General features: G+C 62.7%; 13 protein-coding genes across 16 annotated transcripts; 7 read left to right on the top strand and 6 right to left on the bottom strand.

Moving 5' to 3' along the window:
* The first annotated feature begins 8,738 nt into the window (after positions 1–8,738).
* Positions 8,739–11,552, top strand: LOC120390402. 2 transcript variants are annotated; one of them, XM_039513047.1, is made up of 6 exons: positions 8,739–8,880; positions 9,227–9,421; positions 9,881–10,012; positions 10,806–10,946; positions 11,164–11,375; positions 11,494–11,552. In XM_039513047.1, coding segments are annotated over exons 1-5 (621 nt in total). In that variant the 5' UTR covers positions 8,739–8,879; the 3' UTR covers positions 11,316–11,375; positions 11,494–11,552. The 2 variants fall into 2 exon arrangements, with proteins under 2 accessions (XP_039368981.1, XP_039368980.1); XM_039513046.1 differs by having other exon boundaries at positions 8,739–8,884.
* A 9,243-nt stretch (positions 11,553–20,795) lies between these two features.
* LOC120390400 lies at positions 20,796–23,866 on the top strand. 3 transcript variants are annotated; one of them, XM_039513045.1, is made up of 5 exons: positions 20,796–20,947; positions 21,395–21,589; positions 22,505–22,636; positions 23,203–23,343; positions 23,607–23,866. In XM_039513045.1, coding segments are annotated over exons 1-5 (621 nt in total). In that variant the 5' UTR covers positions 20,796–20,946; the 3' UTR covers positions 23,759–23,866. The 3 variants fall into 3 exon arrangements, with proteins under 3 accessions (XP_039368979.1, XP_039368977.1, XP_039368978.1); XM_039513043.1 differs by having other exon boundaries at positions 21,395–21,613; XM_039513044.1 differs by having other exon boundaries at positions 20,799–20,943; positions 21,395–21,613.
* Positions 23,867–32,073: 8,207 nt separating this feature from the next.
* On the bottom strand, positions 32,074–33,427 carry LOC120390566 (protein NKG7-like; the record flags this gene model as incomplete). The annotated part of the gene is made up of 3 exons (XM_039513298.1): positions 32,074–32,342; positions 32,972–33,106; positions 33,277–33,427. Coding segments are annotated over 3 exons (327 nt in total), but the record flags the coding sequence as incomplete, so codon positions are not given.
* Positions 33,428–38,353: 4,926 nt separating this feature from the next.
* LOC120389993 (protein NKG7-like) lies at positions 38,354–40,071 on the bottom strand. The gene is made up of 4 exons (XM_039512179.1): positions 39,897–40,071; positions 39,156–39,302; positions 38,835–38,969; positions 38,354–38,572 (listed from the first exon to the last, which is right to left on the bottom strand). The coding sequence occupies exons 1-4, from the start codon at positions 40,069–40,071 to the stop codon at positions 38,532–38,534; spliced, it is 498 nt and encodes a 165-aa protein (XP_039368113.1). The 3' UTR covers positions 38,354–38,531.
* A 1,236-nt stretch (positions 40,072–41,307) lies between these two features.
* On the bottom strand, positions 41,308–48,883 carry LOC120390625 (lens fiber membrane intrinsic protein-like). The gene is made up of 5 exons (XM_039513369.1): positions 48,841–48,883; positions 44,434–44,658; positions 43,705–43,851; positions 42,532–42,666; positions 41,308–41,561 (listed from the first exon to the last, which is right to left on the bottom strand). The coding sequence occupies exons 2-5, from the start codon at positions 44,606–44,608 to the stop codon at positions 41,521–41,523; spliced, it is 498 nt and encodes a 165-aa protein (XP_039369303.1). The 5' UTR covers positions 44,609–44,658; positions 48,841–48,883; the 3' UTR covers positions 41,308–41,520.
* Positions 46,953–48,593, bottom strand: LOC120390626 (protein NKG7-like). The gene is made up of 4 exons (XM_039513370.1): positions 48,380–48,593; positions 47,888–48,034; positions 47,595–47,729; positions 46,953–47,223 (listed from the first exon to the last, which is right to left on the bottom strand). Exons 1-4 carry the CDS (start codon positions 48,552–48,554, stop codon positions 47,189–47,191), a joined length of 492 nt encoding a protein of 163 aa, XP_039369304.1. The 5' UTR covers positions 48,555–48,593; the 3' UTR covers positions 46,953–47,188.
* Positions 48,884–51,524: 2,641 nt separating the features above from the next.
* On the bottom strand, positions 51,525–62,047 carry LOC120390565 (sialic acid-binding Ig-like lectin 10). Its single transcript, XM_039513296.1, has 9 exons — positions 61,920–62,047; positions 60,261–60,412; positions 59,407–59,787; positions 58,533–58,826; positions 57,021–57,293; positions 56,281–56,577; positions 54,099–54,198; positions 53,348–53,489; positions 51,525–52,623 (listed from the first exon to the last, which is right to left on the bottom strand). Exons 2-9 carry the CDS (start codon positions 60,331–60,333, stop codon positions 52,483–52,485), a joined length of 1,701 nt encoding a protein of 566 aa, XP_039369230.1. The 5' UTR covers positions 60,334–60,412; positions 61,920–62,047; the 3' UTR covers positions 51,525–52,482.
* Positions 62,048–66,855: 4,808 nt separating this feature from the next.
* Positions 66,856–71,360, top strand: LOC120390033. The gene is made up of 4 exons (XM_039512255.1): positions 66,856–67,212; positions 70,187–70,279; positions 70,640–70,696; positions 71,067–71,360. Exons 1-4 carry the CDS (start codon positions 66,885–66,887, stop codon positions 71,336–71,338), a joined length of 750 nt encoding a protein of 249 aa, XP_039368189.1. The 5' UTR covers positions 66,856–66,884; the 3' UTR covers positions 71,339–71,360.
* LOC120390564 (NLR family CARD domain-containing protein 3-like) lies at positions 71,238–75,332 on the top strand. Its single transcript, XM_039513295.1, has 4 exons — positions 71,238–72,818; positions 73,520–73,569; positions 73,605–74,025; positions 74,899–75,332. The coding sequence occupies exons 1-4, from the start codon at positions 71,371–71,373 to the stop codon at positions 75,203–75,205; spliced, it is 2,226 nt and encodes a 741-aa protein (XP_039369229.1). The 5' UTR covers positions 71,238–71,370; the 3' UTR covers positions 75,206–75,332.
* A 1,684-nt stretch (positions 75,333–77,016) lies between these two features.
* C24H19orf84 (chromosome 24 C19orf84 homolog) lies at positions 77,017–85,924 on the top strand. The gene is made up of 2 exons (XM_039512195.1): positions 77,017–77,115; positions 82,078–85,924. The coding sequence occupies exons 1-2, from the start codon at positions 77,081–77,083 to the stop codon at positions 83,297–83,299; spliced, it is 1,257 nt and encodes a 418-aa protein (XP_039368129.1). The 5' UTR covers positions 77,017–77,080; the 3' UTR covers positions 83,300–85,924.
* Positions 85,925–87,326: 1,402 nt separating this feature from the next.
* On the top strand, positions 87,327–90,756 carry LOC120390006 (lens fiber membrane intrinsic protein-like). Its single transcript, XM_039512197.1, has 4 exons — positions 87,327–87,501; positions 88,345–88,494; positions 89,310–89,444; positions 90,189–90,756. The coding sequence occupies exons 1-4, from the start codon at positions 87,327–87,329 to the stop codon at positions 90,248–90,250; spliced, it is 522 nt and encodes a 173-aa protein (XP_039368131.1). The 3' UTR covers positions 90,251–90,756.
* Positions 90,757–94,843: 4,087 nt separating this feature from the next.
* Positions 94,844–98,134, top strand: LOC120390352 (protein NKG7-like). The gene is made up of 5 exons (XM_039512953.1): positions 94,844–94,939; positions 96,088–96,300; positions 96,493–96,639; positions 96,827–96,961; positions 97,914–98,134. Exons 2-5 carry the CDS (start codon positions 96,126–96,128, stop codon positions 97,946–97,948), a joined length of 492 nt encoding a protein of 163 aa, XP_039368887.1. The 5' UTR covers positions 94,844–94,939; positions 96,088–96,125; the 3' UTR covers positions 97,949–98,134.
* Positions 98,135–99,819: 1,685 nt separating this feature from the next.
* On the bottom strand, positions 99,820–112,554 carry LOC120390351 (sialic acid-binding Ig-like lectin 13). Its single transcript, XM_039512952.1, has 7 exons — positions 112,423–112,554; positions 102,834–103,196; positions 102,211–102,513; positions 101,698–101,994; positions 101,240–101,339; positions 100,748–100,856; positions 99,820–100,523 (listed from the first exon to the last, which is right to left on the bottom strand). The coding sequence occupies exons 1-7, from the start codon at positions 112,499–112,501 to the stop codon at positions 100,401–100,403; spliced, it is 1,374 nt and encodes a 457-aa protein (XP_039368886.1). The 5' UTR covers positions 112,502–112,554; the 3' UTR covers positions 99,820–100,400.
* Positions 112,555–112,767: the final 213 nt, after the last annotated feature.

Below are 112,767 nucleotides of genomic sequence, written 5' to 3'. Positions count from 1 at the left end.
GGTTCTGTGGAGTCACCCCCCCACACCCCGTTCCCGATGGGTTCGGATCTCTGCATCCATCGATCGATCCCCACACCCCGGGATTATCCCCGTCCCTATTTGCAAAGCCCCCCCAGACCCCACCTGCCCCGGGCACCGGCCATGTGGGCTCAGCCATGGGCCCGGCTCGGCGGGTGGAAGGTTCCACGACAGTTGGACGCGCCCAGAGGTTCCACCAGCCGTTGGGGGCCCCCGGACGGAGCCACCATCGCAGCCGAGGGGGGTCGTTTGCCCCCCGGGTCCCGGGTCCTGCTGCCCCACCCGGCCGCCACAGCTCAGTGCGGCCAGCCCAGGACGCGTCTGTGAGAGCGAGCAGCAACCGGGAGCTCCCGGCACCTGCACTGGGCGGAGCCGCAGAAACGGGGTCGGTGGCTGGAATAAGGGTCTGTCCCTCTGTCCCCATCCGTCTATCTCATCATCCCTCCTCCCTTCATCCCTCCATCCACCCCTCCATCCGTCTATCTCTTCATCCCTCCGCCCTTCATCCCTCCATCCACCCCTCCATCCGTCTATCTCATCATCCCTCCTCCCTTCATCCCTTCATCCCTCCATCCACCCCTCCATCCATTCATCCATCCCTCTGTCCCCATCCGTCTATCTCATCATCCCTCCATCCCCCTCCTCCCTCCATCCACCCCTCCATCCGTCTATCTCTTCATCCCTCCATCCCCCTCCCTCCATCCTTCCACCCCTCCATCCATTCATCCATCCCCCTGTCCCCATCCATCTATCTCTTCATCCCTCCATCCCCCTCCCTCCATCCTTCCACCCCTCCATCCATTCATCCATCCCTCTGTCCCCATCCGTCTATCTCTTCATCCCTCCATCCCCCTTCATCCCTCCGTCCACCCCTCCATACGTCTATCTCTTCATCCCTCCATCCCTCCATCCCTCCTTCCACCCCTCCATCCATTCATCCATCCCTCTGTCCCTATCCGTCTATCTCTTCATCCCTCCATCCCCCTCCATCCCTCCGTCCACCCCTCAATCCGTCTATCTCTTCATCCCTCCTCCCTCCATCCCTCCATCCACCCCTCCATCCGTCTATCTCTTTATCCCTCCTCCCTCCATCCCTCCATCCACCCCACCCTCCGTCTATCTCTTCATCCCTCCTCCCGCCATCCCTCCCTCCACCCCTCCATCCGTCTACCTCTTTATCCCTCCTCCCTCCATCCCCCTCCCTCCATCCTTCCACCCCTCCATCCATTCATCCATCCCTCTGTCCCCATCCATCTATCTCTTCATCCCTCCTCCCTCCATCCACCCCTCCATCCATCCATCCCCCGCCCTCTGTCTCCATCTGTCTATCTCTTCATCCCTCCATCCCCCTCCCTCCATCCTCCCACCCCTCCATCCATCCATCCCCCTCCCTCTGTCCCCCCCCGTCTTCTCTTCTCCCCCTCCATCCTCCCCCCACACCTCCTCCGTCTATCTTTCATCCCTCCATCCACCCCTCCATCCATTCATCCATCCCTCTGTCCCCATCCATCTATCTCTTCATCCCTCCTCCCTCCATCCACCCCTCCATCCATCCATCCCCCTCCCTCTGTCTCCATCTGTCTATCTCTTCATCCATCCATCCTCCTCCATCCGTCTATCTCCTCATACCTTCTCCCTCCCTCCCTCCCTCCCTCTGTCCCCATCTATCTCTCCATCCCTTCTCTCTCCATCCTCCATCCCCCCCTCATCTCTCCCTCCACGCCTGCATCCATGCATCCCTCTGTCCCCATCCATCCATCCACCCACCCCTCCATCTATCTATCCCTCCATCCCTCCTCCATCCAAATGTCCTTCCCACCATACGTCCATCCCCCCTCCATCCTCTCTCCATCTTCCTCCCTCCATCTGTCATCCCACCTCCATCCTTCCACCCACCCCATCCATCCACCCCTCCATCCGTCCATCCCTCTGTCTCCATATGCACCTTTCCATCCCCCTCCCTTCCTCCATCCACCCCTCCCTCCATCCTTCCATCTGTCCATCCCCTCCTCCCTCCATCCCCACATGCACCTCTCCATCCATGCCTCCCTCCCCCATCCCTCCATCCCCATAAACACCGCATCTGTCCCCACCTCTCCATCTCTCCCACCATCCCCCTCCATCCATGTATCCATCTGACACCCCCCTAGAGCAATGGGCTCAGGCATTCTGCAGACTCAGGCACGTACATTCTCTGGGCTTTTCCCCCAGCTGGCGGCCCCCGAGCGGCGCTGTTAGGTCGGAGCTGCTGCTGTCCCCAGCTCTCTCCTGCCTGTGCGCCAGCCCAGCTCCTCCCATCCCTGGCATCTCTCCCTACAGGTTACCTCAGCCCCTCGGAGCCTGTCACCTCACATGCAATGTTCCCCTACCGGGTGGTGAGCATCTCCCTAACCTGCTTCAGTTTCCTTCTCATCCTGGTCGTCGGGACGTGTCCCTGCTGGCTGATCTTCAGCTCGGACATGGGGATAGTGCATTTCGGGATATGGACTGTGTGCAAGGAGGCCACCTGCAAGAACCTGCCTCCGAGGACAAGTACGTGTCCCCCAATGGCGTTCATCTGCATCGTCTTGATGGGGCTGGTCAATCGGCCAGAGATCCGCCGGAGCTGACGGGGCCGGATCTCCCAGCCGGTGTTGATTGGCTGTTGCTCTGCCAGAGTTGACGGGGCCGGATCCCCCAGCCGGTGTTGATTGGCCGTTTCTCCGGCAGAGTTGACGGGGCCGGATCCCCCAGCCGGTGTTGATTGGCTGTTGCTCCACCAGCGTTGACGGGGCCGGATCTCCCAGCCGGTGTTGATCGGCCTTCACCCAGATCCCCCACCCAGCTTCAATTGTCTGTAGCTGATCATTGTTCATTGTTCTTGCAGCTGAGATGGGCACGTGTCTAGGGCTGGGCGGGTGGGCAGGTGGGCTGAGCTACCCCCCTGATTCTCCCCATGCCCCCCAGGTGTGCTGAATGCCAGCCGGGGGTTCGTGCTGGTGGGGATCATCGCCGCCATCATCGCCGTGTTGTGCTGCCTGGATTCCTTCCTCCGCCAGGCGAGCAAGTTCTTCCCGGAAACCAACGTCTCGGCCATGACTTGTTTCACAGCAGGTAGCACAGGGGAGGCTGGCTGGGCCTTGAGACGCTGCCACCTCCCTGGTGGGCAGTGGTGGCTGGTTGACGACCAGCGTTGGCTAGAACAATGACGCCTGTTTCTTACACGCCCCTTCTCATTGGTAGAGCTCAAAGCGCTGCATGGTCTGTAAGGGATTATCTTCACAACACCCCTGTAGGCAGGCAGCCAGCCCCATTGTACAAATGGGAAACTGAGGCATGGAAAGGCTGAGTGACTTGACCATGGTCAAGCAGGGAGCTGACGGTAGAGTAAGGAATTGAGCCTGGGACGTAGGCAGCCTAAGCCAGGGCCCTAATCAGGGGACCATCCTTCCCCTCTAAATCCCCAACCCTAGTATGGATGGCTGGAGGGGTGGGGATGGGGGTGGCCGGGCAGATGATGGATGGCTAGAGGGTGTGTCTGGAGAAGGAGGGAGGAATAGATGATGGGGTGTGTATGGTTGGATTGACAGGGTGGGGTGTGGAGCCGGGGCGGGTCTAGGTATTTTGCCGCCCCAAGCACGGCAGGCAGGCTGCCTTCGGCGGCTTGCCTGCGGGAGGCCCCCGGTCCTGCGGATTCGGCGGCAGCCTGCGGGAGGTCTGCCAAAGCCACGGGACCAGCGGACCCTCCGCAGGCTGCCGCCGAAGACAGCCTGCCTGCCGCCCTCGCGGCGACCGGCAGAGAGCCCCCCGTGGCTTGCTGCCCCAGGCACGCGCTAGGCATGCTGGGGCCTGGAGCCGCCCCTGGTGTGGAGATAGGTGGGTGGGTGGGGTGGATGGATGGATAGAGGGGAGTGTACAGGGATAGATGGGTGGGTGGATAGAGGAACGGGGGATGGATGTGGATGGATGGATGGAGGGGTGTGTTGGGGGATGGATGGAATGATGGATGGAGGAGTGTAATAAATAATAATAGGAGATATACCAATCTCCTAGAACTAGAAGAGACCTTGAAAGGTCATTGAGTCCAGCCCCTTCCTTCACTAGCAGGACCAAGTACTGATTTTTGCCCCAGATCCCTAAGTGGCCCCCTCAAAGATTGAACAAACAACCCTAGGTTTATGGGGCCAGTGCTCAAACCACTGAGCTAGGGACAATTGGGCTAGATTCCCTAGCTGGGGGGACGGATGGATGAAGGGGTGTGTATGGGGATGGATGGATGGAGGGAGGGAGGGGTATGTTCGGGGAATGGATGGATGGGAGGATGGAAGGATGGATGGATGGAGGGGTGTGTATGAGGATAGATGGATTGATGGATGGGGATGTATGTTGATGGATGGATGAGTGTGTATGGGGATGGATGGAAGGATGGATGAATGGATGGATAGAGGGGTGTGTATGGGGATGGACGGACGGATGGATGGATAGAGGTGTATGTTGGGGTGATTGATGGATGGATGGAGGGGTATGTATGTATGAGGATAGATGGATGGGGATGGAAGGATGGATGAATGGATGGATGGAGGGGTATGTATGAGGATAGATGGATGGATGGATGGATGAATAGATGGATGGAGGGGTATGTATGAGGATAGATGGATGGATGAATGGATGGATGAAGGGGTGTGTATGAGGATAGATGGATGGGGATGGATGAATGGAAGGATGGATGAATGGATGGGTGGAGGGGTGTGTATGGGGATGGATGGACGGACGGATGGATAGAGGTGTATGTTGGGGCGATTGATGGATGGATGGAGGGGTGTGTATGAGGATAGATGGATGGATGGATTGATGGATGGATGGATGGATGGATGAATGGATGGATGAAGGGGTGTGTATGAGGATAGATGGATGGATGGATGGATGAATGGATGGGTGGAGGGGTGTGTATGGGGATGGACGGACGGATGGATAGAGGTGTATGTTGGGGCGATTGATGGATGGATGGAGGGGTATGTATGTATGAGGATAGATGGATGGGGACGGATGGATGGAAGGATGGATGAATGGATGGGTGGAGGGGTGTGTATGGGGATGGACGGACGGATGGATGGATGGATAGTGGTGTATGTTGGGGCGATTGATGGATGGAATAGCCAGTAGGGGATTATCTGCTCACATCGGCTCACCTGAGTAGAAGAGAAGCTTGACCCAAGCGCGCCAGCTCCTCCTGGTGGTGGTGGATGGCATGTGCCCCTGACGCTCTCCCTTTGGCCTGTAGGAGCTTGCGGGCTGATCAGCTCGGTGATGTTCCTCTTGTTTGTGGTCTACGCGCCCCAGCACCCCCAGATCCAGCGCAGGTACAACTGGGCCTTCTACCTGTCCTGGGCCGTGGGCCCCGCCTTTGCCCTCGCCGGTAAGCAGGGGCAGGGTCAAAGGGCCCCCAGACTTCATTCCATAGGACCCAGCACCGTCGGGCCGAGCTGGGGATCCCAGACATGGCTCGGGAGGTGAAGGACGTAGGTCGTTTCCCCAGTGGCTTCCCTGGGACGAGGGGTCGAGCTGCAGAACAGGGGGAGATTTTTCACTGAGATTTTTCCTGCCATAAATAGACTTTTTAACCCAAATCAAATTTGGGGGGGGGGGATGTCAATTTTTTTCATTTTGGTGGAAATTTTTCCAAAAAAAACACCCCAGACATTTTTAATTAAAATGGTCACTGAATTTCCCTGTAAGTTTTCCATCAGTTTTCTGATTGGAAAATGAAACAGAAAAATGTTCTGGTTTTGAAAAGCCGTTTGAGTTAAAAAAAAAATCCATTCTCAGAAAATGTCTTTTCTGGGAAAAAATCTGTTTATTAAGTGTGTTGGGGGGGCAAAAGCCATTTTTTGAAAACCTTTTTTCAGTAGAAGGGTTTGTTTTTCATAACTGTTAAATTAAAAGTTTTGATTAAAAACGTATTTTTCATTAAAAATTTCAAGTTGGAAAAACCATTTGTGGTTTTAAAAATCCACTTTCAAAACTGTTTTGTAAAAGAAAAACATCTGGTTTTGAAATGCAGCTTTGGGGGAAAAAATCGGTGAAATCTCGTGTGAATCTTCAGTAAATGTTTCAATTTCCCGTAATTTTTCAAACCTCTGTGCTCCTCTTCCCCTCTCTCCGCGCCTAGGGATCTCCAGCCTGATCACCCAGAAGCATTCGCCTGCCCTGGGCACGAAGCCGGGCAGCCAGGTGGCCCCGGCCGGGGAGACGGGCGCAGCACCAGTGTAGCCAGGGGGCGCCGTCGCTCCTCGGCTCCCAGGGCCCGTCTCCCCGCTCAGCCAGCCACCTACTGCGCGGGATTCTGGATGCCGATTGGTCCGCGGATATTCCAAGCTCCGACATCGCCTGACTCATTACACCGTCGGGAGATCCATCCGCCAAGGGGCTCATTTTTTTTTGAAGTGCAACTGGGAACTATTGAATATCCTTCCACTGCTGGGACTATTTTCCCATCGATGCTAGACGACATTATTGGACACCCCTTCACAGTCAGGACTAACTGTCCTCTCATGTGCCTTAGCACTATCAAATATCCCTCCACTACTGGGACTTTTCCCCTAACCGTCTCCCTTAGCACTGCCATCTAGCCCTCCATCACTGGGACATTTTCCTCCCCATTGCACTTAGCGCTACTGAGTATCCCTCCACGACTGGGACGTTTTTCCACTTGGCGCTATTCAGTATCCCTCCACCACCACCTCTTTTCTGACCCTTTGTGCTGTAAGATATTCCGCCCCTGAGGGACTTGTTTTTCTCAGCACCGCTCACCGCCGTAGAGTATCCATCCACCGCAGGAACTCGATTGCTCGTCCCAATTAGCTGTATTGAATGGCCTGCCGGTGCCGGGGGCGGTTTTCCATTCTCACTCAGCACGTATTGAATATCCCGCCACTGCCGGGCCTCTTCCCCCTCCAGGCTACTCGGCACCATCAAATATCCCTCCCCTGCCAGGACATCGTCCTTCTGAGTCAATTAGCTCCATCACGTATCCCTCCACCCCCAGGACTATTTCCTCTGTTGACCACGGATTTTTGCGTTGCTCTGCGATTCCCCTGTTACCATCGTCTCGGCCGCGGGGCTGGAGCCAGGCTCTGTGACTCCGGCCACGGCGTCTGGGTTGAGCTCAGCTGCCGGGGGAATTCCGCAGAGCCACGCCTCCCCGCGGCCAAATGGCCCCAAACAAGCCCCTCGTCTGTTTCTCTCGGTGCCGCCATGTGTGTGTATAAAGTCCTGAGAGTTTAATCGTCGTTTGGTTTGGACGTGTGAGTCATTATGAGATCGGGAACCTGTTGTCCTGGGCACTCCACAGACCCCAGCTGAGATCAGGGCCCATCGTGCCGGGTGCTGCCCAGACACATGGACAGAGCCAGGCCCTGCCCCAGCTGAGATCAGGGCCCCGTCGTGCCGGGCGCTGCCCAGACACAGCAAGAGACAGGCCCTGCCCCAGCTGAGATCAGGGCCCATCGTGCCGGGCGCTGCCCAGACACAGCAAGAGACAGGCCCTGCCCCAGCTGAGATCAGGGCCCATCGTGCCGGGCGCTGCCCAGACACAGCGAGAGCCAGGCCCTGCCCCAGCTGAGATCAGGGCCCATCGTGCCGGGTGCTGCCCAGACACAGCGTGAGACGCCCTCCCGCTCCTACATACAATCTATGTAGCCAAAGGCACATTATCCCCACTTTACAGATGCGGAAACGGAGGCACAGCGAGCTGATGTGACTCCCAAGCTTGGAACTGAAGCCAGGAGTCTGGATGCCAGAGCATAACATATAGTCTGTAGAAACACTGCCCACCCGCAAACAAGTGGGTCACTAAACTGTACCGGTAAAAACTCTCTGCTTTCTCAGGCCATTTCGACCTCAAGGATCCGGACTCAATTTTCAGGTGGTGCAGCCTCACCTGGAGCTGAGATGCAGCCACCTCTGGGGCAGAGCAGCTGGGGGACAGCTGCACATAACGCCGCACCGGGACGGCTCTCCTGACGTTGACACGCAGCCACCTCTGGGGGGGGGACACAGTGGCTGGTTAATTCACAACAATTCATGCACTTTTAGATGGGAAGTGAATGAAAATCTCAGCTCGAGGGCGGATTTAGGGAAGCGAATGGCATCGCCCCAGCTGGGGTTTGGCCCAGATCCCAGGTTCAAACCCTGCCTCTTGGAGGAAATGCCAGGACCCCTGGGAGCACAGCGCCCCCTAGCGCTGCCCTGGGGCATCGGGGCCAGCCCTGACCCCCAAGGGAGAGCCCCACCCCACCCCCTGCAGCACAGCACCCCCTAGCACTGCCCTGGGACATTGGGGCCAGCCCTGACCCCCAAGGGAGAGCCCCCACCCCCTGCAGCACAGCGCCCCCTAGTGCTGCCCTGGGGCATCGGGGCCAGCCCTGACCCCCAAGGGAGAGCCCCCACCCTGCCCCCTGCAGCACAGCGCCCCCTAGCGCTGCCCTGGGGCATCGGGGCCAGCCCTGACCCCCAAGGGAGAGCCCCCCACCTGACCAATTCAGACCAGGAAGCAGGTGTCCGGTGTGAGCAGAGAGGGGAGCTGGGTCTCCAGCCCCACGGGCGGTTTCTCAGGCTCTGGTTCGAACAGGGGAGCCGGGCCCCAGGCCGTGCAGCAGGAGGGGGCCGGCCGACCCCAGGTCCCTTGTGCTGCGTAGTCGCTGGGTGGGGGCTGGGCACCCTGGGCCTGGGGAGGTTCTACGGCAGTTGGAGGCAGCCGGGGCCCAGCGATGGCAGCTGGGGCTGCCGGGTCGCAAGGAGGCCGCGGGGATCAGGGTTTGGGGCTGATCGGGGTGTAACCCCAGCCCCCCTCCACCCCACAGAGCATCGGGGTCACCCCCTGCAGCAAGTATATGGCAGAGGGATGGGACGGGGGACCTAGCTAATGGCGGGGGAGGGGTCATTCTCAGGGGTCTGACTAATGGGGGGCAGAGGACTGTTAAGGGGGATCTGGCTAGTTGGGGTGTAGGGGTTCGTTATGGGGCTATAACGGGCAGGGGGGTCGTTATGAAGTGATGTGATATTTGGGGGCTGGGGGCATTATGGGGGGAGCCAGCTAATGGCTAGTGGAGGGTCCTGGGTTGTTAGAGGGGACAGGGATGATGGTGGGGTGATCTGGCAAACGAGGGGGCCAGGGGCTGTTATGGGGGATCCCTGCCCCCCATTCACGCATAGCCGCCCCTCCCCCCAGTGTCTCTCGGGCTGGCTGAGAAGCTGAAATTCAAGCAGACGACCAAGGCCCTGTCCTGCCTGAGCCTCCTGCTGGAGCTGCTGGTGCTGGTCTCCCCGTACTGGATGGAAGTCGAAAGCCCCGGGTTCGAGACCAGCATGGGGCTGTGGAACATCTGCCTCAGTTTGTCCTGCAGCAAACTGCCCATGGGGACGGGTACGGGACCCTGTCCGGCCCTGGTATCCCCCAGCACAGGCAGCGCGACGGTGCCCTCAGTCCCGACCCGCAGCCCCTGCTAGCCCAGCCCCGCGCTCCCCCCCACAGCTCTGCCGGTGCCCCTCAATCCCGACCCGCAGCCCCCCAGCCCACCCGCCACACACAGCTCAACCAGTGTCCCCCGAATCCCGACTCGCAGCTCCCCCTTCCCCCAGCTCTGCTGGTGCCCCTCAATCCCGACCCGCAGCCCCCTGCTAGCCCAGCCCCGCGCTCCCCCCCCAGCTCTGCCGGTGCCCCTCAGTCCCGACCCGCAGCCCCCAACCCACCTGCCACAGTGCAACCCCAGCCCCCGCTAGCCCAGCTCTGCCAGTGCCGATGAGTATCAGGCCAGTGGGGTTGGGGTGCAGGGGGGTGCAGGGAGATTCCCCTCATTAACCAGCCTGGCTCTTGATCCCTCAGTGGCATTCGAGGTGGCCAAAGCGCTGATGACGCTCTCCACTCTGCTGGGGTTCATCGCCGTCTGCTCCGTCCTCACCTCCTTCCACACCTTCCGCAAATACAGGCTGGCCGCTGTCACCAACCTCTTGACAGGTACCGCTCGCCCGGCGCTGGGACGCGACCAGCTCTGGGGTGGGGCGCGGGGGCTGGTTATACAGGGATTCCTCACCCGGCGCTGGGACGCGACCAGCTCTGGGGTGGGGCGCGGGGGCTGGTTATACAGGGATTCCTCACCCGGCGCTGGGACGCGACCAGCTCTGGGGTGGGGCGCGGGGGCTGGTTATACAGGGATTCCTCACCCGGCGCTGAGATGCAGCCAGCTCTGGGGTGGGGCGTGGGGGCTGGTTATACAGGGACCCCTCGCCCGGTGCTGAGATGCAGCCAGCTCTGGGGTGGGGCGTGGGGGCTGGTTATACAGGGATCCCTCACCCGGCGCTGGGACGCGACCAGCTCTGGGGTGGGGTGCGGGGGCTGGTTATACAGGGATCCCTCGCCCGGTGCTGAGATGCAGCCAGCTCTGGGGTGGGGTGTGGGGGCTGGTTATACAGGGATCCCTCGCCCGGCGCTGAGATGCAGCCAGCTCTGGGGTGGGACGTGGGGGCTGGTTATACAGGGATCCCTCGCCCGGTGCTGAGATGCAGCCAGCTCTGGGGTGGGGCGCGGGGGCTGGTTATACAGGGATTCCTCACCCGGCTCTGAGATGCAGCCAGCTCTGGGGTGGGGCGCGGGGGCTGGTTATACAGGGATCCCTCGCCCAGCGCTGAGATGCAGCCACCTCTGGGGTGGGGCGTGGGGGGCTGCTACACAACAATCCCTCACCTGGTGGCCAGCTTTGGGGTGGGGAACTGGCTAAGGAGGTTGCAGCTAGACCCTTCCCCCACCACAGGGATCGTCATGCTGGTGAGCGTCGTGGTGTTCGGCGTCTCGTTTACCTCGATCTCGGAGCCCTTCCACTCCGAGATGAGATTCCGGCACGGCTGGTGCTTGTACGTGGGCTTCCTGGCCTCCTTCCTCTTCCTCCTGAGCGGTGAGACCCAGAGCAGGGGGGGCGGATGGGGGGCATGGCGGGACAGCGGGAGACCCAGTGGGGGGCTTTGGGGGTGGGGTTCTGGGGAGGGAATTGGGAGCACTGGGGGCCACGGGGCTGGGGGGGGGCTGGGGTTGGGAGGCTGGGGTTACCCCATGAAAGCAGTGGGACCCCCTCTGAGACCACCACTCACCCCAGCTCTGCCCCTCCTCCACAGCGCTGGTGAGTCTCATCACCCATATCCAGGGCAACAAGACGCCCACCCAGAGCCTCAACCAGGGGCAGCAGGGCGGCCTGCGGCCCGGCTCCACCGCCCGGCTCCACGAGGACCAGCCCCGGCCGGAGCCGCCCCCGCCCCCGCCGGTGTAAGGGCAGGACCAGGTCGCTCTGTGTGTGTCCCTGTCGCCCCCTGCTGGAGGGGCTGAGCCCTGCACGTGTGTGTGTGTCCCTGTCGCCCCCTGCTGGAGGGGCTGAGCCCTGCATGTGTGTGTGTGTGTGTGTGTGTGTGTGTGTGTCCCTGCCGCCCCCTGCTGGAGGGACTGAGCCTTGCACTCTGTGTGTGTGTGTGTGTGTCCCTGCCGCCCCCTGCCTGAGGGGCTGGGCCCTGCACTGTGTGTGTGTGTGTGTGTCCCTGTCGCCCCCTGCTGGAGGGGCTGGGCCCTGCTCTGTGTGTGTGTGCGGGGGGAGGGGTCTCTGTCGCCCCCTGCTGGAGGTGCTGGGCCCTGCACTGTGTGTGTGTGTGTGTGTGTCCCTGTCACCCCCTACTGGAGGGACTGAGCCCTGCACTCTGTGTGTGTGTGTGTGTCCCTGTCGCCCCCTGCTGGAGGGGCTGGGCCCTGCTCTGTGTGTGTGTGTGTGTGTGTGTGTGTGTGTCCCTGTCGCCCCCTGCTGGAGGAACTCGGCCCTGCACTGTATGTGCGCGTGCCTCTCACTCCCGACCCGCAGCCCCTGTGTCCGGCTGGCGTGTGACTGTGCATCTCCGGGGGTGTGGTTCTGTGTTCAGGGGCTCGGGGAGGCGCCGGCTCACACAGAGCGGGGACCCCCACCCCTCTGGCCAGCGCCTGCCCCTCTTCCCTTCCCCCAGAGATCCTTGTGCCGAAGGATACGGAATTGGGACAATTTCTTGCACTGAATTAAAAAGAGCGTTTGCAAGTCGCTGGCTGTGCATCGCCCCAGGTGGAATCACATCGGCACCACGGGGCCTGACGCCGGTGTGACGGGTTCCCGGGGTGCAGCTTGAACTGGGTACACTGAGCCCCCTGTCCCACCAGCCTGAGTTCCCTCTCACACCATGATGCTGTGACAAGCTACAGCCACGGCCATCCCCAGGCAGGGGCACACCCAGCCGGGTTCCAGGAATGGCCTCCCAGCCCCTCGTGAACCAACAACAGAGGCTCCAGCCAATCCCCCAGCTCTCCCCCTAGGACCGGGCCGTCCCGCTCTGGTCCGAAGCCTGACCAGCGTGAGGTTATTATTGCCCCATCCGCCCCTCCCTCGACGTGGCGAGGACACGCCCCAGCTCGGGTTCCTGAGCGGATTCCCCAGGTACTTCCACCAACCCCCCTGGTTTACGTAAAACATCAACCACGTCTATCCACTGCAGAGCGATGGATTTCACGGTGAGCGTAGAGATCACAGCTGGTTACCTGAGAAATAAATGTCAAACACCAATCTGAGGTCTCTGAGCTAGGCAGGATTTGAACCAAGCCGTGTCTCGCGCTGATAGACAACACAGCTCCTCCATACCCCAGCGGGGGCTCCCCATCAGGCTACGGCCCCCTTCCCAGTTCAGTGTCCTCCAGACGTGTTTCCAGGGGTCGGATTGTGGGGGGCAGCGAGGCCAAGGGATGACGTCACTTCCCCACCTTTATAGTTTCTTCCAGCTTGTTGGAAAGATCTTTCGCTATCATAGATTATCACGGTTGGAAGGGACCTCAGGAGGGATCTAGTCCAACCCCCTGCTCAAAGCAGGGCCAATCCCCAGCTAAATCCCCAAATGGCCCCCTCAAGGATTGAACGCACAACCCTGGGCTTAGCAGGCCAATGCTCAAACCACTGAGCGATCCCTCCATTGTCTGCCTGCTCCCTCGGCGACGTCTCCATTGTCTACAGTTCCTAGGACAGTCCCTGGGGGTGTGGATTCCTTCAATGGGCCATCAGCCCGTCTGGCTGCTCCAGTGTTGTACCCGAAAGGCTGGTTGTGGGTGTTCCCAACCTCGCAACATATTTCAGTAACACACACGTAGCAAAACGTCACAGCCCCCCATGCAAGGACAGCACCTCCAATCCAACAGGGCATTAATGTTCAACAGATCCAGCCTTTTAACCTGGTACCTCACAAGGCAGACTCGGTACACAACACATCATACCTAGGTGACAGTGGTGAATATGGGGGCTTCAGGGGGCTGCTGTGAGGCACAGAGTGTCACAGCTGGACAGCAGGGAGAGGGGGTGTCTATGGGGATAGATAGATAGATAGATAGAGGGGGGGTACGGGGATAGATAGAGGGGGTGTGTGGGGATGGCTAGATAGGGATGGGGTGATGGATACAGACACAGATTTGTATTTATGGGATGGATGGATGAATGGTTGGACGGACGGACGGACAAGCCGAGGGAGGTGAGATCTTTTACTGGACCAACTTCCTTCGGTGAGTGACACAAGCTGTCAGGCCACCCAGAGCGTCCCAGCGGACTACACGGCGGGACGGATTATTCAGCATAAGGAGTGACGTGTATTTCAAGAGACCATTCAAGGAGAAGTGGCCTATAAACAGCCGTCCAGGCTGCCGCCCCCACCCCGTCCCCGTAGCACAGCGCCCCCTAGTGCAGGCTGGGGTATTGGGGCCACCCCGTCCCCGTAGCACAGCGCCCCCTAGTGCAGCAGGACCAGCCCTGCCTGCCAGGGGAGAGCCCCCCCTGCAGCACAGCACCCCCTAGTGCAGCCTGGGGTATTGGGGCCACCCTGTCCCCATAGCACAGCGCCCCCTAGTGCAGCCTGGGGTATTGGGGCCATCCCGTCCCCGTAGCACAGCGCCCCCTAGTGCAGCCTGGGGTATCTGGGCCAGCCCTGCCTGCCAGGGGAGAGCCCCCCCTGCAGCACAGCGCCCCCTAGTGCAGCCTGGGGTATCGGGGCCATCCCGTCCCCGCAGCACAGCGCCCCCTAGTGCAGCCTGGGGTATTGGGGCCATCCCGTCCCCGTAGCACAGCGCCCCCTAGTGCAGCCTGGGGTATCCGGGCCAGCCCTGCCTGCCAGGGATGAGTGCCCAGCCCGCTCGCAGAAGATGGCAGGTCACTAATATAGAGGGATCTGGGTCACTTGGTGGGCTGGGCACAAGTGAAAAACGTGTTTCTATCCGGCCCAAGGTCCCTGTAGACAAAGCCCGGCTTCCAGGGTGGGGGATGCTCTCCTGGGGGCAGGGATTGCAGAAGATTGGGGGGGGCGATAATCAGCTGATCACAAGTGCCCCAGGAACAGCTAAGGGCGTCCGGGGGGCATCCAAAGGGGATTTTCCCTCTGGCTTTGGCCCTGGTGCTGCCGGGATCCCTGCGCCCAGCTGCGACGGGCCCCGTTCCAGGCGGACGCCGAGCCACCGGCGAGGATTAGAAAACCTGCCGCACGTCGACACCGCGGCGGCCCTGCCCGTCCCGCCCCAGCGGGGCCCCTTCCCCCAGCCGGGCTGAGTTCTCCCCCGCTGGCGTTAATCCACCTCCGCGGCCAGTCGGTACCTAGAGCCCTTCGCTCGACCCCGCCGCGGGCAGGGGGCCCCGGCGCCCTCACGCAGGTTTGGGTGAGCTCAGTTCTGGACAAGGCCTTTGCGGGGTAGCCAGTTAGTCCATCTGCCTGCCCATGTCCCCGTGCTGGGGAACGCACACGATCAACGGCCGCGGAGGAGACGGAGCTCGCGGGAGCCTAGACGCCCGGGACGGGCCCGTGCTTAGGAGCGATGGGTGTTCGGGGGGGGGGGGGGCAGGACTGTCCGGGAGGCTCCAGGAACGACACATTCGGGCACGTGATGAAACCTCCAGGAATACGTTCCACCCAACCTGGCAACCCCCGTGTGCACCGGTAGAGCCACGGAGCGGGTGGCTTTCAAACCGGGGGTCACGACCCAGGACTGGGCCGCAGAATGTAAGGCCCTGGGTCGCTCTGGTCAGCACCACCGACCCATTGGCGGCGCTGCCAGGTAAGGCAGGTGACTCCCTACCTGTTCTGACACCGGCCAATGGGAGCTGGGGGGCGGGGCCTGTGGGCAAGAGCTGCTGGTGCGCCTCCGCCTAGGAGCCGGACCTGCTGCCGGCCACGTCCAGGGCGCAGCGCGGTCCATGGTGCCAGGACAGGCGGGAAGCCTGCCCGCCACCCCGGCTGCACCGCCTCAACCCTGCGCCCCAATCCCCTGCCCTGAGCACTCCACAAAACCCGGAGCCCCCTCCCGCACCCCAAACCCCTCCTCCCCGGCCCCACCTCACATTCCTCACCCCAACCTGCTGCCCCAGCCCTGAGACCCTCCCACACCCTGAACCCCTCATTCCCGGCCCCACCTCACAGGCCTCACCCCAACCCGCTGCCCCAGCCCTGAGCCCCTCCCACACCCCGAACCCCTCATTCCCAGCCCCACCTCACAACCCTCACCCCAACCCACTGCCCCAGCCCTGACCCCTCCCGCACCCCAAACCCCTCATTCCCAGCCCCACCTCACAGCCCTCACCCCAACCCGCTGCCCCAGCCCTGACCCCTCCCGCACAGTAACCCCTCATTAGACCCAGCCCCACCTCACAGCCTGCACCCCAACCCTCTGCCCCATTCTGGGCAGTGAGCCCTCCCCCACGTCTGAACCCCTCATTCCCAGCCCCACCTCACAACCTCACCCCAACCCACTGCCCCAGCCCTGAGCCCTCCCAGGGGTCACCTGAACCTCTCATTCCCGGCCCCACCTTTAGCATCCTTGCAGGGGCCCTGACCATTAGTTGCCAGGAGACCCGCTGCCGGCCATTTATGCACACTGGCCTTTATCCCACACCTAGAGACTTAAGAAATGCATTCCCAGCCCCTAGACCTCACAACCTCACCCCAACCCACTGCCCCAGCCCTGACCTCCAGCCCAAACCCCTCATTCCCGGCCCCACCTCACAGCCCTCACCCCAACCCGCTGCCCCAGCCCTGAGCCCCACCCACACCCTGAACCCCTCATTCCCCGCCCCACCTCACAGCCCTCACCCCAACCCACTGCCCCAGCCCTGAGCCCCTCCTGCACCCTGAACCCCTCATTCCCGGCCCCACCTCACAGCCTGCACCCCAACCCTCTGCCCCAGCCCTGAGCCCCTCCCGCACCCTGAACCCCTCATTCCCAGCCCCACCTCACACCCCTCACCCCAACCCACTGCCCCAGCCCTGAGCCCCTCCCACACCCTGAACCCCTCATTCCCGGCCCCACCTCACAGCCCTCACCCCAACCTGCTGCCCCAGCCCTGAGCCCCTCCCACACCCCAAACCCCTCATTCCCAGCTCCGTTGGGTCACAGGCATCAGTTTTCTTCAACTAAAACTCCAGAAAAAAAAAAAGTTTGAAAACCACTGCCCAAAACACCTCCTGCCTCCCGGTACTGGGGGGAGGCAGGATCTAACGGGGAGGACACGTGATCCCCTCACATGTCTCCTCTGTCCAGTGACCCCCCTGGGGCCGCTGCACTCTCCCCACCCCACCAGAGTTACTGGGGGGGGGGGGATTTGTCCTCCTCCCGCTGTGCCTCCCCCCCCCGCCCCCCGGCACCTTCGGCTGCTCTCCCTGGGCGTGGAGCGGGACGGAGCCATGTCGGCTGAGGGTGGCCGCTCCTGGTCGCTGCTCTGTGCCTGAGAGGCAGCCCAGCTGGGGAGGGAGCAGTGACCCACGGGGCGTCCCCTCCGCTCCCTGCCCAGGCCTGGCTGCCGGGGACAGAGACCAAGCGTGCCCCAGGGGAGACCACCCCTGGCAGGCCAAGCAGAAATCTGGGGGGGGCACTTAACCCCCCTTGCCCCCCCCCAATGCATCCCCTCAGGGTATATCAGCCAAGACCTGTACGAGCTTAGCTCAGCCGGCCCAGGCGTGGGGAGCGAGGAGGAGCCCTGGGCCAGCGAGGTCCCCAGCCTGCTGCCGAAGACGTGCCAAGAGGAGAGGTTCCGGGGAACGGGATCGCGACGCACGGAGCTGTATCGGCCCGGCCGCCGGAGTGTAACAGCTTTGCCTGGCCTAGGGCGACCAGATGTCCCGATGTTACAGGGATGGTCCCAATATTTGGGGCTTTTTCTTGTATAGGCTCCTATTACCCCCCCACTTCCTGTCCCAATTTTTCACACTTCTTATCTGGTCACCCTGGCCCTGGCCCCTGTCGGTGCTAACGAGGAGAAGGGGAACCGCAACCTGCGGGAACCGTCTCTCCAGGGCTGATCGTCTCTGGTGGGGTCCCGGGCCCCTCGAACGTGGCTCAGGATGTGCGGAGGGGCTCCAGCGATCGTGATGACATGGTGCCACGGGGCCCAGACCCCGCTGTCGGCCCGGGCGGCTGCACCCGCACGCCCCCTGCGCTGCTCACGGCGACCCCTGCTGGCCGTTCGCGGTCTCAGGGGGGGTTTCAGGGACTCAGCCCCTCCGCACGCAGCCCGTGTGGGAATACACCGGAAAGGGACCCCTTCCGGGGGCAAGAGTCCAACAGGGCCTAGCGCGGCACCCTGGTTATCACCCCTCCCGGGCTCGCTCTGATCCGGAGCGGCGCCCCCCAGGGCTTCTTCGCCCCGTTCCCCGACTGAGTCGCTGTTCAGCCCCCTCCTGGGGGTAACAAAGTTACTGACCACCTTCCAGGTCTTCAGCCCCGTCTCTGGGCCACTCCGACCGTAGCTGGTGGGTAGTGGGGTACACAGGTCCACCCACTACTCCAGCGCCAAACCCCAGCACCTACCTTGCTCCTCTGGCTCCAGCCAGCAACTGAACAGCTCCAGCCCCAGCTCCTTTTTATATGAGCCTGCTGGTCTCTGATTGGCTGCTTTCCCTGCAGCCTCTCTAGGCAGCCTGGAGGACCCACCTCTACTGCTCTTTCCTGGGGCAGGGTGTGGTAGGATGGCAAGGCCTCCAGCAGGGGGCCGTAGGGCCGTGATTCCCAAACTTCAACAACCCGTGAACCCCTTTCACTACAATGTCAAGTCTCGCGAACCCCCTCCTAAAAACGAATATTTCCAGGGATTTTCTCCTTTACCCGAGTAGAAACGATAAAAGCCGTGATCTGGGAAATATAACATTTGTTTTGATGACACGCTTATTACACACTATTTATTATTATTGACCATGACGGTATGTTTATTACATTATGAAAATGGCACCACTCCTCCGAGATCTCACTTCCGTAGCTTGTATCAGGTTGAAGAAGCCTGTTATCAGACAAGGCCCCTACGGTTCATCAAGGGGTATCAGATGTGAAACAGCAGGAAGGGATTTAAGAAGCAACTCAAGAGAGTTCCTCCTCCACAAGCATTCAGGGCTTGAGCAGTCCAGGCAAACAACGCACGTTACAACAAAGCTTAAACTTCTTCTTCATAATAATTTTAAACCAAGACTGGCTGCCTGTTTAATTTTAAAAACAGCAAAAAAATATCCACCTCCCTTTTCCATTTCTGATAAGGAGTCTTGAAGTTTAAATCTCCTCAGTGTGATAGAGACGCTCGCTTTGATCTGCTCAGCTCCTGGAGGTCCCCAAGGCTCTGGGCTGCTGGCCCGGTGCTGCCCGGGGTCCCTGGGGGAGCTCTATGTGCCAGGGGTTCACGAACCCCAGTTTGGGACCCACTGCCTTAGGGTCTGGTCCACCCGCTCACATATGGGGTGTAGGATTTCGATCCGCCTGGGCAATTGGACCTTTACTCATTGATTTAATAAAACTGGGCGTGCGGCTAAGACGTGGTACTTGGGACGTATCTGAGGTCGCTCGCCTGGGGCGCGGCGTGTTCCCAGAGCACCAGGGGCCGGGCTGACGTATTCCTGGAGGTTTCATCCCGCGCCTTAATCTTTAATGAAAGATTCACCTTTAATTCCTGGGGACTCCAGACCAGTCCTGGAGGGTCGGGGACGCTCCTCCGGGGGCCATTTCACTCCGTTGAGCAAGGAACCGCAGCAACCGGAGCCGAAGCCGCGGCGCCGTCATCCAGCCTCCCAATAACCGAAACAACGGGCCGCACACGGTGTGTCTGCACCACAGAAAACAACCCCCAAGCCCCACGGCAGCACGTCTCGGAGCCGGGTCTGCACCGAAACCTTCGGTCCACGGGGGGGTCCTCGACCCCCTCTCCACCCCAGGCCCCACCTCTTCCACCGAGGACCCACCCCCGCCTAGTCTCTCCCCATCCCTGCTCCACCCCAGACCTGCCTCCACTCCACCTCCTCCCCCAAGCCCCAACCCCCACCCCACCTGTTCCTGTCCCCTCCGCTGCCTCTCCCTGCCCTGGTCCACCCCCACTCCACCTCGTCCCCAAACCCCCACCCCGCCCCACCTCTCCTGCCCTGGTCCACCCCAGCTCCACCCCGTCCCCAAACCCCACCCCGCCCCACCTGTTCCTGCCCTGCTCCACCCCAGCTCCACCCCCCCTGGTCCACCCCAGCTCCACCCCGTCCCCAAACCCCTGCCCCGCCCCACCTCTCCCTGCCCTGCTCCACCCCCACTCCACCACATCCCCCAACCCCACCCCGCCCCACCTCTCCCTGCCCTGGTCCACCCCACTCCACCCCGTCCCCCAAACCCCCACCCACGCCCCACCTTTCCCTGCCTCCCTGCCCTGGTCCACCCCAGCTCCACCCCGTCCCCAAACCCCGCCCCGCCCCACCTCTCCCTGCCCTGGTCCACCCCACTCCACCCCTTCCCCAAACCCCTGCCCCTGCCCCACCTCTCCCTACCCTGGTTCACCTCAGCTCCACGGCGTCCCCCAAACCCCCACCCCTGCCGCACCTCTCCCTGCCCTGGTCCACCCCAGCACCACCCCGTCCCCCAAAACCCGGCCCCCGCCCCACCTCTTCCCGCCCCCTCCCCCGCCTCTTCCTGCCCCCCCACGTTGCTGAACAGCTGATCGTGGCAGGTGGGAGGTGCTGGGTGGGAGGGGGAGGTGCTGATCTGTGGGGCTGCCAGTGGGTGCTCAGCACCCACTGTTTTTCTCCATGGGTGCTCCAGCCCCAGAGCACCCACCGAGTCGGCTCGGGTGCTCCGGTTGACCTCCGGACGTGGCGGAGGGAGTGAAACAGCCATGCCCTTGGGAGACAGAGCCAAGCCCCGACGGGAGACTTCTCCCCCGCATGTCCGAGAGGTGGGTTTGCTACAGGCAGCGACGTGCGGCCCCGTGGAGCCCGGGTCTGCCCGCACGACGGCACTAAACCCAGCCGTGCAGCCGCTCCCGTCGGGGGGGGGGTCACAGCCTGACCAGACCGGGCCACACGGCTAGTGTTAGCGAGGTCGTGCGAGCCCCTCGCTCCGGCGTCTGGGCTGGGACGGTCGCTGCTGCAGGCTGGGGGTGTGGACGCAGCCCTAGCGAGCGGCGCCCAGCAGGATTTGGCGTCGCAGAGGGGGAGCCCGGTCGGTGAGAACCGCCACGGGCACCGCCAGCTCTGAGCGGGTCGCTGCCGGCGGGATGGGGCGTCCGGCCAGGTCGGACGGGAAGCAGGGAGGGGAGCTGGGTCTCCAGCCCCACGGGCGGTTTCTCAGGCTCTGGTTCGAACAGGGGAGCCGGGGCCCCAGGCCGTGCAGCAGGAGGGGGCCGGCCGACCCCAGGTCCCTTGTGCTGCGTAGTCGCTGGGTGGGGGCCGGGCACCCTGGGCTGGGGGGGCAGTGGGGGCAGGGAGGTTCTACGGCAGTTGGAGGCAGCCGGGGCCCAGCGATGGCAGCTGGGGCTGCCGAGTTGTGGGGAGGCCGCAGGGATCAGGGTTTGGGGCTGATTGGGGTGTAATCCCAGCCCCCCTCCACCCCACAGAGCATCGGGGTCACCCCCTGCAGCAAGTATATGGCACAGGGATGGGGGCACCTTGGGGATGGGGGGATCTGGATAGTGGGGGGCCAGGGGGTGGTTATGGGGGATCTGGATAGTGGGGGAACAGAGTTTGGTTATGGGGGATCTGGATTGTGGGGGGCCAGGGGGTGATTATGGAGGATCTGGATAATGGGGGGCCAGGAGGTGATTGAGGGGATCTGGATAGTGGGGGGACAGAGTTTGATTATGGGAAGATCTGGATTGTGGGGGTCGAGGGGTGGTTATGGGGGGATCTGGATAGTGGAGGGCCAGGGGGTCATTATGGGGGTGCATAATGGGGAAGGGGGTCATTCTGGAGAGATCTGGATAACTGAGGGGAGGGGAGGGGATCATTTTGGGGATCCAGCTAACGGGGACAGGGGGTCATTATGGGGGATCCCTGCCCCCCATTAATGCACATCCGCCCCTCCCCCCAGTGTCTCCTGGGCTGGCTGAGAAGCTGAATTTCAAGTGGATAACCAAGGTCCTCTCCTGCCTGAGCCTCCTGACTGGGCTGCTGGCGCTGGTCTCCCCGTACTGGGTGGAAGTCGACAGTCCCGGGTTCAAGACCAACTTGGGGCTGTGGAACATGTGCATCAACTGGTTCTGCAAAAACATCCCTGTGGGGTCAGGTGCTGGACCCACATTGGCCCCTGGTATCCCCCAGCACAGACAGCGCGATGGGGCCCCCCGATCCCGACCCGCAGCCCCTCAACCCACTCGCCACACACAGCGCAACCAGTGTCCCCCAATCCCGACCCGCAGCACAACCAGTGTCCCCCCGATCCCGACCTGCAGCCCCTCAACCCACCCGCCACACACAGCGCAACCGGTGTCCCCCAATCCCGACCCGCAGCACAACCAGTGTCCCCCCGATCCCGACCCGCAGCCCCTCAACCCACTCGCCACACACGGCGCAACCAGTGTCCCCCCAATCCCGACCCGCAGCACAACCCGTGTCCCCCCGATCCCGACCTGCTGCACCTCAGTGTCCCCGACCCGCCACACACAGCGCAACCAGTGTCCCCCCAATCCCGACCCGCAGCACAACCAGTGTCCCCCCGATCCCGACCCGCAGCCCCTCAACCCACTCACCACACACAGCGCAACCGGTGTCCCCCCGATCCCGACCCGCAGCCCCTCAGCCCACTCGCCACACACAGCGCAACCGGTGTCCCCCAATCCCGACCCGCAGCACAACCAGTGTCCCCCAATCCCAACCCGCAGCACAACCAGTGTCCCCCCGATCCCGACCCACAGCCCCTTCACCCACCACGCAGCACAACCGGTGTCCCCCCAATCCCGACCCGCAGCTCCTCAACCCACCTGCCGCACAGCACAACCAGTGTCCCCCCGATCCCGACCCACAGCCCCTTCACCCACCACGCAGCACAACCGGTGTCCCCCCAATCCCGACCCGCAGCCCAGTCCTGGCCTCCACCCCCTCAGCTCTGCCAGTGCCGATGAGTCTCAGGCCAGTGGGGTTGGGGCGCAGGGGGCTGCAGGGAGATTCCCCTCATTAACCAGCCTGGCTCTTGATCCCTCAGTGGCATTCGAGGTGGCCAAAGCGCTGATGACGCTCTCCACTCTGCTGGGGTTCATCGCCGTCTGCTCCGTCCTCACCTCCTTCCACACCTTCCGCAAATACAGGCTGGCCGCTGTCACCAACCTCTTGACAGGTACCGCTCGCCCGGCGCTGGGACGCAACCAGCTCTGGGGTGGGGCGCGGGGGCTGGTTATACAGGGACCCCTCGCCCGGCGCTGAGATGCAGCCAGCTCTGGGGTGGGGCGCGGGGGCTGGTTATACAGGGACCCCTCGCCCCGTGCTGAGATGCAGCCACCTCTGGGGTGGGGCACGGGGGCTGGTTATACAGGGACCCCTCGCCCGGCGCTGAGATGCAGCCACCTCTGGGGTGGGGCATGGGGGCTGGTTATACAGGGATCCCTCGCCCGGTGCTGAGATGCAGCCAGCTCTGGGGTGGGGCCCAGGGGTTGGTTATACAGGGATCCCTCGCCCGGCGCTGAGATGCAGCCAGCTCTGGGGTGGGGCGTGGGGGCTGGTTATACAGGGATCCCTCGCCCGGCGCTGAGATGCAGCCAGCTCTGGGGTGGGGCACAGGGGTTGGTTATATGGGGCTCTCTCACCTGGGGGCCAGCTCTGGGGTGAGGGAACTGACTAACAGCTGAGGGGGGCTGGAGAAGGAAGGTTGCAACCCAGACCTCTGCCCCCCCCCCACCAACACAGGGCTCCTCATGCTCCTCAGCATCCTCATCTTCGGGTTGTCGTTCTCCAAGATCGCGACCGCCTTCCACCCCGAGGTGGAAGCCCATCGCGGCTGGTCCTTCTTCGTGGCCTGCCTGGCCTGCTTCCTCTTCCTGCTCAGCGGTGAGGGACCCAGAGCGCGGGAGGCGGGGGTGGGGATGGGGCTGGATGGGGATAGGTACCCTGGTGGGAGGGGCTGTGGGGTGGGATGCTGGGGAGGGGGTTGGGGGTGCTGGGGCTGTCGGGGAGGAGGTTGTAGGGGGTTGGGGGGATGGGGAGCACTGGGGGCTATGGAGGTTTGGGAGGGGCTGGGGGGGTTCACCCCATGGACGGGTTGTGACTCCCTCCGAGCCCACCACTCACCCCAGCTCTCCCACCCCCCACAGGACTCGTGAGTCTCATCACCCACACCCAGTGCTGCGAGACGCCCACCGAGCACCTCAACCAAGTGGCCCCCCAATGGGGCAGGTCCTGGCCCGGCTCCACGGCCCAGATTCACCAGAACCAACCCGGCCAGGATCTGCCCCCGCCGGTGTGAGGGCAGGGACCAGGTCGCGCTGCGTGTGTGTGTGTGTGTGTGTGTGTGTGTGTGTGTGTCCCTGCCGCCCCCTGCTGGAGTGGCTGAGCCCTACACTGTGTGTGTGTGTGTGGGTGGGTGTGTGGGTGGGTGGGTGTGTGTCCCTGCTGCCCCCTGCTGGAAGGGCTGGGCCCTGCACTCTGTGTGTGTGTGTGTGTGTGTGTGTGTGTGTGTGTGTGTCCCTGCCGCCCCCTGCTGGAGTGGCTGAGCCCTACACTGTGTGTGTGTGTGTGTGTGTGTGTGTGTGTGTGTGTGTGTGTGTGTGTGTAGCCACACGTGCCCCTGTGTCCGGCTGGCGTGTGACTGTGCGTCTCAGACAGCCTGTGTCTCCGGGGGTGTGATTCTGCGTCCGGGGGCTCGGGGAGGTGCCGGCTCACACAGAGCGGGGACCCCCGCCCCTCTGGCCAGCGCCTGCCCCTCTTCCCTTCCCCCCAGAGATCCTTGTGCCGAAGGATACGGAATCGGGACAATTTATTGCACTGAATTAAAAAGAGCGTTTGCAATTCGCTGGCTGTGCATCGCCCCAGGTGGAATCACATCGGCACCATGAGGCCTGACGCTGGAGAGCGGGACGAGCAAAGGGGGGGGGGTCTCTGGGAATAGATAGATAGATAAGAGGGGGTGGATGGGGATAGATAGATTGATGGGGGGGGTGGATGGGGATAGATAGATTGATGGGGGGTGGATGGGGATGGGGGGGTTGGACGGGGAGGATCGCGACATAGTTAACTACCTGTCCCAACCCCTGTGCTCTGACCCCAGCTGAGCTCAGGGGCCAGTTGTGCCAGGCGCTGCCCGGACACACAGGGGAGACAGGCCCTGCCCAGCAGTTCAGGAACTGACTAGCCAGCGGGCAGACGTGGCGCTGGCCCTGCGTTCAGACGGGGAATGGGAGGCCAGAGATGCTGTGGCTCGCGCTGGCTGGGAAAATGCAGTTCAGGTCCACGAAAATTTCCACGTGTTTCGGGGACGGGGGTGGGGGGGATTAAACCATCCAGGCTGAAGCAGGAGAAAAAGCCCAAAACTCTCGAAAATCTCCAGAGACCCGAAATCCAGCGGCAGATTGTTTCGGAAACACCGACAAAGGGGGGGGCTTTTTTGAAGGAAATGTTGCAGGAAGCTCATGGGGTGAGCTGCAGACGGGGCGGGACAGCGGCCTGGTCACTTTCGCGCTGCTCCCCAGGCTGCACGGTCCCCGGCCCGTGGCAGCCCTCACACCCCCATAGTCCGGCCGGAGGGGGGGGGCTGCGGCCCTGTAAGCCCCAGGGGCTCCGAGGCTCCCGGCTGAGCGGGGCTGTCGGGGTTCGCGGAGATCCGGCCACGGGACGGTTCGATTCGGCTGCACGGGTCACGGCCGCCGGAGGAACGTTTCGTGGGAATTGCTGATTCCATCAGCGGGACATGGAGCTGGATCTCTCTCACATTTCATTCGAGGCTTGAACGACCGACAGATCTTACAGCGATCGGTTACATGAGTCTCACGCAAGGAGCGAAGACACTGAGTGTGCGGGTCGCTTCTTGGCACAGAACTGCGACAGGAGTCGCACGACTCGAAGCCTGGGGCACGGGCCATGCCCCGCACCGGACACCAAACTAAAGAAGTTCTCCAGCTAAGGAGAAGATGAACACGACTCAGGCTACTCGAAGGCCGACAGCAAGGCTGGAGCACGAAGTACCAACGACCTTCACTGGCGGCAAGAAGGAAGTGAGGGTGGGGGGAGTGAACAGCTCCCCTTACAGCGCGTGATAGAGGCGCCACTCCGGGGGTCGCAGCGGTGCTCCCCCGCTCTGGGTACTGCTAAGGGAAAACCTTCCAGCACCGGTGCACGTGGCGAGCACACACACCTGCTGTGGAATACGCAGGAGCAATCACTCAAAGAAGAATAGCTAGTTCCACATTGTTCTTCAAACCTCAGATCACTGAAATGCAGCTGAGATACTGTATGACTGTAGTGCGTCTGGCACTGCCTGCATCTAACATCAGGACAGGAGAAGAGCACAAGACTGGCCCGAGCTTCTATGAAAAAAAAAAAAGGCAAGACACCCCCCCCCCCCACTAGCAATGCAACAAGAAGGGAGAACAGTAGCTGGGGCCAAGAGAGGAGATGCAATGAAACCCTTCTGTCCCCACACACGTATTCACACACAAACAAGGGAAAGCGCCTCAATCATCCCGTAGGTCAATTTGGCACATTAGCCAGGAGGAAGCAGATTGTGAGTGTTTTCGACCACAAACCCCATCCCTCCCGATTTGCAACCATCCCTGGACCAGTGACAGGTGCACAACCATCCCCGGACCAGTGGCAGGTGCATAGGCAGCAAATTCATTGGAAATCAGCAAGGAGGAAGCCAGTAGAAAAAATGAAAGGGCCCACTCTGGTATCACCTTGGGGTCAGGGGTGTGCTCCGTACCCACAACCTTACCTCCCTTTTCACGTATTCACACACAAACAAGGGAAAGAGCGCGCCTCAATCATCCAAAAGATCAGGGTTCGGCAACCTTTCAGAAGTGCTGTGCCGAGTTTTCATTTAGTCTCTCTGATTTAAGGTTTCGCATGCCAGCAATACATTTTAATATTTTTAGAAGGTCTCTTTCTATAAGTCTATAATATATAACTAAACTATTGTTGTATATAAAGTAAATAAGGTTTTTAAAATTCTTAAGAAGCTTCATTTAAAATTAAATTAAAATGCAGAACCCCCCAGACCCCTACAATAGGTCAATTTGGCACATTAGGCAGGAGGAAGCAGAATGTGAGTGTTTTCGACCACAAACCCTGTCCCTCCTGATTCGCATCCCCATGGACCAGGTGGCAGCAAGTCCTGAGCAGCAGGAGCCCAGATGGTTACGTTGCGCGGCAGAAACTGCAACTAGTTGCAAAACGGGAGGGTTGCACAATGTGTGGTTACACCTGCTCACACAGAGCGGGGACCCCCGCCCCTCTGGCCAGGGCACGCCCCTCTTCCCTTCCCCCCAGAGATCCTTGTGCCGAAGGATACGGAATCGGGACAATTTCTTGCACTGAATTAAAAAGAGAGTTTACAATTCGCTGGCTGTGCATCGCCCCAGGTGGAATCACATCGGCACCACGAGGCCTGATGCCGGAGAGCGGGAAGAGCGAGAGAGAGAGCGAGAGAGAGAGAGAGAGAGAGGTGTCTATGGGGCTTGATAGATAGATAGATAGATAGATGGGGTGGATGGGGATAGATAGATAGATGGGGGGTGGATGGGGATGGGGGGTTGGACGGGGAGGATCGCGACATAGTTAACTACCTGTCCCAACCCCTGTGCTCTGACCCCAGCTGAGCTCAGGGGCCAGTTGTGCCAGGCGCTGCCCGGACACACAGGGGAGACAGGCCCTGCCCAGCAGTTCAGGAACTGAGTAGCCAGCGGGCAGACGTGGCGCTGGCCCTGCGTTCGGACGGGGAATGGGAGGCCAGAGACGCTGTGGCTCGCGCTGGCTGGGAAAATGCAGTTCAGGTCCACGAAAATTTCCACGTGTTTCGGGGACGGGAGTGGGGGGGATTAAACCATCCAGGCTGAAGCAGGAGAAAAAGCCCAAAACACTCGAAAATCTCCAGAGACCCGAAATCCAGCGGCAGATTGTTTCGGAAACACCGACAAGGGGGGGGGCTTTTTTGAAGGAAATGTTGCGGGAAGCTCATGGGGTGAGCTGCAGACGGGGCGGGACACCGGCCTGGTCACTTTCTTGCTGCTCCCCAGGCTGCAGGGTCCCCGGCCCGTGGCAGCCCTCGCGCCCCCATAGTCCGGCCGGAGGGGGGTGGCTGCGGCCCTGTGAGCCCCAGGGGCTCTGAGGCTCCCGGCTGAGTGGGGCTGTCGGGGTTCGCGGAGATCCAGCCACGGGACGGTTCGATTCGGCCGTGCGGGTAACGTCCGCCGGAGGAACGTTTCGTGGGAATTGCTGATTCCATCAGCGGGACATGGAGCTGGATCTCTCACATTTCATTCGAGGCTTGAACGACCGACAGATCTTACAGCGATCGGTTACATGAGTCTCACGCAAGGAGCGAAGACACTGAGTGTGCGGGTCGCTTCTTGGCACAGAACTGCGACAGGAGTCGCACGACTCGAAGCCTGGGGCACGGGCCATGCCCCCCACCAGACACCAAACTAAAGAAGTTCTCCAGCTAAGGGGAAGATGAACACGACTCAGGCTACTCGAAGGCCGACAGCAAGGCTGGAGCACGAAGTACCAACGACCTTCACTGGCGGCAAGAAGGCAGTGAGGGTGGGGGGAGTGAACAGCTCCCCTTACAGCGTGTGATAGAGGCGCCATTCCAGGGGTCGCAGCGGTGCTCCCCCGCTCTGGGTACTGCTAAGGGAAAACCTGCCGGCACCGGTGCACGTGGCGAGCACACACACCTGCTGTGGAATACACAGGAGCAATCACTCAAAGAAGAATAGCTAGTTCCACATTGTTCTTCAAACCTCAGATCACTGAAATGCAGCTGAGATACTGTATGACTGTAGTGCGTCTGGCACTGCCTGCATCTAACATCAGGACAGGAGAAGAGGACAAGACTGGCCCGAGCTTCTATGAATAAAAAAAAAGGCGAGACACCCCCACCCCCTAGCAATGCAACAAGAAGGGAGAACAGTAGCTGGGGCCAAGAGAGAAGATGCAATGAAACCCTTCTGTCCCCACACACATATTCACACACAAACAAGGGAAAGCGCCTCAATCATCCCATAGGTCAATTTGGCACATTAGCCAGGAGGAAGCAGATCGTGAGTGTTTTCGACCACAAACCCCATCCCTCCCGATTTGCAACCATCCCTGGACCAGTGACAGGTGCGTAGGCAGCCAAGTCATTGGAAGCCAGTAGAAAAAATGAAAGGGGCCACTCTGGTTATCACCTTGGGGTCAGGGGTGTGCTCTGTACCCCCAACCTTACCTCCCTTTTCACGTATTCACACACAAACAAGGGAAAGAGCGCGCCTCAATCATCCAAACGATCAGGGTTCGGCAACCTTTCAGAAGTGCTGTGATGAGTTTTCATTTAGTCTCTCTGATTTAAGACTTCGCGTGCCAGTAATACATTTTAATATTTTTAGAAGGTCTCTTTCTATAAGTCTATAATATAGAACTAAACTATTGTTGTATATAAAGTAAATAAGGTTTTTAAAATGCTTAAGAAGCTTCATTTAAAATTAAATTAAAATGCAGACCCCCCCCAGACCCCTGCAATAGGTCAATTTGGCACATTAGGCAGGAGGAAGCAGAATGTGAGTGTTTTCGAGCACACACCCTGTCCCTCCTGATTCGCAACCCCATGGACCAGGTGGCAGCAAGTCCTGAGCAGCAGGAGCCCAGATGGTTACGTTGCGTGGCAGAAACTGCAACTAGTTGCAAAACGGGAGGGTTGCACAATGTGTGGTTACACCTGCTCACACAGAGCGGGGACCCCCGCCCCTCTGGCCAGGGCACGGCCCTCTTCCCTTCCCCCCAGAGATCCTTCTGCCGAAGGATACGGAATCGGGACAATTTCTTGCACTGAATTAAAAAGAGCGTTTGCAATTCGCTGGCTGTGCATCGCCCCAGCTGGAATCACATCGGCACCACGAGGCCTGACGCCGGAGAGCGGGAAGAGAGAGAGAGCGAGAGAGAGCGAGAGGTGTCTATGGGGCTTGATAGATAGATAGATAGATAGAGGGGTAGAGGGGGTGGGGATAGATAGATAGATAGATAGATAGATAGATAGATAGATAGATAGAGGGGGTGGATGGGGATAAATAGATAGATGGGGGGTGGATGGGGATGGGGGGGTTGGACGGGGAGGATCGCGACAGAGTTAACTACCTGTCCCAACCCCTGTGCTCTGACCCCAGCTGAGCTCAGGGGCCAGTTGTGCCAGGCGCTGCCCGGACACACAGCGGAGACAGGCCCTGCCCAGCAGTTCAGGAACTGACTAGCCAGTGGGCAGACGTGGCGCTGGCCCTGCGTTCGGATGGGGAATGGGAGGCCAGAGACGCCGTGGCTCACGCTGGCTGGGAAAATGCAGTTCAGGTCCATGAACATTTCCACGTGTTTCGGAGGGGGAAGGGGGAGGGGGTTAAACCACCCAGGCTGAAGCAGGAGAAAAAGTCCAAAACACTCGAAAATCTCCAGAGACCCGAAATCCAGCGGCAGATTGTTTCGGAAACACCGAGAAGGGGGGGGGGGCTTTTTTGAAGGAAATGTTGGGGGAAGCTCATGGGGTGAGCTGCAGACGGGGTGGGACAGCGGCCTGGTCACTTTCGCGCTGCTCCCCAGGCTGCAGGGTCCCTGGCCCGTGGCAGCCCTCGCGCCCCCATAGTCCGGCCGGAGGGGGGGGCTGCGGCCCTGTGAGCCCCAGGGGCTCCGAGGCTCCTGGCTGAGCGGGGCTCTCGGGGTTCGCGGAGATCCGGCCACGGGACGGTTCGATGCGGCCGCGCGGGTCACGGCCGACGGAGGAACGTGTCGTGGGAATGGTTCGTAGCGTATCAGCCAACGCTCCATGAGCCCAGTGCCCCGAGGCAGGCGCCCCGGAATCTCGGTAGACGTGGGGAGACCAAGAGACCCCGCCCCTCTATGGCCCCGCCCATTGCTCCGCCTCCTCACCCGAGGCTCCGCCCCCGGCCAGGCTGGAAACCGGAGCCGGGCCAGGGGCTGCTCTCCGGTGCCCCGGCCCCGCCCAGGGCAGGTGGAGGGTCTGGTGCTCCCCACAGCGGCCTGGACTCCCTGGGCGGCTCTTAACAGGGCCTTGGGGGGGAGAGACGGAGCGGGGCGGGGCCACGGAGAGAGGCGGGGTCTCATACCTTCCCGCCCCCCCCACGATTCCGGCGTTCTGGCCGTGGGAGGTTTAAGGACCCCCGGAGCGTGGGGCTACGTCCCTGCCCACCTTGGCTAATAGCCATTGACAGGCCTGTCCTCCAGGAACCCATCTCCTTCGTTTTGAACCCGGGTCACAATGTGACCATCCACTGCCTGGACACGTGTGCACGGGCCTGCAGGGAGGGAGGGGTGTATGTGGGGCTGGAGAGTGTATGGGGGTCGATAGATGTGGGGAGGGATGGTGGGTGCAGGGGGATGGATTTGTGGGCGGGGATGGAGGGCGCACGGCGGGTAGATGCAGGGGGTACGGAGGCTCCCAGGAGTCTGGACTGGGCCCCTCTGGCTTGGGGCACCCCAGACCAGGGCCGCCCAGAGGATTCCGGGGACCTGGGGTCTTCGGCGGCGGGGGGCCCTTCCGTTCTGGGACCTCCGCCGAAGAAGACGGCCGGCGACTCGCCCCGCCGCCGACTGGCCCGCGCGGCGGACGCGCCGGGCCCAGTAGCGCCAGCGCAATTCAGCACTGTGGGTCTTCAGGCGGGGGGGCAGGGTTCGGCAGCTTCAGGCCCGCCGGGAACGGGTCCCTGGGCGCTACCCGCCAGCCCGGTCCGCCCGCTCGCGCTGGGTCCCGGGGGGTCTCCCGCGCCAGGAGGGGCGGGGGTGGGCCCGGGAGAGTGAGAGAAGGGCCGCAGCAAGAGGGGGGTAAGAAGCCGGGAGGCCTGGCCACAAGAGGGAGTTTCCCCCCCCCAGAGCCCGAGCCCCGCCCTCGGGCAGGGGCAGGGGCCCCCGGGCCCCCCTGGGGGCCTGCCCCAGACACTCAGGGGGAGGCCAGCATGGGTCAGGGAGACCCCAGAGAATTATGGGAAATGGCTTGTGGGGCCAATAGTACTCAGAGATGCCCCAGGGGCTCATGGGAGTTTCGCTCCGGGCCCAGCGACGGTGCCGTTAGGCTCCCTTTGCCCAGCGCCGGCTCCGAGCAGGGAGTCACTGAGCCGCAGGGAGGGGACGCTCCTGCCAATTCGCTCCCGGCCGGGCCGCTCCCTGGGCTCAGCTCCAGCCAAGAGCCGCCCCTCGCTCAGCCCTCGCACTGCCCCTAGCCAGGGCAGGAAACTTCATCCCTTTTCTAACCAGCATCACCTCCTCCCCTCCCAGAGCTGGGAGAGAACCCAGGAGTCCTGGCCTCCAGCCCCACCCCCAACCACTAGACACCCCCTCCCATCCCGTCCCAGGGACAGGAGCGAACCCAGGAGTCCTGGCTCCCAGCCCCACTCTTCTAACCAATTGACCATACTCCCCTCCCAGGGGGAGAGAACCCAGGAGTCCTGGCTTCCAGCCCCCCCTCCCCTGCTCTAACCACTAGACCCTCCTCCCTTCCCCTCCTGTCCACTCGCAGAGCCGGGGCCAGAACCCAGGTGTCCGGGCTCCCTTTCAAACCCAAGAAAGGCTGGAGTCAATCCCCAGACGTGATGCTTTGGGGACGGACCCGTTTAATGTCAGAACAGAGAATGTTGGTTGGACGCCAAAGGACGGGGCTGGAATGTGTGTGGGGGGAGCTGGAGGGGGGACTCCCAGGGTAGAGAGAGGCCAGGGCTACACAGACCCCCCCCCCGTCCCCTGTCAGGGCTCTTGAGGGAATCGGCCCCGTGAGGCTGCAGGCTGCATCCGGCCCCCCCGGGCAGCGCGGCCCCAGGCTCAGCTCGGGGGAGGTTTCCGGGCGAACATCATCACCGCGCCTGGGGCGAGAGGAGAGACATGGGCTCAGGGCACCAATGGGAGCAGCACCCGCTGGTACCACCCATAGGCGCCGACTCCGGGGTGCTCCGGGGCTGGAGCATCCACGGGGAAAAATTAGCGGGTGCTCCGCACCCACCGGCAGCCAAGCCCCCCCCAGCCCCTCCTCCCCTGAGCATGCTGCATCCCCGCTCCTCCCCCTCCCTCCCAGCGCCTCCCGCCCCCCTCCCCCGGCCACCGAACAGCTGTTTGGCGGCGCTTTGGACTTCCTGGAGGGAGGGGGAGGAGCGGGGACGCGGTGCCACTCAGGGGAGGAGGCGGAGAAGAGGCGGGGCCGGAGAGGGAACTTGGGGGAAGGGGGTGGAATGGGGGCAGGGCGAGGGTGGTGCAGGGACGGGAAGAGGCAGGGCAAAGGGGACATTGGCGCCTATGCCAGAGACAGCCGCATCTCAGCAGCGGGTGAGGGGTCCCCATATAAACACGCCCTGAGCCCCACCCCAGAGGTGGCTGCATCTGAGCACCAGGCGATGGGTCCCCTTATAACCAGCCTCCGTGTCCCACCCCAGAGGTGGCTGCATCTGCGCACGAAGCAAGGGATCCCTGGGTGCTCCCTCCCCGATGTTGCACTCACCAGTGATGAGGAAGAGGGGGAAGGAGGCCCAGCCGAGGCCGAAGGACCAGCCGAAGTGGAGCTTGACTGGGACGCCATTTATGATCTTAGCTATTTCCCCTGTGAACATGGCCAGCGCGATCATGGCACAGAGCCCTGGGGAGAGGGAACAGCACGGACACCCCTCAGCGCGGCCCACGCTCAGTCCCAGCACCAGGGGGAGCCGCAGAGCCCAGGGCGGGGTCCCTGGATGGGGGGCTCCCCAGGGGGTGCACGGTTTGGGGGGCTGGGAGTAGCCGGGGGAGGAGGCCCCGAGGGGGCGGTACCTGCGCTGAAGCTGCCCATGGCAGAGACCAGGCTCAGGGACACGGGCCCGAGGTGGGAGCGGAAGAACGAAGCGATGAGAGCGAAGAAGGAGAGAAACCCGTCGATCAGGGCCAGGAGCAGGAAAGCCCTGGTGGCATCATAGTATTCTGAAAACGCAAGAGAGACCAGGGGCTAAATGGAGAATAACCCTGCAGCAAATTAAAAGAGAACCCAGGAGTCCTGGCTCTCCCCACCCTGCTCTAACCACTAGACCCCACTCTCCTCCCAGAACTGGAGAAAGAACCCAGGAGTCCTGGTTCTGCCCTGTGGAGCTGGTTGGTGGTAGCGGTGGGATCCCTGGCAGAGCCGCCTGCCCTTACCTGGTACGAAAGAAAATTGCAGACACAGTGAACTGATGCAGCTCTTCCACAGCCCCATATGGACGTCACCTTTGTTCATCACCCAGTAGTTGGAGCCCAGGGCGATCAGCAGCAGCAGGAGGCTGAGCAGAACCAGGACGGTGCTGAGGATCCGGAGAAAGGGCATCGCGGGGGGAATCTCAGGGTCTGGGGAGCACCTGGGCAGGGGAGGAAGGGTGAGAGGGGAAATAGTGGCCCCCGATGACCGGCCACAGGCTACGGCTGCCTCAGTTCCCGGGGAGATGGGGGCGTGTGGAGACAGACGCGGCAGCAGCCAGATCTCTGCTCCCCGAGGCACCGACAAACCAAGACGATCGGGAACCTGGGAGCCGTAGCAAATCCAAAATGGTGCTCGGAGCCTAAACAGCAGCGACTATGACAAGGGTGGGCAAACAATGGCCCGGGGGCTGCATCCGGCCCTCCAGACATTTTAATCCAGCCCTTGAGTTTGCACCAAGGAGCAGGGTCCGGGGCTTGCCCCGCTCTGGTGCTCCAGCCGGGGAGCGGGGTCAGGGACTTGCCTCACTCCGTGTAGTTCCCAGATGCAGCAGCACGTCCGCCTTCCAGCTCCTACGTATAGGGTCAGCCAGGGGGCTCCACAAATGGCCGCTGCTCCAAACGCTGCCCCCGCGGCTCCCATTGGCCAGGAACCGCAGCCAATGGGAGCTGCAGGGTGGTGGGACGTGCCGCTGCTTCTGGGAGCCGCTTGAGGTAGGAGCCTGCACCCCGACCCCCTCCCGTACCCTAACCCACTGCCCCAGCCCTGATCCTGACCTCTGAACCCCTCAGTCCCAGCCTGGAGCATCCTCCTGCACCCCCAACCCCTCATCTTGTACCTATAGGATTAACCTGCTTGCTTGCATATCTATCTATCTATCTATCTATCTATCTATATCTATCTATCAGCAGGAAGCACGTTGTTGGCAGGCGCGAGTGGATGCCAGCTCAAAATCGCCAGCTGGCTAGAAATCAGACCGTGCTCGGCTGTTGGACAGAATCAGAGAGTTGGAAAAGCCAGGAGATGTGTTAGAGGACAAGGAATCGGTTCCCATCCCTATTGACATGGTGGAGCCAATGGAGACAGAGAAACCTGCAGGGACAATTAGTAGCAGTGGGGCGAGAGAGTTAGCTCAGGCTGATACGGTACCTTTAGGAGTGGAGGTGGAGATCGAGTCTCAGGAGCCACGGGGAGAGTCCAGAGAGAAAGTTGGCCGGGCGGGAGCTGCTCGCAGTCTGCAGATCGGAAGAGAAAGTCCCAGGTGGCACCACAGGAGGTGGAGTCGAGTGTCATCATAGAGGGGGCGACTAGTGATGTAAAGGATAAGATGAGCAGAGCAAAGGGGGAGAAAATATCACCCTCACCCTGGTCCCACCCCTCTCGGCTCCCCTGGAGACTCCCAACCCACCTGGGGATAGGACAACCCCGTGCCCCCCACTCTAACCCACTAGACCCCACTCCCATCCCCGAACCACAGAGAGAACCCAGGAGTCCTGACTCCACACCTGCCCCTCCCGAACCACTAGCCCCCACTCCCATCCCAGAACCACAGAGAGAACCCAGGAGTCCTGACTCCACCCCTGCCCCCCCGTAACCACTAGCCCCCACTCCCCTCCCAGAGCTGGGGAGAGAACCCAGGGGCTGTGAGCGGGGGGCATAAGACAGGTGTCTCTGAGGAGGAAGGAGTCACCAGACAGGAGGATCTGAGAACAGGCTCATCTTTCACCACAGAACAATGCAGGGATTGTCCACCATGCCTGGCAGATGGGTGCGGTTCTGCCTATCCTAGTGAGGGGTCAGGGTCCCTCTCGACTTTCATTTTCTCTTCCCTGCTCCCTCCTTCTCTTTCCTTTCCCCCTCGCTCTGTGAGGATCTGGGACAGGGATCCTGGGGGGCAGGGTACACTCAGACCTGGCTGGGACCTCCCCGCCCTCACCCCCAGCACACACACCCCTAGGGATTGATAGGTAGATAGAGGGTGTTTGGGGAGGGAGGGAGCGATGGCTGAACCCCCTCTTCTGGGCAAGCTCCCCGCACACCAGGACCCACCAACTCAAAGGCCCAAGTCTTCAGCTGACCGCTGCAGCCAGCGTCTTGGAGACAGGCCTTTGGCTTCCTTGCAGCTCTATGGGTTCCAGGCACAATTCCCAGCAAGTGACATCCATGTAAACGGAGTTTCTGTCTCCACTGATATGCTGGGGGACCCCGTGTACCCCCCTATTGCCTGGGCTTCTGAAACCGAACCCTGAGTGCAGGGGCCCTGGCAGAGGGATCCTCAGTTCCACTCTCAGCGGGTGCCGAACGGTTGCTGAATGTGCTTCTGGCGGATTGAAATCCCGTTGGCGATGCCGCCGGACCCATCTGGCTGCGGCTTGCTGGGCTCTTCACAATCGCTGTGAAACCAGAGCGGAGCCGTTCCCCTGCCCCGGATGGACCTATGCCGGCGAGGGGCCGCTGGACTGGCACCAGGAAGTGCCAGCTGCCCTGCGGGAGCTGGTTACACCCAGGCAGCAGAAGTCAGGGATGCTTTGTGCTCCCACATCCTGGACTTGTCCGGCCCAATGGGAGAGGGAGAAATGCCCACACGAATGTGCTTGTGGGTGGGAAGGGGCTAATTATTGGGGGGGGGTCAGTGCTTGGCAGGGATGCCATGGGGCGTCCTTGTGAGTGCCGTGATGAATGGTGAGTCGAGGGGCAGGGCTGGGTTTCTAGGTGGCGTTCGGCGAAGGGTGTTTGCTCAGTAATGCGCGACGGCTCAGCGTCGTTAGCTCAGATCCTGATTTCATCACGTGCGGCAGGGGCAGCAATAAGCTCCCTTGATGGAAACCGATCTTAACCCAGCCCGACGGTCGCCCACGACACCCCGGGGATCCCGGCGGCGGTTCGGTCCGGCGGGGACAGAGCCAGGCTGGGTTTCGTCACTCGGCCCCGCGGGGTTTGCTCACGCGTGTGATGTGTTCTGTGCCCGGTCGGGGAGAGCACGGGCAGGCGGGTGACGAGTCTCACGGGCAGCGAGGGGTAATCGCTCCAACGGGAAAACGAGGAGCCACAGCACAGCCGGAAATCCCGCTTCCAGGGGCGCGGGGGGTGCAGCCGCCAGGAGACTGCGTTAGAGAGCGCGATGCAGGAGCGAGACTAGCACAGGAACGCGGGGAAAACCCTCCACTTCCCAGGCAACACCAGACGCTTCGTTCCCCCCCGCCCCCGGGGGCTTAGAGACCTCACGACGGTGCAGCTTGTACCCTGTAATCCAGTGGTTCTCAGCCCGGGGTGCACAGGGCCGGCCTTAGGGAAAATGCCCTTCTGGGCAAACTTGTATGTTAGCACCCCAGGGCCCATCGGCGTGGCACCCCCCCATTGCCCCTGGCCCCCTGGGTTACCCAGGATCCCCCCCCATTAGCCCCTACCCCCTGCACCCCCCCATCCCGTGCCCATGTGGGGAAACTGACCTGGCTGCAGAGAGCAGCTGGCATTGCTCCTCGCTCCCCCGCAGCGCCCCTAGCATGGCTCCTCCCCCCCATGTTCCTCCATTAGGGAGAAATCTGGGTGCCCCCCCACATGAGGTCCTCCCCTACCAGCCAGGAGCAGTTTCAGGCACCGCCAGTTCGCACCTCTGCGCTGCCGCACGGTGCCCCCTTGATCATGGCATCCCTGGTGGTGCACCCCTAAGGCAGCCCTGGGGGTACGCCCAGGTCTTCGGGGGGTACATCAGTTCACTCAGATATTGGCCTAGTTTTACAACAGGCCACAGAAACAGCCCTAGCGAAGTCAGTACAAACTACGATTTCATACAGACGATGACTCGTTTAAACTGCTCTGTAGACGGTCCACTGAAATGCAAGTGCAATATTTATATTCCAATTGATTTATTTTATAATTATATGGGAAAAATGAGAACGTCGCAATTGTTCAGTAGTGGCGTAGCTGTGACACTTTTGTATTTTTATGTCTGAGTTTGTAAGCGAGTCGTTTTAAAGTGAGGTGAAACTTGGGGGTACCTGTTAGATCTAACTCCTCTCCCAGAGCCAGAGAGAGAACCCAGGAGTCCTGGCTCCCAGCCCTGCCCCCTGCTCTAACCACTAGATCCCACTCCCCTCCCAGAGCTGGGGAGAGAACCCAGGAGTCCTGGCTCCCAGCCCCTCCCCCTGCTCTAACCACTAGACCCCACTCCCCTCCCAGAGCTGGGGAGAGAACCCAGGAGTCTGGCCTCCCTTTCAGACATAAGAAAGACTGGAGTAAATCACCTGACATGATGCTTTGGGGATGGACTTTTTAATGTTTGTACAAAGAACGGTTGCGGGACCCCAAAGGATGGGGCTGGGATGTGGGGGGGGGGGGGAGAGGGTGTCATGGACAGAGCAGTAGAGGTTGGGGGAGGAGGCGCTGCCTGGCTGAGAGATGCACACACAGCAAGGCTCATTCCCTCCAGCAGGGGGCAGCAGGGACACACACACACACACACACACACACACAGAGCAGGGCCCATCCCCTCCAGCAGGGGGCAGCAGGGACACACACACACACACACACACACACACACACACACACACAGCATGCAGGGCTCAGCCCCTCCAGCAGGGGGCAGCAGGGACACACACACACACACACACACACACACACACACACACACACACAGAGCAGGGCCCATCCCCTCCAGCAGGGGGCAGCAGGGAGACACACACACACACACACACACACACACACACAGCGCGCAGGGCTCAGCCCCTCCAGCAGGGGGCAGCAGACACACACACCCCTGCTCTGAGGTGTTGGGGGGAATCATCCCCATAACACTGCAGGCTCCACCTGGCCCTGGCGGTTGCCAGCACCGTCCCCAGGGGGCAGCTCAGGCCCGTGCTCAGATCGAGTTGGATTCCTGGGCCAGTAACGTTACCCCACCTGCGGGAAAGAGGAGAAAAATGAGCTTAGGGCAGCAATGGGACTGACGGGATCGATAGCCACTAGAACCCAGCTGCCCCGCCCCAGAGGTGGCTGCATCAGCGCCGGGCGAGCTGTCCCTGTGCGGCGTTATGTGCAGCTGTTCCCCCGCTGCCCCGCCCCAGAGGTGGCTGCATCTCAGCACCGGGTGAGCCGTACCCGGGTGTAACCAGCCTCACCCCAGAGGTGGCCGCATTTCGAATTTCCCCTCCGGCACGCTCACCGGTCAGCAGGAAGAGGGGGATGGAGGCCCAGCCGAGGCCCCAGGACCAGCCAAAGGAGACGTGGGGCCAGGTGACCTTTATGACTTCAGCCAACTCGCTGGTGAACACGGTCAGCGCAATCAGGACGCAGAAACCTAGGGCCAAAGGGGACAGCATGGACGCCCCTTAGCACCCACCAGGCACAGTCCCAGGGCCCCTGCCCCGTTCCACCACCAGGGGGCGCTGCCAGAGCCCAGGGCAGGGTCTGGGGGGGGGTCTCCCCGAGGCTGGCTGGGGGGGTACATGGTATCCAGGGGGCTGGGAGCAGCAGGGGGAGGTACCTGCACTGAAGCTGCCCACGGCAGAGACCGTGAGGGGGGACACGGCGTGGAGGCCGGAGCCGCTGAGCAAGGCGAGGAGGGAGAAGGCCGAGAGCAGCCCCGCGACCAGGCCCAGTATCAAGAACGTCTTGGTGGCCTCGATGTAATCTGAGGAACCAGAGAGACCAGGGGGGGATGGAGAATAACCCTGCAGCAAACGGAAATAGAACCCAGGAGTCCTACACCCCCCCTGCTCTAACCACTAGACATCACTCCCCTCCCAGAGCCAGAACCCAGGTGTCCTGGCTCCCGCCCCCCCCCCGCTCTAACCACTAGACCCCCACTCCCTTCCCAGAGCCAGAACCCAGGTGTCCTGCCTTCCAGCCCCCCCTGCTCTAACCACTAGACCCACTCCCTTCCCAGAGCCAGAACCCAGGTGTCCTGGCTCCCGCCCCCCCCGCTCTAACCACTAGACCCCTCTCCCTTCCCAGAGCCAGAATCCAGGTGTCCTGCCTCCCAGCCCCCCCTGCTCTAACCACTAGACCCACTCCCTTCCCAGAGCCAGAACCCAGGAGTCCTGGCTCCCGCCCCGCTCTAACCACTAGACCCCATTCCCTTCCCAGAGCCAGAACCCAGGTGTCCTGGCTCCCGCCCCCCCCTCCCCAACCACTAGACCCCCACTCCCCTCCCAGAGCCAGAACCCAGGCGTCCCGGCTCCCAGACCCCCGGAGCTGGCCGGGGGCGGCGGTGGGTTGCCCTCACCGGGTAGTTTCGAAGGCATGGCACACACCGAATTCACACAGATCTTCCAGAGCCCCGAGTGGACGAAGACGCCGTCCCGTGTCGCCTCCAGCCAGTGGTCGGAGCTCAGAGCCGCCGCCAGAAGCAGGAGGCTGAGCAGAGCCAGGACAGTGCCGGGGATCTGGAGAGGCAGCATCGCAGGGTGGGGGGCTCGGGGGGGGCAGCGCTGGGATCCGGGGAGCACCTGGGTCAGGCCGGGGGGACGGGGGGGAATGAGAGTCAGACAGAAATCCCAGCCCAGAGCAGCAAGGGCCAGAGCTGGACAGACAGACAGATTGGGGGCGGGGGCGTCTGGAGAGGGATGGGGGGGTCGGTGGGGGGCCCTTACCCAGACACCAGCCTCTCTGGGTCACCAACTGCCATGGAACCTCCCCTCCCCCCACCCGGGACCCCAGCGCGGAGCCGGGGGAGACCCCAGCCCAGCGCCCGCGGGGGCAGCTCCCGCCTTCGGGGGGTGGACGGGTGGAGGAGTGAGGGGGGACGGCGGGGTGGGGGGGGTTGGGGCTGGCTGGACGGGGCTGTGGGGCCAGACGGACCCCTGGGTTCCCCATGCCCTCCGGGCTGTGCAGGGGACCCCCCCAGGGTGCCTAGGGCGGCCCACCCGGAGGAGGCCGAGGTCAGGGCGGGCTGCGAAAGGGAGAGCAGATATTCCCCAAACCCGCGGTCGTTCGATTGCCCGGCCAGCCCCAAGCTGTGCTCCTAAACCCCCCCCCACCCGGTTACGTAGAAGCTGCCCCACAGCCAGTCAGTCCAGCCCCTCAACAAAACCGCGGGAAGCTTTTGCCCCCTTACTCCACGGTTCCTGCCCCGGCTCCGCACAGGGCACCTGATCCGCTCGCCTGCAGCCTCCCGGAGCCCAGGGGAAGGTCCAGCTCCGCCAGACACTTTCCAGAATGGAAAGGGTCATTTCAGGCCCCCGCGGCCCGGCGGGAGGAGAACGGGCAGGTTTCCCCCCGGCGCTGGAAGTCGGTGACTGTCACAGGGTCTCTCCAGCGTGGACGGAAATTCTTCAGCGTCTTCACTGGCCTTAGAAACGGGACCCGTCTGTCCAAAGCCTGGCCACCGAGAGGAGACGCCAGCCAGGCGGGGGCAGATCTTTCTGCTCTGCTCTGCCTCCCACCCCTGCACTGACCAGCCTCAACTCTGCTTAGCAAGAGACAGAACCCAGGAGTCCTGGCTCCCTGCCCCGTTCTGACCACTAGACCCCACTCCCCTCCCCTCCCAGAGCCAGGGAGAGAACCCAGGAGTCCTGACTTCCTCCAGCCCCTCCCCCAGCTCTAACCCACCAGACCCCACTCCCCGCCCAAAGCAGGGGAGAGAACCCAGGAGTCCATCTGTCTCTGACGGGGAATCAGTCACCAGACAGGAGGCTCTGAGAACAGGCCCTTTAATCTCCATGGAACAAGTGGGCCTGGGAAAGGAAGGGAACAGAAAGGGGGGACTCTGTTGCGGGGGGGATCACGGGTCTGTGGGAGTGCGCAGGGACACACACACACACACACGCACTGGGGGAATCGGCCCAGCGAGGCTGCAGGCTCCGTCCGGCCCCCGGCTCTGTCCCCCGTGGGCAGCGCAGGCCCCACACTCAGCTGGAGGAGGCTCCTTCGGAAAAAAATGTCACCACACCTGGGAGGAGGGGAGAAAAACGGAGTCAGGGCAGGGGTGGGACCCACGGGGACGTCTCAGCACCGGGCAAGCCAGCCCCGCGCTGCGTCACTGCACGGCTGCTACCCCGCGGCCCCACCCCAGAGGTGGCTGCATCTCAGTGCCGGGTGAGGGGTCCCCGCGTCCCACCCCAGAGGTGGCTGCATCTCAGTGCCGGGTGAGGGGTCCCCGCGTCCCACCCCAGAGGTGGCTGCATCTCAGTGCCGGGTGAGGGGTTCCCCAAGTCCCAACCCAGAGGTGGCTGCATCTCAGTGCCGGGTGAGGGGTCCCCAAGTCCCACCCCAGAGGTGGCTGCATCTCAGTGCCAGGTGAGGGGTCCCCGCGTTCCACCCCAGAGGTGGCTGCATCTCAGTGCCGGGTGAGGGGTCCCCGCATCCCACCCCAGAGGGGGCTGCATCTCAGTGCCGGGTGAGGGGTCCCCACGGCCCCACCCCAGAGGTGGCTGCATCTCAGTGCTGGGTGAGGGGTCCCTGTGTCCCACCCCAGAGGTGGCTGCATCTGAGTGCCGGGTGAGGGGTCCCCACGTCCCACCCCAGAGGTGGCTGCATCTCAGAACTGGGTGAGGGGTCCCTGTGTCCCACCCCAGAGGTGGCTGCATCTCAGTGCTGGGTGAGGGGTCCCCGCGTCCCACCCCAGAGGTGGCTGCATCTCAGTGCCGGGTGAGGGGTCCCCACATCCCACCCCAGAGGTGGCTGCATCTCAGTGTTGGGTGAGGGGTCCCTGTGTCCCACCCCAGAGGTGGCTGCATCTCAGTGTTGGGTGAGGGGTCCCTGTGTCCCACCCCAAAGGTGGCTGCATCTCAGTGCCTGGTGAGGGGTCCCTGCGTCCCACCCCAGAGGTGGCTGCATCTCAGTGCCGGGTGAGGGGTCCCCGCGTCCCACCCCAGAAGCAGCTGCATTTCAATCCCCGCCCCCCGCCCCGCGGCACTCACTGGCTAGGAGGGCGAGCGGGCAGGCGGCCCAGCCCAGGCCGAAGGCCCACCCGAAGCTGACTCGCGCCGAGGCGCCCGTCATGCTCTTGGCGCTGTGGGACGTGAACACGGCCATGGCGACGGTGGCACAGAGACCTGGGGCCAGAGGGAAGAGCACGGAGTCAGCTGGGCGCAGCGGCCGGGGCGAGGGCTGGGACGGTGCCGCCGGCGATCGAGCGCTGGGGCGTCGGTGTGACCCCCGGGCTACCCGCCCCCACTGGGCCTTGCGTGGCCAGACGAAGGGGGAGACACCAGGTTTTCTCCCCGACGGGAGGACAGGCAGGAGGGTGCCCAGATGTCCCGATTTTATAGGGACAGTCCTGATTTTGGGGGCTTTTTCTTGTATAGGCTCCTATTACCCCCCAGCCCCGTCCCGATTTTTCACACTTCCTGTCTGGTTGCCCAAGGGGGCCGAAGTCCCCGGGCTCTGGATCAGGGCCGCCTGTGGGGGGGGGGTAACTAGGACCATTTTCCCCAGGCCTTGGGCCCCACAGGGGCCCCCATGAGAGTTTTTCAGGGCCCCCTGGAGCAGGGTCCTTCACTCGCTCCGGGTCTTCGGCGGCAATTTGGCGGCGGGGGGGGGCCTTCCGCCCTGGGACCCGCCACCGACGACCCCAGGCCCCCTGAAGCCTCTGGGCGGCCGTGCACTGGATACAGCTGAGAAACCCGGTGAGGGAAAGACCTGGGGCAGGGAAGGAAAGCGGCCCCTTGGTCGGCGGCAGGTCGGGACGGAGAGGAAGCCAGAGGCAGCTGGCTACGAAATCTCCCGCGCCCCGAGTGTGTTGCTTAAATCTTAGCCGTGAGGATGCAAATTTGCCTTTGCCCCAGGCCCCAGAACAGGCTTCAAACCTCCCACCAGCAAGGAGGACCAGGACGGGGAGGACCAGGACAGGGGGGACCAGGACGGGGGGCACCAGGACGGGGGGCTGTGGGCAGGCTGCTGGGGGGACACAGCCTTGCCCGCTGGCTGGAGCGGCCTGGGCGCTGAGCTGCAGCAGCAGAACGGCACCGGGGTTATAGGGCAGGCGGAAACAGCCCCCTCTGTGGGCAGGGGAGAACCCCCAGGTCCCTGGTGTGGGAGGGACCATGTATCCGTAGGCGTCGCTGGGGGGAGGAGGCCGGGGGGGGCGGTACCGGCGCTGAAGCTGCCCACGGCGGAGACCAGGGTCAGGGGCACGGAGCCGAGGTGGGAGCGGAAGACCGAGGCGAGAAGAGCCAAGCAGGAGAGAAACCCGGCGATCACGGCCAGGATCAGGCAAACCCTGCTGGCCCTTATGCGATCTGAGGAGACAAGAGCAACCAGGGCTGAAATGCAGAATAAGATGGCAAGAAACTACCGCAGAACGCAGGAGTCCTGGCTGCCACCTGCCCCCACCCCTGCTTTAACCACAAGACCCCACTCCCCTCCCAGAGCCAGGGAGAGAACCCAGGAGTCCTGGCTCCCAGCCCTCCTGCTCTAACCACTAGTCCCCACTCCCCTCCCAGAGCCAGGGAGAGAACCCAGGAGTCCTGGCTCCCAGGCCCCCCGCTCTAACCACTAGTCCCCACTCCCCTCCCAGAGCCAGGGAGAGAACCCAGGAGTCCTGGCTCCCAGCCCCCTTGCTCTAACCCATAGACCCCACTCCCCTCGCAGAGCCAGGGAGAGAACCCAGGAGTCTCCCCAGGCCCCCCCCCCGCCTAACCACTAGTCCTCCCAGAGCCAGGGAGAGAACCCAGGAGTCCTGGCTCCCAGCCCCCTTGCTCTAACCCATAGACCCCACTCCCCTCGCAGAGCTGGGGCTAGGACCCGGGAGTCCTGGCTGTGCCTGGTGGAGGTGGCTGGTGGCAGCGGTGGGATCCCTGGTGGCGCTCGGCTGCCCTTACCTGGTACAGTCAAAGGTATCAGGCACCTCAGATTCATACAGAACTTCCACAGCCCCGAATGGATCAACGTTTGGTTTTCCTTCGTCAGCAGCCAGTGGTCGGAGCCCAGAGCCGCCAGCAGCAGCAGGAGACTGAGTAGGGCCAGGCTGGGGCTGGCGATTCGGAGGCACAGCATCGCAAGGCGGGGGGCTGGGGCCCGGGGGCAGGCTGGGATCTGGGGAGCACCTGCAGGGGGGCAGGGAGGGACGAGAGTTAGATGGAAACCCCAGACCAGCTGATCTGAGCCAAGCCCTCAGCTGTCTGGATGGGTGGCTGGATGGAGGGGTGGGGATGGGGGAGTGTTATGGGGGGATGGGGGGCTGCAGGCGTGTGTATGGGGGAGGGCGGGCTGGGTGTGGGGATGGGGATGGATGGATGGATGGATGGAGGGATGGATGGATGGAGGTGTGTGTATGGGGGACGGGGATGGGGATGGAGGGCTGGGTGTGGGGATGGATGGAGGTGTGTATGGGGATGGGAGATGGAGGTGTGTGTATGGATGGATGGATGGAGGTGTGTGTATGGGGATGGGTGATGGAGGTGTGTGTATGGGGAGACAGGGATGGGGATGGAGGGCTGGGTGTGGGGATGGATGGATGGATGGATGGAGGTGTGTGTATGGGGGATGGGGAGATGGAGAGGTGGATGGAGGCAGGGACAGAGGGATGGACTGATGGGTGCAGGCACAGATGGAGGGGTGGGGGAGGTGGGGTAGGGGTGGGGACGGACAAAGACGAAGGGACGTGGGGGCTGGGGGGCCCTTACCCAGACACCAGCCTCTCTGTGTCGCCAACTGCCATGGAACCTTCCCCCCCCCACAAGCCTGGGGAGACCCCAGCCCAGCCCCCGCCGGGCAGCTCCCCGGATGGGTGGGGATGGGGGGGTGAAGGGGTGGCTGGGCCGGCGGATGGGGTGAGGGGTGGCAGTATTTGGGGTGGGGGGGTCAGGGCTGAATCCCCACTGGGCACATCGAGTGCAGAAGGCGGGGGGGGGGGGGCCGCAAGGATTCTAACAATTCACACCGGCCACCCCAGGCTGGTATTAAACTCCCCACGTTACAGCTTCTCTCTGGCCTTGGCTGGGTAAACGCTGCCACCTCCCAATGCAAAAACCCCCCTGGACCCAGGAAGGGGCCCATGGGAATTCCTCCCTGTGGGGCCCCCCCCTCTCCGGGGAAGGGCTGAGACCGAAAACAAAGGAAATCAGCTGCTGCCACCAGCTAATCAAACATGTGCACGAAGCTCTTCGGCCACCCACGATCCAGATCCTGCTCTTAAAAACGCTCCATTTTATTAATAAAAAAAAGAAGAAGAAGAAAATCCATCTGGGGACTCGGGCTCTGGCTAGATTCACCTAGACCAGGGTGCCCAGATGTCCTGATTTTAGAGGGACAGTCCCGATTTTGGGGGCTTTTTCTTCTATAGGCTCCTATTACCCTCCACCCCCGTCCCGATTTTTCACACTTGCTGCCTGGTCACCCCACCAGGAAGAGTTTCTCGAGCTCCAGCGTGACGGTTACAGGCCAAGCGAAAGCCCCGGGGTTACCCCCGCGGAGGCCGCCAGCCGCGGGGGAGTCAAGGGGACACACCCCAGCGCGGCCCCCTGGCCGTCCCCGGCTCTGCCCGCGCGGCCGGGGTGCCACCGAGCCGTTTCTAGGTGTGAACCTGAGGAGCTTTTCAGACCTGGCTCAGGCTCCGTCAGCGTCGCTCGGCCCCGGCCGCCCCGGAGAACGACAGACAGACCCAGGGGGCGTCTTGGTCCAATTTTCAAAACTTCCGGCCTCCCCATTGGCTCCCTCGGCCAGGGGCCCACTCCCTTTTCTTTACCTGGGGGGCCTTTTAACCCCTGACAGGCAGAGCAACTCGAGAACTGCCACCAAGGGGGATTTGACAGCCACCAGCTGGCTGGGTGTCCATCAAAGGGAGCTCCCCCCCCCATTTATCACAGGGTGTCTGGGGACGGGGGCAGGACGGGCAGCCGGCCGCGTTCCCCAGACAGTCAGGCTGCACTGGGGAGTCTGGTTCATTTAACCTTCTCAATCCCAGCCCCCCACCCCGCCCCACACGTACCACAGGGCTGAGGGGATCCCCTCCCCTGGTCTCTGCGGCAGGTCCCCCCTCGAAGGGTTAATGCAGATCCAACCAGGCTGCGGCTTCAGGGCTACCCCCACCCCCGAGGGTGCCTCTTGTACCCGCCCTGCAGGTGGGGTCCCGTCCCCCTGCCCCTGCACGGCCGTGCCCTCGTGGGTCAGAGCCCTGCTCCCCCGGGGGTCTCCCTTCGAAGCACCAGCCAGCTCCACCCGTGCTTAGCAAAGAGCCAACACGAGGGTAGAACCCAGGAGTCCTGGCTCCCAGACCCAACCCTTTGCTATAACCACTAGACGCCACTCCCCTCCCAGAGCCAGGGAGAGAACCCAGGAGTCCTGGCTGTCTTCGATATTCCCCCTCGGAGACGGATGGGTAAGTCACTAGACAGGAGGCTCTGAGAACAGGCCCTTTAATCTCCATGTGGGTCTGGCAGCAGCTGTGGGGAAAGGAAGGGAACAGAAAGGGGGGCTTGGGGTGGGGGGATCACGGGTCTGTGGGATCCCAGGGTGACACACACACACACACACACACACACTGCTCTCTGCTCCGGGCTGTTGGGGGAATCAGTCCCAGGATACCGCAGGCTCCGTCCGGCCCCTATGGGGGCAGCGCAGGCCCCACACTCGGCTCTAGGAGGCTCTCAGGGTGCGAAGCGTCACCACACCTGGGAGAGAAGAGAAATGGGTTCAGAGCAGCAATGGGAGCATCATCTACTGATACACGGCCCCCCACCCCAGAGCTGGCTGCATCTCAGCGCCTGGCAAAGGGTCCCTGTATAACCAGCCCCCACGCCTCACCCCAGAGGTGGCTGCATCTCAGCACTGGGCGAGGGGTCCCTGTATAACCAGCCCCCACGCTCCACCCCAGAGGTGGCTGCATCTCAGCGCCGGGCGAGGGGTCCCTGTATAACCAGCCCCCACGCCCCACTCCAGAGGTGGCTGCATCTCAGCGCCGGCAAAGGGTCCCTGTATAACCAGTCCCCGCGCCCCACCCCAGAGGCAGCTGCCTTTCGACACGCCCCGATGCTGCACTCACCAGTGAGGAGGAAGACGGGGAAGGAGGCCCAGCCGAGGCCGAAGGACCAGCCGAAGGTGACTTGGTCTGACGGGACGTTCACGGCCCCAGCGAACTCCCCTGTGTACACGGCCAGCGCGATCATGGCACAGAGCCCTGGGGAAAGGGAACAGCACGGACACCCCTCAGCGCGGCCCACGCTCAGTCCCAGCACCAGGGGGAGCCGCAGAGCCCAGGGTGGGGTCCCTGGATGGGGGCTGCACGGTTTGGGGGGCTGGGAGTAGCCGGGGGAGGAGGCCCCGAGGGGGCGGTACCTGCGCTGAAGCTGCCCACGGCAGAGACCAGGCTCAGGGACACGGGGCCGAGGTGGGAGCGGAAGAACGAAGCGATGAGAGCGAAGAAGGAGAGAAACCCGGCGATCATGGCCAGGAACAGGAAAGCCCTGGTGGCCTCAATGTAACCTGAGGAGCCAAGAGAGACCAGGGGCTAAATGGAGAATAACCCTGCAGCAAACTAAAATAGAACCCAGGAGTCCTGGATCCCCGCCCCTGCTCTAACCACTAGACCCCTCTCCCCTCCCAGAGCCAGAACCCAGGAGTCCTGGTTCCCCCCACCCTGCTCTAACCACTAGACCCCTCTCCCCTCCCAGAGCCAGAACCCAGGAGTCCTGGCTCCCAGCCCCCTCTGCTCTAACCCATAGGCCCCACTCCCCTCCCAGAGCCAGGGACAGAACCCAGGTGTCGTGGCCCCTGTCAAGGGAGCGGCTGCAGCAGGGGGGTTTCCTGGCGGAGCCGGGCTGCCCCCACCTGGCACTGAAGCAAACATCCAACACCCCGAATTGACGCAGACTTTCCACAGCCCCGAATAGGACGTGACGAGGCGGCTGTTGGCCACCAGCCAGTGGTCGGCGCCCAGGGCGGCCAGGAGCAGCAGGAGGCTGAGCAGGGCCAGGACGGTGCTGAGGATCCGGGGAGACGCCATCGCCGGGGGGGGGGGAGCGCTGGGATCCGGGAGGCACCTGGGGGGGGAAATGAGTCAGAGGCAACTGCAGCCCAGAGCAGCAGGGCTGAGCCAGAGCCCTCGGGCCTGGACCACAGGGAGCTCCTGAGCTGGGGGGGGGGGGGCTGGAGGGATGGGGGGGTCGGGGGGAGGGGGAGGAGGGATGCAGGGGTGGGGAAGGGGTAGGTGTGGGCATGGCGGGGTGGGAGAGGTGGGGGAGGTGGGAGGGACGAAGACGAAGGGACGGGGGGGCTGGGGGGGTCCTTACCCAGACACCAGCCTCTCTGCGTCACCAACTGCCATGGAACCTTCCCCCCCCACCCCCCCCGCCAGGGGAGACCCCAGCCCAGCCCCCACCGGGCAGCTCCCGGGATGGGTGGGGAGGGGGATGGAGGGAGTGTGGGGAGAACATAGGAACATATGAAGGGCCAGACTGGGTCCATCCAGCCCCGTATCCTGTCGGCCAACAGTGGCCAATGCCAGGTGCCCCTGAGGGAGTGAACCTAACCGGCAATGATCAAGTGATCTCGCTCCTGCCATCCATCTCCATCCTCTGCCGAACAGAGGCCAGGGACACCTTCCTTACCCAGCCTGGCTACCAGCCATTTCACAGAATCACAGAATCTCAAGGTGGGAAGGGACCTCAGGAGGTATCTAGTCCAACCCCCTGCTCAAAGCAGGACCAATCCCCAACTAAATCATCCCAGCCAGGGCTTTGTCAAGCCTGACCTTAAAAACCTCTGAGGAAGGAGATTCCACCCCCTCCCTAGGGAACCCATTCCAGTGCTTCACCACCCTCCTAGGGAAAAGTTTTTCCTAATGTCCAACCTAAACCTCCCCCTCTGCAACTTGAGACCATTACTCCTTGTTCTGTCATCTTCTACCACTGAGAACAGTCTAGATCCATCCTCTTTGGAACCCCCTTTCAGGCAGTTGAAAGCAGCTATCAAATCCCCCCTCATTCTTCTCTTCTGCCGACTAAACAATCCCAGTTCCCTCAGCCTCTCCTCGTAAGTCATGTGCTCCAGCCCCCTAATCATTTTTGTTGCCCTCCGCTGGAGACTCTCCAATTTATCCACATCCTTCTTGTAGTGTGGGGCCCAAAACTGGACACATGGACTTAACTTCCATGAATTTATCCTGTTCTCTTTTAAATGCTGTTGGGGGGGGGGATGGATGAATGTGTAGGGGGTGAACGGTGGGATGAGGGGTTTGTCGGGGGTGGGTGGGGTGTGTCGGGGGCTGGAGGGAGGGAAGGATGGATGGGTGGATGGATGGAAGGGTAGATGGAGGGGGGGTATAGAGGGGTGGAGAGAGGAAGGTTTAGGGGTATGGATTGGATGGAGGGGTAGATGGAGGGATGGAGGGATGGATTGGTTGGAGGGTTGGATGGGTGGATGGAGGGAGGGATGGATGGAGGTGGGGGTAGAGCGAGGGAGGGAGGGCTGGAGGGAGGGGTGGGTAGACCGAGGGATGGATTGGTTGGAGGGAGGGAGGAGTGGAGGGGCGGGTAGAGTGAGGGATGGATTGGTTGGAAGGAGGGATGGATGGATGGAGGGAGGGAGGGGTGAGTAGAGTGATGGATGGATGGAGGGAGGGAAGGATGGATGGGTGGATGGATGGAAGGGTAGATGGATGGGTGGATGGAGGGGTAGATGGAGGGGTGTGTAAAGGAGGGATGGATTGGTTGGAGGGTTGGACGGGTGGATGGAGGGAGGGATGGATGGAGGTGTGGGTAGAGCGAGGGAGGGAGGGATGGAGGGAGGGGTGGGTAGATTGAGGGACGGGGCCTGTGTCCAGGCCTGCAGGGACAGCAGGACGGTGGCCCGGGCTGGTAGAGGAGCCTAGGAGGAGGGCCAGAGCGGGGGTCCGGCTGCAGCAGATGGCTGCCCCCAGGGCTAACCATGCCGGGCCCACACCACCCTCCAGACAGCCACCCCCCGGGAAAGGCTCGGACCCCACGGGGCAGGCCCAGCCCTCCGGCCATCGCTTGTCCCTCAGCCTCTGGCCCAGCCCGGGGGACGACGGCTCATCTCCACGGCGGGGCGGGCGGGGGGGCAGACACACGACCTCCCCGAGTGTGGAGTTACGAGGGGGTGCGGCTCAGAGCGGGGGTGGGAGGGACCAGCACAGGCCAGGGCGGCCGGGTTCCTATTAGCCTCTCCCCCAGGCTCAGCAGCTCCCCTCGACACCTGCTCTCTGCGCCGCCCCCTCCCTCGAAGGGTTAACCCCATCCCAGGCCCACACAGCGCCTCTTGTTCTGGGGCGGCGCCATGTGAGCTCCTGGGGGGCGGGGAGCAGGGAAGGTCCCATTGCATCCCACCCCCCACCCCCATCTCCACCCAATGGGTTTGCCCCATTGTTAGGTCCAATTCCACAGCCTACGCTCCCCCATTCCCTGCCCCCCTGAGCCAGCCAGTTCCCCACCCTGGGGCCGGAGCAGAGCCAGTGCCCCCCACAGGGGAAAGGCCCCATGTCCTATTCCCCAGCCCCTCATGAGATTTGCATGTAATTTAACTATAATAATCACCCTGCAGCAGTGAGTTCCCTGGGTTAACACTGATATGCCACCCCCGAGATAAGCCCACTAATCCCCTGGGGCAGGCAGTCCTGCAGGCTAATCCACTAAGAGCAAGATGCAGGGAGTGCCACTGGTTAACCCCACTACTTCCCAGGGGCAGGGAGGAAGGCAGGTTAGCCCTATTAGTACCCAGTGGCAGGAAGTCCCACAGGTTAACGCTGTTAATATCCAGTGTCAGGGAGTTCCAGGGGTTAACCCAGCTAACACCCAGTGGCAGGCAGTCCTGCAGGCTGACCCCACTAACACCCGGTGGCAGACAGTCCTGCAGGTTAACCTCAGTATTATCATATAATCAAACCACCGTGGACACATTGAAAGTACAAAAATAGAGACGTATATTTTGAAAATCTTCCAGTAAAACCCACCACGGTTTGGGGCAAAGCAGCCGGGGTGGATCTCAGAGTTAGAAACGAACAGTGGGGTGAAATATCGCCTTTCAAAGCTCTAGAAGTGTGATTTGCAGGGGGTAACTAATATCCAGTGGCCGGGAGTCCCAGGGGGTAACACTATTAAACCCAGTAGTAAAATTGCACCCGGTGGCAGATGTGATCGGTTCCTTCACGATCTACAGGGTATCAAGCCACCCCCTACACCCTGCCCTTATGGGATCTTTGAACCTTTCAAGACCCTGAGATTCTCCCCTTCCAGGATTTTAGGGGGATTTTTTAACCCTTAGGAAATCGGAGTAGGTGGGAAAATCCTCTGTTCTTAACCTTGCACGATCCTACGTGCGTTTCACTCCGCTCCAGCCCCCAGGGGGTTAATGGGACCTAGCACAGGGACCAGCTGATACTAGGGGTGTCACCCCATTGGGTGTCTAGTGTTATGTCATCCAGGGGTAGCAAATCTGATTGGCCTTCTCAGGGGGTCGGGGGGCATGGTTATGTGGACATCAGCGTATGCCCGGGGAAGCTGGCATGTAGCCCGGGGCTGGTGGGCGCGTGGGGTCTTTTACAGGTACATGTGGTGACTAAACCGTCCCTGGAGGGGGCAGATGGCTATGGGCAGGTATGGGTGGTTTGGTTAGTTTTCCAGCGATCCCACTACTGGCACCAGTTCACACTAGCTAAATCCCACTGCTCACACCACTTTTCCCCTCTCTATATCACACCTCTAGCATCATGTTCCTCCCAGTGACTCGCCTGATTACCTCAGTCCCTGACACGGGTTGGGTGTAGGCATATCCCACTGCCCCCACCATGTCGTCACCAGCCGTCCCACCGCTCACCCCCACGGCTCTAGCTATTATTACTCCTAGCTATACAAGCACTTGTTTAAATAGAAGAGATATTTAGAAGCATTTTCGGCCCGTCCGCTCCCGCTCTAGGGTTAGACGTTGGAGTAGATCTGCTCAGACAGCACATGCGGCTGCCAAGTGCCAACGTTCCCGTAATGTCCGGCTCCTCCTGCTGCTAAATTCTCATAGTCTTCCACTCTCTCCATGGCCTCGTAGTCGTCAATGCCCAGCTCCTGAGGATGCAAAGAGGAAGGATTGACTCACCCAGAGGTCGCCGAGATGCAGCCACCTCTGGGGCGGAGCGGCTGGGGAACAGCCAAACACAATGCTGCATGGCTACGGCTCGCCCGGCGCCGAGATGCAGCCACCTCTGGGGCGGAGCGGCTGGGGAACAGCCAAACACAATGCTGCATGGCTATGGTTCGCCCGGCGCCGAGATGCAGCCACCTCTGGGGCGGGGCAGCTAGGGAACAGCCAAACACAATGCTGCATGGCTATGGCTCGCCCGGCACCAAGATGCAGCCACCTCTGGGGCGGAGCGGCTGGGGACCAGCTGCACACAACACCGCATAGGGACGGCTCGCCCAGTGCCGAGATGCAGCCGGGGGCAGGAAACAAAGATTAATGTATCTATGGCGACAGAATGGATTTTAGGGAGGCAAATACAATTAACTATCTGGGAATCTGGCCAGGACGCCGGGGTCCACACCCTGCCCCCTCGGTCTGACAAACAGCAGAGACGTCTGGTTACTCGGCACTCGGGTGCTCTGACCAATGCCTCAGTGCTAATAACTGCAGCACAGCGCCCCCTAGTGCCATGCTGGGGCACCGGGGCCAGCCCTGACTGCCAGGGGAGAGCCCCCACCCTGCAGGTCTCCCATCCAGGGAACAACCAGCCCCCTCCCAGCTTAGCCCAGGACGAGGGCGGGGGGAGCGTGTGGCCCTGGCCTTGCCCACCTCTCCACCTGCCTTTGCCTTGCTGTAGAGGTTGAACTGCTCGTCTTTCTTCGCCTTGCTCGGCTTCCCCCCCTTGAGGGGCGGCCTCTGCTCCCCGTTGCCTTCATTGTCGTAGATCGAGGGACCCTCGTCTTCATCTTTCCTGCAGGGGAGAACAGGCTTCAGCCCGGTTCCCGCAGCCCTGGAGCTGCCGACGAGCCCACCCTGCAGCAGCCAGTCCCAGGGGTTAACACACCTACTCCCCAGTGGCAGGGAGTCCCGTGGGTTAAGCCTTCCAGTATTTAGTGACTGGGATTCCTCTGGGTTAACGCTGATCATATCTAGTGACAGGGAGTCCCACGGGTTAACCCGGCAACGATCCAGTGGCAAGGAAGCCCTGTCAGTTAACCGTGCTAATCCCCAGTGGCAGGGAGTCCCATGGGCTAACCCTGCTAAATATCTAGTTGCAGGGAGTCCCACAGGTTAATTATTTCTTACAGGAGTCTCATACCACAGGAGATGAGCCAGGTTCTGCCCAATCCCCGCTTACTTGCCTGCTTTTCACAGGTGTCTCCGTATGTCCTAATGAATCCACCCCGCTCAATCCTCCCGGTTCAGTTCCCTGGGCCTCTCTATATCTGTCCTCCACTTGTGCCCCTTCCCGTTCTGTGCCTGCTGCCATGCCCCCTGGCGCTGAGTGGGGTCTGCTGCCCATGCAGTGCCTTTGTGGCTAAGCCACCAGACCTCCAGGCCCATGGCCTGGTGCCCTCACCTGGCTCTGGCTACCTTGTAGACCACGATCGCCAGCACCGAGAGGAGCAGAACGCCGCCGATGACTCCGCTGCAGACCATGAGCAGCAAATTATCGTCCCCTGCAGAGAGACAGACACACACAGCTGGTGTCAGCAGTGGGATTAATGGTGTCAAGCTGTGCATTAAGGGGGAGCAGCGTCTGTATGTGGGTAATTACAGTAACAGCATGTCCTTGCATGGGTGGGAGGGTGCTATCGGCCCCTCACTTGAGCTAAGTAAAGTTAGGCAGGCAGCTTGAACTCATGGTGCGAACATATAAACAAATATGGGACGGGTGCACCACCGACTCAGCGGTTCCCAGGTTACGCTGGCCCTGGGGTGGCTTATATTTGGGTGTGAGTATATACGGTAACCCCACTCCCATGCTCAGGCTATAGTAAAGAAATGGCAGCTTTATACTAGGGCCAAACCTGTGTAACTACGGTAATACCAGACATGGGAGCGTATGTGAGTCATGGCAGCAGCAGGCAGCCCCCCGAGCTACCCAGACATGCGGCCAATACCCGGGTCAGGGTGTATATAGGAGTAATTAGGGTACCAGGGAGCCCCATGCCCAGCCCCCCAGACATGTAGCCAGGGCTGCCCTCCGTCTAATCACACAAAGCCAAACCCCTCTGCCCTGCCCCCGGCCCCGCCCCTGCCCTGCCCCTCCTCTGAGGCCCCGCCCCACTCACTCCTTCCCTCCTCCCTTTGTCACTCGCTCTCCCCCACCCTCACTCACTTTCACTGGGCTGGGGAGGGGTGAGGGGTGCGGGAGGGGTGAGGGGTGTGGGCTCTGGGAGGGAGTTTGGTGCAGGAGGGAGCTCAGGGCCGGGAAAGGGGTCAGGGTGCGGGAGGGGTGAGGGGTGTGGGCTCTGGGAGGGATTTGGGGTGCAGGAGGGGGCTCAGGGCGGGGGACGGGTCTGGGTGCGGGAGGCTCTGGGATGGATTTGGGGTGCAGGAGGGGTGGGGAAGGGTCAGGGTGCAGGAGGGGGTGAGTGGTGCAGGCTCTGGGAAGGATTTGGGGTGCAGGAGGGGTGGGGAAGGGGTCAGGGTGCGGGAGGGGTGAGGGGTGCAGGCTCTGGGCGGGATGGGGGGTGCGGGGGGGGTGGGGGCGGGTCAGGGTGTGGGAGGGTGAGGGTACAGGCTCTGGGAGGGATTTGGGGTGCAGGAGGGGTGGGGAAGGGGTACGGGTGCGGGCGGGGTGGGGGGTACAGGCTCTGGATGGGGTTTGGGGTGCAGGAGGGTGGGGAAGGGGTCAGGGTGTGGCAGAGGATGAGGGTGCAGGCTCTGGGAGGGATTTGGTGCAGGAGGGGTGGGGAAGGGTCAGGGTGCGGGAGGGTGGGGGGTACAAGCTCTGGAAGGGATTTGGGGTGCAGGAGGGCCGGGGAAGGGTCAGGGTGCAGGAGGGTGGGGGGGGTGGGCTCCGGCCGGGAGGCGCGTCCCTCGGGCGGCTCCCAGACGGCGGCGCAGCGGGGCTAAGGCAGGCTCCCTGCTTGCCCTGGCTCTGCACCACTCCCCGAAGCGGCCGGCACGTCCCTGCAGCCCCGTGGGGGAGGGTGAGCTCCACGCGCTGCCCGTGCCCACTAGCGCCGCCCCCGCAGCTCCCATTGGCTGCAGTTCCCGGCCAATGGGAGCTGCGGAGTCGGCACTCGGGGAGGGGGCAGTGCGCAGAGACGCACCCCTGCCAGGGGGCCGTTTCCGGGAGCAGCGCGGAGCCAGGGCAGGCAGGCAGCCCTTAGCCCCGCCGCGCTGCCGGACCGTCAGCGCCTGAGATCTCCTGGTTTGGCTGCAGCAGCCGCCGGGAGATGGAGCCCGAGTCCGGGAGACTCCAGCCAGCCCGGGACGGGCTCCCGCTCACTCCTCCCAGCCGTGTGCCCAATGAAATTTCTTACGTGCCCCACTCTGGAGGGGACGTGTGCCACGGCCCTGTGCCACGTCACCGCCATATTCATGTGGCGGGGGTGGGGCTGAGGGGCTCCGAGCTGGGGCAGAGGGGGGGTGCAGGGGGTGAGGGCTCTGGCTGGGGGCGCAGGGCTGCGCAGCTTCGGGGGAACTCCGCCTGGCGACCCTACGTGCGGCCGATACCCGGGTCGGGGCAGGGACACGCGCAGTTGTGGTACCGGGGCACCCCCTGCCCAGCCCCCGCCGGTCCCCGGTACCTGCGGGCACCACGGGGAGCGCGGCCTGGCTCTGCCCGTGGGCGTTGGTGGCAGCGCAGGACACGTTGGCCAGGGCCCCGGCCGGGCCCCGCAGCTCCCCGCTCACGGCCGGGCCCCGCGCCCACGAGGTCGCTCGCAGCTCGGGGCCCTCGAAGTCCCCGGGGAGGGTGCGGTTGGGCAGGCGCCACTCGAGGCGGGGCGGGGGGTTCCCCTCGGCCGCGCAGTGACACGTGGCGGCTTCCCCGGGGCCCCGGCCCCGCACCGTGCAGTTCCCCCGCGGCAGCAGCTCCGGCGGGTCTGCAACGGGACACGGGATGCGTGGGGCGCCGAGCCCAGATCCCCCAGCTGCCCCGGAGCCAGCCAGCGCCCCCTAGAGGGGAGCGGCCCTGTGCCCCATTCCCTGCCACCCAAGACTTGGGGTTGATCGGGGCCAGCACCCTCCAAAGGGGAAAAGCCCCGTGCCCCATTTCCCGCCCCCCTGAGCCAGCCCCCCAAGCTGGGGCTGGATCGGGGCCTGCACCCCCTAGAGGGGAGAGGCCCCGTAGCCCCTTCCCCGCCCCCCTGAGCCAGCCCCCCAAGCTGGGGCTGGATCGGGGCCTGCACCCCCTAGAGGGGAGAGGCCCCGTGGCCCCTTCCCCGCCCCCCTGAGCCAGCCCCCCAAGCTGGGGCTGGATCGGGGCCTGCACCCCCTAGAGGGGAAAGGCCCCGTGGCAGGGCCCCACGTCCGGCCGCCCCCTCACACTCCACGTCGAGGTTTGCGGCGGGCGAGTCCTCCCCCAGGCCGATCTCGTTCTCGGCGGCGCAGCGGTAGGGCCCCGCGTGGCGCCCCACAGCCAGCAGCGTCACCTCGGGGCCCCGGCCCAGCCCCCGCAGCAGGGCCCGGCGCGGCCCCTGGAACCAGCGGTAGGTGGTGGCCGGGGGGTGGCTCTGGCTGGTGCAGCGCAGGGTGACGTTGTCGCCTTCCTTCAGCCGGGCCGGCCCCACCACGGCCACAGCCGCGCCCCGCGGGCGATCTGGGGGGGGAGCGGCACATTAGGGGGACCTGCCCCCACCAGCCACCCCGAGACCCCAGAGCTCCTCCGGCCTCCCCCGGAGCAGCCCACCAGTCCTCTGTGCCACCCCCTCCCGCTCTGGGGCCAGCCCCACCGCGAGGGGAGAGCCCCCACCCCGCCCCCGTTAGCCCCCTGCCCTGCCCCTGCCCCACAGCGCCCCCTGCTGACCCCACCCTGCCCCCATTAGCCCCCTGCCCTGCCCCTGCCCCACAGCGCCCCCTGCTGACCCCACCCCGCCCCCATTAGCCCCCTGCCCTGCCCCTGCCCCACAGCGCCCCTGCTGACCCCACCCCGCCCCATTAGCCCCTGCCCTGCCCCTGCCCCACAGCGCCCCCTGACCCCACCCCGCCCCATTAGCCCCTGCCCTGCCCCTGCTCCACAGCGCCCCTGCTGACCCCACCCCGCCCCATTAGCCCCTGCCCTGCCCCTGCCCCACAGCGCCCCTGCTGACCCCACCCCGCCCCATTAGCCCCTGCCCTGCCCCTGCCCACAGCGCCCCTGCTGACCCCACCCCGCCCCATTAGCCCCTGCCCTGCCCCTGCCCCACAGCGCCCCTGCTGACCCCACCCCGCCCCATTAGCCCCCTGCCCTGCCCCTGCCCCACAGCGCCCCTGCTGACCCCACCCCGCCCCATTAGCCCCTGCCCTGCCCCTGCACCACAGCGCCCCTGCTGACCCCACCCCGCCCCATTAGCCCCCTGCCCTGCCCCTGCCCACAGCCCCTGCTGACCCCACCCCGCCCCATTAGCCCCTGCCCTGCCCCTGCCCCACAGCGCCCCTGCTGACCCCACCCTGCCCCATTAACCCCTGCCCTGCCCCTGCCCCACAGCGCCCCTGCTGACCCCACCCACCCCCTCTGCCCCCCACAATACTGCCCCTTCTGCCCCTGCCCCTGCCCCACAGCTCCCCTGCTGACCTTCGCCCCACCCTCTGCAGCACGGTGCCCCCTCCTGCCCTGCCCCTGCACTACAGCGCCCCTACAGACCCCACCCACCCCACACCCTACAGCACAGCCCCTACTGACCCCACCCAGCCCCTGCAGCACAACGCCCCTCGACATCGGGTCAGTCAACCTTACCTGCCATGGGAGAGCCCCACCCTGCCCCAGCACCACAGCGCCCCTACTGACCCCTGCCCCACCCCTGCAGCTCGGTGGAGTGCCCGCCCCCAGCACGGCGCCCCCTAGTGCCCTCTCACTCACACTTGACCTGCAGGTGCAGCCCGTTGCGCGCCTGCTGCTGGTTGGGGAAGGTGGCCGTGCACTGCAGGTATCGCCCGTGGTCCTTGTACGAGGGGGTGTAGCTCAGCTCCGACTCCGCCCGCCAGCCGCCCCCCGCCAGCCGCTCCTGGCTGGCCGCCGCTTTGCCCCCCCGGGGGCTCCAGCCCAGGCTGGGAGGGGCCGAGGGGCAGGTGTGGCGGATGGAGCAGGTGATGGTGCTTTGGTCGCCCTCGATCAGCACCCCGGGGTCGCTCAGCATCAGCGGGTCTGGAGTGTCTGGGGGAGACAGACGGGGCGGGCGTCACAGTCTGCAGCGAGTCACCCGCAGACTCGGCCGCCTCTGGGGTGGGGCACAGGGGCTCCTCGCCTGGCGCCAAGATGCAGCCGCCTCTGGGGTGGGGCAGCTGTTTATACAAGGATCCCTTCCCAGTGCTGAGATGCAGCCGCCTCTGGGGTGGGGTGCAGGGACTGCGTTCTCCCCCTGGCTCTAGGAGGGGAGTGGGGTCTAGTGGTTAGAGCAGGGAGCGTTGCTGAGGTCTGTGCTTTTAGTGGCTGGTAACAGAGGAAGCGGTTTGGGGGGGGAAGGGCTGGGGGAGGAAGTGGGGCTCCTCGGAGCTGTGCAGGGAGCTGTGTGTTTTCCCTTGATGTGGTATCTGCTCTGGTCCCCACTAGCCACCTGGCAACAAGCCCTCCCCAGCTCCGCCGATGCCCCTTGCCCAGCGTTGAGATATGGGGTTGTGTATACAGGCATCCTGCAATGCGACCGCCTCTGGGGTGGAGCCCTCTGCTGCCAGCCTCCCTTTGGCTGTATCTCGGGGGCTGCCCTGTGCGAGGTGCGGGGGGGGTCTCCCGTTACCTGCCACCTCCACCCGGACTGTGACGTCGTAGAAGCGATGCCTGACGGAGTCGGGGTTGATCCAGACGTAGTAACTCATGGCGTCCTCGCTCCGCACGGGGTTTATGCTCAGAGTGCAGTTCCCCATCTCCGGATCCCCCAGCAGCTGCGTCCGGGCCTGGTACTCGGCCAGCACGCTGGCCGGGCCCTTGCTGTTATAGATCTCGGGGTAGCCCCGGCTCCGGTACTGGTACCAGACCACGCTGAATGGACCACCCAGGGACTCGCGGGAGCCGGGGTAGGTGAACGAGCAGGGGATGACCACGCAGGAACCCTTCAGAGCCCGGATGGTCCCAGGGAGCGAGGATCTCCAAGACCCAGAGACATGGCTGTAACACAAAGCTTGAAAGACAGAATGTAACACTGAGGTGCAGCCACCTCTGGGGCGGTGCAGCTGGGGAACAGCCGCACATAACGCCACACAGGTACGGCTCACCCGGGGCCGAGGTGCAGCCACCTCTGGGGCAGGGCAGCTGGGGAACAGCCGCACATAACGCCACACAGGTACGGCTCGCCTGGGGCCGAGATGCAGCCACCTCTGGGGCGGTGCAGCTGGGGAACAGCCACACAACGCCACACAGGTACGGCTCACCTGGGGCCGAGATGGAGCCACCTCTGGGGCGGGGCAGCTGGGGAACAGCCGCACATAACGCCACACAGGTACGGCTCACCCGGGACCGAGATGCAGCCACCTCTGGGGCGGGGCAGCTGGGGAACAGCCACACATAACGCCACACAGGTATGGCTCACCTGGGGCCGAGGTGCAGCCACCTCTGGGGCGGGGCAGCTGGGGAACAGGGATGGCAGAGACTTACCTTCCAGCAGGGCCAGCAGGAGGTGCTGCCACGTGAGGCTCACGGTGTGTCCGGCCGGGGGGGATCCGGCCATGTCCGGTGGATTGAATTAGGACCCCAGGGGTCCGTCCCCTCCCCCTTTCCGCTCGGGGATGCGAGATGAGCTGTGAACTCTGGGGGTGGGGAGAGCCGTGGGTTATACGTGGAACTGATCTAGCCTGGATCGGGGCCAGCACCCCCCCCAAACGGGAAAAGCCCCATGCCCCATTCTCCGCCTCCCGAGCCAGCCAGTCCCCACCCTGGGGCCCGATCTGGGCTGTGCCCCCTACAGGAGCCCCAGGGACTCGCTCCCCCTTTGCTGTCTCTCTGCTCGGGGCGGTCGCAGCCCAACGCCCTTTGGCTTCCTTACGAAAACCCACAGCTCGTGTTGCTGGAGCCAACCCTGGCAGCGAAACTGGGGCAGGGGGTCACCTGCCCTGCACCTGTCCCAGCTCCTCCCCTGGAAGAGACCCCGCCCCGCCCCACCCCAGGGAGCTGCTCACTCCCCTCCAGCCCCCCTTCTACAGCAGGGAAACTGAGGCAGCAGCAGAGCACAAAATAGAGCCAGGACTCCTGGGTTCTCTCCCTGGCTCTGGGAGGGGAGTGGGATCTAGTGGATTAGAGCAGGGGGCGCTGGGAGCCAGGACTCCTGGGTTCTCTCCCTGGCTCTGAGGCCAGGGCGGGGGGAGGGGAGGCAGCAGCAGCCGGGCGCGGGCAGAGCAGACACACACGGAGGCGCATGACCCAGCGCAGTTCCCCCCCCGCCCCCCTAGCTGCTGGCTGCTTGCCCAGGCCCCACACGGGGGAGCTCCCACCTCCCTCCCCCGGGCCCCCCATTTCCCACCCCCCACCCATCTCTCCCCGCCCACGCCCTCTCCCACCCCCAGCCACCCCATCTCCCATCTCCCTCCCCCACCCATCTATCCCCGCCCACGCCCTCTCCCACCCCCAGCCCCCCCATCACCCACTACCATCTCCCCATCTCCCTCCCCCACCCGTCTATCCCCACCCACGCCCTCTCCCACCCCCAGCCACCCCATCTCCCTCCCCCACCCATCTATCCCCGCCCACGCCCTCTCCCACCCCAGCCACCCCATCTCCCTATCCTCCCCCCCACACCCTAACTATTCCTCCGTCCTCCATCCACCCCTCTATCTATCCATCCCAATACACCCCCACATGTATCCCCACACATCCCATCCGTGCCCCCTGTGTCCCCCCATCCCTGCTCCGGGCTCCCACACCTCTCTCAGGGCCCGGCCACAGGCTCCTGGTCGGTTTCACTCTCCCGCCCTTGGCCTCCCCTTACCCCCTCTGGGCCCGACCCCCCCCCAGGCTCGGGGTGGCTGATGCTGCGAAGGGGAGGGATGGCGGGGGGCTCAGCCCTCCAGGGGCTCAGCCAAAGAAACCCCGGGGAGGGGGAGCCAGGACTCCTGGGTTCTACCCCTGGCTCTGGGCGAGGGAAGTGGGGTCCAGGGATTAGCACAGGGAGGCTGGGAGCCAGGACTCCTGGGTTCTACCCCTGGCTCTGGGACTGGGGGAGGGGGTTCTGTCCGACACACCCCACCCTTCCTTCCATTTCACCCCCCCCTTCACCCCCAACTTGCTGCGCTGGGAATTGCCGAGACCCCAGGGACTCACCAGGCAGGGCCGGTGTCCGGCCGGATCCCAGCGCCCCCGGAGCTGCCTCTCGCTGGCTTCCTCTTGCCCTCGTTTTCTCTCCGTCCTTTCTGCGCTCCGGCCAACTATAAATAATTGCTTCACTGTCGCCCTGGGGCCCGGCTGAATCTGTGAGCTGCAGCTCCCACCCCCCGCCTGCTTCCCCACAAGTCCCACATCTGCCCTGGCACAGGCCGTGGGGGGGCGCCTAGGGGCTCCCACCCCCTACACACCCCCATCTTTGGGCCAGCATTGCTGGAATGGAGCAGGGGAGAGCCAGAGTGTGTGTGTGTCCATGTTTGCGTCCCCTCCCCTGCCCCCGCAGGCCAGGCAGAGCGTGTGTGTGTCTGAGACGCGCTGCGGGTGTGGTTGTGACACTGGGCAGGTGTGACGCTGCCGGGGGCGGAGGGGGGTCACACAAGGAGATATTCACAGGGAAAGGGTCTCCACTTGAAATGGGCTCTAGGCACCGATAAGGCGACAGAGTGAGGTGGCAAAGTTTGCAGATGACACTAAACTGCTCAAGATAGTTAAGACCAAAGCAGATTGTGAAGAACTTCAAAAAGATCTCACAAAACTAAGTGATTGGGCAACAAAATGGCAAATGAAATGTAATGTGGATAATGTAAAGTAATGCACATTGGGAAAAATAACCCCAACTATACCTACAATAGGATGGGGGCTAATTTAGCTACAACGAGTCAGGAAAAAGATCTTGGAGTCATCGTGGATAGTTCTCTGAAGACGTCCACGCAGTGTGCAGAGGCGGTCAAAAAAGCCAACAGGATGTTAGGAATCATTCAAAAGGGGATGGAGACTAAGACGGAGACTATCTTATTGCCCTTATATACATCCATGGTACGCCCACATCTCGAATACTGTACAGACGTGGTCTCCTCACCTCAAAAAAGATCTACTGGCACTAGAAAAGGTTCAGAAAAGGGCAACTAAAATGATTAGGGGTTTGGAGAGGATCCCATACGAGGAAAGATTAAAGATGCTAGGACTCTTCAGCTTGGAAAAGAGGAGACTAAGGGGGGATATGACAGAGGTCTATAAAACCATGAATGATGTGGAGAAAGTAGATAAGGAAAAGTTATTGACTAATTTCTATTAATCTCATTTGGTGACCCCTAGTTCTTGTATTATGGGAATAAGTAAATAATGGATTTAACTGCCATGAACGTATCCAGTTCTCTTTTAAAGGCGGTTACAGTCCCAGCCTTCACACTCCTTACCCGAGGGGTAGGAGTGCCGGTGGCAGTAACCACTGACTCATCTGTCGGGGGACTTGCAATCGCCGGGTTTTGCACCAGGTCCAGCATGTCATTAGGCTGGTAACGAAACCCACTACTATTTGGCACCCCGAGATTACTCTGACGGGGTGAAGGGCCAAATTCAGGATGCCTGTGCCGGGGGGGTACCATCCCAATCACACTTCCCCCCAGTGGTGCGTCCGGTCCTGGCCAATTCTGGCAAATACCCGTTTCGTTTCCTTGGCATTATGCTGCATGGTAACCAGGACTCTGCGCCCTTCCTGTGTTGCAGTATGTGACTGCTTCTGCAAACCAGGGTGCACACGCAATGTCTGTAAAACAGGCACATCCATCCCAAGGGGCACAGGTGTTACAGCAGAATACAAACTCTAAGACACTTTTAACTGACGATATTTAAATTCGGGTACATGAACTTCAAAATCACATCCCTTAATTGCTGCAATACGACAGAAACATTTATTCTCCTAAGGGCCATGATTTACTTTGCGCACAGAATTAACAAGAAACGTAGGACACCAACTTCTAACACCTACACAACGATTTCCTAGCTACACAAACACAGAATTGTTACTTACAAATGGGTTAATGGCATAATGGCATTTTCCTTCAGTTACTTCCAAACACACATCCTGAGGTGGGAGGGCATTTTGGTTACATTCATTTCCAATTCCAGATTCCTCTAAACAGGCTCCCAGTTCTACCGGTTTCCATTTTTGATCATCTTTCAGCACCCTCACTTGGTGGTCGATAGGTTTCACTACGGTCCGATTAATATTGAGGCCTAAAGGCACAATGGGAGAAACCCATTTTATTTCCGCTTGGGACATTAGCAAGGCAAAGACGATGATTTCCTCTGAGTCTTGATTATAGGTGAAATTTACCCTTTTCCACCAGGCCTGCAACTCTCTTTCAGTTTGGGTGGAATATTTCCAAATGATGCGTCTGATTTCTGCTGGGAGCACCCCAGTCCTACCATCGCGAATCGTATCTGCTCCTACATCAATCGTCCATACTTGCATTTGCGGACAGGCCACAGCTAAAGAAGTGCTAGTTTCCAGAATGCCAACAGCCTGCAAGAGGCGGCGATGGTCTTCCTCTTGGGTTGCCAGGTGGCGTCCGGTCCACCCACCCCGGTTCCGGGAGACGCACGTCTCTCCCAGCCGTCGCCTTGAAGGGAGTTACTCCGTGCGATGCCGCGGAGCCCCCGGATGAACGGCCGCCTTTGGTCCCAATCTTCCGCTTGAGGGTTTCCTGCTTTTCTGAGAGGCCGGTTCGTTTGCTCCACTTGGCCTGAACTCTGGGGGCGTCCAGCTGTATGGAGCCTTCGCTTAATCCCAAACGCTTGGCAGATGCCTTTTGGGATTCCCCCAACAAAGCAGGGCCCTGGATCGGAATCCGTTGCCCTCGGGTGCCCCATCTCGCTATGACGTGTTCAGTGAGCACCCGAGCTGTGGTCTGAGCTGCGTTACGTCGAGTGGGGATGGCCTCAGTCCATTCAGTAAAGGCATCAGCAGTCACCAGACAATACCGATTACCCCCTGGCGTCCTGGGTAGGCGCCCAATCCCATCAATTTGCAGCCTGGCCCACGGCCCCTCTATTCTCCGATGTCTCAGGGGTCCTTTGGTTATTTTGGGATCAGCACTGTTGGTGGCACATGGTAGACAGTTGAGATAGGCCATTGCTTGTGGAGCTGCAGGGAGGCTCCGGGGCCAGGGAAAGCACCGGGCTTCCAGGGTCCATTACCCCCATACACTCGTGTACAAAATCTGTTGAGCTGTTTCCCAGCACCATGTTCATTCTTTCCAGCTGTTTCCCTGTCTCACTCGAGCAGGCCGTCAGCCTGAGTTCGGAGGCCCAGGCACAGAACGGATCCGTAGATTAACTCAAGCTGCTCTTGCTGTGGCACCCAAAATTCCCCCCCCCCCGCGGCCTTGGTGAAGCTGAGACGGCTGAATGGCCAATTCACAGCTTGCTGACTAGGTCGCCTTTAACAATAAGCCAGAGCGGTTTCAAGCACTTTACTGGTTTGCCAAAGTCTCCCTGTACACTGTTACCAGCCTTTAAAAGCACGGACCTCAGCAACACCCCCCTGCTCTAACCACTAGACCCCACTCCCCTCCCAGAGCTGGGGAGAGAACCCAGGAGTCCTGGCTCTGAGACCGCCCCCCCCCCCGCTCTAACCACTAGACCCCACTCCCCTCCCACAGCTGGGGAAAGAACCCAGGAGTCCTGGCTCCCAGCACCCCCTGCTCTAACCACCAGCCCCCGCTCCCCTCCCAGAGCTGGGGAGAGAACCCAGGAGTCCTGGCTCTGAGACCGCCCCCGCTCTAACCACTAGACCCCACTCCCCTCCCACAGCTGGGGAGAGAACCCAGGAGTCCTGGTTCTGAGACCGCCCCCCCCCGCTCTAACCACTAGCCCCCACTCCCCGACCCCAGCGGGGGAAAGAACCCAGGCGTCCAGGCTCCCAGCACCCCCTGCTCTAATCACCAGCCCCGCTCCTCCCAGAGCTGGGGAGAGAACCCAGGAGTCCTGGCTCTGAGACCATTCCCCCGCTCTAACCACTAGACCCCACTCCCCTCCCAGAGCTGGGGAGAGAACCCAGGAGTCCTGGCTCTGAGTCCGTCCCCCTTGCTCTAACCATTAGACCCCACTCCCCTCCCAGAGCTGGGGAGAGAACCCAGGAGTCCTGACTCCCAGCCCCCCCTCGCTCTCACCCAGGGAGGGAGGGGCTATTACCCAGCAAGGCCTTTGCTGATTGTGGTTAATGATTGAGCCAAAGGTTGCTCCTGAGAGAGCTGAGATCCTCCACCGCCCGCCCCGGGAGCAGCAGCGCCCAGGGGCTTTGCAGACCCAGCTGGACCCAGGTAGGACCCACAACCCCACGGCCCTGTCCCCGCGGGGAGCAGGATGGGGCCTAGTGCTTAGAGCAGAGGGGGAATTGGGAGCCAGGACGCCTGGGTTCTCTCCTGGCTGAGGGCGGGGTGGGGTTTAATGGTTAGAGCAGAGGGGGCTGGGAGGGAGCCCGGACTCCTGGGTTCTCTCCTGGCTGAGGGAGGGGTGGGGTTTAATGGTTAGAGCAGAGGGGGCTGGGAGGGAGCCCGGACTCCTGGGTTCTGTCCCAGCTCAGGGGGAAGGGGGATGTAGTGGGTTACAGCGGGAGGCCGGGCCTGGGAGTTCAGTCCCCGTGGCCCAGATCCAGCCCTCACCTGTCTGCCGGGGCTGCTGGCAAGGGGGTGAATCCCCCACTGGGGCTGGATCAGAGCTGGCGCCCCCTAGAGGCGAAAGGCCCCGTGCCCCATTCCCTGCCCCCCCCCGCCAGTCACCCCACCCCCCGCTCAGTTACTGGAGGGCTGTATCTGCGGAATGAAGGTCAATTTCTCTGCTCCTTGGAGCCAGCGGAGATAAGACGCCCCGCCCCCCCCCACATCATCCACCCCTCCACGGCTCCGTTCCCTGGCACAGCCAGCTGAGCTGCCAAGCCGGGATCACCAGGGCGGGGGGCTCTCCCCCAGCGGTCAGGGCTGGCCCCAATGGCACTAGGGGGAGCGGTGCTGCATTAATAGCATTTTCCTGGCTCTGGAGGGGAGTGGGGGCTAGTGGTTAGAGTGGGGGGGGGACGACTGGGAGCCAGGACTCCTGGGTTCTCTCTCCGTCTCTGCCCAGCAGATGCCTGCCCCCCAGGACTACCCCGAGCTGATCCAGCAGCACCGGCAGGCCCTGCTTGGCTGGATCAAGGGGAACCCCCACGCCCTGCTGCGTCGGCTCCACGACACCGAGGTGCTGAGCCAGACCGAGTACTTCGACCTGCTGGAGACGGCCCCCGAGATGAACCAGGTCATCGCGCTGCTGGACTGGGTCAGCCAGGGTGTCGAGCGGAGCCGGTGCTTCCTGGAGGCGCTGCGGGAGCTGCAGGAGGAGTACGGCGCCGAGCTCCAGCAATGGCTGCAGGAGAAGTACCCGGAGGAAAAGAGACCGTGTCCTCCATTGCAACCAGGTACGGGGCCTGTCCCCTCCAGGGGGCACCAGCTCCCACCCAGCCCCGGGGCGGGGCACTGCCTGGCTCAGGGGGGTGGGGAGTGGGACACGTGGCCTGTCCCCTCTAGGGGGCGCCAGCTCCCACCCAGCCCCGGGGCAGGGCACTGCCTGGCTCAGGGGGGTGGGGAGTGGGACACGTGGCCTGTCTCCTCTAGGGGGCGCCAGCTCCCACCCTGCCCCAGGGCGGGGCACTGCCAGGCTCAGGGGGGTGGGGAGTGGGACACGTGGCCTGTCCCCTCTAGGGGGCGCCCGTTCTCACCCAGCCCCAGGGCGAGGCACTGCCTGGCTCAGGGGGGTGGGGAGTGGGACACGTGGCCTGTCCCCTCTGGGGGGCGCCAGCTCCCACCCTGCCCCAGGGCAGGGCACTGCCTGGCTCAGGGGGGTGGGGAGTGGGACACGTGGCCTGTCTCCTCTAGGGGGCGCCAGCTCCCACCCAGCCCCGGGGCGGGGCACTGCCTGGCTCAGGGGGGTGGGGAGTGGGACATGTGGCCTGTCTCCTCTAGGGGGCGCCAGCTCCCACCCTGCCCCAGGGCGGGGCACTGCCTGGCTCAGGGGGGCTGGCACTGGGGGCTGGATCTGAAATTTGGGGGAAATCACAGGAACGCAGTAAGGTTCCGCCTCACGTCAGCCTTGACGGGGCTCGGATTCCATCGCTGTGTCCTGGTGTCTTTCCCATCCCTTCCTCCAGCTTTCCGTCTTCAACCGGCTACCCGGCTTTCTTTTACAGCCAGCCACGTGGCCAGCCGTGGTGTTATGTCCCTCCAACCTGCCGGCCAAACAGCCTGTTTGATATTCAGCATCCTTCCATCTTTCTGTACCCAGCCAGCCTTCCGACCCACCCACCCCCCCTCCGCTCATCCTTCTCTATTTCCATCCACTCACCCATCCAACCTTCCACCCATGCAATCCCTCATCCATCCATCCATCCATCCACCCATCCTTCTCGATTTCCATCCACCCCACCCATCCAACCTTCCACCCATGCAATCCCTCATCCATCCATCCATCCATCCACCCATCCTTCTCGATTTTCATCCATCCCACCCATCAACCCATCCACCGACGCACTCGTCTCTATTTCCATCCACCCACCAGGGGCGGCTCTAGGCACCAGCAAAACAAGCTGGTGCCTGGGGGCAAAAAAATCTGGGGCGTCCCCCGCCGGCGGGGGGGCGCGCGCTGGGGGGGAGGTCCCGGGGACCTGGGACCTGCGACCCTGCGCAGGGCATGACGGGCGAGGCGCGTCTCGCGTCTCGGCTGGACCTGGCCGCAGGCATGCGGCAGCTCAGCCGCGCGCGAGCCACCGTCCCGTCCGCCGTCCGCGCGCCGTCCAGCCAGCGACCAGCGACCAGCGCAGCGGTGATGCGCATGCCGTCGCCGCTCCGCCCTCTCCTCCGCGCGCCTCTCGCGCCGCCGCGCGCGGGGGGGCGAGGCGGCCAAAAGCGCCCGCGCCACCCACCCATCCACCCGTCCACTCCTCCTTCTCTTTTTCCATCTATCCACCCACCCATCCATCTACTCATCCAATCTTCCACCCTTCCAACCCCCACCCAACCTTCCACCCACCCATCCAACCCCCCACCCATCCATCCACCCATCCAACCCCCACCCATCCAACTTTCCACCCATCCTTCTTTTACAGCTACCCATACATACATCCAATTATCCTTCTTTATATCCATCCATCCACCCATGCAACCTTGCACCCAGCTATCCATCCGTCACAGGGTTCTCTGCTCACCACTGGAGCGCCTCCTCCTGGCCGCTTGGAGGATTAGCGCTTTCCAGGTCCGATGCCCCTTCTGCAGGGTTGCGCCCTGTGCTGACTCTCTGTCTCACTCTCAGACTCCGGGTGCTCTCCCTTCAAGGCTCGGCCCTCTGGCCAGGTCACCCTGGGTTTCCCCCTTCCAGGGTATCAAAGTCTTTCCACAGTAACTGTCTCCAGCTGCCTTCTCAGTCACTGCCCAGGTGGTACCACTTCCCCAGTGGCTGGTGGGTAACCCGGACCCAGCCTCTTTGCCAGGTTCCAGCCCAGCAACCTTCTAATCCACAGCCAAGGTCTGCACCATCTTAAACCTCACTGCCCTTTCCCTGCCCCTCTCCCCGGCTCCCTTCCTTCCCTTGCTAACGTCCAGACGGTGGCTGCAGGCTCCTTCCCTGCAGCCCCCTTCTGCTGCCAGCTTCCTGGCTTTATCCCAGCCCCACCCAACCCCATTCATCTACCCATCCAGCCTTCCATCCATCCGTCTACCCATCCAGCCTTCCATCCATCTGTCTACCCATCCAGCCTTCCATCCATCTGTCTACCCATCCAGCCTTCCATCCATCCACCCATCCAGCCTTCCATCCATCCATCCACCCATCCAGCCTTCCATCCATCCGTCTACCCATCCAGCCTTCCATCCATCCGTCTACCCATCCAGCCTTCCATCCATCCAACCATTTCCATCCATGTCTTTTTATATCTATCCACCTAACCAACTTCCATCCATCTACCCCTCCAGCCTTCCATCCATCTACCCATCCAGCCTTCCATCCATCTACCCATCCAGCCTTCCATCCATCCAACCATTTCCATCCATGTCTTTTTATATCTATCCACCTAACCAACTTCCATCCACCTTCCATCCATCTACCCATCCAGCCTTCAATCCATGCAACCTTCCACCCATCCATCCGTCTTCTTTACGTCCATCCACCCACACCTCCAGCCTTCCATCCATCTTTTTTATATCCATCCATCCACCCATCCAACCTTCCATCTGTCCATCTTTCTTGTATCTATCCATCCATCTGATCTCCTTTTGATATCTATCCATCCACACATCCAGCCACCTTTCTTTAATATTCATACAGCCAACTCTCTTTTTTTATAGCCACCCACCCCACCCATCCAACCACTATTTTTATCCCCATCCATCTTTCTTTTGCAGACAATCCCAACCCTCCGAAATCCAACCACACATTCCTGCGGAAAATCCTGCGGAAAAAAACCAAGAAGTATGAGCCAACCCCAGAGCCGCCAGGTGAGACTCCCCTGCCACCCCCACCCCACCAGCCAACCTCAGGAACAACACCTTATCAGTGAGGGATCCTCAGCTCAAGTCAGGCTAGGAGGGGAGGGGGGTCTAGTGAGTTAGAATAGGGGGACTGGGAGCTAGGACTCCTGGGTTCTATCCTCAGCTCTGGGAGGGGAGTGGGTTTAGTGGTGAAAGTGGGAGGTAGCTGGGAGCCAGGACTCCTGGGTTCTCTCCCCAGTTCTGAGGCCACACCAGGCTGCCATGGAGGAGGTGTGGGCAGGGCGAGGCATGGCACAGCCCAGCTCTGGGGCCTGGATCTGGGTCCTTCCCCCCAAGCAACAAGGACACTTGTCCCTTGTCCGGCAGGTGAGGAGCGCACCGGGAATCTGAACTTCCGAAAGGCCCCGAGCGCCCCGCTGAAAGGTATGGAGTGAGGGGGCTGGGTGGAGGAGGGAGGTCAGAGAGAGGGTCAGGGTGTTGGGAGCAGGGGGGAGCGTTGGGGTGACAGATGGGCCGGGGAAAGGAGGGATGGAGGGGTGGGAGAGAGGGTCGGGGCTGGTGGGTCAGGTTAGAGGAGTTGGGAGAGGATCTTGGGGTTGGGGGCGAGGCAGGGGCAGAGATGAGGGTTGAGGGGAGGATTTGGGGGCAGAGATAGGGTAGTTGCAGAAGCACTGGGGGCTGGGAGGCCTGGAGGAGTTAGGGGGCAGATCGAGGTGTGAGGGGCAGGCCCAGGGCTCTGGGGGGTGCAGACACTCGACCCCCCCTCCCCGCTGTTCTCCCCCCTCTCCCCCAGCTGTCCTGCAGCGCCACCGGGCCTCTGTGCTGCGGCACACCCAGCAGCTGTGCACCAACACCTGTGACGCCCGCTCCTGCGGCCTCATCGAGATCCGCTACACCCCACTACTGCTGGACCACCCCGCCCCTGCCGCCCCCCCCGGGCACGAGCACCTGGCCCTGGCCGCCGCGCCCGCCTCCTCCCGCTCCACGCCCCCCGCCGGCTCCTCCTGCGCCACCTCCTGGCCCCGCTGCCCACCGAGACCCAGCCCCCCCGCCGGGTGGCCCTGAGCGGCGCCGCCGGCATCGGCAAGAGCGTGACCATGCAGAAGATCCTGCACGACTGGGCGCTGGGCGCGGCTTTCCAGGGCCCCCTCTGCGCCTTGGATTTCTCCTGCCGGGAGCTCAGCACGATGTCCAGCCCTGTCACCCTGGAGGGGCTGATCTGCACCAAGCGCCCCCACCTGCAGGAGGTGCTGCCCGAGCTGCTGGCGCGGCCCGGGGACCTCCTCATCCTCGTGGACGGCTTGGATGAATTCCGGCACCCGTTGGACGGCGGAACTCCCTGCCACCGGCCCGGCCAGCCGGCCCACGTCAAGGAGCTGCTGCGGGGCCTCATCGACGGGACCCTGCTGCCCGGGGCGGCCGTCGTGGTGACGTCTCGGCCGTGCCCGGCCCTCTCCAGCATCCCCTTTGATCGCCACTTGGTGATCCTCGGCTTTGACGAGGACCAGGTGGAGGACTACTTCCGCCGGTTCTTCCGGGATGCCGAGCGAGCCGCTGCCGTGCAGGGCTTCATCTCCGGCCACCAAGGCTTAGCCGGGCTTTGCTTCATCCCCCTCTACTGCTTCATCTTATGCACCGCCCTGGGGGAGTTCTTCCCCGCCGGCAGGGCAGCTGACCCATCTCCGCCCACCACCATCACCGAGGTCTATCGCTGCTATATGGCCACCATCCTGGGAACCGGCTGGTCTCCGGAGCCGGGCGCCAGGCAGCTGGTCCTGCAGCTGGGGCGCCTGGCATACGCCGCCCTGTTGGCCGGCAAGATCCTCTTCACCCCAGCTGAGCTGCGGGAATTCGGGTTCGACCCCCAAGACCTTCCGGGCACTTTCTTCAACCCCATCTTCTCCGGAGAAGACCACCAGGTCTATTGCTTCTTCCACCTGACGGTGCAGGAGTTCCTGGCTGCACTCTACTGCGTGGCGGCCCTGGATCCTGGCGCTGAGGACCTCACGCCCTGCCTGGATCTCTGGTGGGAGGGATCGGCCGGGCAGGACGGGGATCCAGAGTCCTCCTGGACATCACCAGGGGAATCCAGTCTCCTCCACTCCACCAGGCAGCTCCTGAAGGGCCACCAGCCCCAGTGGGACAATCTCCAGATGTTCGCCAGGTTCTTCATGGGGCTGCTGACCTCCAGGATGGAGGGGAAGCTGGAGGGGTTGGCCGCAGGCTTCTCGGGAGACGTGCTGGGGCCCGTGGCGGACTGGCTGGGGAGGAAGCTCAGGGGAGACACCGAGAGGCGCCTCCTCTCGCTCCTGCACTGCGTGGCTGAGCTGCGCCAGGAGGGAGTGACGGGCCGGGTGGCCTGCGAGCTGGAGGACGTCAACCTCTTCAAGGTGACCCTCAACCCAGCCGACTGCGCCGCCCTGGCCTATGTGCTGGGGGCCTCCGAGCCCGGGCGAGTGAAGAACCTCAACCTGAGCTACAGCAACATGGGCATGGTTGGGCTGCGCACGATCCGGGGGCTGCTGCACCGCTGCGAGACGCTGCAGTGAGTGTGCATGTGTGTGTGTGTGTGTGTGTGTGTGTGTGTGTGTGAGAGTGTGTGTGAGAGAGAAAGAGATAGAGTGTGTATGTGTGTGTGTGTGTGTGTGCACCACACAGGACTCCTGGGTTCTATCCCCAGATCTGGGAAGGGGCCTAGTGGTTCGCGGGGGGGGGGGGGCTGGGAGTCAGGACTCCTGGGTTCTATCCCTGGCTGTGGGTGGGGATCTAGTGGTTAGAGCAGGGGCAGGGGATTGGGAGTCAGGACTCCTGGGTTCTATCCCTGGCCGTGGGTGGGGAGTGGGGGTCTAGTGGTTAGAGCAGGGGGGATTGGGAGACAGGACTCCTGGGTTCTATCCCTGGCCGTGGGTGGGGAGTGGGGGTCTAGTGGTGGGGGATTGGGAGTCAGGACTCCTGGGTTCTATCCCTGGCTGTGGGTGGGGAGTGGGGGTCTAGTGGTGGGGGATTGGGAGCCAGGACTCCTGGGTTCTATCCCTGGCTGTGGGTGGGAGTGGGGGTGGTGGGGGGGTCTAGTGGTGGGGGATTGGGAGCCAGGACTCCTGGGTTCTATCCCTGGCTGTGGGTGGGGAGTGGGGGTCTAGTGGTGGGGGATTGGCAGCCAGGACTCCTGGGTTCTATCCCAGGCTCCAGGAGCAGGGGGGGCGCCTGGTGCTCCGGTCCCCTCTCACGCTGGCCACTCCTCCGCAGGCTGCGCTACAATGGGGACTGGCTGGCTCGGCGGGGGGGGCAGAAAATGGGCCTTGGGCCCTTCTAGCTCCATATGGGAATTGAGTTTGCCAGGTCTCAGCCCCGATCCCAGCAGGGACAGGGACCGTCTCCCCCTCTCCCCCCTCGGCTACTAACCGACCCCCTTGCTGGCAGCCCCAAAAGAGCTGCCCAGGGCTGGCTGGGCCATGGGGAGCGAGCCCCCCTCGCCGGGGCTCAGGGGTGGGACGCACCCAAGAGGCGCTGGGCTGGGGGGGGGGATTTCTGAGCCGGCCCCTTCCCCGCCCACGGGTGGATCCCGTCGCTCTGCTTCCCTGCAGCCTGTGCGGGAACTGCCTGGGCTCGGAGGGGGCGAGGCGGCTGTGGGAGGCCCTGCGGGAGAACCGCACCCTGGAGGAGCTGTACCTGGACATCACCGGCATCACCGACAGCGGCCTGGAAAACATGCTGCCCTGCCTCCTGGCCAACAGCACCCTCCGGCTCCTGACGTGAGTGCCAGCAGGCGCCCTGCAGGGGGCGCTGTGCTGCGAGGGGGGGGGGGGGGCTCTCTCCTGGCAGGGCTGACCCCAATGCTCCTGGGCGGCACTAGGGGGCGCTGTGCTGCAGGGGGCGGGGGCTCTCCCCTAGCAGGCAGGATGGCGCTGGGGGGCGCTGTGCTGCAGGGGGGGGGGCTCTCCCCGGGCAGGCAGGGCTGGCCCCAATGCCCAAGCATGGCACTAGGGGTGCTGTGCTGCAGGGGTGGGGGCTCTCCCCTGGCAGGCAGGGCTGGTCCTAATGCCCTAGGGTGGCACTAGGGGGCGCTGTGCTGCAGGGGCGGGCGGAGGCTCTCCAGCAGGCAGGATGGCGCTGGGGCGCTGTGCTGCAGGGGGCGGGGGCTCTCCCCTAGCAGGCAGGATGGCGCTGGGGGGCGCGGTGCTGCAGGGGGCGGGGCGGGGGCTCTCCCCTGGCAGGCAGGATGGCACTGGGGGGGCGCTGTGCTGCAGGGGGCGGGGCGGGGGCTCTCCCCTGGCAGGCAGGATGGCACTGGGGGGGTGCTGTGCTGCAGGGGGCAGGGCGGGGGCTCTCCCCTGGCAGTCAGTTCTGGCCTCAATTTTGCATCTCAGCACCGGGTGGGGGGTCCTTGTATAAACAGCCCGCACGCCCCACCCCAGAGGTGGCCGCATTTCAGCGTTGGGTGAGGGATCCCAGTATAACCAGCCCTTGGGCCGCACCCCAGGAGCCGCATCTCAGGGCCCAATATATACACCGGCTCCAGCCCTGCCAGCCCCCGGCGAGCCATCCCAGTGTAAACCGGCTGCTGCACCCCAGCGGCAGCTGCACCTTGGCGATCCCCTGACGTACTGTCCCCCGCCCCTGGGCAGCATCGTGGGGAACCGGCTGAGCGAGGCCGGGCAGCGGATCCTGTCGGAGCTGAGCCGTCGCAAGCCAGGCCTGAAGGTGATCAGCACGTTCGAGAGCGACATGGGCCTGCTTCAGGCCTACCTGGACTGGGTGGAGGAGATCAAGGCCGACCCCGACCAGATGGACGCCGTGAAGAACGCCGACGCCCTGCGCTGCATCGTCTCCGTCCTCCGGGACTTGGACGAAGCCAGGACCAGCCCCGAGGCCCGGGCCAGAATCCGAGAGCTGAGGCGAGAGATCAGCGCCCTCCTGGGGGAGAAGGAGTGACAGGTGCTAGGAGCTGCACGTCTCGCTGCCAGGCTCCTTCCCGCCACCAGGGGGAGACACCCTCTGAGTTCCCTCATGATGCCATCTGGGTGAAGCTGTAGGGTAACGTAGGTGTTTAGGGGAGCTGGAAACAGGACATGGGGCCTTTCCCCTGTAGGGGGCGCCGGTGCCCATCCGGGCCCAGCTTGGGGGACTGGCTGGCTCGGGTGGGACCTTTCCCCTCTAGGGGCCACTGGCATCGATCCAGCCCCTGGGTGGGGGGCTGGCTGGCTCAGGGGGGCAGGGAATGGGACACGGGGCCTTTCCCAGCTAGGGGGCGCCGGCTCCCATCTGGCCCCAGATTATTCCCATCCGAAGGGCTGTGTAATGACGGCGAGGTTCTCAGCTCCGTTCCCAGTAGGGCGGGCACCCCCATCGCCCTCCCCACCCCACGGACATTAAGCAGCCCCATTGCCGCCATGGAGTCTGAAGGCCATGGAGATAAACTGGCAGAGGGATGTGGGGCGGGGGGGGGGGTGGTCTGCCTGGGAATTTCACAGCAAGAGCTGGGACAGAACCCAGCTGCCAGTGCCTGGGAGTTATGGAGAATCCCTCTCATTCTGAACATTATAGGGGACATGACACACGCTAGAACACATCTACTTCCCTGCCACAGGAGGTAGTGGTGAGTACATCATCAGATCCACACTCCTCTGCTCGTTTCAGTATAAACTGGGAATGTTTTCATATAAATCCCCCTAAAAAAAGGGAGCTATTGGTAAATATTGGTAATGAATAAAATTTGTATTACTAGTCATTGTTTGTATTGCTGTAGCCCTCAGAGCCTGAGTCCCGGGGGCTGACGCCGATGCCCCGGCACGGCACTGGGGGGCGCTGTGCTGCAGGGAGCAGGGCAGGGTGGGGGCTCTCCCCTGGCAGGCAGGGCTGGCCCCGATGCCCCTGGGCGGATTATTAGGTGGTGCTATGGTGAAATATTGTCCCAGGTAGCTCAGGGAGTCTATGGATGGATGGAGTGGGGGGTATCGGATCATCCCACCCCTAAATCTTGGGTTGACCCAGTCTAGCCTGGGCCCCTTACTGACCCCTTCTCCCTAGGGAGACCTCCAAACTCCCCCTTCCCTACCCTGATACCCCGAGTCCCCTTGAACCATTCTCCCCCCCCAATCCCCATATCTGGAGAGTCCAAGCCCAGTTCACCCCCAAACACCTGGCACCCCCTCCCTGGACAGCCTGGTGCCCCCTCCTTCACTGCTGCCCCACAGACCCCAGACTGGGGGGATGTGAATGGAGAGGGGGGGTTCTGGGTGAAATTCCCATGGGGGGAACCACCCCTCTGCAGGGGGCATTGGGGTACAATTTCCCCCCACTCCACCCTGCCCCCCTCTTTGCTGCACGCTGGACCCCCCATTTCTGTGTTAAGGACCTAGCCCCCAGACCAGAGCTCGGTCCCCTCCTGGGGGGCCCTGATCCTTTCCCCACATGCGAGGGGGCCTGATCCTGGCCTTCCCCTCCCCAAGCCAGATGAGCCCAGCCCCCCACTAATCCTGGGAGGCAGCGGCTGGCTGCCGGACCAGCTCCCCCAGCCCATGGTGGCCAGGCCAGGGGGCTGGAGCAGCTGCCGGTGGGGCAGAGCCCAGCCGCCCGCCCCCCCTCTTCTGTGCGCCCTTGGGGGGAGCTGGGCTACCCCAGGGGCCCGGCTAAAAGGAGACCCTGCAGCGTTAGCCCCGCCCCAAATAAGCGTAGGTCCCGCCCACACCCCGATAAGCCCCGCCCCAGAGACCCATAGTCCTCGCCCAGCTACGTCACCGCCCCGCCCCTCTGGCCACGCCCCACCGCGTGGCGCGAGCGGTTTGCGCTGCCCGCGGAGCCGGGACCATGGAGGAGCCGCGCGGGGCCGCTGGGAGCGCGGGGTGAGGGGCGGGGCGCTGCCCTCCGCCCCATACCCATAGCGCCCCAGGGACCCCCTCCGCCCCATAGAGCCCCCAGGACCCCTCCGCCCCATAGAGCCACCCGGGACCCCCTCCACCCCATAGACCCCCAGGGACCCCCTCCACCCCATAGACCCCCAGGGACCCCCTCCTCCCCATAGACCCCAGGGACCCCCAGGACCCCCTCCGCCCCATAGCGCCCCAGGGACCCCCTCCGCCCCATAGACCCCAGGGACCCCCTCCTCCCCATAGAGCCCCAGGACCCCCTCCGCCCCATAGAGCCACCCCGGGACCCCTCCACCCCATAGACCCCAGGGACCCCCCTCCGCCCCAAAGACCCCCGGGACCCCCCTCCCGCCCCATAGACCCCCCGGGACCCCCCCTCCGCTCTATAGACCCCGCCCCATAGAGCCCCCCGGGACTCCCCTCCACCCCATAGAGCCCCCAGGACCCCCTTCCGCCCCATAGTACCCCAGGACCCCCTTCCACCCCATAGACCCCCTTCGCCCCATAGACCCCCGGGACCCCCTCCTCCCATAGAGCCCCAGGAACCCTCCTGCCCCATAGAGCCCCAGGGACCCCCTCCTCCCCATAGACCCCCGGGACCCCGTTCCACCCCATAGACCCCAGGAACCCTCCTGCCCCATAGACCCCAGCCAGGAACCCCTCCCTATAGTCCCCTAGGGACCCCTATTCTGCCACATAGACGCCCCAGGGACCTCCCTCCTCCCCATAGACCACCCCCGGGACCCCTCCTCCCCATAGACCACCCGGGACCCCCTTCCGCCCCATAGACCCCGGAACCCCCTTCCGCACCAAAGACCCCAGGACCCCCTTCTGCCCCAAAGACCCCGGGACCCCCTCCGCCCCAAAGACCACCCCAGGACCCCCTCCTCCCCATAGATGCCCCAGGAACCCTCCTGCCCCATAGAGCCCCAGGGACCCCCTCCTCCCCATAGACCCCGGGACCCCATTCCACCCCATAGACCCCATGATCCCTCCTGCCCCATAGACCCCAGCCAGGAACCCCCTCCCTATAGTCCCCTAGGGACCCCTATTCTGCCCCATAGACGCCCCAGGGACCTCTCCTCCTCCCCATAGACCCCGGAACCCCCTCCTCCCCATAGACCCCGGGACCACCCTCCCGCCCCATAGAGCCCCCGGGACCACCCTGCTCCCCATAGAGCCCCCAGGGACCTCCCTCCGCCCCATAGACCCCGGCACCCCCTCCTCCCCATAGACCGCCAGCCAGGAAACCCCTCCTCCCCATAGACCCCGGGACCCCCTCCGCCCCATAGAGCCCCCAGGAACCCCTCCTCCCCATAGACCCCTGGGACCCTCCTTCCGCCCCATAGACCCCAGCCAGAAACCCCCTCCCGCCCCATAGACCCCCGGAACCCCCTCCGCCCCATAGACCCCGGGATCCCCTCCTCCCCATAGAGCCCCAGCCAGGAACCCCCTCCCACCCCATAGACCCCGGGACCCTCCTCCTCCCCATAGACCCCCCTGGGGACCCCCCTTCTCCCCATAGACCCCCAGGGACCTCCCTCCTCCCCATAGACCCCTAGGAACCCCTCCGCCCCACAGACCCCCAGGATCCCCTCCGCCCCACAGACCCCGGGACCCCCTTCCTCCCCATAGACCCCGGGATCCCCTTCCTCCCCATAGACCCCAGCCAGGGACCCCTCTCCTGCCCCATAGACCCCGGGACCCCTCCGCCCCATAGACCCCGGGACCCCTCTGCCCCATAGACCCCAGCCAGAAACCCCCTCCGCCCCATAGACCCTCCCGGGACCCCCTCCGCCCCATAGACCCCAGCCAGAGACCCTCCGCCCCATCGACCCCGGGACCCCCTCTGCCCCATAGACCCCAGCCAGGAACCCTCCGCCCCATAGACCCCGGGACCCCCTCCCACCCCATAGACCCCTGGGACTGTCCTCCCGCCCCATAGACCCCGGGACCCCCTCCGCCCCATAGACCCCAGCCAGGGACCCCCTCCGCCCCATAGACCCCCTTCTCCCCATAGAGCCCCGGGACCCCCTCCCCATAGACCCCAGCCAGGGACCCCCTCCTCCCCATAGACCCCAGGGACCCTCCACCCCATAGGCCCCTAGGAACCCCCTCCTCCCCATAGACCCCCGGGACCCCCTCCCGCCCCATAGACCCCAGCACCCCCTCCTCCCCATAGAGCCCCGGGACCCCTTCCTCCCCATAGACCCCAGCCAGGGACCCCTCCCGCCCCATAGACCCCAGGACCCCTCCTACCCATAGACCCCGGGACCCCTCCTCCGCCCCATAGACCCCCAGCCAGGGACCCCCTCCTCCCCATAGACCCCCAGGGACCCCCTCCGCCCCATAGGCCCCTAGGAACCCCCTCCTCCCCATAGACCCCGGGACCCTCCTCCCACCCCATAGACCCCAGGAACCCCCTCCTCCCCATAGAGCCCCCGGGACCCCCTTCCTCCCCATAGACCCCAGCCAGGGACTCCCCTCCTGCCCCATAGACCCCAGGAACCCCATTCTGCCCCATAGACCCCAGCCAGGGACCCCCTCCCGCCCCATAGACCCCGGGACCCCTCCTCCCCATAGACCCCGGGACCCCTCCTCCGCCCCATAGACCCCAGCCAGAAACCCCCTCCGCCCCATCGACCCCCGGGACCCCCTCCGCCCCATCGACCCCGGGACCCCCTCCTCCCCATAGACCTCCAGCCAGAGACCCTCCGCCCCATAGACCCCAGCCAGGAACCCCTCCGCCCGATAGACCCCCGGGACCCCCTCCGCCCCATAGACCCCAGCCAGAAACCCTCCGCCCCACAGACCCCGGGACCCCATTCCGCCCCATAGACCCCAGGAACCCTCCTGCCCCATAGACCCTCAGCCAGGAACCCCCTCCCTATAGTCCCCTAGGGACCCCTATTCTGCCCCATAGATGCCCCAGGAACCCCTCCCCTATAGACCCCAGGAACCCCTCCTCCCTATAGACCCCTCAGGGACCCCTCCTCTCCATAGACCCCTAGGGACCCCCTTCTGCCCCATAGATCCCCAGGAACCTTCTTCCTCCCCATAGACCCCCAGGGACCCCCTCCACCCCATAGACCCCAGGAACCTTCCTTCCGCCCCATAAATCCCCAGCCAGGAACCCCTCCTCCCTATAGACCCCAGGAACCCTCCTTCCGCCCCATAGCCCCCAGCCAGGAACCCCTCCTCCCTATAGACCCCCAGGGACCCTCCTTCTGCCCCATAGACTCCCCAGTGACCCCCTCCTCCCTATAGACCCCCTTGGGACCCCTCTTCCCCATAGACCTCCCCAGGACCCTCCCACCCCATAGACCCCTAGCCAGGAACCCCCCTTCACCCCATATACACGACCCCCGGGACCTCCCTCTGCCCCATAGAACTCCAGCCAGGGACCCCCCCTTCCACCCCATAGATCACCCTTCCACCCCACAGACCACCCCCAAGGACCCTCCTCCCACCCCATAGACCCCAGCCAGGGACCCCCTTTAACCCCATACACCTCCCCAGGGACCTCCTCCACCCATATCTCCCTTCTACCCCATAGGCCCCCAGCCACCAATGGGACCCCCAGCCTGGATCCCCACCTCCCATGGGATGCCTGACCTCCCCAACCCCCATGGGACTCTCCTCTGCCCATACACTCCTCATGGGACCCCAGCCGGGACTCAACCCCCACCCCATAGACACACCAGCCAAGAACCTTCCTCCACCCCATAGATCCCTCCCAGCCCCTCCATGGACCCCAGCAGCCCCCATAACCTCCCAGCCAGGGAACCCCACCAGAGGACCCCTCCACTCCATAGGACCCCAGCCCCCATGGGACCCCCTCTGCCCCACAGACCCACAGGAGCCCTCAGCCAGGAACCCCTACGCCCATGGGATGCCTCATCTCCTCAGCCCCCCACAGGACACCCCAGTCCCCAGTGAGACCCCCCTCTTCCCCATAGTCTCTCCATGGGGCCCCCCAGCCAAGGACCTCCAGCCTCCCATGGAACCCCCCCAGCCAGAGACCCCCCCCCCTCCACCCCACAGCCTCCCACAGGAGCCCCCAGACAGTAACCCCCACCCCCCATGGGATTCCTGACTTCCCCAGCCCTCCATGGGCCCCCCCTCTGCTTTCAATGGGGCCCCCCAGCCAAGGATCCCCAGCCCTCCATAAGACCCCCTCCAGCCTCCCATGGGACTGCCCCAGCCAGGGCAGCCCCAGCCCATGGCATACACCCTCCAGCCCCGTCAGAGACGCCCTGCATGGGATCCCCTGCTCCATCCAGTGTACCGCCCCCATGGGACCTCCCTCCAGGAGGCATGGAGGTCTCTGGTTGAGGGTTGGGGGGATCTATCCCATGGATGGAGTCTGTGGGGCTGGACAGGGGCTCCCGTGGGAGGCAGGTGGTCTGTGGTTGGGGGGTTTAAACCCCCCATTAAACCCCCATTAAACCCCCCAACCACAGACCACCTGCCTCCCACGGGAGCCCCTGTCCAGCCCCACAGACTCCATCCATGGGAACCCCCATTCCAGCCCCATAGATCCCCCCCCAACCAGAGACCTCCATGCCTCCCATCCAACCCCTGTCCAGCCCTTAACCCCCAACCAGGGCATCCTGCCCCACATGAGAACCCCCTTCCAGCTTAAGAGTCTCCTTCCTCCAGCCCCACCAGCCAGGGCACCTCCTCCCACAAACACCCCATCCGCCATCCCCGCCCAAGAGGAACCCCTCCATCCCCACAGGAACCCCATCCCACCAGGGATTCCACCAGCCCAGATCCTACACACACACAGGCCCTCTGCTCACCCCGCAAACATGGCCCCCCCAATTCACATGTCCCTAGCCCCCAGACCACCGCCCCTCCCTCCATAGAATTCCCATCTCCTGTTGGAGGGGGTGGGATCTCTGTCTCTGACCCCCTTTTCCGTTTCCCCCGCAGCTCCCCCAGGCCCAGCTGCCCCAGCCCCATGGAGCCGCCCGCCTCAGACCAGACCACGCTGGAGAAGATGCCCGTTGTGCCCTCCAGCTCTGCCACGCCTTGGATCCTGGGTCGCCCCTCGGCCGGGGCCCTGTCCTCCGTCACCGTGCCCGTCCGGCTGGACACCCTCGCCTACCTGCTCAACAGCGCCCTCCTGAGGGCCTACTCGGCCGTGCCGCAGACGCCCCTCTCCTGCGGCCACGGGGCATCGGCCATGGGCCACGGCGGGCCTCCCCCGCGTGCACTGGGCTGCGGGTGTCAGCCACACTACTGCTGCGGCCCCCAGCCAGCTTGTGCCAACTCCCAGCCGGCTTGGGAGGGGTGCTGTGGGTCTGGCGCCGTGGGGCAGAGCAGCGCCGGCTGCTCCCAAGAGATGCACGGGGGCCGCGACGACTGGCAAGACTCCTCTGCGAGACGGGACCAGCGAGGGACTCCGTTGCTGAGTGGCTGGGGGGAGAACCGGCGAGCGAGGGAGCAGAAAGATTTCTGTCGGCCCGGGGGGTGGCAGAGGCCGTGGGGCAAGGCAGACTCTGCCCCGGGCAAGGCAGACTCTGCCCCACACAAGGCTGGGCAGTGGGGCCCGGGGAGAGCCCAGGGCTCAGATTATGCGGCCAGGAAGCGGAACCAAGATGGCTGCCTGTTGGATGCCCCTGGGGCGAAGAGATGGTCTAGTGGAGGGGCGAAGAGATGGGGGTCCGGTGCAGGGAAAACCGAAGCAGCCAAAGCTGCCAGGGAAGATTGGGAGGCAGATTATGGGGGATCCACCACCCGAGGGAGCGTCTTGGGGAAAGCCTGGTCCTCCCAGCCCAACCTCCCAGCTTCCCAGGAAGGAGAAGACTGGGAAAAGGAGTATGAGGAGTCCCCCAAATCGGCACCGGGGGTTCCCCCTCTTCCACAGGTGGCTTTGAAGGTTCAACCGGCCTCCCGCCAGGAGAGGACAACGCCCCGCCCCACTAGCAGGGACGGCAGCTTCTCCAGCTATCTCCATAAGCTCATCGCCGACCTGCCCGGGGGCTCCAGCCAGGAGAGACAGCCCCCTGGAGGCGCCGCCGGCTGTGGGACACGGCCCCCGGGAGGAGGAGGAGGAGGCCTGAGTGGCCAGGGGTCTGCCAAGCTCGGCGATTTCATGGCCAGGCGCGTTGACCTCCCCAGAGCCGCCACGGAGAACGAGGACAGAGCGTGAGCCCTGGGCCGTGGAAGGGCCCATCGGGGCTCCCTCCTGGGCCGAAGCTGGGGCCTCGTGGTTCTCCCATCAAACCGGCCACCCGTTGCTGACTCCACCAGCCCACAGGGCTCGGCCGTTCAGCCAAGGGTTGGTTTGTTAATAACCCCGTTCTTTTTCATCCTCCAGCTTCGGCCCATGATCCTCCATTCCTAACCTGCCTCAACAAGTCTTCTACCCATGATCCTCCCTAGCTGTCTACCCATGATCCTCTCTTCCTGGCCCTCTACCCATGATCGTGGGCCCCAAACAAGCTTTCTATCCATGATCCTCCTTTCCTAGCCCTCTACCCATCCTCCATTCCTAACCTGCTCCAACAAGTCTTCTACCCATGATCCTCCCTTCCTAACTGTCTACCCATCATCCTCCATTCCTAGCCCTCTGCCCATCATCCTCCATGCCTAACCTGCCCCGACAAGTCTTCTACCCACAGTTCTCCACTCCTAGCCCTCTACCTGTGACCCTCCACCCCAAATAAGCCTATTCCCCATGATCCTCCATTCCCAACCTCTTGTCTTTCTCTGTCCAAAGATTTTGATGTTGGTTTAGGTTTAAGAATGATCAGAAATGGGGGGTTTGCCTAAAGAGCAACAGATGGAGCCAGATTTCTGTTGTGTTTGTCTCTTTTAATTTGTTACTTTCCAAGATTTGGTTGTGAAACAAACCCAAATCCCCTGTCTTCTCCCCCAGAGTGCCAGGGCACGGGGGTTTGGTATCATTTTGTTACTAACTGGAACCTTTGCTTGTATGTCCGGGTCAGGAAACGAAACTCAAATTAGTCCCCTCCGTGTTCTGCAAAGTAACGCTGTGGTTTGTGTCATGTGCTTAGCGTGGAGTGGACACGTACATGTCACGCAGGGCTCTACCGTGACCTGCCTCGCGTCACAAGATCAGGGCCTAAATTTGTGACGTCAAAGGTCTGGAGATTAGTACATATTCCGTGCATTTTTACACACACGCATACCCCCGAAATCTTACTCTGTGTCATCACGGGTGGTATTTCTCAAGTTTTGTGGTTTTCTTTCTAGGTTTAAAACCATGCCAAGGGCCAGGCTGTTTGGAAGCCTTGTTAAGAGTTGACTCCCTGACGGCGTTAAGTTGTGTTTGCAAAGAGAGTTGGATTGTGAGTTGTTTGAACGTGTTGAAACCTTTCTCTGGGAAGACTGAGTTTGAACTCAGCTCTCTGTGTAAGTCTGTATCGATTGCATGGGGGAGCCAGTCGCTCTGCTAACTACCCCAGAACTCAGGGAGGCCAGGCGATCGATTGCTAAAATATAGATGTTAGGCAGTAAAATTTCTCTCGGAGATTGAAAAAAGTGAGTGTCACTTATCGCATATGCTGTGTGTGTCATATCTGCAGTATAACTTCTGTGCGATACAAAGGACAAAATGGTGAATTTGACGTACTGCATTTATGATCTAGTAACCATGCGACTCTCCCCTTTTCACCGCCGTGGATCCCCGAGAACTGCACCTAGAACTGTCATTGTGCTTTATACAAAACTTCAATCTGATTTGTTGCATCGAAGACATCTAGATGCAATCATAGGAATGTGCTGGCTTAACTATATAGCCCAGGAAAATGATATTGTCGTGATCTCTAAGCAAAACAATCCTACCCATTCTCTGCCATATGTAGAGATTAAAATAGTGAATGTGAACGATTTAATATTTGAATTATTGCAGCGGTATCCCAGAGACATTATATTGCCCATAGAGTTCTGCCTTGTGCTATCAAGAGGTTTAATTTCCATATGACTTGTTTGCACGTGTGACGTCGAGGCGTGTTAATCGAAATCCAGCCCTTTCATCTATATTGCATGTACATTATATCGCATATCCGATGCATATTGCACAGAAATTATATTGCTGTGATCTCTGACAGGCAATATCCTGTGTGTGCTAGGCAGAGGTTAAAAGGGGGGATTTGACTGATTTCGTGTATCGTGTATTATATGACAACGTACATATGCAGTTGGTCAACTTTGCCATTTTAATACACAGCACAGAGCAATGACACTACTCAGCGAGAAGGCAAGTGCTTTCTGTAACTCCGTATCGCGGCGAGAAATGATACTGCGTATGTGACTCCTCCAGCAGCGGCTTCTGACCCCGATGGATGATGCCTCAGACACGCCTGGTTCTGAACACCAGCGAGCGTTATTGTGGGGTAATCACATGGGGGGGTATATTGAACAGAGGCCCTGAGACATTAAGAGCAGAAGATGCCTTCACGTTCATCCCGAAGGTGGCTCCTTCGAATCCGAGGAGCAAAGTTATGGGGCTTGGGGGTGGTTAAGTCCCTGGTTTGTTTGTTCTTAAGAGATCATTCGCATGGTGCGTGTGTTTTGCCTCAGATCTTCTGGGGTGTTGTGTCTTGAAAGGGGACCGAGGTGGGATCCCTCAGGACGGGAGCCTAGGACCGGCAACCAGTGCCCCCCAGTGGGCGCGGTGGCTGGGACCCGAATTGGACCCCGGAGAGTGGACACTCGGGAGGCTTCAGAATAACTGTCATTTAATGCAACGTAGGAAATGTTGGCGTGTGCTGAGTTCTGTGCCATTGGGAATAAAGGTGTTTGTACTTGGCTGCGTTGGGTTTTCAGTGAGTCTGTATTGATGGACGTTACTTGGCAAGTTAGAGGGTCAGGGGATGGGACACGGGGCCTTTCCCTTCTCGGGGGAGCCGGGCCGGCTCTCATCCGGCCCCAGGCCGGGGCACTGGCTTCAGAGGTGCCAGGAATGAAATGAAAATCTGCCCCTGTTGTCAGTAGGCCAGTTCCTGTAGCTGCCGGCTCCCTCCTTTGGGTGGCAGGAGGAACGCAGCCCGTCCCGGAGCTGGAGAGGAACAGGTGTTTGGGCAGGAGGGGCCCCATGCCTCACCCCAGAGGTGGCTGCATTTCAGCACTGGGCGAGGGATCCCTGTCTGAAACCCGGACACGCCGCTCCCTTTTCCCCCGCGCTGGTCGGGGAGGCCCCTGTGCGGCCGCTCCGGGCTCAATGGAAGTGACGACTCATCAGGTTGTTTTGAGGCTCCGGGGGCAGGACTGCTGGGACTGCAGATCCCGGCTTCTGGAACCAGCTGCCCCTGCCACGGCCCCCCGGCCCGTCGTTGGCATTAAGGGATTTGCCGGCCTCTGCAAAATTGCTGCCGGTGGCTGGGAGAGGAGAGGGGTGACAGTGCGGAGCAGAACCGGGCGCTGGGGTCGGCACAGGTAGGGGGCACCACCGGGGGGAAGGGGACACAGGAACCCACCGAGGGGCTCCCCCTCTGACCTACACCTGGGAGCAGACACACCCTGGTGTACACAGACACACAACCAACTGATCCCCCCACCACCACCACCGGCACACACCGGCCCGGGGACGCTAATACACAAATACGCACACACAGGCCCTGAGAAACACCCCCCGCCACTCTCACACCCACACACGCCCATGCAGCAATGCTGCTACAATACTTATCAACCCACTCCCCTCCCAGAGCTGGGGACAGAACCCAGGAGTCCTGGCTCCCATCCCCCCCTGCTCTAACCCACCAGACCCCACTCCCTTCCCAGAACCCAGGAGTCCTGGCTCCCAGCCCACCCTGCTCTAACCCACCAGCCCCCACTCCCCTCCCAGAGCCGGGGACAGAACCCAGGAGTCCTGGCTCCCATCCCCCACTGCTCTAACTCACCAGACCTCACTCCCTCCCCAGAACCCAGGAGTCCTGGCTCCCAGCCCCCCGCTCTAACTCACCAGCCCTCACTCCCCTCCCAGAGCCGGGGACAGAACCCAGGAGTCCTGGCTCCCAGCCCCCGCTGCTCTAACCCGCCAGCCCTCACTCCCCTCCCAGAGCCGGGGACAGAACCCAGGAGTCCTGGCTCCCAGCCCCCCGCTCTAACTCACCAGCCCCCACTCCCCTCCCAGAGCCGGGGATAGAACCCAGGAGTCCTGGCTCCCAGCCCCCGCTCTAGCCGGTTTTGTGCTGTCTGCAGGCTCAGGCAGGATGTACAGCTTCATGGCAGGGGGGCTTTTCTGCGCCTCGGTGGGGAACATCCTGCTGGTGGTTTGCACAGCCACTGACTACTGGGTGCAGTACCGGATCCAGGGGGCCCTGGCCCACCAGGGCCTCTGGCGCTACTGTCTGGCGGGCAAGTGCTACATGCAGATGGAGAACATTGGTAAGGACCACGAGGGGGCGCTGTGCTGCAGGGGGTGGGGTGGGGGTCTCCCCTGGTAGGGCTGGCCCCGATGCCCCAGCCTGGCACTAGGGGGCGCTGTGCTGCAGGGGGCAGGGTGGGGGTCTCCCCTGGTAGGGCTGGCCCCGATGCCCCAGCCTGGCACTAGGGGGCGCTGTGCTGCAGGGGGCAGGGTGGGGGTCTCCCCTGGCAGGCAGGGCTGGTCCCAATGCCCCAGAGCGGCACTAGGGGGCGCTGTGCTGCAGGGGGCAGGGTGGGGGTCTCCCCTGGCAGGCAGGACTGGTCCCAAAGCCCCAGCCTGGCACTAGGGGGCGCTGTGCTGCAGGGGGCAGGGTGGGGGCTCTGCCCTGGCTGTCAGGGCTGGCCCCGATGCCCCAGGGCAGCGCTAGGGGGCGCTGTACTCCCAGAGGCCCTGGCATTTGCTCCAAGAGGCAGGGCTCGAACCCAGGGATCTGGGCAAAACCCCAGCTGGGGCGATGCCATTCGGTTCCCTAAATCCGCTCTCAAGCTGAGATTTTCATTTGCTTCACCTCCTAAATTGTACTGAATTGTTGTGAATTAACCAGCCACTGTGCCCTGCCCCAGAGGTGGCTGCATCTCAGCACCAGGTGAACCAGCCCCGTATGGTGTTATGTGTGGCTGTTCCCCGTCTGCCCTGCCCCAGAGGTGGCTGCATGTCTGTGCCAGAAGAGCCAGCCCCACGCGTGGCGTTATGAGCGGCTGTTCCCCAGCTGCCCTGCCCAGAGGTGGCTGCATCTGTGCACCGGGCGAGCCGCCCCCTTCTGAACAGGAGCAGTTTTGAGTGTTTTCTCCCCGCTGCTCTAGCCTACTGGAACGCCACCCGGGCCTTCATGATCCTCTCTGCCCTGTCGTGCTTCGCTGGCATCATCACGGGGATCTTGTCCTTCGCCCACCGATCCACCTCCGAGAGATTCAACCGGGCGTTTGCTGCCGGGATAATGTTCTTTGTCTCCAGTAAGTGTCTGCCCGCTGCCGCGGGGACCCCAGCTGGCCACCAAGACACAAGGAAGGGAGTGGGGTCTGGTGGGTTAGAGCGGGTGGGCTTGGAGCCAGGACTCCTGGGTTCTCTCCCCAGCTCTGGGAGGGGTGGGGGGTCTAGTGTTTAGAGAATGGGGGGGGCAGTGGGAGCCTGGGTTCTCTCCCGGCTCTGGCAGGGGGGGGGAGTGTAGTGGTTAGAGCAGAGGGGAGGGGGGAGGGGCTGGGAGCCAGGACGCCTGGGTTCTCTCGCGGCTCCGGCAGGGGTGGGAGTGTAGTGGTTAGAGCGGGGGGAGAGGGGAGGGGCTGGGAGCCAGGACGCCTGGGTTCTCTCCCGGCTCCGGTGGGGGCACGGGGTGCAGTGGTTAGAGCGGGGGGAGCGGGGAGGGGCTGGGAACCAGGACGCCTGGGTTCTCTCCCGGCGGCTGGGAACCAGGACGCCTGGGTTCTCTCCCGGCTCCGGGGGGGGCACGGGGTGCAGTGGTTGGAGCGGGGAGGGGCTGGGAACCAGGACGCCTGGGTTCTCTCCCGGCTCCGGCAGCGGAGGGGGGTGTAATGGTTAGAGCAGGGGGGAGCGGGGAGGGGCTGGGAGCCAGGACGCCTGGGTTCTCTCTCGGCTCCGGCGGGGGAGGGGGTGCAGTGGTTAGAGCAGGGGGGAGAGGGGAGGGGCTGGGAGCCAGGACGCCTGGGTTCTCTCCCGGCTCCGGCGGGGGGGTGGTGCAGTTACACTTCCCAGGCATGTAGCGGTTTCTCTGGCCTCTTGTCCTGCCCCCGGTCTCTGCCCCCCCCCCCAGCGCTCTTCGTCCTGCTGGCCATGGCTGTCTACACCGGAGTCACCGTCAACTTCCTGGGCAGGCGGTTCGGGGACTGGCGCTTCTCCTGGTCTTACATCCTGGGCTGGGTCGCGCTGCTCATGACCTTCTTCGCAGGTACCGGCCCTTCCCCTCTAGGGGGCGCCAGCTCCCATCCAGCCCCAGGGCGGTGGGGGCCTGGCAATGGGGCCTTCCCCCTCTGGGGGGCGGCAATAGGGCACCTTTCTCCTCATCCAATTCCTTGTTTCACACTCCCTGTCCAGGAATGCCCCAGCTCTGACCAGTAACCCCCCTCCCAGAGCCGGGGGGAGAACCCAGGAGTCCTGGCTCCCAGCCGCCCCTGCTCTAACCACTAGACCCCACTCCCCTTCCAGAGCCGGGGGGAGAACCCAGGAGTCCTGGCTCCCAGCCCTGCCCCGCTCTAACCACTAGACCCCACTCCCCTTCCAGAGCCGGGGAGAGAACCCAGGAGTCCTGCCTCCCAGCCCCCCCCTGCTCTAACCACTAGTCCCCACTCCCCTCCCAAAGAACCCAGGAGTCCTGGCTCCCAGCACCCCCCCTGCTCTAACCGTTAGACCCCACTGCCCTCCCAGAGAACCCAGGAATCCTGGCTCCCAGCCCTAACCACTAAACCCCTCTCCCCTCCCAGAGAATCCAGGAGTCCTGGCTCCCAGCCCCCCCCCCGCTCTAATCACTAGACCGCACTCCCCTTCCAGAGCCAGGAAGAGAACCCAGGAGTCCTGGCTCCCAGCACCCCCCTGCACTAACCACTAGACCCCACTCCCCTCCCGGAGCCAGGGAAAGAACCCAGGAGTCCTGACCCCTCAGTGCTGTTAAACAGCCCCTCTCTCCCCCTCGCAGGGATATTTTACGTGTGCGCGTATCGGATGCACGGATGCCAGCGCGTGGCTGAGACGCGTTAAACCCTGCGTGGTGGCGCCGCAGCGAATCGAGCCACGAGTGATACCTCGCCATTCCCCACCCCCAGCCTTCCAGCGACCCGCAACGGGACATCCCCGTAGCAAACACCCTCCGTTCGTTTCATCAGCTTCCAGGCCAGCTTCCTCCTTTGGCGCTCGGTGCTGGACCAGCTCCGTGCCCCCAGCCGCTTTAGAATCAAATCAGACAAAGGGAAGCATCCAGTCTGGGGGAAACCGAGGCACGGCGAGATGGGCTGACCTGCCCAGTGTCACGCAGGAACACAGCAGCAGTGCTGGGAATTGGAACCCAGGTGTCCTGAGTTCCCGGCGGGACCATCCTTCCTTTAGAACCAGACTTAAAATATCAAGCCCCCGTGGCTGACTGAACTTGTGCTGTAGCTTTGATTGATAAGCAGACAGGCCCTGAAGTTAAATTGTTAATTGTTAAATTACAACGGCTCAGAAATTTCTCTCTACTTCCGCGCCCCTCCTGAGTAGCGTTAACTAAGACAACGTAGCAGCAGGAACCGCAGGGTTAAAGTTTCGTGTCTTTGGCCCGGCAGCTCCGATTTTTGCCTTTAACGAAGTTTTATGCATTGAATTTCCTTGGTTTTTCTTTTTTTAAAGAAAAAGAATAAAGGTCCTGAAAGCAGTTTGTTCCGTCGTTGATTTCTACCCACAAAATCTCTAGCTGTGCTTGGAAACCCAAGTGCCTCAGACCCTAACGCGGTTTTAAACCACTTGGCAGTGTTTGCAGTTCAAGCCTCTGAAATCCCAACGATGTTTTTTTAAACAAATTTTCTTAATTGCCCAGGCTTTTTGGTCAAAGGCAGGAAAGGTCCTTGAAAGCAACTTAGCCTGTCTCGAGCGCCAAAGCGGTATTAAACTGTTGGGAATATTTAGAATTAAATTATTATTCATTTGTATTTTCCTAGCATCTGAAACTCCAGTCATGGACCAAGCCCCTGGCAAGTGAGGCCCTTACTCATGTTAAATTTCCTTTCTTTTTAATAACAAGTTTTTAAGGCAATTAAGCTGTCTCTAAAACCAAAAAGTATTAATTTATGCACAAATATCTATCACCCAGGGTCCCTCTTACTGAATTTCCCCCTCTTTTTTTTTTTAAAGAAATACATTTTCTTTAGGCTGAATGAAGTTGTCTAAAAAACCAAAGACGCATTAAACCATGTTAGATGGGTTGGGATCTGAGTTACTACAGAGAATTCTTTCCTGGGTGCTGGCGGGTGAGTCTTGCCCACATGCTCAGGGTTTAGCTGATCACCATATTTGGGGTCGGGAAGGAATTTTCCTCCAGGGCAGATTGGCAGAGGCCCTGGAGGTTTTTTGCCTTCCTCTGCAGCATGGGGCATGGGTCACTTGCTGGAGGATTCTCTGCAGCTTGAGGTCTTTAAACCACGATTTGAGGACTTCAATAACTCAGACACAGGTTAGGGTTTGTTACAGGAGTGGGTGGGTGAGATTCTGTGGCCTGCATTGTGCAGGTCAGACTAGATGACCATACTGGTCCCTTCTGACCGTAAGTCTATGAATCTATGAATTTTAAATATTTACGTGAAACAGTTCGAAATCCTCACAAAGTTTTTACATTGAATGGCCTAGAATTGTTATTTTGAAAGGAATCTATCCAGCCAGCAAAATGCTTCACAGGAATCTGTGGGCTGTGACGGGGGAAAGTCAAACCATTTCATCCGGGCAACGTGGACGTGTTTTTCGTTTTGACTTTTACATTCCAAATATGACTTTTAGGATGACGGTAGAAGCAGCAAAGAATCCTGTGGCACCTTATAGACTAACAGACATTAGGATTACATCATCGTTAAGCTTGCGTCAATAGAACGTACATGACCTTGAATATTTTAACAGACTATTAAAAGCCTAAATGAAATGAACTGAAACACTTGGAGGGTCCCACACAGACATTTTTTGGAGTTTTCCTTTTGCGGGCAGTGTTCAGTTTTTGACTTTTTGTTCCCATTTGGAACGAGCAAAATTCAAAATGTCAGAATGTCCCACCGAACAGACATTCAGGCTGCGGACCAGCCCGCGGTTTGAACTTACGTTGAAATAATCACAACGTTTTTTGCACTGAATTTCCTAGGTTTTTAGATGCCTATAAAATTATAAATAAAAGCTAAGGGAGGGGGGAATTTTTCAAAAGCTCCTAAGTCGCATACGCCCTTTTCCTCAAAGGTGCGTACGTAGGCACAACAAAATACCTCTGAGGATCCAATGGGAGTTAGGAGCCTGCGTGCCTCTGGGATTCTAAGCTGCAGGGTCCTCAGTCCCGTGAGAATTAGGCGCCTCAGTCATTTCGATGCTTTGGAAAATTGTATCCCAGATCTGCGAAGCGAATGAAGCTGGTTCGAAAACGAGGCGGCGAGAGAAACCGATTTGAAGCCGATCGTCCCTCTGCCGGGGCAGTAGCAGATGTCCGGCCCGTTCTCGGTCGCTTTCGCATCGGAGTTCATGCTGGCACTTTGCTTATTGCGAGTTGTTTATCTGCCTCGTAGACGCCAGGCCTGGACCAGAGGTGGCCAAAGCAGGGAGGCCGAACCCCCGGCAGGAATCCCAGCGCAGCCACCAATGCCCCCCGCGACGGCGGAGAGCAAACGCCCCTGCCTGCTTGCGAGAGCTCCCTCGGCAGAGACCTGGCAGCGCCGCGGCGGCGTCTCGAGACTGGACGGCAGCGGCAGGCTGGGAGAACGAGCCTGGCGGGCCGGGTGCCCCCACGCTCCCTGGTGACGCCCCGGGGGAAGCGGGGTCACGTCCCCTAGCCCTGCTCCAGCCAAGGCAGGGGCTGGCTTTGAGGCGCCCGATACGCGCCTTACTCGGAAGGTGCCCCCCCCCCCCCGCGGCTCCGCCACGGCGCCACCCTCCAGGCGGGGGCAGGCTACGGTCACGCCCAGGTGCGTGAGCGGCTTCGCCAGGTACCGGGCCAGACCGTGGCCGTGTAGCCCATGAGCCGGTGGCTCGACGGGCCTGTGGGTGACCCTGCTTGCGGTGGGCGTGTCCAAGGACCAACCCTGTGGGGGGGGGGTCCCCCTGCTGGAGGGGCTGGGCCCTGCTCTTTGTGTCGGGGGGGGGGCTGTCCCTGCTGGAGGGGCTGGGCCCTGCTCTGTGTGTGTGAGGGGGGGGTCCCTGCTGGAGGGGCTGGGCCCTGCTCTGTGTGTGTGTGGGGGTCCTGCTGGAGGGGCTGGGCCCTGCTCTGTGTGTGTGTGTGGGGTTGGAGGGCTGGGCCCTGCTCTGTGTGTGTGTGGGGTTCCCTGCTGGAGGGCTGGGCCCTGCTCTGTGGGTGTGTGTGGGGTTCCTGCTGGAGGGGCTGGGCCCTGCTCTGTGTGTGTGTGGGGTCCCTGCTGGAGGGCTGGGCCCTGCTCTGTGTGTGTGTGGGGTTCCCTGCTGGAGGGGCTGGGCCCTGCTCTGTGGGTGTGTATGTGGGGGGTCCCTGCTGGAGGGGCCGGGCCCTGCTCTGTGTGTGTGTGTGGGGGGGGGGGGGGGTTGGAGGGGGTGGGTCCTGCGCTGTGTGTGGGGGGGGGGTCCCTGCTGGAGGGGCTGGGCCCTGCTCTGTGGGTGTGTGTGGGGGGGGTTGGAGGGCTGGGCCCTGCTCTGTGTGTGTGTGTGGGGGTTGGAGGGCTGGGCCCTGCTCTGTGTGTGTGTGGGGGGGTCCCTGCTGGAGGGGCTGGGCCCTGCCCTGTGTGTGTGGAGGGGTCCCTGCTGGAGGGGCTGGGCCCTGCTCTGTGTGTGTGTGTGTGGGGGTCCCTGCTGGAGGGGCTGGGCCCTGCTCTGTGTGTGTGAGGGGGGGGTCCCTGCTGGAGGGGCTGGGCCCTGCTCTGTGTGTGTGTGTGGGGGGGTCCCTGCTGGAGGGGCTGGGCCCTGCTCTGTGTGTGTGTGGGGGGGGGTCCCTGCTGGAGGGGCTGGGCCCTGCTCTGTGTGTGTGTGGGGGGGGTCCCTGCTGGAGGGGCCGGGCCCTGCTCTCTGTGTGTGTTACCCTGGTTTCCCACAGACCCAAGCAGTGATCTCCTCCCCTCTCCCTTTTACTACCCCTCCCCCAGAAAAAAACCTGCCAACCCCCCCTTGTTCCATGGAGATTAAAGGGCCTGTTCTCAGAGCCGCACGTCTGGTGACTTATTCGCCCCCCCCGGAGGCCCCCCCCTTCCCCACGATCCCCTCAAGTGTGCGTCAAAGGACTCCTGGGTTCTCCCCCCAGCTCTGGGAGGGGAGTAGGGGCTGGTGGTTAGAGCAGGGGTGCTGGGAGCCAGGACTCCTGGGTTCTCTCCCTGGCTCTGGGAGGGAAGTAGGGGCTGGTGGTTAGAGCAGGGGGTGCTGGGAGCCAGGACTCCTGGGTTCTCTCCCCGGCTCTGGGAGGGGAGTGGGACAGAGCAGGTTGGGGGGGCAGGACTGCTGGGGTCTACCCAGGGGATTCCCTTGCTAAGCAGGCCGGGGGCGGTTGGGGCTCGGATGGGAGACCCTGGGGGCCGCTGAGGGCGCTGGCGATGGGGGGCAGGTTCGCGGGCTGCAGGGAGGAACTGACACAGATGTGGAGATGTTGCAATGGGGCCTTACCCCATCCCTGCCCCTCCCAGGAAGTCACCCGGGAACAAGAGGCCCCATGTGGGGGGGGGTCAGGGCTAGAGCCGGAGCAAACCCTGCGAGGGAGCAGGCGACGCGGAGCAGGTGAGGGGGGCGCTCGGGATGGGGGGGTCATTTCCCCCGCGACAGCCTGGAGTGTCTGGGCACCCGAGAGTCTGGCCCCACGTCCCTCTGTCCGGCCGTCCGGCCGTCCCCTCACACACGGCTCTGTGGGGCTGGCCCGGACACCCGCCCTCTCCCTGGCCTCCGCCCCATAGCACAGGGGTAGTGGGGGTCGGGTTTCCTCCTCGTCCCCCTGTCCCACCCGCTCCCTCACGGAGACACCCCCACGGGACCCCTGAATGGCAGGTCCCAGCCCCCCAGAGCACCCCCTTTGGGAACCTCAACCTGTCCCGCCCCACGCGCCCCACCGCATCCACCCCCCCTCCCCCTACCCCCCCATCCCACCCCTCCCCATGTGCCCCACCACATCCACCCACCCCTCCTCCAGCCCTCCCAACACCCCCATCCCTCCCCACACGCCCCACCGCATCCACCCACCCCTCCCCTACACCCCATCCCACCCTCCAGCCCTCCGCACCCCCATCCCACCCCTCCTCCAGCCCTCCCCACACCCCCATCCACCCACTCCTCCCTACCCCATCCCACCCCTCCTCCAGCCCTCCCACACCCCATCCACCCACCCCCTCACACACACCCCATCCCATCCCTCCCTACATGCCCCATCCCATCCTGTCCCACCCCATCCACCTCTCCCACACACCCCACCCCATCCCTCCCACATGCCTCACCCCATCCCTTCCTTCCTCCCCACCCCCATCCAACCCACTCCACCCCATTCCTCCACCTTCCCCACACCCCACCCCATCCCATCCCCATACGCACACCCCACCCCATTCCTCCACCTCCCACACCCCATCCTATCCCATCCTCCACCCCACACCCCCACCCCATCCCTCCTCCCTCCTCCCCACCCCCATCCCATCCCTCTCCACACACCCCATCCATCCATCCACCCTCCCCCCACGCCCCACCCCATCGACCTCCCCCCACCCCCATTCCCCCCTCCGCACCCCCCACCCCATCCCTCCCCCCACGCCCTGCCCCATCCCTCCCTCCGTCCCCCACACTCCCATCACCCAGCTGTGGAGCTGCCTGAGACCCTGCCCAGGGCTCTGGCTCAGCCCTGCTGCTCTGGGCTGCGGTTGCCTCTGACTCATTTCCACCCCCAGGTGCTTCCCGGATCCCAGCGCTGCCCCCCCCCCCCGCGATGGCGTCTCCCCGGATCCTCAGCACCGTCCTGGCCCTGCTCAGCCTCCTGCTGCTCCTGGCCGCCCTGGGCTCCGACCACTGGCTGGTGGCCAGCAGCCCCCTCGGGTCCCTCCATGAGGGGCTGTGGAAGACCTGCCTCAATTCAGTGTGTGAGCAAATTTCTTCTGCATCAGGTGAGGGCAGCCCGGCTCCCCCAGGGATCCCACCGCTGCCACCAGCCAGCACCATGGGGCAGCTCTGTGCCTGGCTGTGGGAGGGGAGTGGGGGCCAGTGGTTAGAGCGGGGGGGGGCTGGGTGTCAGGACTCCTGGGGTCTCTAACCCGTTCAGTGCAGTGTTGTTTATTTAACCCCGTCCTTTGCTACAGTCTCGTTAAAGGTCACCAGGGCTTTCACCCTGCTGGGCGCGATCGCTGGGTGTCTCTCCTCCGTCGCGCTCCTCGCCTCGTTCCTGCGCTCCCACCTCGGCTCCTTAGCTCTGACCCTGCTCTCCTTCCTGGGCAGCTTCAGCGCAGGTACGTCCCCCCTCCCCCCCTCCCCCGGGAACTCATCTCCCCCCCCGCCCCCGCCCCCGCCAGCCGAGGGGAACCGAGCGCCAGCCTCCCCCTCCCCGAATCCTGCCCTGGGCTCTGCGGCTCCCCCTGGTGCTGGGACTGAGCGTGGGCCGCGCTGAGGGGTGTCCGTGCTGTTCCCTCTCCCCAGGGCTCTGTGCCATGATCGCGCTGCTCGTGTACACAGGGGAGTTCGCTGGGGACGTGATTGTCCCATCACACCAAGTCACCTTCGGCTGGTCCTTCGGCCTCGGCTGGGCCTCCTTCCCCGTCTTCCTCATCACTGGTGAGTGCAACAGCGGGGCGTGTCGAAAGGCAGCTGCCTCTGGGGTGGGGCGCGGGGGCTGGTTATACAGGGACCCTTCGCCCCGTGCTGAGATGCAGCCACCTCTGGGGTGGGGTGCGGGGGCTGGTTATACAGGGACCCTTCATCCGGTGCTGAGATGCAGCCACCTCTGGGGTGGGGCGTGGGGGCTGGTTATACAGGGACCCTTCACCCGGCGCTGAGATGCAGCCAGCTCTGGGGTGGGGCGTGGGGGCTGGTTATACAGGGACCCTTCGTCCGGCGCTGAGATGCAGCCACCTCTGGGGTGGGGCGTGGGGGCTGGTTATACAGGGACCCTTCACCCGGCGCTGAGATGCAGCCAGCGCTGGGGTGGGGCGTGGGGGCTGGTTATACAGGGACCCTTCGTCCGGCGCTGAGATGCAGCCACCTCTGGGGTGGGGTGCGGGGGCTGGTTATACAGGGACCCTTCGCCCGGCGCTGAGATGCAGCCACCTCTGGGGTGGGGCGCGGGGGCTGGTTATACAGGGACCCTTCACCCGGTGCTGAGATGCAGCCAGCTCTGGGGTGGGGCGCGGGGGCTGGTTATACAGCGACCCTTTGCCAGGCGCTGAGATGCAGCCACCTCTGGGGTGGGGTGCGGGGGCTGGTTATACAGGGACCCTTTGCCAGGTGCTGAGATGCAGCCACCTCTGGGGTGGGGTGCGGGGGCTGGTTATACAGGGACCCCTCGCCCGGCGCTGAGATGCAGCCACCTCTGGGGTGGGGGCTGGTTATACAGGGACCCCTCGCCCCGTGCTGAGATGCAGCCACCTCTGGGGTGGGGGGTGGGAGCTGGTTATACAGGGACCCTTCGCCCGGCGCTGAGATGCAGCCACCTCTGGGGTGGGGCGCCACGTACCAGTAGATGACGCTCCCATTGCTGCTCTGAGCCCATTTCTCTTCTCTCCCCCAGGTGTGGTGACGATGGTCGCCCACCAATCCTCCTAGAGCCGTGTGGGGCCTGTGCTGGCCCCGGGGCTGGGGCCGGGAGCCGTGCGGGCCGGACGGAGCCTGCAGCATCCTGGGACCGAACAGGGGGCAGAGAGTGTGTGTGTCCATCTGGCCGTCCCTGCTGGACCCCCCAGCAATGAGCCCCAACCCTCCCCACCCCCTTGTTCCATGGAGATTAGAGATCCTGTCCTCAAAGATGCTTCTCTGGTGATTTATTCCCCCCCCCCCCGACTCCCCTCACAGGACTCCGGGGTTCCCTCCCCGGCTGTAGGAGGGGAGTGGGGTCTGGGGCTTAGAGCAGGGGGGGCTGGGAGCCAGGACTGCTGCTGGGCAGGGACTGGGACACGGGGCCTTTCCCTCTAGGGGGCGCCAGCTCCCATCCAGCTAGTGTCAGCGGGGCGGGGGGGGGGGTGAATCCGGCTGGCTCGGGGTGAGCAATGGCCTCGCCCGGCCTAGTTACCCTAATTACCCCCAGAGCTGTGCAGCCCCCCGATAAGCCGCCTGGGACGAAGTGGGGGATTTTCTTGGGTTTGCCAGGGGGTTGCATGCAGCGGGGGTGGGACTCAGTGTCCCCGGCTGTTACGGGTTTAACGAGGGGAGGGGAGAGGGAGCGTGTTGGTACAAAGGGCCAGAGAGGGAACTCGGGACCCGGCCGATGGCCTGGAGAACGGAGATCCCAGCGCCTGGTGACTGGGGGCCCAGCTCGGGAGTCACAGCCGGTCTGGCCAGTGGGGGACAATGGGCTGCGGGGAGAGGACCCCGGTGACCTGAGCAGCCGGCTCCAGCCAGAGGGGCCGGAGGACAGAAGAGGGGAGAGGGGGCCCAGGCCACCCTGGTTCCCTGGAGAGAAGCCAGTGGACAGAGGTGGGTTGGGGCCGGGGGTATCGGCTGCCCAGCTGGGAGCAGGGGGGCTCTGGGCTGGAGAGGGGGAGCAGGCAGAGCCCCCCTGGCTGCAGGGGGACTGGGACGTGCTGGGCTGAGGGAGGCCAGGGCTGAGGCTGGAGAATTTCCTCTGCTGGGTTCAACTCTCAATAAACCTCCTGTGTTACACTGGCTGAGAGTCGCTCCGGGCTGGAGAGCAGGGGCATTATTCCCTCTGGGGGTGGAGGCCCGGGGGGTCCAGAGCGAGGGGACTCCCTGAGGGGGCCCATGGCAGAGACAGACGTGCTGAGGCTCAGAGAGGGGCGGCTCCGGGAGGTGGAGGGGCCGGACCCCGGGAGAGATCGGACCCCCAGGAAGGGCTGTCACACTGAAGGGGGGTCCCCCCCAGGGACTGTACGGGGCCAAGGGTGGGCCCGACGGGGGAGTCTGTGACAAGCTTCACAGCCGGAGCCAGCTAGATGGGAGGGTGTGGGATGGCTGGAGCGGGGTGTGGCGGGAGGGTGTGTGTATGGGTAAGGAGGGATGGGCTGGGGCGTGTGGGGAGGGTGGAGAGGGGGATGGGATGGGCGGGGAGGGCTGGAGGGATGGGATATGGGGAGGGAAGGGGTGGGGCACAGGCCAGACTCCCCCCTCCCCCCAGCACTGCTGCCTCTCAGCCTCTGCCCCACCCCCCCTCCCCCCTCCACCTTATTTATTGCTCTGTTTGCGTCTGTGTCTTTTTGTTATTTTTAAAGTAATGAGCCTGTCGTCATAGTTACTGAATTGGACCCAGGAGTCCTGGCTCCCAGCTCCCACTCCCCTCCCAGAGCCAGGGACAGAACCCAGGAGTCCTGGCTCCCAGCCCCCCTTCTAACCACGACACTTCAGAGGTGGCTGCATCTCACCCCGGGCGAGCCCCATGGCATTGCTGTGCGGCTGTTCCCCAGCTGTCCCACCCCAGAGGTGGCTGCATCACAGCACCAGGCATTGTTTATCGTGAGCCTCTTCCCAGTGCTTTGGTACCCTGGGCCTGGGCCGTGAGTGTCCAGCCACAGCTGAGCAGCTCGACGAGCGAGGGGAACCGAGGCAACATAAAACTCCTCAGCCCTGGAGGAGCTGGGAATGGCTTTTATTTAGCTGCAGCAGTGAAAGGGTTAACACAGGCCGGGCGTAACTCTGTCTGGAGCAGTAGCTGCCTCACAGGTGTATTAGCAGAGTGGGGTGGGTGGGAGGGGGACGCAGCCCAGGCACAGCCAGAGACAGGCCCTGCCCCAGCTGAGATCAGGGCCCCGTCGTGCCAGGTGCTGCCCACACACAGCGAGAGACCATCTCCAACAAGCTCACGGCGTAAGTAGCCAAATGCAGTGATATACGCCCCGTGTTACAGCTGAGAAACTGAGGCACGGGGCGGGGGGCAGGGACTTGCCCAGGGTCACACAGGCATTCCGTAGCAGAGCTGGGAATAGGACCCAGGTGTCCGGCGACCCAGGCTAGCACCTTAGCCACAAGGCAGGCCGGCTATCCCACCGCTGCCACCAGTCTCTCTCCAGCTCGAGCCCTGCAGTGACCCCCGTCCCCCTCCCTGGCCTTAGACATTGGCGTAGATGTTTTCCTCTGTGAATTGATCCCCGTCACCTCTCCCCAGGTAGCATCTTCCTCCTCCTCCTCCTCTCCCTTTCTTCTCAAGGGCTCTCCCTCCCCCGGTGACGTCCTGTGTGGGGAGAGACTGGGTTAGCTGGGAAGAGTGGCCGCCATGCCCAGGGGAAAGGATGAGTGGAGACGCCAGTGGGGATATCCCAGCAGAGGGGGATTCTGGGAGTGAGGGAGGGGATCCCAGAGCCCGTGTGGGGGGTGGGGGAGGGATCTCATCAGAGTGGGGGTTGGGGTAGGTACCGGGGGGATCTGGCATAACCCGCTGGAGAGCTGGGAACCCACCTGTCTGCGGGAAGGCACCGAAGACACTGGCTGCTCGTAGGCGTGACAGACCTGCCCGTCTCTGGTCCCTTGGCACCGTCCGGCCCTGGCGGGGACCCTGCCCCCCTGCCTGGGGTGAAACCATCATCAACATCCCACCCCTAGGCCCATCTAGCCTGGTGCCCCATCTCCTCCCTGCTGCCATGATCAGACTCATGGGTCCATCTATCCCGATATCCACCCCCGCCCCCGCCACCGCCATCCCAGAGCTGCATGTCGGGGGAGCCCAGGGCTGGGCTAGCAGGGGCTGCGGGTCAGGAGTGAGGGGCACCAGCAGAACTGGGGGGGACGAACCCACGGCTGGCACAGCAGGGGGCTGTGGGTCGGGATTGAGGGCAGCAAGTGGAATTTCACACTTGCAATGAGCGATAGCTGATGTTGGGGAGCCATTTCCCCCCCCATTCGAGGCTACGGTTCCCACTGGATCCTTCTCCCGTCCCGCCTGAGTCTTACCTTCCCTTCCTGACTCTCCAGGCCACTGCAGCCCCGGCACCAACCAGCACGAGGCTCCCACCAACCGCCGAGGCCACCACGAGTATCAGGGGGAAGCCGGCTGCAAACCAACAGCTGGTGTGAGCGGTGGGATCGGCTGGGCGGTGATGGGCCCTACAGGGCTTGTAATGAACTGGTGGGTCCGGCGTAGGGGGAGGGTCCCCGAGCGGGGGAGGGGCCGAGGGCTGGCCTAGCCATGGGGACTGAGCCCCCTTCCCCACCTCTCCAGGGAGGCACAGAGGTGAAAGGGGGCAGGTGGGGACTGTGTGACTTATACGTGAGTTGCCACCTGTCTAAGGGGCTGGCACATAGCGCCGTATTTCCTCACATATACATCTCTGCCTGAAGACGAACAGGCCACTGCTGTTAGCTAATGGGAAAACTGGATCCCCTGCCCAGCCCCCACCGGTCCCCGGTACCTGCGGGCACCACGGGCAGCGCGGCCTGGCTCTGCCCGTGGGCGTTGGTGGCAGCGCAGGACACGTTGGCCAGGGCCCAGGCCGGGCCCCGCAGCTCCCCGCTCACGGCCGGGCCCTGCGCCCACGAGGTCGCTCGCAGCTCGGGGCCCTCGAAGTCCCCGGGGAGGGTGCGGTTGGGCAGGCGCCACTCGAGGCGAGGCGGGGGGTTCCCCTCGGCCACGCAGTGACACGTGGCGGCTCCCCCGGGCCCGCGGCCCTGCACCGTGCAGTTCCCCCACGGCAGCAGCTTCGGCGGGTCTGCAACGGGACACGGGATGTGTGGGGGGACTTGCCTCCTGGGACCCCAGTGCTCTCCTATCGAACCCAGGAGTCCTGGCTCTCGGCCCAGCCCTGCCACTGGCCCCCACACCCCTCCCAGAGCCAGGGATAGAACCCAGGAGTCCAGGCTGCCAGCCCCCGCCCCTCTAATCACTACACCCCACTCCTCCACCGGCGCTGGATGGGGTCACTCACCGCGGACGTGGAGCCGGACGGCTCTGCGGGTGAAGACCCCGACCACGGCGGGGTACGCGACGGTGCAGACGAGCTCTTTGCCATCATCCCCCGGGGCCGGCGTGAAGCTGAGCTCAGAGCTGTAGGAGACGCTGCCGTTCGCCAGGGCGACCGAGATGTTCCTGGCTATGTAGTCGAACCCCCCTGTCCAGGTGATTTGGGGAGGGGTCCCTGAGCAGGTCCCCGGAGCCTGGCAGGTCACATTCACCAGCTGTCCGGACAGCAGCACCTCGGGGACCCCCAGCACCGGCTGCTCCGTCAGCTCTAAGCAGGCGACACCATTAAACTTCAACTCAGTGGGGAACTACTGGGGTTAATCCCTGGAACTCCCTGCCACTGGATATTAGTGAGACTAACCTGCGAGTCTCCCCGCCCCTGGGTATTAGTGGGGCTAACCCGCGGGACTCCCCGCCCCTGGGTATTAGTGGGGCTAACCCGCGGGACTCCCTGCCACTGGGTATTAGTGGGGCTAACCCGCGGGACTCCCTGCCACTGGGTATTAGTGGGGCTAACCCGCGGGACTCCCTGCCACTGGGTATAAGCAGAGTTAATCCTGCTGAGCTTTCCAGGGCCCCCAGCCTCACCTGTCACATCCACCAGCGGCTGGGTCACCACGTAGCTGTATTTAAAGTCTCCCTTCACAAAGCGGAAGAGGTAGCGGTCCCTGTCTCCGGCTCTCACGTCGCTGATGTGCAGGGAGCAGTCGTCCGGGGCGTCCCCCACCAGGCGGATCCGGCCCCCAGGCACCCGCAGGGCCCTGCCAGGGTCCGTGGTGGCCACGGCCAGGCCGGTGTCCCTGTCGTCGTCCTTGAACCAGTATTTGTAGGGGGCCCCGGAGGACTCGAAATTGGCTGTGAAATGACAGGGGAGCAGGACGCAGAGACCCTGCTGGGCCGTGACGCGGGACGGGACCTGGATCCGATAGACGGGTTCCTGGCAGAGCCCACCTGCAGGAGAAACAGACCAGCTCAGACGGTGCCCCTCGGTCCCCACCCGCAGCCCCACAATCCACCCTGCCCCCCCAGCTCTGCTGGTGTCCCCCAATCCCAACCCACAGCCCCCCTAGATCCACCCCTGCCCCCACACAGAGCTCTGCTGGTGCCCCTTGGTCCTGACCCACAGCCCCCCTAGATCCACCCCCCCCACACACACAGAGCCCCTCAGTCCTTCCGTGGGGTGAGAGAATAAAAAGACACCAACAAGGGTGCAGAGATTAAATATGGGAGGCTTGAGGGGAGTGGAGTCTAATGGTTAGAGCTGGGGAGGGGGGGCTGAGAGCCAGGACTCCTGGGTTCTCTCCTGGGTCTAAGAGGGGAGTATGGGGGCTAGTGGTTAGAGCCAGGGGGGCGTGTTTCCAAGTGACTGACTGGGGCCAGCTCTGATAACGAGACTCAATTTCTCGGGTGGGTCAATATTTGCCCTTATTAGCAGTACCGGGTTTATAATGGCGCCAAGCCGGGACCCTGGCCCGGCCAGCTCTGACTGGGCTGCAGCCGAAAGCAGGGCCAGCTCTTCTCCCCCGCCCCACCGCCGCCTCTGTCCCGCCCCCACCAGCAGCCAAGCTCCCACCTCCTCCACCAGCGCTTCCCTTGCCGCCAAACAGCTGTTTGCCAGCGCTCCAGGAGGAGGCAGAGAAGAGGCAGGGGGTGGGGGGCTTGGGGTGGGGGATGGAGCAAAGGCAGGATCCCTGCACTCCCCCTACCCATACCCCCCCCCCCACTGTGAGACGCTCAGGGCAGGGGGTTGGGAGCACCCATGACACCAGCCCACACCCCCTGCCCTGACTCCTGCACCCCCCCCACCCTGAGCACCAAACGGGAGCTCCTGCACCCCCGCCCCCCATCCCCATCCCCATCCCCATCCACACCCCTCACACCAAACAGGACCTGCCCCAGGTCAGCGCGTCTGTAGAGGTGCAGACTCACCCCTGCGGCGCCTCCTGCTGGTCTGTTCCAGGAATTAGCTCATTCCAGCCCAGAGCGCCCCCTGCAGGCCGGTGATCTGCCTGTCCTCTTGGCCCATGTCCCTCCCTGGACCCCGGTGCCCTTTTAACAGGGGTGCTGCCCCCTGGCAGTGCCCCACCAATCTGGGTCTCCCCTCCCTGGGGAACCCCCAGCCCACTAGCCCCACTTGGCCTCAGTATCAGGCTACTGCCCAGTCTCCCTCTAGCCCCACGCCCTGGGGCAGGCTGCAGTATCAGCCACTCATCACTGGCAAGGAGGGTTTGGACCTGCTGCCTTGGCCTCCCCCTGGGCTGCCCTCTGCAACCCCCAGTACCTGTTAGCCCAATGCTAGGCCGCAGCCTGGGGCTTTCCAGGCTGGAGCTCCCCAGCTCCTCTGCCTTCCCCCAGCCCTGCTTCACTGTGTCCAGCTCCCTGCAGCCAGGCCCATCTCCCTCTACAGGCAGAGGGAGGCTGTCTGGGCTCCTGGCTCCCAGCCTTTTTATCCAGCCCAGCTGGGGCCTGATCGGGGCCTGGCCCAGCTGTGGCTGCTTCCCCAATCAGCCCAGCTTTCAGAGCCGCAGCCTCCTCCAGGGCTGCTTTTTAACCCCCTCGGGGCAGGAGCAGGGAACCACCGTGCTACAGCTTCACACCCCAAGCCGGCTGCACGATCTGCAGCCGGTCCGTTTCCGACCCGCGCCAAGGAAACAACTCTACGCGCTCGTGCTCCATACCGTTCACTTCCTCACCCTCGTGTCCCGCCCCGACACCAAGTGGCGGGACCTCTTGCCACCTGTGGAGGGTGGGGAGCCCCGGTGGGCCAGCCTGTACTCCACCCTGGTCCCGAGGCCCGCCGGGGATATCAGCTGGCGGCTCCTTCACGGGGCCGTGAGCACGGGCGTGTACTTGGCGCGGTTCACCCCTGTCCCAGACACCTGCCCCTTCTGCGGCGTGAGGGAGACCCTGGCGCATGTTTACCTAGAGTGCGCCAGGTTGCAGCCCCTATACCGGCTCCTCACTAATATCCTCTTGCGTTTCTGGTTGCACTTTTCCCCCCACCTCCTTATCCACGCACTCCCTATCCGTGGCCCCACAAAGTCGCGGGACCTCCTGGTCAACCTCCTCCTCGCCCTGGCTAAAAAGGCCATCCACGCGACCAGGGAGAGGAGGTTGGCCGACGGAGACTCCTGCGACTGTGGGGCTTGTTTCCGGTCCCTTGTCCGCTCACGTCTCCGGGCGGAGTTCCTCTGGGCGGCGTCCGCTGGCTCCCTTGACGCCTTCGAGGAGCAGTGGGCGCTGTCCGGGGTTCTCTGCTCGGTGTCCCCATCAGGCTCCCTCCTTCTGACCCTTTGACCTCACTCCTGCCCCTGTTCTTTTATTAGTTGTCCCCCGCACTTAGTGGGTTTCCGTGGCCCTGTGGATCCTCCCCTTAGGCTGGGGGGGGGATCCGTTAGCATGGGGCGGGCTTCCGCCCGCCCCCTCTCCCGGATAACCCAATAGTACAGCTTCACACCCCAAGCCGGCTGCACGATCTGCAGCCGGTCCGTTTCCAAACCGCGCCAAGGAAACAACTCTACGCGCTCGTGCTCCACACCCTTCACTTCCTCACCCTCGTGTCCCGCCCCGACACCCAGTGGCGGGACCTCTTGCCACCTGTGGAGGGTGTGGAGCCCCGGTGGGCCAGCCTGTACTCCACCCTGGTCCCGAGGCCCGCCGGGGATATCAGCTGGCGGCTCCTTCACGGGGCCGTGAGCACGGGCGTGTACTTGGCGCGGTTCACCCCTGTCCCGGACACCTGCCCCTTCTGCGGCGTGAGGGAGACCCTGGCGCACGTTTACCTAGAGTGCGCCAGGTTGCAGCCCCTATACCGGCTCCTCACCGACATTCTGTTACGTTTCTGGCTGCACTTTTCCCCTCACCTCCTTATCCACGCACTCCCTATCCGTGGCCCCACGAAGTCGCGGGACCTCCTGGTCAACCTCCTCCTCGCCCTGGCTAAAAAGGCCATCCACGCGACCAGGGAGAGGAGGTTGGCCGACGGAGACTCCTGCGACTGTGGGGCTTGTTTCCGATCCCTCGTCCGCTCACGTCTCCGGGCGGAGTTCCTCTGGGCGGCGTCCGCTGGCTCCCTTGACGCCTTCGAGGAGCAGTGGGCGCTGTCCGGGGTTCTCTGCTCGGTGTCACCGTCAGGCTCCCTCCTTATGACCCTTTGACCTCACTCCTGTCCCTGTTCTTTTATTAGTTGTCCCCCGCAATTAGTGGGTTTCTGAGGCCCTGTGGTACCTCCCCTTAGGATGGGGGGGGATCCGTTAGCATGGGGCGGGCTTCCGTCCGCCCCGTTTCCCGGAAACCCAATAGATACAGCTTCACACCCCAACCGCCTGCCCCAGCCCTGAGTCCCCTTCTGCACCCCAACTCCCTCCCAGACCCTGCACCCCAACCCCCAGCCTGCTCCTGCACCCCAACTCCCTCCCTGACCCTGCACCCCAGCCCTGAGCCCCCTTCTGCACCCCAACTCCCTCCCAGACCCTGCACCCCAACCCCCAGCCTGCTCCTGCACCCCAACTCCCTCCCTGACCCTGCACCCCCAGCCCTGAGCCCCCTTCTGCACCCCAACTCCCTCCCAGACCCTGCACCCCAAGATTTTTTACTTTATTTATATAAAACGCTCGTCTCCAAAGCGCTTGGCACTAGTTCGCTAACAGTGTCTGGAAAGATCGTTCAGTGTCGGCCGAGACCCCCGCGATTTTCACGTGGTCTGTGGGGGAATAAGTTGGCCGACAAAACGAACCAATCGCACTCGATTTTCATTGACTTGGTCTGTGCTGTTACTCATAGGAGTAGGATGAAGAAAGAAAGAATGAAAAGTCGGGGTGGGGGGGAGAGAAGAGAGAAGGGGCAGTTTCTTGGCTGGTCCCAAGGGGGGCCCCCAAAATGAATCTGAGCACAGGGCCCCACTAACCCTAAATCCACCACTAGGCTGAGCCCTCCCCCACAGCTCCCCATGCCACAGCCAGGGGCTGACCCCCCCCCCCCCCCCGAGATCCGCATGCCACTGCCAGGATGTGTGGCTGACCCCTCCCCAAACTGCTGCCAGGGGCTAGGTCTGGCCCTACCCCGCCCCCCAGCTCCATTCTGACTGGGGCTGTGACTGACCCCCAAGCCCTGCTGCCTGACCCCTTGTGTCACCCCCCCACACACACACACGTTCCTCCGCACCCCGCTAGGGTGGCGCACCGGACTTCTCTGGTAAATGGGCACTTGTTCATTGGCTCTTGTCAGCTGGCCAGAGCACAGGGGATTGATGCCCGTTTTTGTCAAAAAAGTCAGGCTGGCCGGGACAGAGCTTACAAAGGGACCCGTCCCGGCCGAACGGGGACGTCTGGTCACCCCATCGCCAGGCACGTGGGTCCTGAGGGAGTTCGGCCTGGGCTGACTGATTGCGCCACTCCCGAGAGGCTGGAGTGATGCCCGGCCCTGGCACTGGACCGGCCCCGGCCGCGCTGCCAGCTCAGCCTGGCAGACGCCGTCGCCTTCCAGCAGGGCCGGTGAGTGGCCGGGGGCAGGGTGTGAGGGAGTGGGTCTCTGGAGGTGTGGGGGCAGGGGGGCTGCTGGGCAGTGGGGGTCACTTGGGGGGCAGTGGGGGAGGTCTGTGTGTTGGATGCTGGGCAGTGGGGTCTGAGTGGGGTGGGGAGGTCTGTGTGTTGGATGCTGGGCAGTGGGGGTCTGAGTGGGGTGGGGAGGTCTGTGTGTTGGATGCTGGGCAGTGGGGGTCTCTTGGGGGAGGTCTGTGTGTTGGGGTGCTGGCCGTGGCGGGGTCTGAGTGGGGAGGTCTGTGTGTTGGATGCTGGGCAGTGGGGAGTCTCTGGGGGTGGGGTCTGTGTGTTGGATGCTGGGCAGTGGGGTCTCTGGGGGTGGGAGGGTCTGTGTGTTAGATGCTGGGCAGTGCGGGTCTCTGGGGGTGGGGGTCTGTGTGTTGGATGCTGGGCAGTGGGGGTCTCTGGGGGTGGGGTCTGTGTGTTGGATGCTGGGCAGTGGGGGTCTCTGGGGGGGTGGGGTCTGTGTGTTGGATGCTGGGCAGTGGGGGTCTCTGGGGGTGGGGGTCTGTGTGTTGGATGCTGGGCAGTGGGGGTCTCTGGGGTGGGGGTCTGTGTGTTGGATGCTGGGCAGTGGGGTCTGAGTGGGGTGTAGTTGTGGTGGGGGCGGTGGGAAGTGCATTGGGCAGTTGTGGGTTGGCTCGGGGGTGGGGGGGGTTTGCTGGCCGCGGGGGGTGCAGGCCGCTGTGCGTTTGTGGTGGAGGGTCTGTGGGGGGTGGCTGCTGGGCAGAGGGAGTCGGGGGCTCTGTGGCCCGGCCTGGGCCCCCCCCCCGAGGGGCAGGGGCAGGCTGGTAGCACAGGGCCGGAGGGGCCAGGGTGCGTCCGGCGACAGCCGGTTTCTATGCAGGGCCCTGCACTGGGCTGGGTGGAGCGGGGCCGCCCCCCATGCTCTGCCCCATTGCCCCAGGCCGGCCCCTCATCTGGGGACTGCCCCCCCCCCGCGCCAGGCTCCTTTGCCCCTATGGGGGCTCACGAATATGTTCAGCGCCGGGCCCATAAGAGGTTGATCTGGGCTGTTTATTAGCCGGTGACAGAGGAAGCGTCTTTGGGCCGGGAGCCAAGGGCTCGTGGGAGGGGAATTTTACTAACCAGACCCCCTCTTCCTGCACATCTCATTCTCCCCCCAGCTCTGCCGGTGCCCCTCACTCCCGACCCGCAGCCCCCCGCCAGACCAGCCCACAGCTCTGCCAGAGCCCCTTTAATTCCCCAAACCACAATTTATTTGTCCAGTATCTGGGATCTCCCTCCCCCACAAGGGGGGTGAACCCTCCCTGAAATCCCCCCTCACCTCCCAGGGTTGAAACCAACCAAGGGGAGGAACAGGCCAGGAACCAAGACGGCACCAACCCGCCAGCTGCAGGCTCAAGTGGTTTATCGACGTCCGAACAGCCCGAAGCACAAACCAAGCTCCCTACTGAAGAAACCGCAACCTAAGGGCTGGTCTGGACGTGTGTCGCTCAAACGTTTCCCGTTCAGTGACCTCGCAGGGGGAGCCCCTGGGGCACCTCCTGCCACAAAGCTGACGCGGAAGGAAAGCGTCTCCCTGCTCCAGCGGGGAACAGTGGAGGCGCTTGGTCTGCCAGGCCCATCAGCAAAGCCAGGGCTGGCGAAGCCAGTGAAAGGGCTGCAGAGCACCAAGCCTCTGCTCTGCAGGAAGCCTCCTGAGCCGCCACGCACACGGCCAGATTGAGAAGCACTTAATGCTGGAGCCCCAGCGCAGTGCGTGTCACACCAGACTTTCCAGCTACGCACACCCCAAGCTGAGGCCAGTGTGAAGCGCATTGTCACTGGCTAACCCTGAATGTGGACGCTGGATTTGAAAGACTCAGGAGCTGGAAAAGTGAAGAACTCTCTCACCGCACTCACACAACGAGCACGTGGCTGATAAATGCACCGTGCAAATGGGTGTCAGGTACTAAGTCACTGCGGACGTTCTCCAGACGTCCGTGGGAGGCCAGTAGGTGCATTTTTAGATGTTCAGGTCACAGGCGACACATCCGCTGCATCTGTGACAACCCACATCTCAGAAGAGTTAAATGGTTGTAAATCAGACCCCAAAGAGATGCTGCTTGTGCGTTTGATGGAGCTGCAAACTTCTCTGCAAGATCTGGTGGAGCACAAGCTTTGCTCGGGGAAACGTATAACCCTAATCTCTCCTATACACACTGCAGAGGCTGTTTTAAGTCCAGGATCTGGACAGATAATGAAGCAAATAATTAAGTAATCACTTTGCAAACACCTGGAAGACAATAGGGTGATAAGTAAGAGCCATCATGGATTTGTCAAGAACAAATCATGCCACCCCAGCGTGACGGCTTCTCTGACAGGGTAACACGCCTTGTGGGTAGCGGTAGGGGGGAAGTGGTAGATGTGGTACATCTTGACTTTAAAAAAGCTTTTGATACCATCTCCCATGACCTTCTCATAAACAAACTAGGCAAATACAACCTAAGTGGGTGCAGAACTGGCTGGAAAACCGTTCCCAGAGAGTCGTTATCAGTTGTTCACAGTGGGGTCCCACAGGGATCGGTTCTGGGTCCAGTTCTGTTCAATATCTTCATCAGTGATTTAGATCACGGCATAGAGAGGACACTTATAAAGTTTGCAGACAATACCAAGCTGGGAGGGTTGCAAGTGCTTTGGAGGATAGGATTAAAGTTCAGAATGATCTGGACAAAGTGGAGAAATGGTCTGAAGTCAATAGGATGAAATTCAATAAGGACAAATGCAAAGTCCTCCACTTAGGAGGAAACAATGAGTTGCACACACACGGAGTGGGACATGACTGCCTAGGAAGGAGCCCTGCGGAAAGGGAGCTGGGGTCATAGTGGATCACAAGCTGAATATGAGGGATCAGTACAACATTGTTGCAAAAAAGTAAATGCCGTTCTGGGCTGTATTAGCCGGAGTGTTGTGAGCAAGACAGAAGCAGTGATTCTTCCGCTCTGCTCCGCGCTGATTAGGCCTCAGCTGGAGGGTTGTGTCCAGTTCTGGGCACCGCAGTTCAGGAAGGATGGGGACAAATTGGAGAAAGTCCAGAGAAGAGCAACAAAAATGAATAAAGGTCCAGAAACAGGTCATAGATCCTGAGGAAAATTGGGTTTGTTCAGTCTGGGAAAGAGACGCCTGAGAGGGGACATGGGAACAGTTCTCAAGGACATAAAACATTGTACAAGGAGGAATAGAGGTAAATTGTTCTCGTTAACCTCTGAGGACAGGACAAGAAGCAATGGGCTTAAATTGCAGCAAGGGAGATTTAGGTTGGACATTAGGAAAAACTTCCTAACTGTCAGGGTGGTGAAGCACTGGAATAAATTGCCCAGGGAGGTGGTGGAATCTCCATCATGGGGGATTTTTAAGAGCAGGTTGGACAAACACCTGTCAGGGAAGGTCTAGACAATACTTAGTCCTGCCATGAGTGCAGGGGACTGGGCTAGACCTCGCGAGGTCCCTTCCGGCCCTACAATGCTGGAATCTGTTCAAGCTGCAGAATCCTGAAAAGACGTTTAAAAAGCCGTAAATTCAATGTCTTCTTTCTACTCTTTTTCTCAGCAAGAGTCCAAAAAGCCTGAACGTCTTGGAGAAAACAGAAGATGCTCCAGGACTGAAGTTCAAATTAGTCCAAGCTGGGAAAACCTCGTTCCTCACCGACCAGACCGCTGTGTGCTGGGAGGAGTCGCCTTCTGCCCGGCCGGGAGCGGGGAGGGAGGACCCTGCCGTGAAGGCCTGGCAGAACCGGGCACAGGAGCAGGCACCCAAGGGGACCTGGCGGCATTCGACACGTCCAAAATTACAGCCAGAAGCCAAGAAGGCTGGAGCTGTCGTGCTTCACGGAAGGCTTGAGGAGCCAGCGCTGATGCGGGTGATGGTTTTACAGCCTGAGTTAGAGCTAATAAAATGGCCACAACATGTTTCTCCGTTGTTACTAAGGTGCCATACAACCCCCCCTGCACCCTCACGGGCTCACCCCTCAGCCCTCACCCCCTGTGACTTCAACTCCCCCCCATTTCAATTCCTGGGGAAATACGGCTTTGAAATCACATTCTCCCAACAGCTCTGCCGGTGCCCCTCACTCCCGACCTGCAGCCCCCACTAGCCCAGCCCTGGCCTCCCCATTTCCCCCGCTCTGCCGGTGCCCCTCACTCCCGACCTGCAGCCCCTGCCAGCCCAGCCCTGGGCTCCCCCCAATTCCTCCAGCTCTGCCGGTGCCCCTCACTCCCGACCTGCAGCCCCCGCTAGCCCAGCCCTGGGCTCCCCATCCCCCCAGCTCTGCCAGTGCCCCTCACTCCCAACCTGCAGCCCCCACTAGTCCAGCCCTGGGCTCCCCACCCACTCTGCTAAAGCCCCTTTATTTCCCCAAACCATAATTTATTTGACCAGTATCAACTCTTACAGCACGAGGCATCTGGAACCCAGGACTCCTGGGTTCTATCCGCTGCTCTGGGAGGGGAGTGGGGTCTAGTGGGTTAGAGGAGGGGGGCTGGGAGCCAGGACTCCTGGGTTCTATCCCCTGCTCTGGGAGGGGAGTGGGGTCTAGTGGGTTAGAGGAGGGGGGCTGGGAGCCAGGACTCCTGGGTTCTCTCCCCCGCTCTGGGGGATTCCTGCCAGCCCAGCTGTCTCTGCTGTTGTTCTCTTACCCTGGCAGAGCAGTGCGAGGATGATTTCAATGCAGAGCTTGGTGGAAGGGGGCATCTGGCTGGCTCCTGGCACCCACATTCTCCCGCTTCGCGGCTCCGGGGGGCAGCCAGCGCCTGGACTGACGGGCTCTGTGATTTGCTGCTCTTAGTGGGTCCCAGATCGGTGCCTGGGGAGGTGCAGGTGGGAAGGAGGGTGGGGAAATGACTGCGCAGAGCAGGGGAGTGGGGTCTAGTGGTTAGAGCGGGCGGAGCTGGGACTCACACACAGGGTCTGTCTGTACTTACCCAGCGCCCGGGTGATTTTGCACCAGCCCAGCGCTGAGCAGGCACCGAACCGACGACACT

This window comes from Mauremys reevesii, linkage group 24 (genome assembly GCF_016161935.1).
Source record: "Mauremys reevesii isolate NIE-2019 linkage group 24, ASM1616193v1, whole genome shotgun sequence".
Taxonomy (NCBI): Eukaryota; Metazoa; Chordata; order Testudines; family Geoemydidae; genus Mauremys; species Mauremys reevesii.
The sequence above is the reverse complement of the archived record's forward strand: the minus strand, read 5'-3'. Positions and strand labels throughout refer to the sequence as shown.

Coding starts and splice junctions, on each gene's coding strand:
- LOC120390352 (XM_039512953.1), top strand. CDS start 96,126: ATGGCGTCTCCCCGGATCCTCAGCACCGTCCTGGCCCTGCTCAGCCTC. Junction 96,301..96,492: donor GCAAATTTCTTCTGCATCAG/GTGAGGGCAGCC, acceptor CCTTTGCTACAG/TCTCGTTAAAGGTCACCAGG. Junction 96,962..97,913: donor CCCCGTCTTCCTCATCACTG/GTGAGTGCAACA, acceptor TCTCTCCCCCAG/GTGTGGTGACGATGGTCGCC.
- C24H19orf84 (XM_039512195.1), top strand. CDS start 77,081: ATGGAGGAGCCGCGCGGGGCCGCTGGGAGCGCGGG. Junction 77,116..82,077: donor GGGGCCGCTGGGAGCGCGGG/GTGAGGGGCGGG, acceptor TTTCCCCCGCAG/CTCCCCCAGGCCCAGCTGCC.
- LOC120390564 (XM_039513295.1), top strand. CDS start 71,371: ATGCAGAAGATCCTGCACGACTGGGCGCTGGGCGCGGCTTTCCAGGGC. Junction 72,819..73,519: donor CACCGCTGCGAGACGCTGCA/GTGAGTGTGCAT, acceptor ACTCCTCCGCAG/GCTGCGCTACAATGGGGACT. Junction 73,570..73,604: donor GCGGGGGGGGCAGAAAATGG/GCCTTGGGCCCT, acceptor ATGGGAATTGAG/TTTGCCAGGTCTCAGCCCCG.
- LOC120390402 (XM_039513047.1), top strand. Junction 9,422..9,880: donor CAAACTGCCCATGGGGACGG/GTACGGGACCCT, acceptor TTGATCCCTCAG/TGGCATTCGAGGTGGCCAAA. Junction 10,013..10,805: donor TGTCACCAACCTCTTGACAG/GTACCGCTCGCC, acceptor CCCCCACCACAG/GGATCGTCATGCTGGTGAGC.
- LOC120390400 (XM_039513043.1), top strand. Junction 22,637..23,202: donor TGTCACCAACCTCTTGACAG/GTACCGCTCGCC, acceptor CCACCAACACAG/GGCTCCTCATGCTCCTCAGC. Junction 23,344..23,606: donor CTTCCTCTTCCTGCTCAGCG/GTGAGGGACCCA, acceptor CACCCCCCACAG/GACTCGTGAGTCTCATCACC.
- LOC120389993 (XM_039512179.1), bottom strand. CDS start 40,071: ATGCTGCCTCTCCAGATCCCCGGCACTGTCCTGGCTCTGCTCAGCCTC. Junction 38,970..39,155: donor CGTGGGCAGCTTCAGTGCAG/GTACCTCCCCCT, acceptor CTTTGGCCCTAG/GTTTCTGCGTCCTGATTGCG. Junction 38,573..38,834: donor CCCCCTCTTCCTGCTGACCG/GTGAGCGTGCCG, acceptor TCTTTCCCGCAG/GTGGGGTAACGTTACTGGCC.
- LOC120390351 (XM_039512952.1), bottom strand. CDS start 112,501: ATGTGGGTGCCAGGAGCCAGCCAGATGCCCCCTTCCACCAAGCTCTGC. Junction 103,197..112,422: donor CCTCGCACTGCTCTGCCAGG/GTAAGAGAACAA, acceptor TTTCTCCTGCAG/GTGGGCTCTGCCAGGAACCC. Junction 101,340..101,697: donor GCTGCCCGTGGTGCCCGCAG/GTACCGGGGACC, acceptor GTTGGTTTGCAG/CCGGCTTCCCCCTGATACTC.
- LOC120390626 (XM_039513370.1), bottom strand. CDS start 48,554: ATGGCGTCTCCCCGGATCCTCAGCACCGTCCTGGCCCTGCTCAGCCTC. Junction 48,035..48,379: donor GATGTTTGCTTCAGTGCCAG/GTGGGGGCAGCC, acceptor TTGGCTCCTCAG/GTTACATTGAGGCCACCAGG. Junction 47,224..47,594: donor CCCCGTCTTCCTCCTCACTG/GTGAGTGCAGCA, acceptor CTTCTCTCCCAG/GTGTGGTGACGCTTCGCACC.
- LOC120390033 (XM_039512255.1), top strand. CDS start 66,885: ATGCCTGCCCCCCAGGACTACCCCGAGCTGATCCAGCAGCACCGGCAG. Junction 67,213..70,186: donor GTGTCCTCCATTGCAACCAG/GTACGGGGCCTG, acceptor TTTCTTTTGCAG/ACAATCCCAACCCTCCGAAA. Junction 70,280..70,639: donor GCCAACCCCAGAGCCGCCAG/GTGAGACTCCCC, acceptor CTTGTCCGGCAG/GTGAGGAGCGCACCGGGAAT.
- LOC120390565 (XM_039513296.1), bottom strand. CDS start 60,333: ATGGCCGGATCCCCCCCGGCCGGACACACCGTGAGCCTCACGTGGCAG. Junction 53,490..54,098: donor TACAAGGTAGCCAGAGCCAG/GTGAGGGCACCA, acceptor TCTCCCCTGCAG/GAAAGATGAAGACGAGGGTC. Junction 52,624..53,347: donor AGGCAAAGGCAGGTGGAGAG/GTGGGCAAGGCC, acceptor TTGCATCCTCAG/GAGCTGGGCATTGACGACTA.
- LOC120390625 (XM_039513369.1), bottom strand. CDS start 44,608: ATGCTGTGCCTCCGAATCGCCAGCCCCAGCCTGGCCCTACTCAGTCTC. Junction 43,852..44,433: donor GATACCTTTGACTGTACCAG/GTAAGGGCAGCC, acceptor TTGTCTCCTCAG/ATCGCATAAGGGCCAGCAGG. Junction 41,562..42,531: donor CCCGCTCGCCCTCCTAGCCA/GTGAGTGCCGCG, acceptor CCCTCCTCCCAG/GTGTGGTGACATTTTTTTCC.
- LOC120390006 (XM_039512197.1), top strand. CDS start 87,327: ATGTACAGCTTCATGGCAGGGGGGCTTTTCTGCGCCTCGGTGGGGAAC. Junction 87,502..88,344: donor CATGCAGATGGAGAACATTG/GTAAGGACCACG, acceptor CCGCTGCTCTAG/CCTACTGGAACGCCACCCGG. Junction 89,445..90,188: donor GCTCATGACCTTCTTCGCAG/GTACCGGCCCTT, acceptor TCCCCCTCGCAG/GGATATTTTACGTGTGCGCG.